The following is a 144179-nucleotide window of genomic DNA, read 5'->3' on the forward strand; positions in this document are numbered from 1 at the left end:
GCTATAATAATTTCAACTAGGTGCTCAAAGCTTGTTGTAATTGCCTCCAAAACCAAGAAATAAAATGTGTCACAATAAAAAATGATTGAGACCGATACTCTGTGCAATCGAACGATCTTTTTATATATAAGTTTGTCAGACTCTCTAGTAATTGATTAATGTGTATTATCAAAAAGTGTGTACATTTGGTGAGTCATCATTAATCATTCAAATTGTACCATATTGCTTTCAGATTTTTGATAAACCCACTATGAAGTCCATGGTAATGTCCTCCCGCTTTCATTGTGAAATCTTTATCTGTTGCATTGTTCCTTCAGGTCTCTAGTGTTAAATCTTGACCTATTGACAAGTCAATCACTTCAAGACATATTTTGTCACTTCTCTTTTCATTGTGTTGTACCAATACTATTTATGCAAGTTATTGAACATCTTCATGCTCCCAGGGTAGATGGTGTACTTGGTTTTGTGAGCTTCATCAAATATTTTCTCCTTCAGCTCAGGGTCACTTGGTACCCAAATTTTGTCATTCATCTAGCTGCTCTCATCTTCCTTAAGATGAAGAGAAGTATCATCTTATTGGGCTCTCAATTTTAGTTTTTCATACTCAGGATCATTATTCTACTCGGCGACAACTTGCATAAGGATCTTAGGTTGTATAGAGGAGTGGAGACAACATGGGGAGGTGACCCCTGTCGTTTCCCTTGAATAGTGTGTGGTAGGGAGGTAACACCCACCTCCTTCCCGTCCTGTGAGGTGCAGGACGGAAGACCAACAACACGAACGGTAGGGGATGTGACCCCCATAGTCCATGAAATGAGGGAGGGGATGAACACCCCATCCTCTCTGGTTTGGTGAAGGGCGCCTAGAGCTCAGGTCGCCCTGTCGGTCAGGCCACTATGGTGGTCATAGCTTAGGCCATGGTGGTGGCCGGTATGCCACTGTGCCGGCGGCACGATGGTGGGGGGTGAGTGTCGAGTTGTGAGGTGGATTGGATCCAAATAGATCCAACCCAAAAAATATTTTTAGGGTCCTTGGCGTTGGATCCAACCCACTTAGTTTAAAATGGGTGTGTTTATGGGTTGGATGCACTTGGATCCAGCCCCTAACTCATTTAAGGGTTTGGTTTTGGGTTCAGCCCAACTTAAGTCCATTTGGGTTGGCTCCCCTTTTGGGACCGATCTTAAAGTGGGTCTAATGTTTGGATTCCTTCGTATCCAAACTACTTATATGTATATGTATACATATTTATATATATGTATATATATATTTTTTATTTATCTTTTTATTTCTTTATTTTGAATTGGGTCTGTTAAATGGACCCAAACAAGTAGGTTGATTAGTTTGGATCTCCCTCAAGATCCAAACTGAAACTAATTCTACACTGGGTTGGATCCATCAAATGGATCTAAATCTCACTTATATGAATTAATTTGATTTGAATCTCTCCCTAGATCCAAATCAAATGGTTATAAGATCCAATATGCTTTAAATGGATATTTTGAACTCAGTTTTCCTGTGGATCTTCTTGAATCCCTCATCAACATCTGAACTCAAATATTGCTTCATAAATCTAAATTTTATAATTAATTAGAGAAATAACTATAAATTACATAAATATTCAGAATTCATTAACAAATATCAATATCGGATAGATAAGTTCCAAATTATTTTGCAAAAATATTCTTTGAAATTTTGTGGATATTACATCATACCCTTCTTAAAAGAATTTCGTCCTCAAAATTTCACTCATGGACTACTGGAATAACTTGGGATATTTCTCTCTCATATTGGATTCAAGTTCTGAAGTACATTCTTTGATCCTATGATGTTTCCATCGTACTTTGACAAGAGGAATGGATTTCATTCTCAATACTTATCTATGATTTTCATGTCTTTCATCCAGAGTCATGTCCTCTCGAATGTCCACGTCCTGAATGGCGTGTGACGGATCGTGAATGTATTTCCTCAGCATAGAGACATAAAAGACATTGCGTATCTATGTGTACTGAGAATATAACACTATACAATAAGTTGTTTCTCCAATCCACTCCTATATCTTGAATGGTCTAACGTACCATGGACTTTTCACTTTTTACCCAAATCAGAATACTCTCTTGGTTGAAGATACTTTGAAAAACATCATATCCTCAACTGCGAAGGTAAGTTCTTTGGGTCATTGATCTGCATAGCTTTTCTGTCAACTCTGAGTCATATGTATCTGTTGAATATAGTGTTACAATATTATGGGTGAATCTATCGATTGTTCACCTACCTCATTCCAATAAACTAATATTTGACAAGGTCTTCCATACAAAGCATCATACGAAATCATTCTGATATTGACTTGGTAACTGTTATTGTAGGCAAATTTGATGAAAATTATATGTATATCCCAATTGCCTTTCCAGTCTAACATACAGGTTCGTGCATGTCCTCTAGAGTTTGTATGGTTTGCTTGGATTATCCATCGGTTTAGGGGTAATGTGCTATAATAAATTTCAACTTGGTGCTCAAAGCTTGTTGTAATTGCCCCCAAAACCTTGAAATAAAATGTGTCACAATCAGAAATGATTGAGATCGATACTTTGTGCAATCAAACAATCTTTTTTATATATAAGTTTGTCAGACTCTCTAGTAATTGATTAATGTGTATTATCAAAAAGTGTGTAGATTTGGTGAGTCATCATTAATCATTCAAATTGTACCATATTGTTTTCAGGTTTTTGATAAACCCACTATGAAGTCCATGGTAATGTCTTCCCACTTTCATTATGAAATCTTTATTTGTTGCATTGTTTCTTTAGGTCTTTGGTGCTCAATCTTGACCTATTGACAAGTCAATCACTTCAAGACATATTTTGTCACTTTTCTTTTCATTTTGTTGTACCAATACTATCTATACAAGTTTTTGAACATCTTCATGCTCCCAGGGTAGATGTTGTACTTGGTTTTGTGAGTTCATCAAATATTTTCTCTTTAAGCTCAGGGTCACTTGGTACCCAAGTTTTGTCATTCATCTAGATGCTCTCATCTTCCTTAAGATGAAGAGAAGTATCATCTTGTTGGGCTCTCGATTTTTGTTTTTCATACTCAGGATCTTTATTATGCTCGACGACAACTTGCATAAGGATCTTAGGTTATATAGTTAGATTGGATAATCTGATAGTACTTTGCTCATCTATAAGGGTTTTCATGTGATAAAGTCTTCAACTAGCTTTTATCATTTACACAAGAGGTTAGTTAAAGTGCCTCGAGTGTTTCGGCTATGAGCATTTGCTATAATATTCGTCTTTTTCGAGTAATAGGAGAGGGTGAATTTATAGTCTTTGATCAATTTCAGCCATTAATGTTGTTGTATTTTCATCTCTTTATGCAAAAATAGGTACTTGAGGTTCCTATGATTGGATAGTATCTCGAATTGATATTCATATAGGTAATGATGCCAAATCTTCAAGGCGAACACCACATATCAATGTGCCCAATGGCACTATACAGATTCTTTGAATCTTGACTATCACATGAGCCATGCATACAACATGTAAAACAGTTATTTAACATTTCAATATGCAAGTATAGCTAGCAGGGTTTAGTGCTAGCAGGGTCAATTTTATGCACGCATCATCTTGTGGCATTTTAAAAATATATCATTGCATGCATTAATATTGTAATACAGTACTGAATTATATTGTTCTCATAAAATAATATATGTGGTTTTAATCATACAAAATTTTATGCATGCATCATTAAAGCTCATAATTTTGTAAAAAGCTCATAAATATGTGAAACATTCATAAATATTAAAAAATCTCTTAAGTATTCAAAAGCCCATAAATATACAAAAATCTTATAAATATATAACTTTTTAAATTTTATGAACTTTAATCAAGTAATATGTATTTTCAAGTATTTTATGTGAAAATTAATATGTTTATATAATTATCAAAAGAATGGGGGTAAGGAATCCAACCTCAAGATTCGTCTAAGAAAATAGGTGATTAGCGACGAAATTATTTCGTCGCTAGTTAGCGACGGATTAACGAGAGAAACACATTCGTCGCTATAATCAATGAAATTTACGAAAATAGCGACAGAATATATCCCCTCACAAAATTCGTCGCTAATTAGCGATGGATTTTGCGAGGTAATATTTTGTCGTAATGGACGCACCATTTAGCGACGTCTTTTGTGACAGAAAATATTCTGTCGCTAAATAGCGACGGAATTGGTGACGAAATATATTTTGTCGCCATTTTTGTATTTTGATTTACGGTGGCTTAGCGATGAAATTAATCCGGCGCTAAATGTCGTATAACCCCTAATCCCAACCCTCTTTTTCTTTTCTTCTTTCGCTGCTCCCGCTACCGCTCGCCACTCTCGCCCTCCCGGCGCCCTCTCCCTCTCACTGCCCTATCTGTCCCATCGGCATCTCTCTGCCCCCCCCCCCCCCCCACCGTCTACCATCGCCGGCTGTCGATCCCCGTCAGCCTTCCGCCGCCACTACCACTAGGTAAATTTTAAAACTCCGGCAGAGGGTCGACCCCCTGCGTTTTCCGGTAGGGGGTCGACCCCCTGCGTTTTCCGGCAGGGGGTCGACCCCCTGCTGTTCCGGCAGGGGGTTGATCCCATGCTGTTCTGGCAGGGGGTCGACCCCCCGCTGTTCCGACAAAGGGTCAACCCCCTGCTGTTCTGACAGGGGGTCGACCCCCTGCGTTCCTGCAGTCCTGCAGGGGGTCAACCCCCCGCTGTTCTAGCAGGGGGTCGACCCCTTGCTGTTTTGGCAGAGGGTCGACCCCCTACGTTCCTTTAGGGGGTCGACCCCATGCAGTTTTCGGTAGGGGGTCGACCCCCTGCGTTGTGTTTATGTAGGTCATTGGGTGTTGGGCTTCTCAAGGCCTATGCAAGATGTTTTTATTTGCCTCAGGTTTTTTTTTTCGGCAGGTGGTGACTTAATTTTAAAATAGTGTTTTTTGCAGATTTCTCAACGGAACCCGCTTGTGCTCAGCCACCCGTGGTAAGTAAGTGACAAAAATAATGCAAATCGGGTAAATACCCATGGTGAGTAAGTGATGCAAGTGCATCAGATGTTATTTAATTTATTATATGTAACACTTTATGATTCACACAATCACTTAGTTGTTGATATCTAGGGTTGCTTTGTTGGAGTTCAGAGATCATGCTGAGCATGATTTTAATGTATGAGAATAGAAGTGTTCTTATTTTTGGAGTACGGATTCCATGCTAGGCATGGTAGTAGTTAGTAAAATATTGAAGTGTGTTTGCTGCAGGTACATGTTTGACATTTGTTTGATATGAATGATTTCGATATATTGCAATGTTTGATGTAATTGTATCCATGCTTGCATGTAGTTACTTTCGATTTGATTATGGCTTCCATGTGAAATTGTATAATGAAAGCATGTTTCAAATGAATGTATCGTGTCATTAATAGTTTGCACATGAAAATATTAAGTTATCAATGCATGCATCATAATACTTGTTATTGTATGACATCATATATTGCATGATAAATTTGATATTTTCTTCATCATAGCATTTTGATGGTTCTCTTTTAACTGGTTAGGTTATTATTCATAACATCATACGAAATGACTGCAAACTGTGAATGGATGTACCGTAAGATAGTGGACAATGAGTTATCGCATGAATATATGGATGGTGTTGAAAGTTTTATTAAATTTTCAACGGCAAGTGTCAGTACAGTGGATCCCATAGGTCGAATTAGGTGTCCCTGCAAGATTTGTAAGAATAATCGATTTGTAGAACCTCATGGCATTAGACATCACCTATACAGGAAGAGTTTTGTGAGTGATTATCAGAATTGGATGTTTCATGGAGAAGAATTTAGAAATAATTTTGATGCACGAGTGAATGTGGTGCACGATAATCCATATATGGATTTGATATTTGATGTCGCAGGATTAGAACTGAGTTCTGCTATGAGTCCTAGTGATGCAAGAACTGTCGTAGATGAAGAATCATCATATGGTGCAGCTAGTAGATTTTATGATTTACTTAGAGATGCTGATGAGCCACTTTGGAACGGTTGCGAGAGTCACACTATTTTGTCTACAGTTCTTCAACTAATGAATTTGAAGTTCGAGTATAATTTGAGTCAATCATGTTTTGATCATTTGTGCATGATTGTGAAGAGTATGTTGCCCAAAGATTAGAAATTGCCACAAAATTTCTATCATGCGAAAGTTATGGTCAACGCTCTAGGTATGGGGTATAAAAAGATTGATGCTTGTCCAAATCACTGCATGTTGTATTTCAAGGATCCGAAAAACAACATATCATGCCCATCATGTGGGCATCCTCGATTCAAGCCAAAGACAAGAGGCAATGGTAGCACGAGATCAAAGGAAGTTTCTCATACAAGTCGCTCTGCTACTTTCCTATTACTCCTAGATTGCAACGATTGTATATGTCTTCAAGGACAGCTAAACACATGAGATGGCATGCAAATAAAGTTCGACACGATGAAAACAAGATCACGTATCCTGTTGACGTTGAAGCTTGGAAGCACTTTGATCGTACTCATCAGAACTTCGCAATGGAAGTGTGAAATGTTAGACTCGATCTATGTACAGATGGATTTAATCCATTTGGGGATAGATCAACTCCATACTCATGCTGGCCAGTATTTGTAACTTCATACAACCTTCCACCAAGCTTGTGTATAAAACATCCAAATCTTTTCTTGTCGTTGTTGATCCCTGGTCCGACCTCACCTGGCCAAAATCTTGATGTATATTTAAGGCCATTGATTGATGAACTAAAAGTATTGTGGGATGACGATGTTACCATGTATGATGCCCAAAAAAAAACAAAATTTCAATATGAAGGTCGTTGTTCTATGGACAATCAGTGACTTTCCTGCATATGGTATGCTATCTGGTTGGAGCACACATGGGAGGTTGGCATGTCCGTACTGCATGGAGGATTCCAAAGCTTTTAGATTGACGCATGGAAGGAAGCCTTGTTGGTTTGAGTGACATCGTCGATTTCTACCCAGCGACCATCCGTTTCGACGACAAAGGAATGCGTTTAGAGCAGACACAACTGAAATGGAAGGTCCATCCACAAGATTGTCTGGCATAGAGATTCTAAGAAGATTGCGATACTTTCTAGATGTATTAACAGATGCCTGTAGTCCAACACCCTTCCGTGGATTTGGGAAGGATCACAATTGGACAAAGAAATCTATTTTTTGGGAACTACCATATTGGTCAACCCTATTGATACAACATAATTTGGATGTGATGCATGTGGAGAAAAATGTGTTTGATAATGTGTTCAATACAGTAATGAATGTTAAAGGGAAAATGAAGGATAATCCGAAGGCCCGTATGGATTTAAAAGTAATATGTAAAAGACCAGAATTGGAACTCAAAGAGTATAATGGCAAAGTACTGAAACCTAAGGCAAAGTACGTGCTTGGATCTGATCAAATAAAGCATGTATGTCAATGGTTGAGATAATTGAGATTTCTGGATGGATATGTCTCTAACATTGCTCGAGCTGTGAAGATTGACGATGGACAATTATATGGGTTGAAAAGCCATGATTGTCATGTTATTATGCAATGATTGATACCCCTAGCATTCCATGATATGTTAGACAAACCTATATGGTGGGTATTGTCTGAGTTGAGTGAATTTTTTAGAACATTGTGCGCATCGGAAGTCGTAGTATCTGATGTAAATAATCTCGAGGACTCTGTCATCACCACTGTTTGTTTGCCAGAAAAAAAAATTTCGCCATCATTTTTCGATATTATGGAACATTTGATTATACATTTGCCATATGAACTAAGGGTTGGTGGCTCTGTGCAATATCGATGGATGTACCCATTTGAAAAATATATGTTTTTTTATATTTGTCTCTTTAATGACAGATATTTCAAATTTGAAATGTATATTTTTGACAGATGCATGTTTGACCTCAAAAAAAAGGTTCGTAATAAAGCAAGAGTAAAAGGCTCTATTTGTGAGGCATACACTTTAGAAGAGATTTCAAATTTCTCATCTATGTACTTTGAACCTCATATTCCAACACGTTATATATGTCTGCCTTGTAACGATGATGGAAAACAAGTAACTGTAGCTGACAAGCTGTCAATATTTCAACAACGTGGGCATGCATTTGGTAGTTGTTGATCAAGGCTATTGACAGATCGAGAGTAAGATGCAACACACATCTATATTCTTTTTAATTTCTCAGTGATCGACCCATACATCGAGTAAGTATATATAGACGCAACATGATTATAAATCCTTTTATATTCTATACGTGCATACATGGTTCGGTAATATAAGTATTTATGGTTTGCAGACAATTTGATCTGGAGTTGCGAAGAGAAGTTTCACATCTCACTGATGCAGAAGTATAAAAAAAACGTGAAACTAAGTTTGTGGAGTGGTTGAAACTGTTGGTAAGGACGCTAACATAAATTTTGTACTTGTAAACAACACTAAGTTACTTAATTGGTCGTGATCACAATCATTGTTTATGTCTGTGCGTAGGTCCGCCATGGTGATGTTAAAGATCAAGAAATATGTGATTTAGAAAATGGTCTGACCAAAGTTGTGCAATGCTACAATGGGTACATCGTAAATGGTTATCGATTCTATACAAAAGATTACGGTATAAACAAATCAACGATGAATAGTGACGTGTGTGTCAAGGGTAACAACTACGGTGAAAATGAACATGCATACTACGGTGTTATAGAGGAAATAATGGAGTTGACTTACTTAGGCATAAATAATAGGGTAACTTTATTCAAGTGTTATTGGTTTGATCCAACTGCAACAAGACTCAACAAAGCCTCAAACATTGTGGAGGTGAATCATAAATCAAGGTTTGGAACATATGAACCATTCATATTAGCCTCGCAAGCTCAACATGTTTACTATACTTCATATCCGAGTATAAAAAAATTAGATAGAAATGAATGGTGGGCAGTTTGCAAGGTGAAGTTCAAACTATACCCTGAGTATGATCAGTTACAGGAAGACAAGTTAGCTAAAGACAGTAATTACTATCAATCAGATGATATCTATGACTTCTCTTATGGTCATGATGTTACGCATGATATGCATGTCATATCTCAATTGGCCGATGAAACATTCATAGAAGAATGTGATCCAAATGATATACCAAGTGGATGGGTAAACAATGAAGAAGAAGAAGAAGAAATAATATGAAAGTCAAACAAGTGACGAGAAAGAATTCTCAAGCTAGTGAGCAAAATCTTGTAATACAAACCTCTATTTGAATGCATTGCAATACTTGATGTGAATTATTTGAATTATTTTTATGTATTGTAATACTTGATGTGAATGAATGAGTTGTATTGCAATACTTGATGTGAATGATTTGAATTATTTGAATGTATTGTAATACTTGATACGAATGATTTGAATGCATTGCAATACTTGATGTGAATGATTTGAATGTATTGTAATACTTGATGCGAATGAATGAGTTGTATTGCAATACTTGATGTGAATGATTTCAATTATTTGAATATATTGTAATACTTGATGCGAATGATTTGAATGCATTGAAATACCCGATGTGAATTATTTGAATGCATTGCAATACTTGATGTGAATGACTTGAATGTATTATAATACTTTATGTGAATGACTTGAATGTATTGTAATACTTGATGTGAATTATTTAAATTATTTGAATGTATTGTAATACTTGATACGAATGATTTGAATGCATTGTAATACTTGATGTGAATGATTTGAATGCATTGCAATACTTGATGTGAATGACTTGAATGCATTGTAATACTTGATGTGAATGACTTGAATGTATTGTAATACTTGATGCGAATGAATGGGTTGTATTGTACTTGATGTGAATGATTTGAATTATTTGAATATATTGTAATACTTGTTGCGAATCATTTGAATGTATTGCAATACTTGATGCGAATGATTTGAATGTATTGTAATACTTGATGCGAATTATTTGAATGTATTGTATGACATTTGTTGTTTATTAGAATATGGTTCGTGGAGGTTACAGTGGTCGTTCATCCAGTAGTAGCCAGGCCCAACCTTCATTTTCACGGGCTCCTGTGATAGGTATATCATTTAACTAATTGGATGCTTGATTAGTTGAAATGCGCATTCTGAGAATTTCTAACGTATTTTTTTACAGATGATGTTTTGCCTATACACGACCCACCTACACCAGTTGATCACACAAGTCAAGAGCCAACACAGGATGCAGGGTCTTTTCAATCTGACACAAGAAGACTCATTCGAATAGTGTATATTGATAATCGACCGTAAGTATTTCATTTTCAATTATTGCATATCTTATAAATATTTTATATTGATATTTATTGTGTACCAATTCATATACAACACGATGTTTGAGCCACAAGAAGTAGTACGCGAGATTAAGAATTCACTTCTTTAACATCTATCAGGACCAGTCGTTCAATGGAAAGAGTATCCAAAAGAGGTGATAGATATATTATGGTCCTCATTCACGGTATATAGTTGTTTCTCATAATTAATGTGTTTCATATTTAATTTTTTTTTAGTCATGTTTACTAACTTTCTAAAAATATTTGTAGGCTTTGAATCGCTTCGCAACTACGGTGGAGGAAAATGATGCAAGGAAGGTGTGGCAGAAGGTGGTTGACAATCGATTTGCAGACATGCTGCACAATATGAAGACTGCAGCAAAAAAAACATCTGGCGGAATAGATGATCCACTACAGTGGAAGGGTCATGGCCCTATTACTATCAGGAGAGATTATTGGGATGGAATGTGTGATAAGTGGGCGGGGGATGCATTTCAAAATCGCTCTGCCAAGGCTGCATAAAATCGAACGAAAATGCTCGAAGCTCATCTACACGCAGGTGGATCTAAGACATTTGGGAGCCACCTGAAGAAAATGGTAACTCATTAATATATAATATTAATTTTATAAGTATTGTTGCAAACTTGTTAACTAAATTTTTTATCATTTAACTTCGCAGGAAGCAGAAAAAAGAGGCATTGTACCATATAAGGATGTGTTTGTTGAAACACATAAACGAAAGACCATGAGAGACTTCATATCAGAGAAGGCGAGAACGACAATGATATGTATTTATTCTATTAATAATTATTTCAATATGCAAGTTATCATAATGTTATCATTAATTATTAATGCATACTTTAAACATTATTTTGTATGAGGCATATGAGCAACAGATGATAGAGCGATATGGCGATGACGCTACTCAGCATGCATCATTTGATCCTGCAGCATGGATGACTGCAGCAGGTGAACCCAAAAAGGGTCGTGTGTTCGGGTTTGAGAGTAATATGAACACTTCACCTGTTATTGCTTCTTCCAGTTACGGCTCACAGACTTCTTCCGTCGACATAAGCTTCAAGCAGCATCCTATTCTTTCCGGTGATGATATACGTCAGATCGTTAAGGACACAATGCGTGACTACTTCCATGAAACTGTCGTCGACGTTCTCCGAGCTGAGTTCAACAGCTTTTTGCTGAACAGGGGAACTTCGATTGCAGATCCCTCTCAGGTATGAAAGTTTCATGCAATATATTGCATGTCGTTAGATTTCATGTAACTTTGATTGCCTTAACATATTCAGTTTTTTTGACTGCCTTAGAACACATATGAGCATGCTATAATCACATATTCAGTTTTTTGACTGCCGTAGAACACATATAAGCATGCTAGAATCACATATACAGTTTTTTTACTGTCGTAAAACAACATGAGCATGCTAGAATCACATATACAGCTTTTTGCATGCCTTAGAGCACATATGAGCATGGTAGAATCACATATAGAGTTTTTCTGACTGCCTTAGAACACATATGAGCATGCTATAATCACATATTCAGTTTTTTTACTGCCTTAGAACACATATGAGCATGATCGAATCACATATATAGCTTTTTGCCTGCCTTAGAGCACATATGAGCATAGTAGAATCACATATGGAGTTTTTTTACTGCCTTAGAACACATATCATTCATGATAGAATCACATATAAAGTTTTTTGCTTTGCCTTAGAGCACATATGAGCATGATAGAATCACATATAGAGTTTTTCTGACTGCCTTAGAATACATATGAGCATGTTATAATCACATATTCAGTGTTTTGACTGCCTTAGAACACATATGAGCATGCTATAATCACATATTCAGTGTTTTGACTGCCTTAGAACACATATGAGCATGTTATAATCACATATTCAGTGTTTTGACTACCTTAGAACACATATGAGCATGATCAAATCACATATATAGTTTTTTTGCTTGCCTTAGAGCACATATGAGCATGGTAGAATCACATATAGAGTTTTTCTGGCTGCCTTAAAACACATATGAGCATGATATAATCACATATAAAGTTTTTTTACTGCCTTAGAACACATATCAGTCATGATAGAATCACATATAGAGTTTTTTTACTGCCTTAGAACACATATGAGCACATGATAGAATCACATATAGTGTATAATTTATTTTAATATATTTTGTTTATCAATACTGACTGTTCTTTTCTTGTGTAAGTTGCTAGCGATAATCAGCGTAGCGGAGCTGAAGGGATAGATCAAGGCAATGAACAAGAAGACGCACAGAATCTTGTCGATGATTAGATTAATGTGTTGAATTTGTTCTATTTTTTTTTTTCGAAAATGTAATTGTTGAATTGTAAATAATTAAACTTGTTAATTTTAAAGTGGAACGATTAATTGTTTTAGTTTTCTTTTATATGAAATTTTATGTGTACTTTATTTTTTATTTACAGGAAATATAAATTATACAGGAAATATAAGTTGTAGTGTTCTCGATATTTAATTTTCAAATAAATTTTTTTATTTTTTTCTTGTTTGCGACGGATATATCCATCGCTATACATATAATTTAGCAACGGCTGTAAATCCGTCGCTAAGCCGAGGTCACCGTTTAGTATCAGCGGATTTGTGACGGAATCCGTCGTTCGTTATTCCGTCGCAATTAGCGACAAAACTGGCGACGAATTTATTCTGTCGCCAGTTAGCATCGAAAAATTCGCGACGTAAGCTATCCGTCGCTACTTCGTCGCTAAGCCTGTTAGCGACAGAATGAGGTTGTCGCTAATCCACTGCTTTGTTGTAGTATAGGTTCTTGAGGCGCTGGAAAAGGTTGAGGCAAAAGTAGAAACAGAGGTGGCTCAATTCCCGATGAAATGGCAGAGTCGATGGCAGAAACACCGAATCAAGGTGGTTCGGCCTTGGCCGAGCCTGCTCAAAATCGAAAAGGGGTGGGTGAGGGATGCGGGACCCTTGGTGGTCGTCGGCTGCATCGGAAGAAACCGGAAGGAAGCTGCGGCTCGAGCCTCGGGTTGCCAAAAAAGAAGGGAGGAGTAGCGTCGTTGCTGCTGCTGTTTCTACTATGTCAGAAATCGCTGACAAGAGAGGGAACAATAGGCATTGGCCTGCTATTTCAGCGGAAACCGATAGAGAGCGAAGAGCAGGCAACGAGTCTGCTGCCCCTCTCCCAGAAAAACAGATAGAGAGAGACTGTGAGAGATGAGAGAGAGAAAGAGATTGTGAGAGCAGAGAGAGAGAGAGACTGTGAGAGCTGAGAGAGAACGAGCAGGGGAAATGGGGGTTGAGGCCTCCTCCTCCCTGCTCCTTTTTATAGAGGAGTGGGGATGACGGGGGAGGTGACTCCTGTCGATTCCCATGAATAGTGGACGATGGGGAGGTGATCCCTGCCTCCTTCCCGTCACGTGGAGTGCAGCAAGGAAAACCAATGGCACGAACAACGGGGGAAGTGACCCCCGTCGTCTGTGAAATGAGGGAGGGGATGGCTGCCCTGCCCCCTCTGGTTCGGCAAAGGGCACCTAGTGCCCAGGTCGCCCTACCGGTCAGGCCACCGTGGTGGCCGTGTCGGCGGCACGGTGGTAGGGGGTGACTGTCGAGTTGTGAGGTGGGTTGGATCCAACCCAAAAACTATTTTTAGGGGTCCTTGGGGTTGGATGCAACCCACTTATTTTAAAATGGTTGTGTTTATGGGTTTAATACACTTGGATCCAGCCCCTAACTCATTTGAGGGTTTGGTTTTAGGTGTGGCCCAACCCAAGTCCATTTGGGTTGCCCCCCTAGCAACAGGTCTTAAAGTATTTCTAGTGTTTGGATCCCCCATATCCAAATTACTTTATATATATATATATATATATATATATATATATATATATATATATATATATATATATATATATATATATATATATATATTATTTATCTTTTTTCTTTATTTTGAATTGGGTACGTTAAATGCAAAACAAGTGGGTCTATTAGTTTGGATCTCCCTCAAGATCTAAACTGAAACTACTTTTACATTGGATTGGATTCATCAATTGGATCTAACCATATTTATATGAATTAATTTGATTTGGATATCTCTCTAGATCCAAATTATATGGTTTAAAGATCAAATATGCTCTAATCAAATATTCTAAACTCGGTTTCCCCGTGGGTTGATCTTCTTGGATCTCTCATTGAGATCCAAATTCAAATACTGCTTCATAAATCTAAATTTTATAATTAATTATGTAAAATAACCATAAATTACATAAATATTTGGAATTCATTAGCGAAGAACAATATCAGATAGATAAGTTTTAAACTATTTTGCTAAAATATTCTTTAAAATTTTGCGGATATTACATCAACATATAAAGGATAGTGAAATAGTTGAGAATGACCAGCCAAGTTCAAAGCTTGTCCAAAATAATGGCATCAGTTAAAGGCCAACATGGTCAAATGGGTTGAAATCAATGGGAAGGCTGGAGGATCGTTTAGCTATAAATGGTCATATGCAAAGATGTTGGACAATCTGGATCAAGGTCAAAGGTGGCTTTAATGGTTGGGTTGACTAGGTCTAGGTGAAAAAATGGATAATCAAAGCTTATTAAATGGGTTAGTCAAAGTCTTGGGGTTAAACCCACCCCAAAGAAACAAAAATGAATGGTCAAAGGTTAGTCAAGACCAAGACCAAAAATGAATGGCCGGATTGAACTCAACTAGACCTAAACCCCAAACCAAACACAAATTCAAATCTAAGTCCAAGTCCAAAGCTAAATACAAATTCCAAGGTTCAATTAAAACAACTTTACCCTATATAAACTCATGTATAGGACATTCTCTCCTTCAATTTAGGACTAAAATTTTCATAAATACGTGGTTTCACTCCAAAACCTAACTTACGCACATAATGGGTAATAGGTAGGCTTAGTTAAGTTCCCACAATATGACAAACCCCAACAATCCCCCATGTATCAAAATTATGGAAAGACTTAAAAGGCTACTAATGAGATCCAATGCATAAATGGAGGTGTTGTTTGGGTTTAAACATCTTCATTATTATTAATGTTACTTAGTCACAGTTAGTTTGAGACCTCAAGAGTGATAGCTTTGAATGAAAATCCTAATTAACTTACCAAACACATTAATATAAACTTTCACTTTAGGTGACTACTAGTATATAGAAATTGCATTTTAAATATCCTATGTTGTAGCCCAATTTCATAAGTACTTTAGAGACAAAGCCTAAGTCCTATATAAAGTGACCCTCTACCTTTACATTCACATAGGTGAGTTTATCAACTGTATAAACCTATTTTGTAAAACCCATGAATTTTAAGGAATTTTCAATGAAATAAAAATGTGTGTTTATGTGAAATAATATGGTTTATGAAATATTCAATATGATTTTGAGGCTTGTGGGCCAGTAGAGCGAACCCGGTAACGAATACTAGAAAGGGTACTTCGATCCAGACTTTAGTAAGATCTGATGATTCGACCCGGTTCACGAGGCCAAGTGGAGAAATCCGAGGTTTTTGAGATAATAGCGTGAGATCCAAAGCACATTTATGGTGAGAGAGTGCAAGTTTAGAACCAACGGGTGAAAAACCCACTTGAAAATGAAAGAAATCCATCAACAAGGTAAAATGTCCAAATATGACATAAAAAAAATTTTCTTGCAAAAGTAAACACCAAGTGATGGTGTGTTGTAGTGGTAGGGCACATGATTGTTTGGAGTTACATCTCAAGTTCAAAACTCACAGTGCGCCCACGTAGAAGTGAAAAACATTATTTTTTTATGAAATCCAGAACGAAGTTGAAAGGGTTATATACAATTTAATTCACATCCTTTGCAATGAAAAACAACATAGTACAAGTGGTGGGGCTCATTACCCCTTAGGTTGGAGACCCCAGTTCAAAACCCCCTATGCATGGATTTTTCCTTTTTGCACAAGAAAAGTGATAATTTTTACTTTAGTGGAAAAAAATAATAAATAAATAAAGAAGAGGGTAAAAACGTGGGATCTTAGCCAATCCTACTACTTAGGCTTCTTCATTCCACGTTTCCACATTTGTAGTGAAATCCCACCAAATGGGATGAAGGGGTACCCATAAAGCAACATTGAAAATCACCTTGCTAAAGAGGTAAATGGGGGCAATATTGGAAATTTTTAAACAAACCACACTAACGTGGGCTGGAGGTTGGTTTTCTTTTTGAAAATCAAAACCTTCCCTAAATAGGGAAGGAGATTAAATGGGGGAAAAAGGGAAAAACGGCTGGACTTATCTCTCTCTCTCTCTCTCTCTCTTTCTCTCTTTTGGAGATCAACTTCCATAGCTGGACGTGGGAGTCTTCTTCCTTGTGGAGAGGTGTCACTCCAACTTGACGAAGGAACCCACCATTTTTGTCGGTTGAAGCTTCGAACAAGGTAAGGGGTGTTTTATTTGATATGTACGTGTTTGATAGCCTGCAACACAAATATACTGCAGTGTCGTCAATTTTAAGTATGCACAACAACATCGACACGGGCGTTTGTAGGTGTTAGGAAACATGATTGGGCGTGGGACGAACCTTCAGTTCGTTTAAATGGCGAACTATGGGAGCACAACCAACAACCATCGACTTGATGGTTGTAGGGATCACATGATGCTGTTACAAGTAAGCATGTGATCTGGTGCGTCGCTTAAAAAAAAAAAAAAAAAGACAGAAACCCAATATTAAATTGGGGTACTGAGAAAGTAGACATTATATGTTGGTTGATGCTTTGAAATACCAACGTATCTGGGTAAGTATGATCGAGTCCTTCTGGTATGTGGATTTAGTCATTTCATGGGCTGTAATGTCAGCTTTACATTCACTTTTAGATGCAGACCACATATGATGTATAAAAAAAAAATGACCTCTTATAAAACATCCCACATGGTAAAGAAAAAAAATAATGTTGTGATGTTTTCACTGAAATGTCAAACCTGTTATAGACGTTATCAGATTGTTAGAAATTTTTTTGAAAATGCTGGTAGTAGATAGGTTTGTAACGCTATTAAGAAGAAAAAAAATTGCGTGACCATGAGACAACGATCTACTAACCTTCGAAATGTTTTTTTTTTTCAACATGTACCTTATTGCAATGTATTCAAGAGTCGGTGGTCTATCTGAAAAATACAATGGTATTCTATGTATGACTATGACATAGTTGAAGTAACGATTGAAAAGATGGGTCTGGATTGTTTTGCCCATCATTTCTTTCATTTTCGTTTATTGGGTGCCAATATTCTTATTAGTGATCTGGTAATTTTTTTATATTAAAACACCTAGTTGTATGCAGAAAAACAAAACAAAACATGAGACCCATGTGTTAGAGGTATTGATGTTGTTGTGTGGTTACCGAGATTCATTTTTGTCTCACCTGTTTGTTTTGCTCAAAATTTTAAATTGTTGAAAGCATAAATCTGAACACACACTACCCACACACTCACAGGATCTGTCAAAAGGAGGAAAACGATATCGGGTGGTCCAGCGTAGTTACCTGACGTGTCTGGGTAATGTATCAACGTTCTATGAGAACGAAAGTGTTGATGGTATATATATATATAAAACAAACAAACAAACAAACTATATCGTTTAGTTCATGATTTACTTCTATCAATGTAGGACTGTGCATGGTGAATCTGCACCTAGGTGGTTGAACCCATTAGTCTGGTTCGGTATGGGATTAGCAGGTACATGAGAACCCACTCTAGTTCCTTTTCCTAAAACGTTAGCCCTGATGATCAAATGAAGAACAAATGGGTTGAGACTATTCTAAACGTTAGCAACGTTCCTGACTTGGAAAGGATGACCAGACAGATCAAACCCATTTTGACCAATCGGCTCCCTATCAAGCCGGGCTGAACCACATCGGTGCAGTGGTTATCACCGATCCCTAACGGGTTTGTTCTATGACTCTTGGCAGCAGACCACCAATAGGGTCGCTGGGTCCACATCATCAGCGTGCAGGTGGAGCACGTTAGGCCGACACTCAGTATGTCTCACGATATGCGGGTTGGACCATTGTCTTGCGGATGCGGCTGGATCCCACTGGTCCAACATGAACTACAGGTCCCATTGATATGGTGTGGCTGTAGTTTTGAAGCCATAGTTGGTATTGTTGTTCTTGGCATCAGTTTGAGGCGATGGCCACGACTCAGGTGTGCTTAGGGCAACCCGATGTGGGGTGTGGGAAGTCTATGTGACTTCAATCCATGTACACATAAAGAAAGAGATGTGGATATGAATGATAAATAAGACGTATTGCGACGAGTCTTTGTGACCTTAGTAAGGGCACTTTAAAACATATATATATATATATATATATATATATATATATATATATATATCACAAAACAAGCAAACCATGCCACATGGATGGCATGGTTAACAGGTACAAATGTGTACGCCATAGCTCATAAACAAATACGTAATTGTGGGTTCCGAGTCGAGCCATATTTCGAGAAATGCTATGTTGATGGTGTGTATAGCACCCGAACCTTAAAATGCATACAATGTATGTGAACCCGAGTCGGGTTCAGGATTTTGGAAATCCTCGTGGTGTGATAGCTCGCACATGGTTATATAGAAACTGTTAAATAAAAATATAACAATAAAACCTTCGAGATTCTGGGTACACCTGCAAGATGGTGTATGTTACCGGATTCTTCGGGCTTTGGGTATACCTGAAAGACAGTATATGTTACCGGACCCATGATCTACCTTGGAGAGGATCGGATACGATGTCGAATGCCTATGTGTACCCATAGGGTAATGGAAAGATAAACATAAAACGTTTATATTGTTCTCATAGATGTTTGTGAATAAATGTTGTAATCCTTGTAGTGAATCTTGTAAATGATAAAAACACATAATGCGTGTAAGAATGAACACACACCTGGTATTTTCTTGTTTAATAACAAAGTAGAAAGCATGCTTATTTCAGTAGAATTTTTCTTCTTAGCAAGTTATATTGCCTGAAACTTTACAATTATGATTCTGCAAATGTTGCACATATTTGTACACAGAACACTGAGCACAACATATAAATATAATACTTCTTACGCAGACAGGGGAGTCTGACCCTTCTGCATTAAAATTTTTCAGGTAACGCATAATTTGAGCATCATGGCGTCGCATTTGGAAGTAGTCAAGAGATCTCAGTTTTCAGTGTTTCTTGTTTGAACTCAGATTAGTAGGTTTACATTTCGGTTATGAGATGTAATTAATGATATTAATGGTATGTTTTTAGTACTTATCTGTTTTACCCTGTAATGCACCCGACTTGTGTTTTTCGCACTTCTGCTATTTAAAAAAAAAATTTACTCCAAAATTTTTACTATAAAAGTTGGGGCGTTACATATTTAAAACACCCTCGCCTATGGATGTCATTAAAAATTCAGTTTGAACTCGACTTCCATATATAACTTTTGAGCACTTGACATTATAAATGAAAAAATTATAATGTTCAACCTAATCATTCAATGATTTGTCCTTCTCATTTAACCACTAAACTTTGTTAGACACATATCATGTGGATGAGTTCTATAATAGGTAATTGTTTTTATAGGATTTAACCTCATTTTCCTTAATATCTTATAGACAATTTCTCGAGAAAGTTTTATTATTAATATATCTGCTAAGTTTTGATAAGATTTTACATACTTAATTAAGACTACTGCTGACTTGAGTAAACTATTCATATAATTATACTTTAAACTTATTTGACATTATTTTTCTCCATGAATATTACTTTTCACTTTATAAATCATTGTTTGATTATCACAATACATATCTATTTGCGGTACCAACTTATCTCATAATGGTATGTACATCAAGAGATTTTTTAATTATTCATCTTTCATATTAGTTGAAGCTAATGCTATCAACTCTGTTTATATCGTAAAATGGGTTATCATAGTTTGCTTCTTGAGTTGGAAAATAATTATGTCAAATTCAAGGGTAAAAAATTATGCATTTGCGGATAATGATTCATTAGAATCAAAATTCTAGTTTGCATCACTGAACCTTTAAGTACAATGGATTATCGTTGATAAAATATCTTGTAATATAGAGTTCCTCTCAATTACATCAGAAAATGCTCTTATCCTGGGTTACTAGTATATCAACCCAACTTACTCATGCAAAAGATCATATCAGGTCTAGCTTCATTCATAACAGATATGATACATTAATTAATATATCAATAATTTAACGAAATCATTTGGTATCATTTATGTATTTTATACTATTGTTCATGATTAACATATCATTGACATGCAAATAAATAATGATATCATTTGCTCTACTTTACTTTGCTATATATGCATTTATCAAAATCATGGACCATAAATTCATATGAAATTATCACATTATCAAAAATTTTATGCCACGGTTTAGGAAATTGTTTCAAACCATAAAAAGACCTCAATAATTTGCAAATTTTCTTCTTTTGACTTAGTACTACATAACCTTCAAATTATTTTACATAAATATCATCATCTAACATATCATTTAAAAATACAGTTTTAACATTCATTTGGTGATTTTCAAGTTAGAAAATGAAAGTCAAAGCGATCATAGTTATAATAGATGTGTTTGAATCAAGTTTGATTAATTTCAGATCAAGTTTAGTTAATTTTAGTTTAGTAAACTTTACATAAGTAATGCAACCCCAAACATTCAAATGACTCAAATTTGTTTTTTTACCTTTGTAAAGCTCATAAGATGTGTACAAATCACAATAGGGAACTCTATTTAAGATATGCCATGCATTAAACAATGCATCACCCCATGGATTATATGTCATTTCAGAACTTATAAGCATTAACCATATCTACCAGAGTCATATTCTCTCATTCAACTACACCATTATGTTAAGGAGTATATGAAACAACATTTTATCTCTGTGTCCCATAAATTTTGTAAAATTTAATACAATTATTTGAAAGATATTAACCACTTTTATCAAATCTAAAGGATCTTATTTTGCAATTATGAAAATTTTTAATCACTGCTTTGAAATTATTAATTTTTTTAAAAGATTTATCTTTAGTTTTCTTGAGATAAACATAAGCATATTTTAAAAAATCATAAATAAAAGTTATAAACTAGTTGTTACCCCTACAAGTTGGAGTATTTTTCAAATCACACACATCATTATACATTAAACCAAGTAATTTTGAATTTCTTTTAATGCTTGATAAATGTCTTTTCACAAACTTGGCTTGAATGCAAATATATTTTCCTACATGCTCAAATTTATATTTTGGAATAAGTCTTGAATTACCCATATTTTTCAAAGATTTATAATTAACATATCCTAGTCTAGCATGGCATGTCATACGAATCAAGCATATAAATAGAAGCAAAATAATCTTTATTAATCAAATTAAACTTGAATAACTAATAGAGTACCCTATGCTACAAAATTGTGACTCTTTGACAGTATAATATCGATGGTTTTTATTACAACCTTAAAATCATAAGTTGTAAGCAGGTAGGTAAAGATAAGACTTAGCGTTATGATAGATACGTGATACACATTTTGAAGGGTTAGGCACTTTTCAGATGTGAAGTGAAGCTCTACACTCTATTTACCATGAACCTTTGATTCGTGTGAATGTTTCATGTAGATATTGTTGACTTTTCTAGGACTTCGTATGTTTTAAACATACTATAGTCATTACATGAATGGATTATTGATCCAAAATCAATATATCATCATTTATATGAATTGGTGACAAATATCGCACTCAATACTGCCACCAAACTATCATCGGGTTTACTAATCTTATTGCCTTAAAATTTCTTTTTATGTCAATGTTTTCTTACATAGTGACCCAATTTACAACAAGTATAGCAAGAAATAGAATCTTTCTTCTTAGAAACACTCTTGGATTTCTTATTTATGCTTCATAGTTCATATTTGAACCTTCGCTTACACTCAATCATTTTCACCTTAGTATCAACTTCTTTCATTTTATCTTTCGTATCTCAAAAACAAGATTTTTCCTTAATTTTAAGATGTTAAGAAATTGTTATAAGATAAACTCTTTATTTTTATATTTTAATTTATTTCAATAATTTTTCTAAGATAAAGGCACATTTTTAATAATTGCAGGTGCATACCCTAATGAACTGGTGTTTTATGAATTTGAGGCAATAATGGTCTATCATCAAAAAACTTGAAAACCATATACTTATTATTCATCATCCATCTTATATTTGCTTTTGAGTGCTTCCCACAACTCCTTAGCCATACCAACTTCCAACTAGAGGCCGAACACTTTGTTCGAGAGCGTATTCACGATGTGACTACGACACAAAGTCATCCTCATTCTATCTTCTCCTTTTTTGGTCTTCAGTGATGGTCATGTTCTCTTGTTCTTCTGGACACACCTCAATGAGCACGTATACAATGTGCACATTTGTAAGAAAAATGTGAACCTTGTATTTCTGCCTTTTAAAGTTAGTGCCATTGAATTGGGACAACTTGGGCAACTCTTGGTTGTCAATCTTCACGGTTATCACCATTTTGCAAAATTATCACTTTAAAATTATTGAAAAATTAACTCAATAGGTATATCAACTAAGCTTGCATCAGTCAGGCTCAGAGGCATGCTTTAAACGTGTTGTCTTTAAAGTGATAGTTGTCTCAGTTAAAAACAAGTTCTTGTTACAATGGGTATTCATGCTACTTCGCTCTCAAAATACAATCAAGTTTTTTTACTCGCAAGGATCGGCTCACACCTTGCACTAGGTGAAATGGATCAATCCGAAAAAGACTACCTTTATTAGCATCTTTACTTGACTAGGACTGAACACACCCAAAGATCAACTGGACAGACTCTTGACTAAGTTAAGGTTGAGGCTGCTATAGAGGGAGAGGATGAAAATGAGAGAGTTGGGGTATATAGCTCACAGTCCACCAGCTAGCTATAAAGAATCCAATGGCAACAAAATAAATGTCCTTTAAGAGGGTCCAACCGATAGGAGGGAGTTGCAAAAGAGCAGTCAAATGGTTGAGAATGACCCTCACATGTCCAAAGCGGTCTAAAATAAAAGTGTTGGTCAAAAGGTCAATAGGGTCAAACAGTATGGAAACAGTGGGAAGGCTGGAGGACCGTTTGACCATAAATGGTCACATGCAAAGATGTTGGACAGTCTAGGTCAAGGTCAAAGGTGGCTACAATGGTTGGGTTGACTAGGTCTAAGTAAAAAATGAACAGTTTTGACGAACAGTCAAAAGCCTATTAAATGAATCGATCAAAGTTTTGGGGATAAAACCACCCCAAAAGCCAAAAAGAATGGTCAAAGATAAGCCAAGAGCCAGACCAAACCAAACCGACCTGAACCTAAACCCAAACCCAACAAAGCTAAAGCCAAAGTCCAATGTCCAAAGTTGAATGCCCCAATGGGCCTTGTCCATGAAAGCAATTGTACCTCAGATAGACTCGCATGTACGACGCTCTCTCCTTCAAACTAGAATTAAACTTTTCAAAGAGGTATGGTTTCCATCCGGAACTTAGCTTATTAGACAAATAATGGGTAATAGGTAGGCTTAGCTAAGTTCCCACATAATTTTGAGACAAAACCCCAACAAATAATTCATCATTGCAAAACTATAATGATATTTCTGATACGCAACAAGTTAAATCTCGTGTTCCAAGGCTCTTAAGCATTTGAGGCAAGTTTTGAAGCTTATTAAGGATAAGTTTATTTAGTTTTTGCATTCCAATTCATGGTTTCTAAAACGAGTTTCATATCAATACGTGATACGAGTATGCTCGGTAAATATAAAGTCCCAACACAACTATGGTTCTACTCTTATCAAGTTGGGCACAAACAATTATAATAACGGACCAGATCCAGCTCAATCGGTTTATTTTGTTCACTATTATTGGAACTTTAGGCTATATCCAACCTTCAAGATCACTGTCTCCGGTTCTGACACTGATGTACCGTATAATCCAAGCGAATCTATCAGGTAGGTCTTAAGTTCACCCAACCCACATGGTAGGTCCAGGTACAGTTATAAATTATCAAGCTCTCTCTCTCTCTCTCTCTCTCTCTCTCTCTCTCTCTCTCTCTCTCTCTCTCTCCAGGCCCTTGGGCCCCTTGAGAATGGAAGTCACAAACCAACATTCACCAACGACAGCCAAGCTAGACACAGTATTGAGCCAAGCCTACAAAGAATATCCAGAACGCCCCCATCAACTCATGTTTCAAGCCCTAATAATTACCTTCAGAATTCATTGAACTGCAAAAAGCATTCAAATCTCAATAATTACCTCCACGTTCATGAAACTGCAAAAGCACCGACCTGCTAAGAAATACTATAATTTCTAATCTAAAGAAGCGTCGATCACCTATGACACCTGTTTCTAAATCATTTTACTCAATAATTTCTAAACATAAGCACATGCCAATCACAAGTTATGAGCAGTTTATTAATAACCACGTAAATGTTATGATGTTTAATTTTTTTATGCAATAAAGAGATATTTTTTAATGTCTATAAAAAGTTAAACCACTAGTTTTTTTTTTTAGCGCAGAGAGGTGAAACGTTGACCATGCCTATTCTCACACAGCCCATCAAGAAATACCCCTTCTCGCACATGAACTCCAAACGTCAATCATAAGACGAACCAAGCCACCTCCCAGCCAGGTGGGACAAGCTCACACGAATCACGATAAAAAGATACATGGCCGTACACTAACACAGTTGACCTTGATTTAGTCCAAGGATTGGAACCGTTTGAACAAGGGTCAGGTCAATCTTGTCCCCATTCAAGCAACGCAGATAAAAGCAACCGAGTGCTCATAATATATTCCGGATCTCGACTGATCTGAATCCTATGGTACCATGTGATATCAAAATCACTAAAAGCCTTTGTTTATATATCCCCTCCCCCCCCCCCAAAAAAAAAAAAAAAAACAAAGTCAACGGGCCATTTTATCCGGGTTTGGATACATAACCAACTAGGCCAATTAGATTTTCTGGGACCAACCTCGATAAAACAGCTAAATTGCCTTTAATTTGCAAACATAGCGTGGAAGACGAATCTGAACCAGATTTTTCAAGACTAAAACTAAAAAATTCAAGCAGTTCAATGTATGACTTGAATGGTTATTAAAAAAATAAAATTGACAATGTCAGGTAGCTGATTGTATATTCCCCCGTTTTCATATGCTATCTTTTTGTTTTTCTTTTCCCTTTATTATAGGAAAACTTTTCATGGGAATTCCAGAAAGGCAGCCATACAGGAGCCAGGATCAGATGCCATCACATGGCACACTTTGAGTGTGCCTCTGTACATGGCTGCCCTCCATCTGCTTTTGGGCCCCACAACTGACAGACTGTCAGCCAAAGATGGAGGGCAGCGAGGTGCAGAGGCACACTAGTGTGCCATGTGATGGCACCTGATCCTGGCTAGCCATACAGAGTGTGACAGAGTTCATATATCAGTTGGTCATCAACCAAGCCTGAAAGAATGAACCAGTTTGGTTGCAATCTTAATCAGACCATGTCAGCCAAGACAGCAAATGGCGACAACTCTTGGCACTTGTAGAGTCAACATGGTAAGTCCATTTGAGTTACTCCTAATTTGGCTGCCAAATCCAAATTTAAGCCAACAGGAGATGGCCAGAATCTATCAGATGAGGTCTCAATTGATTAGATTTGGTAACAGGACTTTATCTTGAGAAACAGATGCAAAGCAAGTCTTTTAAAAATACCATGATATTAACGCAATAAAATCACAATAATATCATGCTATATTGGTAAGAGGTGAGACTTGGAAAATCTAATGATATTATTAGGATTTTCACTGCTTTTAAATATCTCGCAATGATAATTGGCATTTTTTATGACTATGCTTGGAGGAAAAAGAGAACCATATTATTGCAACCCAAAGTTCCAAAATTAAGAATAGCATAAGCACTGAGCTCAAGTACCTGAGACAAGCAGAATTACATAAAACCATTATAAATAGAAAACTAGCGAATCCAAATTTGTGGCGGCATCAACATTTGATATGAAAAGTGAAACCACTAAAATTTGGTAAATCCGGACTATCAAGTTTTAAGAATTCATGGTCCATAAAACAGGCTCATCATGCATGAACATTGTCCACCTGGTATAGAAAATATGATCATCATTTTGGGGAAGCTTACAATCATTCAAGAGAAACAACTCTATCATAAAAGTTAGAAAGCAAGCACGAGTATGCTGGTCATGTAGATGGAAAGTAGAAAAAGGAAAATGAAGGACATAAGCAGATTAAAAAGGAATCAGATTGCATAAAAATATTCTTTTCTCCTTTTGTTTTCATCACCATTTCCCCTTTTCTTTTAGCTCCTTTTCATTTTTTCCCTCCATCCATCTTTCTTTTTTACCTCTTTTGGTACTTTCCCGAACTTTACATCTTTTCTCTTTTTCCTTGTTCTGTGTTGATTTTTTTTTTTTCATTTTTCCCTTGACACTTTGATTTCCTTTCCTCTCAACTTGCTATCTCCATTTTTCTTTTCTCAACTTTTTTCCTTTCACTAGAGTTTTTTTTGCTTTCTTTTTTTTTTCCTTTTTCAACCTTAGATGCCTCTCTTTTCCCCCATTTTCTTTTCTTTTTTTCTGCCATGAACCCCATCACCACCTGAATACCAAGCCTCACATAGCCAATCTAGCTAGACAGAACATCATATGTTCAATGGTCTTGCTTTATGCCATACAACAGCACACAAGCATGCATAGCCGCAACGCTTGCAAGCATACATAAGTACAAAACGAGCAAAATAGATGAGCTGAGCCAGCAAAGTGTGAAAGTTGAGGACAGCTATGTGCAAGTAAGACGAAGCAAATGAAAAAAACTGAAAAGAAAGAAAATATCACCTGACACTAGGACATACGATTAAGAGTTAAATGCAGCGGCAATAATATTATCAGTCAACATGGATATTATGTGGGATAAGAATGGCATGACTTTAGGAGTAATGCCTTTAAAATACTTGTGTCAACATATTTGGACACTAATATCAGTTTTTCCATTTGTTTCTTCAATGATCTTGGGAAGCTTATAAAAGGCCATATCCTCACTTGATCCAAACCTTTGTAAGAATAACTTGCACCTTATGTTGATCTAAAGGAGATATATGAAATTAGACTCCATTGCCTACAAAGTACCCAAACCACCATAAAATGCTTGCAGAACAATAGCAAACTCCCTGCTTAAGCTCTCAACAAAATGTCATCGCTAAGGCAAAATTACAATGGATTTTTTTATTATCATCCATCAGACAATACATATTAACAAACCAAAGACAGGTTTCTTTTGCTTAAGGTGGACTTTTGAAGGGTTTTAAACAGATTACACCATAGAAAGAAATAGTTCCAGATGGATGGGAGGATTCAGACATGCATGAATCATTCTCATATGTTGGTGTTTCCATGGTATCATCTGAAAGGAGATTCACCATCTCCTTAGCTCCTCAACATTGCGGAGAAAGCTAAGCATAATTCTCGACAAGGAGCTTTAAAATTTCACAGCCTATTACACCATACAAGTTATCCTTATCCTTGCACATGTTTTCACCCAACAAAATGATAAGACGAACTTGCACTAGATATGTTTGTAGTAACCAACACCAATACTGGTAGCCAGCATTACTAGGTCACATTTGATGCAAATGATGAGAGAGCAGCCTAGCTCCAAACATTATTCAACCTGAAATGGAATACCATTGTCCATTACTCAAGGGGCACCCAAGAAAGTGACACTTGAATGTGGTGGAAACCTGAATTGGAAGAACACAACCCTACGCGAAATATGTATCACCTGTTTGTTGAGAATCCCCACTTGTTCAAGATTTCAGCCAGTGTCCCAGGCAACATTCAATATGAACTCAAATGAATAGGAAGGATATGAAGTTTCATACTAAAGGAAAGGCATCAACCTTTTGCCCCTTCTAATTAGTGTGAGTTGATTAACATACCAATGTACAGGCAGTGGTAATTGTAATACACAAACAACGAGTAGAAAAATGGAATAAAATTGAAGAAAATTGTCAATCCACAAAAATCATGATCTGACAGAACATAAAGCAGGAATGATATTCACAAGATCATCTGGATGCAATGAAAACCAGCAGATCAAATGCATGTATGTACCAGCTAACAATATTCTATATATCAAGAGTAAATCACAGAAATTGGTGATCCATATAAAATTCATGTTCATAGCAACTAATAATATTTTATATCTTTTTGCTTGACTAAAATTATAACCAGTAAGCTGGTGATTTTGTTATATGTTAAGAAAAAACTCCAAGAGGTCATTGTTAAGAGAGCATTACTACTGTTGAAATAAAAGGAACAAAAGTAGGCATCAGCTCTTTACATTAAAATATTGAAAGCATGCAAAATTAATAGACAAGAACTATTCACAATGAAGCAAGAGTAGTTATTCAGATTTCATAGAAAAGTTGCACTTTATAACAGAACATATGGCCATAGTGATGAAATTGGTAGCACAAAAAAAGGGCACGGGATAGTAACTTCTCAAAAAGAACTATATTCAACAAATTTAATGATCAAGGGTAAATAATGCACTAAATACAAATTCTCTGTAGTTTACTGTAAAGCTCATGACCAACTGCAGATGCTAAACAAGAATATGAAACTGCAGCATGTGAAATGTGAGGATGTCAGGTACCAGACCTCTTGAAGTGATAGCCCTGCATTCTTAGCAGAAATGATCTACTGACCAGACTGCCACCAATCCAGAAGACAGAACCTGCAGAAAAGATACCGCTTCACAGTTACTTGCTGATACGAATGAATGGATTGCCGAAATACTGCAAAAGGATCTGTTCAACAAGACCATGTTCATACTTTGTGCATGAAGACCAAGACATTTTACACATTCTACTTGTCATTTATCTTGTGCCTCCATTTTTCACATAATGGGGCTATCCTAGGAATTCCAAGGAGTACCCAGTCCTGGTGGACAACTGTTGAACATGGAAAATAGGAACAACAGAAGCATCAAAACTGGCAACAACCTACAGCATGACTTCAAATGAGTGATAAATCACCATGACAGGATTTGAGAATCCTATGTGAAACTGTATTTTTCTACAAGAAAGGTATAGAAAACACCCAGTCTTCAGGACTATACATGAATGCAAGAAATGAGATCCTCATTAGTGAAGAACCCTTTCTCTCAATAGTCTTAAATCAACTGAGTTATTTCACGACAACCCTCAAATGAAAAAGCACAAGAAACCAAAAGTTCTAGTTCCCATCTACCAAGCTTAGTTTCGCCACTATCCTCCATCCCTTCTTCCCTTCTGCAATTATCATCAAGCAAGTGGCCTTTTGTGTCACTGACAAGGGCTCCGCACACCTAGCTAGGTGGGGCTTAAGGCTTCCAAGTTGAAGGAGGTCAAGAGTTCAAAAACAGGGTGTTATAGCTCAAAATCAAGCCAGAAGGGTGTGCCGTGCCATTGTGCAGGTAGCACCCAAAAAGGGATTGGAATTGTAAATATCAGACTTGAAACTGTATATATCTGGAGGATTGGAAATTGGGTTTGGGATCCGGGTGGTCTAGCATTAGGGTTGGGTCCAAATAACCTCAATGAGTGAGGTATTAAATAAAGTGTCCCTTGCAATGAGTCAATTGTCTGTGAGAAAGAACCTTCGGAGGGTCATGTAAGATTTTGATCCATGAAAACGTGAGAAGAGGAGGAAGAAGACAGAAGTTGAAACAAGGAGCAGCAGTTCACGTTAATTTCTCGTTTGTATTGCTGTTGTCTATTCACTTGATTTTATGTTACAGGTTAGAGTTTGGTATTTTACCAAAATACCCTTAATAATATTACAGCTTACAAGCTAAAATGATGTGTTTTATAGAATGGATCGGGTCTGCCCAGACACGATCCAAAATCTGTGTACACTAATTTTCTTCCAGCCTCCCTCAAGCTGTACATGTAGTTTGGATCATGGACAGCTTGCTTTTTAAAAACCAGAACCTTTCTCTTGTAAGTCCCTTTGTGAGAATGTCCGTCACTTGATTATTAGAATCAACATACTTTGCCTCAATCTCTTTGTCCTCAATTTTCTCCCGAAATAAAATGATCTAATTGAATGTGCTTAGTTCGGACATGATGAATGGGATTTAATGGGATTTTGATAGCACTTTGATTGTCACGATATATAACGGAGCATCCAACTTTATGATTTAAAATAGTGAGACTATGACAAATCCAAGTAATTTCCACATTGTGAGATGTCATAGAACAATATTCTGCCTCAGTACTTGATCTGGCTACAATGTGTTGCTTCTTGCTACTCTAAGATATTAGATTACTTCTCAAGAACACGCAATATCCTAACACAGACTTCCTCGTACCCGGATCTCCTACCCAATCAGCATCCGTGAAGCCAAAAACAATTAGAGGATCACATTTGTCGAGGTGATATCACAAACCATCACTGAGTGTGCCTTTAATATATCTCAGAATACGCTTCACAACCTTCATATGTCCTCTCAGATCATGCATAAATTGTGATACTTGGCTGACTGCATAGGCTATATCTGGACGAGTGAAACTCAGATATTGTAGCACTCCCACTATGCTTCTATAGGACGTCGCATCTTGAATAGGTTGCCCTTCATCAATTTTCATCTTTTCATTAACAGGTATGGGCATGGAGATTGGTTTACAATCCTTCATTTCAGTCTTGTTAAGCAAATCTATGGTACTTTTTACTGTGATAGGAACAACCAGTTTGTAGTATGATTAATCTAACCCCAAACCCTTCATCTAAAAGTTTCTTTGTAAGTATTCCTTTAACTCTGCCACATGCTGATCAGAACTTCCAGTGGTCACAATATCATCCACATATATCAATAGTATAGTAATTTCATAATTTCCTATGGAAGTAAAGAGAGAATTGTCTACTTGGAATCCATACCTTTGAATTTGATCTGAAAACCTTTGGAACCAAGCTCTTGAGGCTTGTTTCAGTCCATAAAGTGATCGTTGTAGGAGGCATACTTTTCTCATTAGATCACCTTCTGCAAATCTCAGAGGTTGCTCTATATAAACCTCTTCTTTAAGTTCACCATGAAGGAAAGTGTTTTTTACATCCATCTAATGCATTCTCCAGTTATACATAACAGCAAGGGAAAATACCAATTATATGATTTCCATTTTGATCATAGGGCTAAAGGTTTCATGATAGTCCAGACTGTGTTCTTGTGTATCATTTTGCCACAAGTCGAGCTTTGTATCTTTCTATACTTCCATCGGCTTTTTGCTTCACCTTATACACCCATTTGCTGTCAACCGCGTTCTGGTCAATGGGTCTATCAAACATCCTCCATGTTCAGCATGCAGGGAGTGCACATATTTCTTCATTCATTGCCTCGATCTAACAATAATCATTTATTGCCTCTGAGTAGTGTTTAGGTTCTTGGATCTCCATCATTGTATGAAAATATACTTGATAATCAACACTAAAAGCATCATAACTCACCCACCTATCAATGGGATGGCGCTCTCGTGCAGATATGTGCATTTCAGCCTGTGGATTTTGTTGGCCCGTGTCTACATTTAATTCAATGTCAACAGGGGCATATTGTATGGTTTTCAGCTGAATAAAAGTGTTGGACATTTGTTATGCCCTTCTATGAAAAAACTGTCCATATCGTTTAACATTGAGATCAAATGGAGCTATTGAAAGAGTTTGTCGCTGCAATATTATGTTCATCATTGGAGGGAGCAAGTGTAATGAGATATTGCGGAAATATAAAGAGTGCATACAAGCACTTACAACAATGAATAAAAGAGACAATATCACAAGTCCACAAAGGGACAATACAAGCACAAGCCTTTAAGAAGGCAACAATATAAAAAGCCTCTTATTGAGAAGAGAGAAAGCTCTCAAGAATGAAAATACACAAGGGGTTCACCCCTATTTATACAAGAGGGAGAGGAGGAAAAAGGAGGGTCAAAGGGCCTCAAAAGGAGAGCCAAAAGGGGGCTCCCATAGAGTCGTTGGGAGCCCCCAACGGTCACATTTGTGACCGTTGGGGGCTCCAACGACTCTATGGTTGGAGCCCCTTTTAGTCCTCAAAAAATACAAAAAAGAATTCTAAAAAAATAAAAAAAGAAAATTACATTTTGTGAAATTCGAAAATAGTTGTTTTCTAAAACAACTATGTGAAATTACAAAAATACCCCTATCGGGTATTAATGTAATATACAGTATATATATATATATATATTAGATACATTTTAACACCCCCCCTCAAACTTTACGGGGAAATGACGGAAAGTTTGCCAAGAAGAAACATGAAGCGAGGAGCCGGAAGAGCTTTAGTGAAGAAGTCCGCCAACTGATATTCTGAAGTGACATATGGCAGAGCAATAGTTCCTCGTAAGAATTCCTCACGAACATAGTGGCAATCCATTTCAATATTTTTGTACGTTCATGAAAAGTATGATTGCTCGCAATATAGATGACACTCTTGTTGTCGCAACATAGCTTTGAGGCTTCGGTAATATCAACTCCCATGTCTTTAAGCAAACTGTGAAGCCATACAAGTTCCATTATCGTGGTTGCCATAGCCCGGTACTCAGCTTCAGTGGATGATAGTGAAACTTTCTGCTGCTTCTTGCATCGCCAGGCAATCAAAGAGTCCCCTAAAAAGACACAAAAACCAGTAGTTGAGACTCGATCATTGGGATTACCTCCCCAATCTGCATCAGTATAAGCAAGAAGATTCAATGAAGAAGAGGAGGATAGAAATAGCCCTTTATTGATAGTATTCCGAATGTAGCGGATGATTCGGAGAACAACACTCATATGCACAGTTGTAGGAGCATGCTGAAATTGGCTAACTGAGTGAACCGCATGAGTGATATCTGGTCTGGTGATGGTTAAATAGGTAAGAGACCCAATGAGTTGTCTGTAAGGTGTGGGATCTTCCAGAAGAACCCCATCCTCCAACCGCAATTTGGCATTAATAACCTCAGGAGTCTCTACTTTCTTATCATCAGAAATCCCAGACTTAGAACATATATCTGCAGCAAGCTTCATCTGTGACAAAATATATCCTCTAAGGGAATATGCAACCTCAATGCCAAGAAAATATCTGAGAAAACCTAAGTCAGACATATCAAAATTATCTTTTAACATATTTTTAACATTGATAATACTACTTTGATCATTCCCAGTGATAATCATATCATCAACATAAAGCAACAAAATTACGATACTAGAACCTGCATGTTTAACAAAAAGAGCAGTGTCAGTATAACAAGAGTGAAATCTTAACTTTATCATGATATCACTGAAACGATCATACCAAGCCTTAGGGGCTTGTTTAAGACCATACAAGGCCTTCAAAAGCCAAAGTGTTTGACCTTGCTTAATATTTATTCCGGGTGGCGGATCCATATAAACTTCTTCACTTAAACTTCCATTTAAAAAGGCATTTTTGACGTCAAGTTGATAAATAAGCCATTTTTTGGTTGATGCGACAGCTATTAAGGTCCTGACACTAGTCATTCGAGCTACAGGAGTGAAGGTTTCTTCGTAATCAATGCCATATTCTTGAGAGTATCCCTTAGCAACTAATCTAGCTTTATATCGTTCTAAAGAGCCATCGCTTTTAGCTTTAACTTTGAAGACCCAGCGACAACCAATAGGTTTTTTGTGTGAGGGTAGATTAACTATTTCCCAAGTATTGGCCTTTTTTAAAGCATTTAGTTCAACTTCCATTGCTTCAACCCAATGAGGTATAGATTTAGCTTGATTATAGTGGGCCGGTTCAAAATAAGAATGTAGGGTTATTAGACATGCCCGATAGTTGGGAGTTAAGGAATCATAGGATACAAACCTATTTGGGGGTATTGATATTCTAGAAGAATGCCTAACTTGTGGTTCCTCAGTGGATTTAGAAATTTGAGAGTATTTTTCGAGGGTATTTGAATCACTATCATTTGAGAGTGTTATGTCAAGAGGGGATACCTCACAAGTATCGTCTATGGTTTCAAGAAAATCTTCTTGTATGTCATAAATAAGATCATATAAGAATACATAATCAATTTCATTTGTTTCTTCTATTTTATCAAAACCATTTTCTTCTTCTAGAAATGTTACATCTTTTGAAATATATAGTTTATCACTCTTAAAATCATAACATCTATACCCTTTTTTATTTTCACCATATCCCAAAAAAACACATTCAATAGCTTTTGGAGATAACTTATCCCTTTTATGTAGTAGGACAAAACATTTGCAACCAAAAATACGAAGACGATTGAAATCGGGTGAAAATTTAAAGAGCTTTTCATAGAGAGAAGCATTTTTTAACTTAGAAGAGGGCATTCGATTGATTAGATAGGTTGAGGTTAGAACGACTTCGGCCCAAAACTTCTTTGGAATATTCCTAGAAACAAGTAGTGTTCTAGCGGTTTCTATAATGTGCCTATGTTTCCTTTCCGCTAGGCCATTTTGTTGAGGAGTCCTAGGACATGACTTTTGATGGCAAATGTCATTTTAGGTTAAATAGCTTTGGAATTCGTGAGATAAGTATTCGCCACCGGAATCGGATCTTAAAATAGATATGTTACTTTGAAATTGATTTTGAACCTTTTTATGAAAGTCTTTAAAGAAAGTAAATACTTCCGACTTATGACTAAGGAAATAAACCCAAACATACCGAGTAAAGTCATCAATAAACGTAACATAATATGAATAGCCCCCTTTAGACATAACCGGAGAAGGCCCCCAAACATCCGAATGCACCAATTCAAAAGGCCTTGATGAGAGAAAAGTTCTAGTTGGAAATGGAATAGACTTCATTTTTCCAAAAATGCAATCTTTGCAATTAATTTCTTTTTCCTTACAAAATTTGTTTCCAAAAGGAAAGAGATACATTTTAGAATAACTTGGATGACCAAGTCTTTTATGCCAAGTTTCCATATTTTTTTCTTGGACATAAGAACAAAAAAAGTTTGTAGGGAGATCAAGATGGTCCATATAATAGAGGTCTCCCTTTCTATGGCCTTGCCCAATCCGCTTCCCGGACCGGAGATCCTGCACAAAGCAGCCATTAGAGAAAGATATTTCACATCCATGGTCGGCAATTTGAGAAACCGAAAATAGGTTTAAATTTAGTTTGGGAACAACTCTTATTTTTGGAACACAAAAATTTTGTGAATCTTTAAAAGAGCCAATACTTGAAATTTTCAAAAAAGTTTCATCGGTCGTAGAGACACAAGAGTCCTTTGAATTGGTGCAAACATCACTAAGTGCATTTTCATGAGGGGTCATATGAAAAGAAGCTCCCGAGTCAAGGATCCAAGAATACGTACCGGGTGATGATGATGAAGCAATAGCCGCACCCGATGTGGAGGAAGAAACTTTTAGCATTTGTTGGAGAGCCATAGATATTTGTCCAAGAGTTTCTTTAATGTCATTGTTCTTGCCTTCATCTTCCTTGGTGGTGGTTTCTTCAAGAGAGGCCACTTTAGGCTTGAAGGTTCCAATAAGCTTTGGACAAGCGGGTCTAATGTGACCCGGCTCATTGCAATAATGACAAACAATCATTTTTCTTCCTCCATTGTAGTTTCCTTGTTTCCCAAAATGAGGAGGCTTATAGGTTCTAACATTGTTACCCGATTTTGATACGGCATGGACTTCATCAACATGATTACTCATGCCAAGCCTTGTCTCCTCTTGAGTGATTTCGGCAATAGCATCCTCAATAGGAGGAAAAATAGATCTATAGAGAAGTGAAGATCTCACTTGCTCAAATTCGGGACGTAGCCCAAAAAAAAATTGAAACAATCGTTCTTGTTCCATTTGTTTTTGCCTTAAATCAATATCTTCCATAGAAATTCATTTTTGCTCCAAGAGAGCCAATTCATCCCATAGTGGGTTTAGGGCACTATAATAGTCTTGAATGCTAGAATCACCTTGCTTGATGGTTCTAATCTTTTCTTGCAAGAAGTATGCTCTTGCAAGATCCTTTTGGGTATACATACCCCTCATAAAGGACCAAGCCTCATTGGCTCTACGAAATTTAGTTATATTAGCACATACCTTAAGCTCCACATTGTTCATAAACCACGCAAGGATTTTTGCGTGATTGCTTTCCCAATCTTCCACTTCCTTTTGATGACTTTCAATGACCTTGAGGCGAGCATCTCCCTCAAGAGCCTTTTCTTGACCTTCTTCCATCTTCGTGAGCATAAGCTTTGGTTCTGGAACGGTCCCCAAGACAAAACCCCAAAGCTTCTTTCCTTTGAGATTATTTTTCATTGCCGATGCCCACATCATATAATTCTTTCCATTGAGCTTGAAAGAAAGGTCAATCTTTGTCTCCATGATGTTGCCAAGAAGTGAGAAGATGTCCACTAAATATGAGATACACGAACCACACCTTTCCTTCAAGAATCGAGTGGCTCTGATACCATGTAATGAGATATTGCGGAAATATAAAGAGTGCATACAAGCACTTACAACAATGAATAAAAGAGACAATATCACAAGTCCACAAAGAGACAATACAAGCACAAGCCTTTAAGAAGGCAACAATATAAAAAGCCTCTTATTGAGAAGAGAGAAAGCTCTCAAGAATGAAAATACACAAGGGGTTCACCCCTATTTATACAAGAGGGAGAGGAGGAAAAAGGAGGGCCAAAGGGGCCTCAAAAGGAGAGCCAAAAGGGGGCTCCCATAGAGTCGTTGGGAGCCCCCAACGGTCACATTTGTGACCGTTGGGGGCTCCAACGACTCTATGGTTGGAGCCCCTTTTAGTCCTCAAAAAATACAAAAAAGAATTTTAAAAAAATAAAAAAAGAAAATTACATTTTGTGAAATTCGAAAATAGTTGTTTTCTGAAACAACTATGTGAAATTACAAAAATACCCCTATCGGTATTAATGTAATATACAGTATATATATATATATATATATTAGATACATTTTAACAGCAAGCAGGGATGCATAATCAGCTACACTTTCTTTTGGCAGATCTACACATGAAGTATCCAGCTGCATAGAAAAATTCAACCAATCTTGCATATCATAATTATATATGAAAGAGGAGATTTATCTGTATCGGAGCCTTTTTCTGTAAAAACAAAATTGTTTTCATCAAAAACGACATGCCTGGATATAGTTATGCATAGTTTTGTAGGGTTCCAATAGCGGTACCCCCTATATTCATCATCATACCCAACAAACTTGTATATTGATGCCTTTGGGAGAAATTTATTACGCTGAGAATCGTCTACATGAACATAGCAAACTCAGCCCCATATTTTCAAATCTTGGAAACAAGGATCTCGTTGAAAAAGAACTGAATATGGTATCATATTATTCAAAATTTTCATTGGCAGCCTATTTATGATGTGGACAATTGTATGAAAAGCTTTGGTCCATAACCCCAAACAAGCATGACTCGTGTGAATCATTGTCATAGCACTGTCAACTATATGTTGATGGTTCCTTTCATCTGTACCATTATGTTCAGGTGTATGAGGGCATGATTTTTGGTGTATTATGCCATGACTTTGTAAATAAGCATTGGAACTATATTCACCACCACCATCACTGTGAAGACGGATGATATTTCGCTTAAACCGGTTTTTCACAAAGGCATGGAAACAACAAAACAAGCCAAACACTTCATATTTTTGTTTCATGAAAAAGATCCATGTATATCGACTATAACCATCTATGAATATCACATAATACTTAGTTGATAAATAAGAGGAAACGGGAGCTGGACTCCAAACATCAGAATAAATGATTTCAAAAGGAAAAGAAGCCCTTTTATTGATAACTTGAAAAGGGAGTTGATGACTTTTACACACTTGATAACTAGGACAAAGACTCTTTGTCACCAACTCTTTATTGCAAAAAGAACCAGACACTAGACCAACACTAACTAAAGATTGCAAAAAAGGTTGGCCACAATGGGCGAGACAATGATGCCAAAGATCAACCGGTGGTGTCGAAGTAGACCGAGATTCAGAAAGGAGCAATGAAAACTTTTGGGCTTCCTTTATCACATATAGGGTTCCTGTCTCTTTCCCCTTCAGCATATGTTTCTTTTGAATCCAGTCCTTTCACATAAACAGGAGTAAAAATAATAGAAGAATTATTGTGTTGACAAAGTTAAAAAACTGACACAAGATTACGTTTGAGGCCCGAGACAAGAAATGTGTTAGATAGAACTAGAGGTTTTGGGCTGCTAGAGAGGTAGCCTTTTCCTACATGAGTGATGGGATGAATAGTTTTGTCACCTATAATAATTTTACCATGGTCAGTATATACCTTGGGTTCAAATATATTACCCTCATCACCTCTAACATGATTGTTGGCTCCTGAATCCAAGATCCATGCTTTATCTAAAGATCCTTTTTCCGTTTGGTCCACCTGTATTCCCTAAAATGTTGCAGCTAAGGCTTCATGATTGTTGTTGTTCATTGCTTTGCTGAATTTGAGCATAATTAGTGATATATTCGACCTTTTTCGCTCCAGCTGTCACTCCATAATTAGGCAAAACCCAGCAGTCAGCTGCACTGTGCCCTCTTTTCTTGCATAGCTGACAAGACTCCCACAATTCTAATTTGAATGCTGCTGAAAAATTTGTTGTTGCTGCATTAAGGGAAGTAATAGTCTTCCCCTTATCCATAGTTCCTGCCACATCCCCGTGATCTGAAATTATTCTGTCGCCATCGGCCTCTATTCGACCCCACATTAATATTGAGAACTTCAATAGGTTTGTTTTGTTGATCACTTCCCTTTTTAACATGTGAAGCCTCATGTTGCAGCCAATTTCTCATAAGAAGGAAGGTGCTCCTGGCACTCCAGAGATATGACAAGCATGGAATACTCCGGTCCAAGTCCAGCAAGTATTTGCAAGACCTTGTCCTTGTCAGAAACGGGCTGCCCAATCAAGGCCAACTCATCAGTAACAGTCTTCACCTTGTTCATGTATTCCATAATAGATGATAAATTCTGTTTCAAATTAAGAAACAGAGATTTCAGCTGCATTGCCCTAGATTCATAAACCTGAGAATAAACTTCGCGGAGTTTATCCCAGAATTCCTTTGCACTCATCCCATCATCTATGCTGATAAGAACATCCTGTGAGAGAGTAGACAAGAGATATGCCATCAACATTTTATCCTGCCGAATCCATTGATGATACACGAGGTTTCGTGTGAGACGACTGCCAATGTTCCCTTCTCCATCCTTTTTCTCAGTTAAGAATTCAAACGGCTTGGGATCAGAGTCATCCAGGTGTCCCATCAAATCCAGGCTCTCTATGAAGTAATTCGACATTTCTAGATTAGGTAGTTGGAAGAGGTAAGTTTTTATGGAACAAGTTTGGAAAGGAGGGAAGGATTCAAGGGAAAAGGAATGGAGATTTGAGCCATTTGTAGAAGTTGGAAGCAGAGGCTAGATGAATAAACAAGATGTGAAATGAGATCCACTTTTTTTTGGGTCAGGTAGGGTCGAAAAACTGAATATAACCCGAGTTGTTGCAGGAAAATACTAAATAATAAAAGAGGGATTCAAGAGAAGCTGAGATTCCAAAAAATCATGTTTTGCGTGATTTTGATATTTTTTTACAGGAAAAATATTAAAGAAAAGGAAAATTTGAAAGATCATCCCCTTCCCCCTTTTTTTTCAAGAAAGTACGATTTCCCTCTTGAGATATGGAGACAAGAAAGAATCGATATGCAAAAGATTCAAGAGAAAGAAAAGAGATATTTTTTTTTGAAATACCAAAGAAAAGAGGGGAAGGAGAGATTTTGGGAAAATCCAAGATATTTTTCAGAGATTTGAGGAGAAAATAAATTCAGAGAAAAAATGTCGAAGATTGGAAGAGAGGGATCAAGATTAAAAAAACATAAGGAAAAATGTGGTTTTCCTTAGGAAAAGATTGGAAAGTTTAAGAGGAGAGAGATCAAGAAGAAGAGAGATAGAGGGAATATTAGATCTGATCAAAACTCACCTGGATGAAGAAAGAACTGGCTCTGATACCATGTTAGATTTTGATCCCTGTTGAATACCTACACGAAAACATGAGAGGAGGAGGAAGAAGACGGAAGTTAAAACAAGGAGCAGTTGTTCACGATAATTTCTCGTATGTATTGTTGTTGTCTATTCACGATAATGAAATTGTGGTCTTCCACAAAAGCACTTGAATCTCTTAAAAGAATGTCTATCAAAGACACTTCAAACAAGACCCATAAAAGGGTATAAAGGGAAGAACACAAAATAAAATAATAAATCTTTATTTCTAATCAAAATGCATAAGAAACATTGATGCATACAAAGGAGGGGTTCACCCATGTTTATACAAGAAGAATAGAATGGGTTGAGCTCTCCCAAAAAAAGTCTAGTCCAACGGCTAGAACCTAGTCAAGTTCTAACTAAGAACTCCACTAGATTATATATCTAGTTCAAACTGAACTAGATATATAAAGAGAAAAAATAAAATGAAGAAAAATAAAAAAGTTAATAAAAGAGAAAATATATATAATAATAATAATATATAATATTATTATTATATATATGTTACAATTTACCATTTAACACTCCCCTTCAAACTTATGGTACAATGAGCAAAAGTTTGTCTAAGAGAAAGTGAAATCTGGGAGCAGCGAGAGGCATGGTAAAGAAGTCTCTTAATTGATACTCTGACGTAACATATGGCAGATCAATGGTTTCATGTAAGTATTCATCTCTTACACAGTGACAGTCCATCTCAATGTGTTTGGTGCGCTCATGGAATGTCTAGTTGCTTGCAATGTAGATCGCACTTTTGTTATCACAACACATTTTTGAAGTTTGCGTCACTTCAGCTCTCATATATGCTAGCAATCATTTGAGCCAAACAACTTCCATAGTGGTGGTTGTCATGGCATTGTATTCAGCTTCGGTGGAGGAAAGAGAGACCTTCTGCTGCTTCTTGCACCTCCGTGAAATTAAGGATTCACCTAAAAACACACAAAAACAATGGTTGAGTGTCTATTATTGGAATCACCTCACAGTTAGCATCAGTATATGCAATTAAATTTAAAAACGATAAAGCAAACAAGAAGAGTCCTCATGAAAGAGAGGACTTTAAGTATCTAATAATATGCAAAACTGCTCTCATATGCACAGAGGTGAGAGTACGCTTAAACTAACTAATGTGTTATATCTAGCCTAGTAATGGAAACATAAGAAAGGGCTTTGATAAACTGTTTGTAAGGAGTAGGATCATCAAGAAGTTCTCCATCATCCATTCTCATTTTAACGTTGACAACTTCTAAAGTGTCTACTTTCTTATCATCTGTAATTTCAGACCTAAAAACAATATCAAAAGCAAATTTAGATTGAGATATCAAATACCCACGAGGGGAATAATCAACTTCAATGCCTAAAAAATATCTTAATAAACCTAAGTCAGTCATTTCAAAGTGAGTTTTAAGAAGAGTTTTGATATTTGCAACTCCCTGTTTGTCGTCTTCGGTTATAATCATATCATTCACATAGAGAAGGAGAAGACTTATGTCTGCATCAGATTTTTTAATAAACAAAGCAGTGTCAGTTAAACAAAATTGAAAACCAATATCAAGCATAACATGACTAAATCTGGCATACCAGGCTTTTGGTGTTTGTTTAAGACCACAAAAAGTTTTTTCTAGACGAAGAACTTTACCCTTAGAGATACTAATATCAGGTGGTGCTTTCATGTATACTTCTTAAATGAGATTCTCATTCAGAAAAGCATTTTTAGCATCCATTTGAAAAATAAGTCATTTTTTAATTGACGCCAAAGTTATTAAAGTTCTGACAGTGGTCATACGAGCCACAGGAGCGAAGGTTTCTTCATAATCAATACCACACTCTAGGGTATATCCTTTTGCCACTTGACGGGCCTTATACCTTTCTAGGGTTCCATCACCTTTGGTTTTGACCAGTGTTATCAAAAATGCGCCTTGAGGCGCAAAAGGCATGCCTCGCCTTGAGGCACGGCCCTCTGTGCCTGAAGGCGCAAGCCTGAGGCACAAAAAAAAATTACAACAAGATTTCTGAGACATAATCAACAAAGTTTTTGTAGATTAATCTCATATATTTTCCAGTTATTTCAGTTATGTAATAAGTTTATTAGTATATTACTATATTTTAACTTTTGTTGGTTAATCTTGTATATTTTTCAGTTATTTCAGTCATGTAATTAGTTTCTTAATATATTTTAACTTTTGTTGGTTAATCTCATATATTTTTCAGTTATGTAATCAGTTTTTGGTTAATTTTATATGTTAATCTCATATTTTCTAGAATAATCTCATATATTTTAACTTTTGTAGGTTAACCTCATATTTTTTAGTTATGTAATCAGTTTCTTAGTATATTTTAACTTTTGTTGGTTAATCTCATATATTTTCCAGTTATGTAATCAGTTTTTAGTTACTTTTATATGTTAATCTCACACTTTTTTAGAATAATCTCATATATTTTAACTTTTTTTGTTAATCTCATATATTTTTTAGTTATGTAATCAGTTTTTAGTTACTTTTACATGTTAATCTCATATTTTTTAGAATAATCTCATATATTTTAACTTTTGTTGGTTAATCTCATATATTTTCCAGTTATGTATTTGGTTTCTTAGTATATTTTATCTTTTGTTGGTTAATCTCATATATTTTCCAGTTATGTAATCAGTTTTTAGTTACTTTTATATGTTAATCTCACATTTTTTAGAATAATCTCATATATTTTAACTTTTGTACGTTAATCTCATATATTTTCCAGTTATTTCAGTTATGTAATCAGTTTCTTAGTAAATTTTAACTTTTTTGGTTAATCTCATATATTTTTCAGTTATATAATCAGTTTTTAGTTACTTTTATATGTTAATCTCATATTTTTTAGTATTTATTTGAGATTTTCTATTTCTTATTGGTTGTTATTTCATCAATAAAGCATTTCTTTATTTATTTGTATTTTTAGATATTTTTTATAATTTTTTTAAAGTTTTCAAAAAAAAATTTGAGGCTTACGCTTTATGCCCTCACCTCAGTTTTTGGTGGAGCGTCTCGCTATGCCTCAACGCTTTTTACAACACCGGTTTTGACTTTGTAGACCCACTGATAGCCTATAGATTTTTTACCTAGAGAAATATCTTGAATAGTCAAAGTGTTGGCCTTTTCTAATGCATCGAATTTTGTTTTCTTCTATATGATTTTTGGCTTGAAAATAAGATGATGGTTCAACATATGATTGTATTAATGCAATAGCTGCCCTATATTGAGTGAAAAAGATTCGTAAAACACAAATTTTTCAGGAGGTCTAGAAATTCTAAACGTCCTTTGGGTGGAACTTCAGAGTATTTTTCTAATGCACATGGAAGATTTTGCTCTCTACGTCTTGAATATTGTAGACTAACATCCCTGTGGGTTTGTTCTCCATTATCGACATCATTTTCAATAGCAATAGGACTTTGATCATTGTCAAAGTCACATTTAAAATCACATTCATTGTATTTTAAAGTTAGATCAATTAAAAAAGAATATTCAGTGACATCCTTGGATTTTTCGAATTCAAAGAAACTTTCTTTTTTCAAAAATGATACATTACTTAACACATACAATTTTTCATTTTGAAAATCTAAACACGTTTAGCCTTTTTTATTATAGCATATCCTAAAAAGGCACATGGGATTGCACGAGGAGAGAGTTTGTCATTTTTGTTGGTGAAAACAAAACATTTGTATCCAAAGACTTAATCTAGAATAATCTAGAGATAAATTGACAAGTTTTTTTATTGGAGTTATATTCTTTAATGAGGAATATGTCATTCTATTAATGAGATGGGTGGCAATTAGGGCAGCCTCAGCCCAAAACCCTTTTGGAATTTGATTTGCAATTAGCAAGGTCCTAGTAGTTTCCATAATGTGCCGATGTTTACATTCGGATAGGCCATTCTGTTGTAGAGTGTGTGGACAATCTCCTCCTAATCAGTATGAAAATATTATTTTGAAATTTATTTTTAACCATTTTATGAAATATTTGAAAGTTAGCAAAAACTTCAGATTTATGTTTAAGAAAATAAATCCATGTCTAGAAAAGTCATCAAATGACATAATATGCATAACGACCTTTGAAATTAACCGGTGTAGGTCCCCAAACATCTGAATGTATTAACTCAAGTGGTCTTGAAGAAACAAAAGTTCTACTAAGAAATAGTAATCTTTTCATTTTGCCAAGAATGCAACATTTACAAGAAAAACATTCAGAATTACAAAATTTCCACAAACTTGGAAAATGTTGAATTTTAGACATGTGAAGATGGCAGTCTTTTGTGCCATAAATCTAATTCCAATTTTTGAACATTATAACAAAATGCATTCTTGGGCAATTCCAAAAAGTCCATGTAATAGAGTCCTCTATAGTCTTCCCCGATCAGCTTCCCTGACTGACGATCTTGTACCCAATAACCATGAGAAGATAAGGAGATATTTCATTCATAATCAAATATTTGCGAAACAAATAAGAGATTCAAATTTAGTTTAGAATTATATTTAACTTCTGGAATAAAAAAGATGATTTTTTAAAATATTTCAAAACATCCTACTCCTTTTATTTCAAGAGACATCAGCTGTAAAAAGCCTTGACATACTTGAGTTATTTTTAAGACATTCGAATAGGCTATTGACATTTAAGGTCATGTGAAAAGAAGCACTAGAATCTAAAAACCAAGGAAAGTTACCTTGACCGAAGAAAGATACAACAACCGCTCCAATTGAGGCTTTAGTTGAGGAGGATACCCTTTTGAGAAGAGGTTGAAGAATTTCCATCAATTAAGCCATAGATATAGATGCATCTTGATCTTTTTACTCAGATGCAACTCTTTTTTTCTTCTATTCTTTTTAACTTTGGACATTGAGGCCTATAGTGCCCCGGTTCGTGACAATGATGACAAATGACTTTTCTTTTGTCAAAGTCACCACAAAATAAGGTGGCTTGTAAGTGCGTGTATGATTTTTTGGTCTAGACACAGCTAAAACAAAGTCATCATCAACTTTTGAAGTATTTTTTCTAAGTTTATTTTCCTCCATAGTGAGCTCTTCGATAGTATCGAAAAATAGAAGGAATTTTTCCATAATGTAAAAGGGTCAATTTAGTGGATTCAAACTCTGGCCTCAAACCATTCACAAATTGATAGAAATGTTTCATATCGAGTTGTTTTTGGCGAAGTTCGATATCTTCGGCACAATGTTATTTAGGCTCAAGAAGAACCAACTCTTTCTAAAGTTCGGACAACTCATTGTAATATTTTCAAATAATTTTGTCTTTTTTAGTCATTGTCCGAACTTTGTCTTGTAAATTGCATACATGTGCAATATCTTTAAGAAAATACATATTTTTAAGGTATTCTCAAGCCTTATCAGCATGCTCAACTTAGCAAGACTAGATCATTTCTTAATGTCTACGCTATTAATTATCCATGACATAATTTTTGCATGCGCTATCCTACAATCTTTCCATTTTTTTTTAAAGCATTGTTCTTCTCCCCTTCCGTTAAAGGAACTTCTTTATCACCCTTTATTTTAGTGAGAAATAGTTTAGGTTCCAAATCGGAACCATCCACTATATCCCATAACCCTATTCCCCAAATGCGGTGCTTCATAATCGAAGCTCAAATTACATAATTAGTATCATTTAGTTTCATGGGTATTATGGTGATCTTATCATTGTCATTCATCTTTTACAAGGGTGAGAAAAGAATAGATGAGAGTATAAGAGAGAGGCTGAATAAGAAATGATACAAATTTTTGTAGCAAAAATTTCTTCAATTTCCTCATTTCTTCAAAAGAGTCTTATTGAGCTACGAACAAGGTGATGAAACACCTTTTGCAAGTGAGGCACGAAAAACAAGGCAAAAGTTCTTCAAGATCTAAAATTTTCATGTCTCTGATACCATGTAATAAAATGGTGGTCTTCCACAAAAGCACTTGAATCTCTTAAAATAGTGTCTATCAAAGACACTTCAAACAAGACCCATAAAAGGGTATAAACGGAAGAACACAAAATGAAATAATAAATCTTTATTTATAACCGAAATGCTTAAGAAGCATTGATGCATGCAAAGGAGGGGTCCACCCCTATTTAAACAAGAAGAATAGAATTGGGAGAGCTCACTTTGAGCTCTCCCAAAAAGAGTCGTTGGACTAGAGTCCAACGGCTTTTATTATCGCCTAGTTAAGTTCTAACTAACTTAGACTAGATTATATATCTAGTTCAAACTGAACTAGATATATAAAGAGGAAAAATATTGAAGAAAAATAAAAAAGGTAATAAAAGAGAAAATATATATGTATAATAATAATATAATATTATATATAAATATATGTGTTACAATTTACATTTTAACACAATTTGATTTTGTATTACAGTTTAGGATTTGGTATTTTACCAAAATAACCTTAATAATATTACAGCTTACAAGCTTACATGACGCGTTTTATAGATTGGATTAAGTCTGCCCAATCCAAAATCCGTATACACTAACTTTCTTAGTCTCCTCGAGGATTTCCCCTTTGGCATATCTCCATCTCTTTTATCTTCTCCATTCCAATCATGGCTTCGGCCTACCACTCCTCATACATCACCAAGTATGGCTAGGTACCATGCACCGCTCACCTTGCCTGGGGTGCTGATGCAGCTCATGAATGCTCTGCTCCCCTTTCCACCCATCGAACACACCGTTGGTGCCTCTGCAGGTACGCAAACCCACTGGTGGTTGTTGCACTCAAGCAGACTGTTACCCTTGCACAGCCACCAGCATTGAGGGAGGTAACACCGGGGTGTACGTCCTTTGCTGGAAAGCGTAAACCAAATGAGAAATTATCCCCAGCCACAAATGCAGGTCCACAGTTAATGTGACACCGCTCGGCCCGTAAAAAGAGGTCCAAACCATAAGGTGGTTTCTCACTTCGGGTACCTGACCTGACTCGGGTTGGGATCTGGAAATTTAAAGAACTTAGCCGAATAAAATATGGCATGTCCTGACCCAACAACTTATCGGGTCGAGCTCGGGCAGGGGTCTCAACCACACTCAAGCCCTTACTATCCCAGACTCCCAGTTAAAATAAAAATTCAAAAGGTGTTAAAAACAAAACCCTTAAGTCTAGGTCCCCATTCAAATTTCAAAAAGAAGGTCGAACAACTAGCTTGGCCTGATAGACAGTTGTCATGATTGACATGACAACTGCAGCAAGCCAGCGTCTCCCCTTCCACTTTTTCCTTTTTTTTGTTTTTTTTTAGTTACCTCTCTCTCTCTCTCTCTCTCTCTCTCTCTCTCTCTCTCTCTCTCTCTCTCTCTCTCTCTCTCTCTCTCTCGTTAAGATTGTGCTTCTAATATATATATTCATATATATATATATATAATATATTAATATATATGTATGTAAACCAAAATATCCATGTCATTTTACTTTATAACAGAGGTCAACCCATTTGAGGTTGACCGTACCTTTTATTTCTTTTTTTCTTTTTTTTTATTTTTTGATGTCATCGATTGGGACAGCTCCAACTAGCTATTGGAGTTGCTCCCAATGGTCACAAATGTGATCGTTAAGAGCAGGCATCTCTTACTCTTATTATAAATATAAGTTCTCTCCTTATCTATGTTTTCTCAAGCGTTGTGTAATACGAAAGCTATTATTTTTTACACTCTTGGCCCTTGTGTGGGTATTGTGAATTGATCCTTAAGGGGTTCTTTTGTGGATTGGTTGTGTTCTTGAAAGCCCATAAGAGGCTCTTGTTTGCTTTTGTTCTTATTTCAATATATGATATCATGCTCTTAGGTTGTGATTCATTCAAAAAGGCCAAGAGGAGGATCGTGAGATTAGTGGAGTATCAATTCGTAGTATTGTTGAATTGGAAAGCACACCATCAAAGCTCTCTTCAACAAATTCTTGTTATCTTCTTTTTCTCTCTCCCTATCTCTCTCGTATTATTATAAAAAATGGAGGATGAAAGAGAAGTAGTCGTCTCTATTCCTGTGAGACTCAATGATACTGAATATGCTATGGGTTTGGTTGATAGCACCAAAAGAGAGCCTAAATTTATCCATACCAAGATGGAAAATGAAAAGAAAGTAGCTCTTCAAAAACAAATCAAATATGAGAAAAAATGGAAAGAATGATGGGTCATTCCAAGATAATTCGATGGCTCATCAATAGTGTTGACATCAAAAAATGTTATAGCTTATCAAAATTTGATTTTGTTAGTGATGCATGGAAGTATCTTAAGGATATGTATAATCTTATGGATATAGCTCACATATACAATATGCAAAATAAGGTGAGAACTATGACCCAAGAAAAAATAAGCATTAAGGAATATTACAATGTTTTTTCTTTTCTTTAGGATAAATTCTATGTAACATGGGTGCGGGTGCGGGTGCAGGGATTCGGCACTTCAAAAAAACCTGGGTGCGGGGGTGCGGCAGGGGCAAAAATGAATGTATGGTAGCTGTTAAGGTCCATGACATTTATGTATGTTAGCACGTTCACCCCAAAGATGAAAGTGATGAGTTGTGGAGCCTGATTCATTGTTTTTGCCCTTGCAGGAAGGGGGGTCTGGGTGCTCCCCCCGGCGCGGGTCCTGCTGCGCGGTCAGCAGGCGGGGTCCAGGGGGCCCGCCCCTGGCGGGGGGTTATAGGGGGGCAGCCCCCCCCCCCCAAAGAATTTTTTTTTAATTCCGTAGCTCTTTTCATAGGGCAAAAAAAAATTTAAAAATCCAAAAAAAATGAACAAAAATGACCCTGGGTGCGGTCAACGCACCCAGGGTCGGGTTGACCGCACCCGCGTCGAGTCGCGTCGACGCGGGTGTGGCACCCTGCTAGCCGAATCCCTGTGACATAGGATAAATTAGCTCTTGTAGAGCCAAAGTAGCATTGCCCCCAAGATGTAGAACTCCGTAAAAAACAAATTAGAATAGAGCATTTCTACTAATTTATTAATAGGCTTAGACCCGAATTTGAAATGACCAAATTGGCCCTTCTTCGTATAAGTGTACCTACCATAGTTGAAACTCTTGAAAAATTAACTATGGAGAAAAATATATTGAAAAAATCATCTTCAAAAGAGAAATAATTTGTGCTTGCTATATCCAGGCCCAGAAATCACACAAGGGCTTATAAGCCCCCTCACTTTGGAAGAAGTATAATGAGAATGAAAGAAATTTCAATAATTTTGGAAGAAGCCAAAATGACAAAAGAGATGATCATGAATACAAAAAGAGTGGCAAACTAATATGTTATCATTGCTACAAGTTGTGTCATATCAAGCCTTTTTGCCCTAAAAGAAAGAAAGAAGATCAAAGAAATGATAAAAAAGTGGCATCAGCAGGATCATCTCTTGAAAAAAATGGTGTAAATGACTCCAAATGCATCGTCTCATTATCCTTGGCACAACTCATGGAGGCATTGTAACCAATGTTCAAGAAACAATTTTCTTCCTTCTCGGGTGTGACCATATCCACATGCATTGATCCCGGTAAGACTTCTTGGATTCTTGATTTCAGTCCTTCTTTTCATATGACACCAAATGAGTCTACACTATTCGAATGTCATACTAACCTAAATAATTCTAATGTTTCAACTGATGATGAAATTTCTTTAAAAATCAAAGTTTTTGGGTATTTACCACTGTTGTTAAAAGCGTGCCTTGAGGCGAGGCGAGCCTTTTGCGCCTCAAGGCGCCTGCCTAAGGCGTGCGTGAAGAAGAAGATATATATAGTTTTTTTTAATCTTGTTATGTTGTGTAGTTTTTTCACAGTTATATAATTTGTTTCTAAATTATATAATTAGTTTCTCAATTATATAATTAGTTTCTCAGTTACTTTAAGACGAAGAAAATATATAGAGTTTTTTTAAATCCAGTTATGCTGTGTAGTTTTCTTCACAACTATATAATTTGTTTCTAAGTTATATAATTAGTTTCTCAATTATATAATCAGTTTGTCAATTATATAATCAATTTCTCAGTTACTTTTATAGTTTTTTTTAATCAATTTTTTTAATCTTATTATGTTGTGTAGCTTTTTCACAGCTATATAATTTGTTTCTAAGTTATATAATTAGTTTCTCAATTATATAATCAATTGCTCAGTTATATAATCATTTTTTGAGTTACTTTTAAATGTTAATCTCATAATTGTTAGTATTTATTTTAGATTTTTTATTTCTTATTGCTTGTTACTTCATCAATAAAGAATTTTTTATTTATTTGTATTTTTAGATATCTTTTATAGTTTTTTTTAAGTTTTCAAAAAAAACAATTTGAGGCTTACACTTTACGCCTCGAGGCTTACGCCTCACCTCAGTTTTTGGTAGAGTGCCTCGCTACGCCTCAACGCTTTTTACAACAATGTTTTATATGAAAGAAACCATTTGAATTGGTACATTCGGATGTATGAGAATCGGCTCCAGTTGTATCCAAAGGAGGAGTATCTCATTATGTTGTTTTTGTGGATGATTATACTGGACACTAAGGTTGTGAAAAGTTTAAGGTGTAGAGAGGCACTCCACCAAAAACTGAGGCAAGGCGTAAGTCTCGAGGAGTAAAGTGTAAGCCTCAAAAGCAAATTTGAAAACTTAAAAAAACTATAAAAAGATATCTAAAAATATAAATAGATAAAAAAATGCTTTATTGATGAAGCAACAAACAATAAAAAATCTAAAATAAATACTAAAAAATATGAGATGAGAAACTGATTATATAATTGAGAAATTAATTATATAACTTAGAAATAGATTATATAGCTGTGAAAAAAACTACACAGCATAACAAGATTAAAAATTTTGATTAAGAAAAACTATAAAAGTAACTGAGAAACTGATTATATAATTAAGAAACTAATTATATAACTTAGAAACAAATTATATAGTTGTCAAAAAAACTACACAACGTAACAAGATTAAAAAAACTATATATATTTTGTTCTTCTTCTTCTTAAAGTAACTGAGAAACTGATTATATAACTGAGAAGTTGATTATATAATTGAGAAACTAATTATATAACTTAGAAACAAATTATATAGCTATGAAAAAAACTACACAACATAACAGGAATAAAAAAACTGACTAAAAAAACTATATTATTTAGCTTCTCCACGCACGCCTTAAGGCGTGCTTTTAACAACACTGCTAGACACTCTTGGATATATTTTCTTAAACACAAATCTGAAGTATTTGATTGATTTCAACGGTTTTATTGCTATACAAAGACTCAATTGAAAACCAATATTAAAATCTTTAGAACTGATTTCAGAGAAGAATTTGTATCAAAGGATTTCAAAAACTATCTTAACTTATATAGATTATTCATAAAAAATCATGTCCTTATATTCCTCAATAAAATGGATTAGCCGAAAAGAAGCATAAACATATTGTTAAGACTACTAAAACACTTCTTATATCAAGAAATGTTCCAACAATATTTTGGGTCGAAGCTGCTCTTACGACGGTTTATTTAATAAATAGGTTGTCTTCAAATACTATAGAAAACATTTCTCTCGTTGAAAAATTATTTAGAACATCTCTCGATTGCAAAAGGTTGAGTCTTTAGTTGTAAATGTTGTCTTATAAAAATGACAAACTTTTCCCAAAAGTTATTCCTTGTGTTTTTCTAGGCTATGCCGAAAATTAAAAAGGGTACAGATGTTTTGAAATTAAAAGAACCAAGTTATATGTCTCAAGAAATGTCACTTTTCTTGATAACGAAAATGGATTTGGTAAAGATAAAAATACAAGAGCATTGTGATTATTCATTTCTTTTTTACCTTGCCAATGAGCATGGGAGTTGTGATGACATTCATGATGTGTATAAGAGTGACAATGAGGACACTCATGATGCACATGGGAATGTGAATGACACTCTTGATAATATAGACCAACCTCAGTGAAATTCAAATCTATACTCGACGTACTGAAGACCATCCTCCATGTGCTTTATAAAAATATTTTAAAAATCAAGATATAGATTCCTCTAGTGGCAGAAGATTCATGAGAATTTCAAAAGCTCCTATTAGATTTGTATTATATGATTCCTTTGAACCGAAATGTAGAGCATATCTAATGGCTATACACTCATATGTAAAACCATCATCTTACCATGATGCTAAAAATCATCAAGAATGGATTGAGGCAATGAATGATGAATTGAAAGTTTTACAAAAGGCAAAACTTGAAAAATTCAAACATTACCCAAAAAAAAAACTATAGGATGCAGATGGGTCTATAAAATTAAAAGCAATGGGATATTAGGAAGATATAAAATCGAGCTAATAGCCAAAAAACATAATCAAGAATATGGAATAGACTATGATGAGACATTTGCTCAAGTTACTCGAATGACCATTGTTAGAATTCTTATTTCTATAGCATTAATTAAAAAATGACTTATTTTTCAAATGGATGTGAAAAGTACCTTTTTGAACGGTAATCTCAATGAGAAAGTTTACATGAATCCCCCACCAGGATTAAGTTTAACACATAAAAAAATTCTTCGATTACGAAAATCATTGTATGGCCTAAAGTAAATCCCCAAAGCTTGGTATGATCGATTTAGTAGTGTGATGACACAACTTGGTTCTTATAATGCAGGAATGGTGATATTACTTCTCTACGTTGATGATATGATTATCACAAGAGGTAATCGGCAGGGAGTTAGTCATATCAAAGATGTGTGCAAAGCCAACTTTGATATAACAGATCTTAGTTTTTTACGGTACTTTTTTGGAATAGAAGTGGCTTACTCACCTCGTGGTTACTTGTTATCACAGACTAAGTATGCAGCATAGATCATCAAACGGTCAGGACCAGAGTTACTGGAAGCTTCTTAGATAGGTGGGAAGCTTGCTTCCGGGAAACTCGCTTTGGAAGCGCGATACTCCTCGCTTTCGAAACTTGACGAGAACCTCGATTCCCCCACACTTCACCTATACTTTCCACACACTTCATTTATTCATCTTATATGTTCTCTTACTCAATTTTTCATGTTTTTTGTGTTTTCTCTCTCTTCTCACTCACTTCTATGTGCTTTCCCTAAATTGGTACTCATTATTTTTAGATTTTGTTAAACATTTAATTCTTACACTAAAAAATCATGAAAATTAATATTAGTCACTTTTATTTTAGTTTTTTTTTGTGTTTCATTATGATTCACATTCAATTATTATTATTATTTTCATTCTTCGCTTCCTGCTCCCTATACATTTTAAAATGCATCGCTTCTCTTTTCCACTTCCCGTGTCGTTTCCCGCTTTCGCTTCCTAGTCTGACAACCATGGTCAGGGCTCTCAGATGAAAAACAAGTTGATACTCCAGAAGTCATCAATTCAAAGATAAAAAAAGATGATAGAGAACCTCTTAAAGATCCAACTCTATATAGACAAATGATTGAAGATCTATCTTATCTCTCTATTACTTGTCCTGATATTTCTCATACTATTCATTTTGTCAGTCAATTTCAGCATGCTCCCACTACAATACATATGAGTGTTGTAGTGAGAATTATTAGATATATCAGAAATTTTGTTAATTATAGGTTATTTGTTTCATCCTTCTCATTTAGAAGTTATTGCATATTTTGATTCTGATTGAGGAGGGGATGTGAATGATAAATGTTCAACCATTGGTTCTTGTCTTTGGTGATTCTCTAATTTCATGGAGACACAAGAAACAGCAGAAAGTGTCCCTCTCTTCTAATAAAGCAGAGTGCAGTGTCATGGCGACAACTGCTTCTGAATTAGTATGGTTGATACAATTGTTAGAAGACTTGGGAGTTCACATTGCAGAACCTTCGAGATTATGTTGTAACAACAAGAGTGCAGTATATATTGCAAGCAATCATATATTCCATGAAATGACCAAACATATTTAAAAGGATTTTCAGGAATTTTTGAAGACGACCATCACGTTGTCATATGTACCATCTGAGTATCAATTGGCAGACCACTAAAACGCTTGTCACCTAGATTTCACTTCATATTTGGCAAACTCTCGGTTGTTACACAGTGTGTTTGAGGGGGGTGTTAAGATTGTGCTTTTAATATATATATATTCATATGTATGTCCATATGTATGTAAACCGAAATACCCATCAGGGGTATTTCGAACATTTTACTTTGTAATAGAAGTCAACCCATTAAGGGCTGACTATACCTTTTATTTAATTTTTGTTTTTTTTCTATTTATTTTTTGATGTCATCGATTGGGACAACTCCAACTAGTTGTTGGAGCTGCTCCCAACGGTCATAAATGTGATCGGTAGGAGCAGCCCCAAATAGCCTTATCTCTTTCTCTTGTTATAAATAAGGGTTCTCCCCTTGTATCTTATATATGTTTCTCAAGCATTGTGTCTCTTGTCCCTTGTGTGGGCGTTGTGGATTGATCCATCAATAGTTTTTTTGTGGATTAGTTGTGTTCTTGTAAGCGCATAAGCTCTCTCTCTCTCTCTCTCTCTCTCTCTCTCTCATCAAGTTGGGTCGTTCGGGTTTACTGGATTTTTGGGCTTATAGTTGGGTCACAGACATCACCATGAAAACCTGATCTGATTAGTGTCGAGCCGAGCTCAAGCCGATAATAATCGGGTTAGGCTCTTGGCGGCTCCTCGGAGAATTCGGGCCTGTTATCAAGCGGGCCTGGCCCAACCCGATATCCACTCCTATCCGTGCTAAATTGAAAAAAAAAGTGCCCTTTCATGACAAGGGCCAAGAATTTACAGTCCTCAACCCTCTCTAACCCTCATCTCCTTTTGCACCTACTGCAATATAAAGTGATTGAACCCAACAATTTTCAACATGGACACCCTTCTTGCATAGTTGGAATATCAACATATTTCTTGGACTTTAGCCATATGAAAAGTTCCTAAGCAACAATGTACCATATCGAACATCATTTAAATTATTATTTGTTTCTCGTCCACTCTTCCTTGAAAGGTGTTACGACATCCTCATCCTAGGACTGATTCTGCTCCAACATTTAACACCTTATCAGTTGTATCCCACACTTCTTATTGGTAACATGTTTGTCTCAGATCACAACAGAACTATCCATTTAATGTTGACATTTGGAGCTGATATTGTGAAAAAAAAAGACAGCATTTAATATTTAGACCCTAACAAACAACGAATTTGCCTTTCCTTTTGTTTAATGGATTACCCTATAAGAGTTATCCGATCAATTATGATCTTTGTACTTTTTAGGTACTCCATAACAAATAGATTTTCATTCTGGTACAAACATCAGCTTGAAATTGCCTTGCATGGTACTCATATTTGTGCATAAACTTCATGTAGTTTGATCCAAAGTTCTCATGCAGTCATGTCATTCACGAATTCTTGCAGAAATTTATAGAAATGAACTAATATATGCTACTAATATTTTCTTCCCGGTACAAGGTAAATAGTCTAGACTCTAGACCACTGATGAAAACTTATTGGGATAAGTGGTGTGGTCTACGATCTACCTCAAAGGAAAAGTTGAAAACGAAAGTGATGTTGGAGAAAAGACTAAAAAGTTGTTAATAAATGAAAGGAATGAAAAGGAAAATGACGAATGAAAAATTTATAATTAATGAAGGAATACGAATATGAAGGATATGAAAATAAAGGGAAATATTAATTCAGCTGACATCACTGCTTCCATGAAAAGGTTTCTGCTGACATCACATTGCAATTGCTTATGTCATCCCTTATGGATCAGATCTAATGGATCTAATAACCAGAAGAGTGTTATGACTGATTCGTCAGCCACAAACCCAATCACCTTCAAGTGAATCTTATTTATTTCCAAACAAAATTTCACATAACATACAATGAAAGACAAAAGAACCAATAGTCGTTAGATTGGTCAGATCCAAACAGATATAATGATTTGATGAGTGCTATGTTAAAAAAAGTTTAGATCTGAAAAAATTTGACACAAGATAGCCTGTCTCTACTCTATGAATATTTCTGACACAAGAAAATAGAAAAACAAAAGAGCAGACAGACAATATAAGTGACAGAAAAGAGAACAAAAATGTGATAATGAAGAGATGGACAAAGGTTCAAACATGTGTAGAGAAAATATGCACCTGAATTTGCTGATATAATGCCACCTTAGAAGCAGAGGGAAAAAAAGAGGAGAGGACCACAGCAACCCCAAGAATGATTCATCTAAAAGGTGGTACACTAATATGCTATAGAAGAAAAGAGGAGGGGACAACAGCAACAAATTGAGTATAAGAGAGAACCCCAAACATTCTCACATGGAGACAGCAGTGGATACGTGGATATGGCAATTTTTATGAAGTTTTCAATATGACTAGTATATAAAGGGATACAGAACCAGAAGCAAAATGGAGTATCCATGCTAATAGACCCCAAAAAGTAATTGATCGAGGGTGTGGCACATTGAATTAAGAGTATGCATCTTTAGGATCATTAATTATTAGATCCTTTTTGTAACAAGTATACTACCTTTAGGCAAAACCCTAATATAGTGAATAGAAAGGATTACCGCCTACAGGTGGCACTAGTAATCATTTGAATATTACAAACATGCCACTTCTTACCAATAATGAACCATATCCATGTATAAGATCATTTGCTAGATGATTATGGTATGTTCTTAGTCTGCTTTTTTTTTAGAGAGAGGAACTGGCATTCAAGCAATAAATTTTGTGATCATGTTCTATAACCTTGTGTTTTGCCATTACCATACCGTAAGGGTCATATCAATCTTTTAGATGCTTTACGACTACAAATACAACAGGGAACACTAACGCTGATTTATCCATTAATTCAATTTCAGGAACTACATATTGATACCAAATCTTCTCTAAGATCAGCATTAATAGTTAATTAGACCAAACCTCCTGAAAAAGTGATGGAGGCCATAATTTCAAGATGATGCCAAATACACTTTATATTTTCCTTCTCAAGTTCACTGGAAAGATATTTCTAACTAAATTGTTATTCTTGAACAAACGTGATCCTGTCCTACAAAAATCTAAATAGAACTAAACAATAAGCTTGGTCCAGTCTTTTACATACTTGAGGAAGTCCTAATCCATGTTCATCAAGGTAATGTTATACCATTTGATATATTCAATCAACAGATATGTCTTTTGGGACCTTTACCCTTTAGTTGTTTTTATATTGTGTTCTATATGATTAGTTAGATTCAATTTAGAAAATCAAAGGACAGAAATGGCCTATGCAATTATAAGCTTAATTGTAATCAATATGTAAAATATTTCATCTCCATCAACTGATTTCTTAACTACAACTATGTCATACACTTTAAACAATGAGTCAATGACAGCAAATTTTAGAAGCACAATGTCATAGACTACAGCAACTGCAAATAGATCATAGAACTGAATCAAATCTGCACAAAGGACTTCACTGACAACAAGAGAGCTAAATTTGATCTTAGCCAAAAAGCTCAGAAAGGTTCAAATGGAATTAGAAGGATCAAATCCTTTTAGGCCTTCTTATTCTGTTCTTGTCCTTTTGACTAAGATCAAGTGTAGTATAAGTTCTTATCAGTTAAATCTTTGGGCCAGATGTCACTTAGAAGTTCGCAGATTTTGTTATCATTTAGGTTGAGGACATTAAATCACTTGAAAATTGAAATTCCCAACTGTCATGGTAAATGCCAACGAGAAATCAGTAGAACCCACCAAACTGCAGTTGATTTTGACTTGGACAAACCAATATCACAAAATATAACAAAATAAGACATCGAGCTAGCACAAATTCCAGGAAACAAGTTCAGGGTCTCCGATCAGGATAGCATAAACAAAAAGGCATGGTCTTGCAACATCAAATGAAATGACTGATGTAAAATCACCTCAACATGTAATCTGTGAAGCACAGTTAGCTTTGTGCAGCAGGGTCATGAACTTTGTTATCAATACCCATATCATCAGCTTTTCCAATAGACACTTTCTCATCTGATAGTCTCTCAGAGCTGGATTCAATTTCTTGTCTCTCGGTGATGGATTCAATTTCTTGTTTTGCTATGCTCTCAGTACAGTCTTTTGTGCTTTCTTCATCAATTGTCTCTATATGTTTAGCAGCAGGCCTTGTGACAACACTGCTCTGACTTAATTTTCCAGTAGATGGAAGTGATGAGGAACAAGATTTTAATCCCTCAGCTGAAACCTCATCAAGAACAGGCTCCTTTTTCAGGGAACTTCCAGAATTCTCACAAGTATGTCCTCTAGAGTTTGGAAGCCATGCAAACTGTAAATTGTGCCCTTGCAAGCATTTGCCATTTAAAAATGCATGCTCTGCAGAACGGCGCGTTGAGAATATTATTCGAGCAGAACAATCTTTCATGGAATTTTCATCCACATTGTTAGCATGGCCATCTATATCATCTATCTCAACTGCAGAAAGATCACCAAGTGCTGCAAAATGCTCCTTCAGCACTGAAACCTAAACCATGCAAAATAATAATTGTTAATCATGATGCAGTCGTAAGCCAAAGAAAATAGAATACAAAAGATCTAGTCCACAAAAAATCAGAGAATATGACATTCAAACTAGAATAATCGCCCTCACAAAATAACAGTAATAATGATAATAATTCTAATGTCAGGTTCTCTCAAATGATGTGTTTCATCTAAATGTTCTTTAAATTTAAGCAGAAGGGAGAATTCTTCCAGGCAGATAGTGAAGCATCAGACTACTGATTTTTCACTCAAAAAGAAGCAAAATGAATAGCAAGAATAGCAAGCTTACATTAGCAAAATTAACAGGAAGAGGAGGGAGGACTTTAAATGCAGTCGGACGATTATCCAATTTAAACCGATTAACAATGGATGAAACGCCCATTGGTGATGGCAAACTGCTCGTCTGTTTCACACTATTTGGTGAATGCTGAGGCATCCATGGATGTGTTTTCAGACTAGGGGGAGCAACATTGCCCCCTGAAATGCTCTTTTCCAGAATTTTGACTTCCAAATGTGATGTTGAACTAAGGGTTGAGTTTTTTTCAGGAGCTATAGCATCAGCAACAGATACTGTATCTGCTTTCTCTCGTTGAACAGCCTTCCCAGCATTTTCACCCATAACAGGAATCCCCTGCAGAAGGCAAACAAGTTTGAATGCATCTAGTAAGATCTCAAGCCTCACAAATTCCAACAAATCAAATCAATGGCACTCTGCCTTGAATAGCCAGCTCAAAAAGCAAATTTTAGTGGTGACATTCTCAAAATATCATGAGCTCACAAACTTGTGAATTGAAGGATAATAATTATATGCAAACAAACAAAGAATGCACTTTGGTACCTTCAAGAACAAAAAATATGAGCTTTCATAGGAATTAAGCCATTTCATTAAAACTTAAAAAGCAGGAAAGGAATGAACTTCACAATGAAAAATCAGTTGAGATTCCAGGTAAAATTGTGCACGTTGATCAAGCAAAGAAAAAAAAAAGATAAAGGAAATAAAACCTGAACCAGCAAGAACTTTCAGGTTAATGCAATAGAGTTACATCTTATCAGTTAAGACTGTAACATCATGGACTTCATATATGATTTGGGGATTGCCATTCACTCAGGCGGCAGGCCAGACCAGGCTCAGGTTTGGTACCTCAAGGCTCTACTAGGCCTGGTCCTTCTGGGTCCCAAACAGAGCCATTCTCAAAATTGGACCATATTTAATTGGTCCACATTTCACTAGGGCCAGGATAAGTTATATTGATAAAATTTGCATCCACACCCAAGCTTGCAGATAGCTTCTAGCTGCCCAAGCCTGCCTGAAGCTAGGTCAGTCCCCAAATATCGGATGAAGTCGAGCTCAGCACAGGCCACATACACAAAGTTCGTCAAGCTATCTGGTCTTGTAAACAGTGTATGCCCCATCCATCACATGCATGAATTTATGTATCAGAGTAGCTGCATTTATGAATTGAACTGCTTACACATTGTTTGCCAAAAAAAAGGACATTCTATTAAAATATTCAACTTGTGCCATTATTTTATGAACTCCCCATGAGGAGTTAGAAGATACTAGATCTTACTTGCTTTTCAAGTTTATCCAACTGGCGTCGGAAATCATTACGCTTTTGATCCAGCATTTCTTGCTTTTTCCGAAGCTCCTCTCTTAAAAGCTCCAATTCTAATTTCTTTTGCAATGGTGCAGCTTTAAGGCTATCTGTTGCAACTAGCTTAGGAGGCACAGTGCAGGTAATTGTCATCTCAGAAGCAGGGTGGCTACTTTCTTTTGAAGACAACTGGAGATTTTCCTTTCCCTTATCAACAACTGATGGTTGTGATATGACAGTAGCAGCAACTCCATTACGGAAGGTAGTAGACATGGTGTTGATACTGCCTTCTCCTTCATGAGGAATATTATCACGATTTGCCCAAAATAACTTAATGAAACGATTACCCATCACGGCATCTGGTGCCTTCAATGCAGCCTCTGCGTCTTCCCTTCTAGAGAACTGAATGAAAGCCTTTTCACTGTTTGGTGGTATATAGATATCAATAACATCCCCAAATTTCTGAAAATGGGAAAGAAGGACCTCTCTTTTGTTATTCTTTTGGGGAATGCAATTTACAAATATAGTACTATATGCTTTTAAAGAACCCTTTCCATTTCCAGGCACAGAACTCGCACGTGTTCTATGTGTAGCCAAAAAGTTTGTACTTTTAGACTCCACTTCCCCATATGTTGGTCTTCCTTGATGGGGTGTATCTTGGACATTGGTTAATTTCTCAACTTCACCTTCCTTTTTCCCAGTTACAGGATAACTAGTGCTGGCTAGATCATTATCCAATTTAGCTGCCACTTCGAGTTTACTACCACTGCTGCCAATTCTACCCCACACAGATGCGGTTATTTGTGCCAAACTGGAAATCCCTACATTTCTTCCCATCCTATTACTCTCATTACTATCAGAAAATCTGGAAGTACGGGCATCAGAAGAATGAGCATCCCATACAGCATCTGCATCATCAATCTTAGGAGAAGAAAGTTGTGTAAGACCACCCAATGTCTCAAGGTGCTCATTATTCCACAAAAGCTTATCAGGATCATACAAGTCTGCTTCATTATCAGTAGCGGCGCTTGATAGCGCTCCATTCAACCCAAAGCCTTCATCATTCTGTCCATATTTGCCAGTATTAACATCTGGGCCTTTGTTACCAGCCAAAAATGTTGTTGGGGGCAAAGATGATGAAGGTACAGGTCCTGTACCCGATTGTATTCCCAAGAGTTGAGCACTTGGAATTGATACAGGAAGATTGAACTGTGAAAGGCTCTGAAAGTAACGAATTATCAATTGTTAGCATAACTATGAGAGAAAGAGCTTAAAAAGGAAAAAAAAAGGGAGAAGAATGCCACTTCAACTATGAACTTGGATCACATTAGAACAAAAGCGCACACATAATCTTGATTGCATGTTAAAGTCCTAAAGTAGAACCAATTGTCAGCAGGAGAATTGGCAGAGATGCACACATTTTACAGGAATTATTGATACATAAATGGTGGCACTGCCATAAATAGGCGCACATGAAGTTTTGACGCACATGCCAGGTGAAATAAATGTCAATGGCGCACATGTTTAGACAAGCAAAAAATGTAACACATTAAATGTACACCCTGAAGTTGTTGAAGAAAAAGGTGTGTAACAGGCATACACATACAGATGCAAATGATCCACTTCCCATATCTGAGATGGAAGATAAAATTTGAGATTCCTATTGCACCTAACAAGAAAAAAATGAAATGAGCAGAAAATAACAGACCACAAACTGAGAAAATAAGATAAGTCAGCAAACCTGAACATCTTCAACAACAATTCGATTTACACCATGCTCCATCGGGCACATATCTCCCCTCAGACAAAACCCACGCTCCTCAAAATCTCTACAACGAGTCCTGGGCAAGCCAATACCTATTGAAGGATTTAAAGGCCTCGGGAGTGGGCCTTGCAAACCAGAATGCAGTGGATGAAGTGGATCTAGTCCCCCATTAGGCATCCCCTGTATCATCCCAAATGCATTCCAAGATGTGTTAGGTGTAGTTGTAGCACTAGTCAATCCCCTTCCAGGAAAAAGACTGGGGGCTGTTGGTCCATGAAGAGCCAATGAGGATGAAAAATCAGGAGTTTCGACTGAACTAAATCTCGAATCATATACATTCCATATGCCTGTTCCCCTTCCCCTTCCTTTACCTACTGGAGGACGACCAAAAGAAGCTGATACATCAAAACGAGAATTGGCATCATTCCGCAAAGATGAATTGAATCTGATTCTTGAACCAGCATCAAGAGAAGGGCGTGGCAATGGTGTTAAACCAGGACGTCGTTTCTCAAACTTCAAGGGTATATCTCTGCCAGAGTTACCAAGATCAAACTCTTTTTGGAACTCCGTAGATTGAGGCTCAGCATCGAGGAACATTTGCCCATTCTCAAAAGGTCCTCTCCTCTTTCTACCAGGTCTTCGCATAAGCTGATCCTGAGCATCTCTATCCAACGACTGGGACCGAGTCTCTCGTCGACGATGTTTGTGGTTGCGATCATCATCTTCATCATCTGTGATATCATTCTTTTCAAGATCACTGTAGTGTGCAGTAGACAAAAATCTCTCTTCTTTTGGAGAAGTGCCTTTTATTTCTGCAGTATCAATAGAAATAGGACCTGGGGATGGTTCAGCTGGGTTTGGTATTTCTCTACTCTCAACAGCCCTTAAGATTGAACCACTTTCTAGATCCTGGAACAGTTTTGTAATAAAGGACCTTGTCTCTGCAATATAGAGAAAAACAATAATGACAACAATAAAGCAAGCAAAACTATAGTAAGAACCACCACCAAAGATTCATACAAGCGAGATTAAACCATGAACATGGTCCATCCATCAGATCAGAATAGTGGACAGAGACTCGTGAAATTCATACAGACAGCACTCACTGCAGCCCAAGTAAATTCCACATGACCAGGTAACACACAGACTCAAGCAGATATAGCCAAAGCATGCTAGTGTACTTTGACATTTGTACAAATGAATGACATACACAACAGAAGAGCATGGTTGATGCAATATCAGTCTTCGAATACAAGATAATTCAAAAGGAATTGACTAATCTTGGTGGTCCCATTGACCACCTGGACAATGTAAGCCAGAAACCCTTTTATATTCAAACTATGCAAGTGAAGACTATAGTCTCCATGTCCAACAGGGACATCAAGACAACACAGACAGCACAAACGAAGAGGGAAAGCAAACAAGATTATTCAGGTTAAAAAGAAAAGGAAAGACTATAAAAACATACCATGACCAAGAAACTCACTCAAATTCTCTGTGCAAAGCTTTTGAAGTTCCTCTGTTGGTTTGTCTTTCTTTAACAACGCCTCCACGTATTGGGCAAGTATAACAGGGTCGGCATCAGTCCTGCAATTCACACATATCAGCTAAGACACAATAGCCTGGATGGAAATAACTGGACCACCAGACAGATTCATGCCAAGGAGCCAATATCAAGGTAACATGCAACTATCAAGACCAACACCTTCACAGATGACAACAATTCTCTAGAAAGAGAGATTCAATGTCTTATCATCAAAAGGCAAAAGAAATGCATATAAAACAACTATGAGAAGCCATAAGAAAAGAAAAGAAAAAGCCCCACTGAACCAGAGAGCAACAGTGACTGTTTTCCCACCTATCTACAACACCAAAAAGTAACATGAAGCTCCTGGCCCCAAAATAATAATAACGATTATGGAAAGAAATGCTAACTCAACAACATCCAATTAAAGCAACTTCAGAAAAGGCCTATTCATTGAACAGAATGTTATGTGCCACCAGATTGATGCAGTGAAACATATGCAGAACCACTGGCAACCTCTTTTTCATGATAATTCAAGAATGTAACAGCTGATGTAAGCCAAACAAGTTAAACATGCTGCAAAAGAGATGACACAGCAAAACAAAAAAATTTGTCAACTGACTGCTAAGACATACGAAGTACAATGGAATTGTGATCACAAAAAGTGAGGTCATGAATGTTGAAGGTTAAATGTAATATAATGTTGTACATGTGTATAAGTAGAGAAATCTGTCCAGAATTTTACATTTTATTTACTCTTGTGTTATGTTGTGAGGGGCATTTCAAGCAAGTGATTGTTGTAAAAGGCGAGTTGACCCCTATATACTTTGTATATACTTTCGAAGAGATGAATGAAGCTTCTAGGTTATGTTTCTCCTCTCACTTGTGGCTTCTTCCATTCGTAGTTGAATTCGTAGATGGTATCAGAGCCAAATCTACTCCTAGAAGAGGCATCTGATTGCTTTGGAGGAGGAATTAAAGCTTCTAGCCTGCATTGAGTTCTGTGCCATTACAGACATCAACATCAAAGGGACGAGTATCTTTTCAGACCCAGGTTTGTTTAATCTGAGTTGGGGTTCTGGTAGAGGCAGATTTTAGGAGTGATACAAATCAAACCTCAGTCAATTAGGTGAAGTTTTGGATTTACAGTGATTTTTCAAATATTTTCTCAGTTTTGAGAGAAAATTTGACCAGATTTGGAAAATCGGGTGAATCTGACCAGATTGTTGGTATTTGGTGACCCGGGAAGTTGCTGTTAGCATTGTTTTTGGTCCAGAAGGCTGCTGAAACCAGTCTTTTGGCAATAGTTGGAGTATATTTTGAGATTTGTTGAATATCGGGCTAGCAGGCAGCACTTTGTTTTTTTTCTGGTTTCATGGTATAGTTGACATCGGGTAGCAGTATTACTGCTGAATACAGCTTTGGCACAATAGTGTGAATCTAGGTATTGTCTTTTGGTTGTGTCTCACTCGGTTGGTGAGTATTGTGGGTTATTACTTGAGACTAGGCACCGATAGTCTAGTTCTTGGTTCTGATTGTGAAGGCTGGTTATTGGTAATATTGTTTAGGCATATTGTGTTAAGTTGCTGCCTATATACAGAATATTGGGTTTTGGTTTCTCTGTGGATATTGCCTTGTACAGCAGACTGCTATTATAGTTGGGAGTGTGGGAAATATGGAAAAGGGAGATTCCATACAATTAATTTGTGTCAAACTGGATGGGACAAACTTCGTGTATTGAGCAAGACGTGGTCTTGTGGGATACTTGGATGGAACAAGTGAGAAGCCTAAACAGGGAGTGTTGGAGTATGAGAAGTTGATGAAGGAATGGAGGATGAACAATGCGAATGTGAAGTAATGAATTCTCGATTTAGTATTGCAACATATTGTCATAAACCTTGCTAAGTTCCAAGAAGCAAAGGATGCATGGGCTTTCTTGGAACAAGTGTATATGCAGAAGAATTGGGCAAGGTAGTGTCAGCTGATGCAAGAGCTTAAAGCTCTCGTGCAAGAAAATATGATTATTGAAGGCTTCTTTTCAGAGATTCAACAGATATGGGATTCTCTTGCATTCATTGGGCAAAATGAGAGATGTGCAAAACCCAAAGATTGCAAAGAATGCATAGAATTGGTCAACAATTATGAGGAAATGACACGTCATCGAGTTGTTGATGGCGCTACGACTGGAGTATGATAATGTAAGGAGCGCCATTCCGCATAAGGCATCTTTACCTACTCTCACCTAGACACTCGTGTTAAAATGTAAACTGTAATATATATATATATATATTATTTAATATTATTATATTTTATTTTTCTATTTTTCTATTTTTCTTTATTTTCTTTATTTTCTTTGTTAGCATCTAGTTCAATAGAAACTAGATATTTGATCCAGTCATGTTCCTGTTGGAACTTGAATGTGCAAATAGCTGTTGGACTTCTATAATAAATGTTGTTGGACTGGAGTCCAACAGCTATAATAAGAGATGTTGGACTAGAGTCCAACGTCTCTTTTGGAGAGCTCAAAATGAGCTCTCCTCTCTCTTCCATTTTTTTGTATATATAGGGGTGAACCCCTTCAATGTAAATTACTATGCTTCTTAAGCATTTTGTTCATGAATAAAGTATTATTTATTTTTCAAGTGTTCTTCCTTTTATACCTTTTCAAGGGTCATGCTTGTAGTGTCTCCAATAGACACTTGTTTGTGAGTTATTCATGCATTTGTTGAAGACCACCATTTCATTACATGGTATCAGAGTTACGAAATCATTAGATCTTGAAGTGCTTCCGCCCCGATTTTCGTGCCACATTTACAAAAGGTGTTTCATCACCTTGTTCTTGGCTCAAGAAGATTTGTTTGAAGAAAGGCGAACTTGTGCTACAAAAAAATTTGGTTTTGTATCCTCTCTTATTCCCTTGTCTACTCTTTTTCTTTTCTTTTTATTTTTCTCTCTCTCTCCTCCTATTTATTCCTCTCTTACCCTTGTAAAAGATGGATGACAATGATAAGATCACCATCATTCCTATGAAGCTAAATGATACTAACTATGTATTGTGGGCTTTGATTATGAAGCACCACATTTGGGGAAAAGGTTTATGGGGTATAGTGGATGGTTCCGATTTGGAACCTAAACTATCTCTTACCAAGAAAAAGGGTGATAAAGAGGTTCCTCTAACGGAAGAAGAGAAGAGCAAGGCGTTAGCCACTTGTGAAAAGAAATGGAAAGAGTGGAGGATAAGGCATGCAAAAATTATGTCATGACTCATCAATAGCATAGACATTAAAAAATGCTCTAGTCTAGCTAAGTTTGAGCATGCTGATAAGGCTTGGGAATACCTCAAAAACATGTATCCCCTTAAAGATATTGCACATGTATGCAATTTACAAGACAAAGATCGGACAATGACTCAAAAAGATAAAACTATTCGAGAATATTATAATGAGTTGTCCGAACTTTGGGAAGAGTTGGTTCTTCTTGAGCCCAAATAGCATTGTGCCGAAGATATCGAGCTTCGCCAAAAGCAACTCAATATGGAACATTTCTATCAATTTGTGAATGGTCTAAGGCCGGAGTTTGAATCCACCAAATCGACCGTTTTACATCGTGGAAAAATTCCTTCTATTGTTGATACTATAGAAGAGCTCACTATGGAGGAAAATAGACTTAGAAAAAGTACTCCAAAAGTTTATGATGACTCAGTTTTAGTTGTATCTAGACCGGGGAATCATACTTGTACCTACAAGCCGCCTTATTTTGGAAGGAAAAATGGCGACTTTGATAAAAGAAAAATTATTTGTCATCATTGTCATGAACCGAGGCACTATAGGCCTCAATGTCCAAAGTTAAAAAGAAGAGAAGAAAAAAGAGTTGCATCTGTTGAATCTGAGTCAAAAGATCAAGATGCACCTGTGTCTATAGCTCAACTGATGGAAATCCTTCAACCTCTTCTCAAATAGGTATTCTCCTCAACTAAAGCCTCAACTGGAGCGGCAGTTGCATCTTTTTCCGGTCCAGTTAACTTTCCTTGGCTTTTAGATTCTGGTGCTTCTTTTCACATGACTCCAAATGTTAATAGTTTATCCGAATGTCTTAAAAATAACTCAAGTGTGTCAAAGATTTTTACAGCCGATGGCACATCTCTTGAACTAAAAGAAATAGGATGTTTTGAAAATCTTCAAAAATCCAAAAAAAAAATTATCCCAGAAGTTAGATATATCCCTAAACTTAATTTGAATCTCTTATCTGTCTCGCAAATATCTGATTATGGATGTAATATCTCTTTCTCTTCTCATGGTTGTTGGGTACAGGATCGCCAGTCAAGGAAGTTGATTGGGGAAGGCCATAGAGAAGGAGGACTCTATTACATGGACTTTTTGGAATTACTCAAGAATGCATTTTGTTATAATATTCAGAAATTAGAATTGGATTTATGGCACAAAAGACATGGCCATCCTCATATGTCTAAAATTCAATATTTTCCAAGTTTGGAAAAAAATTATAATTCTGAAATTTTTTCTTGTAAAGACTGCATTCTTGGCAAAATGAAAAGGTTACCATTTCTTAGTAGAACTTTTGTTTCCTCACGACCACTTCAGTTAATACATTCGGATGTTTGGGGCCCAGCACCAGTTATTTCCAAAGGTGATTATACATATTATGTCATTTTTGTTGATGACTTTTCTAGGCATACTTTGATTTATTTTCTTAAACATAAATCTGATGTCTTTACTAACTTTCAAATATTTAATAAAATTGTTAAAAATAAGTTTCAAAATGATATTTCTGTTTTTTGCACTGATTCAGGGGGAGAGCTTATGTCCAACGAATTCAAAGACTATCTCAATTTACATGGTATTACACATCAAAGATCATGTTCACACACTCCACAGCAGAATGACTTAGCCGAACGCAAACATCGACACATTATGAAAACTACTAAGACATTGCTAATTGCAAATCAAGTTCCAAAAAGTTTTTGGGCTGAAGCGGTCCTAACTGTCACCTACCTCATTAATAAGATGCCATCTTCCTCATTAAAAAATACAACTCCAATAGAAAAGCTTGTTAATTTAACTCCATATTATTCTAGATTAAGAGTCTTTGGATGCAAATGTTTTGTTTTCACCAACATAAATGACAAACCCTCTTCTCGTGCAATCCCATGTGCCTTTTTAGGATATTCTGATAATCAAAAAGGCTACAGGTGTTTCGATTTTCAAAATGACAAATTATATGTGTCAAGAAATGTATCTTTTTTGGAAAAAGAAAGCTTCTTTGAATTTGAAAAATCCAAGGATGTCACTGAATACTCATTTTTAATTGATCCAACTTCAAAATCCAATGAATGTGATGTTGGATGTGACCTTGACAATGATCAAAGTCCTATTGTTGTTGAAAATGATGATAATGAAGAGCAAATCCATAGAGATGTAAGTCTACACGTAGAGAGCAAAATCTTTCATGTGCATTACAAAAATACTCTAAAGTCTCACCTAGAAGAACGTCTAGAATCTCTAGACCTCCAGAAAAATTTGTCTTATGAATCTTTTTCACCCACGTATAGGGCCGCCATTACATTAATACAATCATATGTTGAACCATCATCCTATCCTCAAGCCAAAAATCATATAGAATGGATAGAAGCCATGAAAATAGAATTGGATGGACTAGAAAAGGCCAATACTTGGATGATCCAAGATATCCCTCCTGTAGGTGGGTATAAAAAGTCAAAACCAAAAGTAATGGGACCCTGAAAAGATATAAGGTTCGTTTGGTAGCAAAAGGATATGCCCAAGAGTATGGCATTGATTATGAAGAAACATTTGCTCCTGTGGACCGTATGACCACTGTTAGAACTTTAATAGCCTTGGCCTCCATTAGAACATGGTCTATCTTTCAATTAGACGTCAAAAATGCTTTCCTGAATGAGAATCTCGTTGAAGAAGTATACATGGAAGCCCCACCTGGTATTAGTATCCCTAAGGGTAAAGTTCTTCGTCTAGAAAAAGCTTTTTATGGTCTTAAACATGCTCCAAAAGCCTGGTATGACCGATTTAGTCATGTTATGCTTGATATTGGTTTTCAACCTTGTTTAACTGACACTGCTTTGTTTGTTAAGAAATCTGATGCATGCATCATTATTCTTCTTCTCTACGTGGACGATATGATCATCACCGGAGGCGACAAACAGGGAGTTGCAAATATCAAATCTCTTTTTAAAAGTCACTTTGAAATGACTGACTTAGGTTTATTAAGATATTTTTTAGGCATTGAAGTTGCTTATTCCCCTCGGGGGTATTTGATATCTCAATCTAAATTTGCTCTTGATATCGTTTCCAGGTCTAGAATTACAGATGATAAGAAAGTAGACACTCCAGAAGTTGTCAATGTTAAAATAAAAATTGATGATGGAGAACTTCTTTATGATCCTACTCCTTATAGACAACTTGTTGGAGCTCTTTCTTATATTTTCATTACTAGGCCAGATATAACTCATACGGTTCATACAGCCAGTCAGTTTCAGCATGCTCCCACCTTCGTGCACATGGAAGCAATTTTGCGTATTATTAGATACTTAAAATCCTCTCTTTCACGAGGACTCTTCTTGTCTGCTTCATCATTTAATTAAATTTAATTGCATATACTGATGTTGACTGGAGAGGTGATCCCAATAATAGACATTCAACTACTGGTTTTTGTGTGTTCCTAGGTAAAGCCTTAATTTCGTGGAGGTGCAAGAAGCAGCAGAAAGTCTCTCTTTCCTCCACCGAAGCTGAATACAGAGCCATGGCAACCACCACTATGGAGGTTGTTTGACTCAGACGATTGTTAGCGGATATGGAAGCTAAAGCAACGCAAGCTTCAAAGATGTGTTGTGACAACAAAAGTGCGATCTACATTACAAGCAATCGGACATTCCATGAGCGCACTAAACACATTGAGATGGACTGTCACTATGTCAGAGAGGAATACTTACATGGAACCATTGATCTGCCATATGTTACATCAGAATATCAATTAGCAGACTTCTTCACCAAGCCTCTCGCTACTCCCAGATTTCACTTCCTCTTAGACAAACTTTCGCTCATTGTACCGTAAGTTTGAGGGAGAATGTTAAAATGTAAACTGTAATATATATATATATATATATATATATATATATTATTTAATATTATTATATTTTCTTTTATTATTTTCTTTTTCTATTTTTCTTTATTTTCTTTTTTAGCATCTAGTTCAATAAAAACTAGATATTTGATCCAGTCAAGTTCCTAACTGTGCAAATAGTTGTTGGACTGTAGTCCAACAGCTATAACAAATGTTGTTGGACTGTAGTCCAACAGCTATAATAAGAGACGTTGGACTTCCAACGTCTCTTTTGGAGAGCTCAAAATGAGCTCTCCTCTCTCTTCCACTTTTTTGTATATATAGGGGTGAACCCCTTCAATGTAAATTACTACGCTTAAGCATTTTGTTCATGAATAAAGTATTATTTATTTTTCAAGTGTTCTTCCTTTTATACCCTTTCAAAGGTCATGCTTGTAGTGTCTCCAATAGACACTTGTTTGTGAGTTATTCGTGCATTTGTTGAAGACCACCATTTCATTACAACTCGTTGAGCTCATAACTAAAGAGACTAAGATAAAGTCTACAGGATAAATAAAGAGACTAAGATAAAGTCACTTGGAACCCATTCATCTGATGAGTTAATGTTGGTAGTTACTAGGCAGAGTGGGACACAAGGAGCTCGTGTAGGTTCAGCTCAGCTGGGATGCCTAGAGGGGATATGAGTGGTGTGAGATGCCACTATTGTAAAGAGTTAGAACACATAAAGAATACATGACCGATTGTCAAAAAGAAAAAATTTGGGGTAGCGGCTATTTCTCCAGCATCTGGTGCTGCAGTGGGTGAGAAGGGCTCAAGGAAAGAGGAGGTGGGCTATTTTTTGGCAGCTACATCTTCTAGATCTCTGCAGGTGACTCACGCTCAGCTATTAGAGGAGATGCAGCAGATTCGATAGTTGTTGGCTCAATCTTTTGTTTTTGTTGCTCCTCGTATTCAGTCTTCTAGTGCCCCTTCCACTTCTAATAGTGCTCTTACACGTATTTCTAGTATGCATTTTGATTAGCTAATAGATTCAAGAGTCTCTGTAATGAAATGGTGGTCTTCAACAAATGCACAAATAACTCACAAACAAGTGTCTATTGGAGACACTACAAGCATGACCCTTGAAAGGGTATAAAAGGAAGAACACTTGAAAAATAAATAATACTTTATTCATGAACAAAATGCTTAAGAAGCATGGTTATTTACATTGAAGGGGTTCACCCCTATATATACAAAAAAGTGGGAGAGAGAGGAGAGCTCGTTTTGAGCTCTCCAAAAGAGACGTTGGATTCCAACGTCTCTTAATATAGTTGTTGGACTGCTGTTGGACTATAGTCCAACAGCTATTTGCACAGTCAAGTTCCAACAAACTTGACTGGATCAAATGTCTAGTTTCTATTGAACTAGATACTAAAAAAGAAAATAAAGAAAAATAGAAAAAGAAAATAATAAAAGAAAATATAATAATATTAAATAATATATATATATATTACAGTTTACATTTTAACAGTCTCATGTCCTATGACAACCTATGAGTCTATACTAAGCTATGTCACACGGACTCGGCTCCAAGGTCGACGCACCCGCGTCGACACGCACCGACACGGGTGCGGCTCAGACTCGGTCAACATGACCCTCTGTGCGGTCAACGCACCTAGGGTCATTTTGGTCCATTTTTGGAAAAAAATTTAAAAAAAAAATTGGGCTACAGAATTTAAAAAAAAATTGGGGGGGGGGGGGGGGGGGGGGGTCGTGGGTTTATAAAGAAATGGCTTTGAATACATTAGGTTCAATAATGAACCAATACACATGCACATGAAGTGCGAATATACCCACTAAAGGGAACAACACAAGCACATAATGTGCTAACACGTAAACCCACAAAAGGGGCAAAATGCCTATAAGGCATAAGTTAATATTATTGAAGAGAAAAGGGTGTAATACACATTACAATGGAGCAAATGCTCCTACAAGAAGTAGTAAATACAAAGGGGAGAGCCCCTATTTATACACTCTCAAAGGGACCACCTTGGGGGCTCCCAAAGGAGACGTTGGAGAGCCCCCAACGGTCACATTTGTGACCGTTGGGGGCTCCCAACGTCTCTATTGGGAGGCCCCCAATATGGTACGAAAAATATAAATAACAAAACAGAAAATAAAAAAATAAAAGAAATATTACAATGCATATTCCAATTGGAATATGCGTAAAATGACAAATTACAAGAATACTCTTGAAGGTATTTTAGGAAGAGAAAATATATATATTTATATATATATATAAAAAAAAATAGAGATACGTATACACATATATATGTATATGTATCTTTATATATATATATATATATATATATGTACATTTAAGGATTATATTTCAACATACATATATGTGTACGAGTACACATATTTTAACACCCCCCCCTCAATCTTTGTGGGAAACGAAAAGATTGAAAAAAGTCGCAATACTCGAAGAGGCTTTGGTAAGGATGCTATTGAAACTTGTAAATGCCTTCCTCCAATTGCCTTCTAATGGTGAACACATTTCCCAATCCATCCAGGGTACTTCTTTTTATCCTACCTGCAAGATCTTCTGGAATAACAACAAAGAACAAGTAAAAAATATCTTTGCACTTTACTAAAATGGAACATTCCTAACAAGGTTAATCGAAACCATATCGGATGACTCACCCGTAAAACAATGGTGCAAAATTATAACTTATGCATAAAAATTTGAAGCACATGATAGGATAATTACTTTAGCATGAAAAAAAAATTTAGAAAACCAAAGTTTCAAAATCATATATCATGTTAAAGAGTGAGCGAAAACGAATTGCAAGAACGCATAATGCATTCATAAGGTCCAACATTGGACAAACACAACCCCATAACGAGGAATAACAAAATGGTCCACTAAGGGACACCTCAATAAGCCTACGAAGAGGCATAAGTTACATATGCTTTAATGAATGAGGGCCTAAAAGGCCATAATGAGCATATGCATATACTATCATAAAATGAATTAATACTTAAAGAAATCATTAATGATCATACTCCAAACATACTTTAGTCAAAATGAACACAAGGGTTCAAAAGGTTTTAAATTCATTTAGGAGGCAAAATAATGAGTGTTATTTCAGTAGAGAACCTTACACATTTAGAAAAATCTCACTCAAATGACAAAAAACTCGTTTTGCATATCAAAAAACCATAAACACTTAATATATAGATTAAATGACAAAATATCAATTTGATTTTAAAATATGCATATCAAAGATATGATTCAGTTGTATCTAAAAGAAAGCAACATATGAATGAAATTTCATAAATTTCAACAATAGTTCATCCATTACAAGCAACTACCTCATTAGTCCTCCAAAAACCCATAAATCAAGTGTATAAGCTACTAGATCAAGAATAAATATAATGCCATTAAAGGCCAAAGACACACACAAAGGTGTGCAAAAGAACCTCTTGTCTACATGTAATAATACATGAAATGAGTGCATCAACGACAAAAACAAGAGAATACCCACCAACATAGACCAAAAGCATCTCTTGTCTACGTAAAAATACACTCAAGACCAAGTATGTTCAGCTACTAGAACAAGAGTATCAAGCCAACCATGGGCTAAAACACAATACATCTCTTGTCTACATAAAATGGCACTTGAAATGAGTGAAAGAAGCCAATCATGGGCATACATCTCAGCGACTAGAACAAGGACACAAATGCCAACATGGACTAAAATCACACACCATGGTGTGAATCAACGTCCTTGTCTACATATAATAACTCTCAAGACAAGTGTGTTCAGCTACTAGACCAAGAGAATAAAGCCAACAAAGGGCTACCAATACACAAAGGTGTAATAAAATTCTTGTCTACATATGAGGACACTTAGATAAGAGTTATAAAATGAGAAGACTTTTGAGGCAATAAAACTTGTAATGACAAACATATAAATAAAACCTTGAATCAATAGAACAATATTCTTCAAAAAGAATACCCATAACAATAATATTTTAGAATAAATGTGTGAATATACACACACCAAGGACACTTGTGCACAAAAGCACAAAACACAAATGTGCAAACGCACTTATAAGATTCATAAACAATAAAAGGTTGGGCAATAATCCCAAAAACCTTGATTTTAATATACCTTAAAACATTTAAGGTTTCAAATATCCATCACATTTACATATAAATGAGAGCATCTACTAGATCAATGGCCAAAAGAGAAAAACCAGCGACACACTCATAATTAGAGATCATATAACAAATCATTTTAGAGTCCCCAAGGTGCCCATAACTCACCTCAACAACCATCTTTAATATGGCAAGTGGACAAACTAAAATGACATAAGGTGCCCATAACTCACCTCAACAACCATCTCTAATATAACAATAAGGCCATAAAAGGATTGATGCATCATATAACAACTTGTGATGGATAAAAAACGTGTCATAAAAGGCAAAAATACCTTTTCAACAAACATAATGACATAAAGAAATCATCTTGGGATAATCAAGAGAAGATAATCAAGCTTTTAACAAAGACATCACAAGAACCATAATGGTTTGCAAAGAGAGCTTTAACACAATATCCAAGGGAAAAAAACTTGAAAAATTATAGAATTGGGATTAAATCCCATACAACAAGTTTTAATATTCTTTGATTGTGATGAGATATGCGGAAACGTACAAAGTGCCATAAGCACTTACAATGTTTTATAATGATTTGACAAAAGAATCAATATCTAAATTCATTACACTTTCACCAAAAGAAATGTGCACAAAAGCTCCACAATGAAAAAATGTCTACGAAGAGACAATACGCATACAAGCAAAAATACTTTATAAAAGAAGTGTACGAAGACACTCTCACAATACTTGAACAAAAAAAGCGTAAAAGTGGTAATCATGCAATAATGCATGTATTTCATAAAAGGAACAAATGCTTGAGACTCTCAAGCTTTAATTCTGCAATTATATGCTTGATAAATGCAATTTAAGACAAAGAAGACCATATTATGGTCAATGTAGGCATTCATAGAGATACAATCAAGAGGTTTTGAAACCTTACGTGAAAAATACAAACAAACATGTTTATAAAGTTGCATCATTAGAAGAAAAATAAAAAATTAATGAAATCTTTTATACCAAAGGATGCAATAGATACACTATGCACTCTATATAGTGTGAGAACATTTTAAAAGATCTTTCCTAATGAACACAATGGTTCATACAACATATTTATCACAAACAATTTTTCAAAATTCTTTAAATAAACCAAAACCATTGAGAGACTTTTAGGAGTTCATAAATATTTATCATTAACAAGAACTACTTAGGATTCATAAAAAAGTAAACAACAAAGATTTAGATGTGAAAAATTCTCATACAAGAATTATACAACAACAACAACAACTACGCCTTCATCCCAAAACAATTGGGGTCAGCGATATGAACCAAAAAAGAAATTCATTTTGGGTCTTCCACATGAATCCTTTTCCTCCAATCATTTCTATCCAACGCCATGTCCTCGGTGAGGTTCAAAGCATTCATATCCTTTCCTATCATCTCCATCCAAGTCTTCCTAGGCCTACCCCGACTTCTTTTAACTAATATATTTTCGCATTTCTCCAACCTTCTAACTGGAGCATCATTAGGCCTTCGTCGAATATGTCCAAACCACCGTAAACGATTCTCTCGCATCTTATTTTCAATGGGTGCAACACCTACCTTCTTACGTATCTCTTCGTTCCGAATCTTATCTTTTATTGTATTTCCACACATCCATCTAAGCATCCGCATCTCAGCTACACTCATTTTTTGAATATGATGTCTCTTGGCAGCCCAACATTCCGTACCATATAGTAAAGCGGGTCTAATAGTCGTCCTATAAAACTTTCCCTTCAACCGCAATGGCATTCTACGATCGCACAGCACTCCAGTAGCACTTTTCCATTTCATCCACCCAACCTTTATCCTATGATTTACATCTCCATCAATTTCTCCATACTTTTGAATGATGGATCCCAAATATTTGAAATAATCATTCACCGGTATATCTTGCTCACCAAGCTTCACTACACTCTCATCACTACTTCGTTGCTTACTAAACCGACATTCCATATATTCAGTCTTACTCTTACTCAACTTAAAACCTCTAGCTTCCAATGTCTGTCTCCATAATTCTAACTTAGCATTAACCCCAGCTCTAGACTCATCAATCAAAACAATATCATCAGCAAACAACATACACCACGGTACATTTTCTTGAATTGATCTCGTAAGCTCATCCATCACTATCGCAAATAGGAAAGGGCTTAAAGCAGATCCTTGATGTAACCCAACCGTTATCGGAAAATTGGTTGTCACCCCTCCACAAGTGCGGACATTGGTTACTACTCCTTCATACATATCTTTAATTATACTAATGTACTTGAGAGAAACACCTTTCTTCATCATTGTCCACCAGAGAACGTCCCTAGGTACTCTATCGTATGCCTTCTCTAAATCAATAAAAACCATATGCAAATCTTTGTTCCTCTCTCTATATCTTTCAATAAGTTGTCTAAGAAGATGTATAGCTTCCATAGTTGATCTTCCAGGCATAAAACCAAATTGATTCTCCGATACCATGACAACCTTCCTCAACCTAGACTCAATCACCCTCTCCCAAAGTTTCATAGTATGACTCATGAGTTTTATACCACGATAGTTTGTGCAATCTTGTATATCACCCTTATTCTTATATAAAGGCACCAAAGTACTCTTCCTCCACTCATTAGGCATCTTATTTGTTCGCCAAATCAAGTTAAAAAGATTTGTCAACCATTCTAAACCTTTCTCTCCCAAGCATTTCCAAGCCTCGATAGGTATACCATCTGGGCCAACTGCCCTTCTTGATTTCATTTTCTTCAAAGCCTCTGCAATTTCTTTCTTTTGAATCTTGCGCATGAAGTCACGATTTATCTCATGAAAAGGAATGGAGAAGTCTCCAAGATCTTGAGCATGACTATCATTAAATAGCTTATCAAAATAATCTTTCCATCTCTCCTTAATCTCCTCATCTTTGACTAAAACCCTTTGCGTTTCATCTTTGATACATCTAACCATACCCAAATCTTTCGATTTCCTATCTCTCATCTTTGCAAGCCTATAAATATCCTTCTTGCCTTCTTTGGTATCCAACTTGTCATAAACCTCCTTATATACCTTAGCCCTCGCGTTTCGAACAACTTTTTTAGCTTCCTTCTTTGCTATCATATACTTCTCCAAATTCTCATTATCACGACTCTTACTTAGATTTCTATAACACTCTCTTTTAACCTTAATAGCTAATTTGACATCCTCGTTCCACCATGATGTATCCTTACCTAGTGGTGCACCGCCTTTAGACTCACCCAATACCTCCTTAGCTACTTTTCTCATACCACCCGCTATCTTATTCCACATTGATTCTGAATCCTCCTCGAGACACCAATCAACTTCCTTAACTACCTGCTCTACAAACATTCCTTGTTTAGCTCCTTTCAGTGCCCACCACTTAATTCTAGGATCTATCCTATGTCTATCCCTTTTGCGGCATTGTCTAATTCTAAGATCTAAAATTAAGACTCTATGTTGTGTAGCTACACTTTCTCCTGGTATAACCTTACAATCGATGCAACAACCCCTATCTCTCTTTCTAAGTAGGAAAAAATCTATCTGACTCGTATTAACCCCACTTTTAAATGTTACTAGGTGAGACTCCCTCTTCCTAAACCAAGTGTTTGCTAAGATCATATCATAGGACAAACAAAAATCTAAAATCCTTTCTCCACTTTCATTTCTTTCTCCTATACCATAGCCTCCATGGATATTCTCAAATCCATCCCTACTAATGCCTACATGTCCATTAAGGTCACCGCCGATGAAAAGCTTTTCTCCATAAGATGTCTCTTGTACTACTCCATCTAAATCTTCCCAAAATTGATGCTTAACGGAATCATCTAAACCTACTTGAGGTGCATAAACACTAATAATATTAATAATATCCGTACCTAATACTAATTTAATAAGTAAAATTCTATCACCCTTCCTACGGACCTCAACTACATTATCTATAAACTGACGACTCATAACAATCCCTACTCCATTCCTATTCCTATTTATTCTTGTATACCAAATCTTATATCCCCAAGGTTCTATCACTTTAGCTTTCTCACCTACCCATTTGGTCTCTTGAAGACATAAAATATCAATCTTTCTCCTACACATAACATCTACTAACTCTACCAACTTACCAGTTAAAGACCCTATGTTCCAAGTGGCTAACCTAATTTTATGGTCTTGGACTAACTTCTTTACCCCCACCCGTCCAACAAAGTGAGGGAACCCTTGCCTATTTGACACCACACCCGAGCGTCGGTGTGACGCGTCGCTTCTGGGCGACGACCTAGCAACCCTTGCACATTTATCACTGCCTCCGGGCCTAGAGAGTACAGCGGGTCGCTCAGTAGGGAACGCCCCAACGAAATTCTCATATTGGTTCATTTTCATAGGATATGACAAAGTTTTTATGCTGGCTGTCACAGGCCTACCGCAACCCTCCTCCTTTATCCGGGCTTGGGACCGGCAGTGTATAACTACACAGGCGGTGTTCTCATACAAGAATTATATCAAAATATTTTTTTTGTTTTCACAAAAAATGCACTAAAAACCATACACGAGTTTTTAAGCAAAGATCATTAATTTAGCAAGAAATCATATATAAAAAGTTAACTTATAGGTTAATCACGAAATTCTTATGAAAAAATCATAAATCTCACATAATTGAAAATAATTTTGAAAAACATAAATTACTATTATATGTGATGAGGAATCGATAAATATATAAACAAGAATTATATATTTGGACAATAAACACGTTTACCAAATTTAAAAAGAGATATTTTAAAATATACGAACACGCGAAAAGGAAATGATTCAACTATCAAAAACACTAAATGTGCAAGAAAAAAATAGTTTCATAATGCATAATATGTTAAGAAAAAGAGATAGATACTGAAAACTTCTAAAAAAAGAGAGGAACAATGAATACTTCACCATTTCTTGAGCACCACGTTTCCGTTGCACCAAGAGACAACCTCATCGTGACATTGCTCTGATACCATGTAAAGAAATGGCTTTGAATACATTAGGTTCAATAATGAACCAATACACATGCACATGAAGTGCGAATATACCCACTAAAGGGAACAAAACAAGCACATAATGTGCTAACACGTAAACCCACAAAAGGGGCAAAATGCCTATAAGGCATAAGTTAATATTATTGAAGAGAAAAGGGTGTAATACCCATTACAATGGAGCAAATGCTCCTACAAGAAGTAGTAAATACAAAGGGGAGAGCCCCTATTTATACACTCTCAAAGGGACCACCTTGGGGGCTCCCAAATGAGACGTTGGAGAGCCCCCAACGGTCACATTTGTGATCGTTGGGGGCTCCCAACGTCTCTATTGGGAGGCCCCCAATATGGTACGAAAAATATAAATAAAAAACAGAAAATAAAAAAATAAAAGAAATATTACAATGCATATTCCAATTGGAATATGCATAAAATGACAAATTACAAGAATACCCTTGAGGGTATTTTAGGAAGAGAAAATATATATATTTGTATATATATATATATATAAATAGAGATACGTATACATATATATATATACGTATCTTTATATATATATAAATATATATATATGTACATTTAAGGATTATATTTCAACATACATATATGTGTACGAGTACACATATTTTAACAGGGGGGGCTTGTAAGGAAAAAAACCCTGAATCAGGCTTCACAACTCATCACCTGTCCCCTAATGGGCACAACTTTGACCGAGTCTTTATATATATATATATATATATATATATATATATATATATTTTTTTTTTTTTTGAAATTGCACCGCACCCGTGTCGCACCCGCACCCATGTGACATAGACACTAACTAATTGTAGACCGAGTGATGGGCCCTTTTGCACTACCAATGGATCTATTATGAATGTTTCAAAAATGGTTCTATCACTCCTACCTCTGATCCTGAAAGTTAATTGAACATTTTAGAAGTTTATCATGTTTCTTCTACTGCCATGAACTTAATTTTTGTTGGGCAAATTACCAAACATTATAATGTTGTTTTTACTCCTATTGATTGTTTTGTGCAGTATCGGTCTACAGGGAGGAGGATTGGATCTGGGCATAGGAGGGGACACCTCTATTATGTGGATCATCTTGATTTAGAGTCTCAAAAAGTTGTGGAGTTGAGTCTTCATGCAACAATTTTGGATCCCACACTCTTGTGGCACCGTGAGTTAGGACATATTTCTAGTTCCAAGCTAAAGCATGTTATGTCATTAAATGATATTAAGGAGAAGTCTAGAGTCTTTTAGTATGACGAAGTTAGGTGTTGTGAGAGTTGTAGGCTTGCTAAAGGTCATGCTCTTCCTTTTCCATCTAGAGAGGTTGAGTCTATGAGTCTGTTTGATCTTTTGCACTTTGATGTTTGAGGACCTTCTCTTGTAGGGTCTAAGGGAGCTTAGGGATGTTTTACATATCTTGTCACTTTCATAGATGATTGTACGAGATTCATGAAGATATATTTTATGAAATATAAAAGTGATTTTTATGAAATTTTTCAAAAATTCTGCATATTCTATTCTCTGTTAGAATTAAGATTCTATATTCAGATTTGGGGAGGAGAATACATTAACCATAAGTTACTGGACTCGTTGCATGAGATGGGAATTATACATCAAAAAATGTGTCCACATACTCCTGAACAGAATGGTATAGCATAAACAGACACATATTTGAGACCACTCGTGCATTGTTGTTTTCCAGTTGTGTACCTAAGATATATTGGGTTGAAATTGCAGGGGCAGAAATATATTTGAACAATCGTATGCCATCAAGTTTCTCAAGAAGGTAACTCCATTTGAAAAGTTGTATGAGAATAAACCTGATTATGATTTTTTGAGAGTTTTTGGATGTATATGTTTTTTGTTGGTGCCTGAACAAGAGACAAATTGTCCCCCACAACTGTGAAGTGTTGCTTATTGGGGTATCTAGAGAGACAAAAAGGACACAAGTGCTATAATCCAATATAAAAAAGAATGTAGATATCTATGGATGTGGAGTTTGTAGCAATGTTGTAAGTATCTTATTGTATCTTATAATATATATCATTATTATGGGAAATATCGATACGATACACACTCATATCGTGATACGAGTATGTATCATATGTATAGTACGATACAGGGTGTATCGTACAATACAAGGTATCAGCACACTTAAAAAATGGTTGAATCATAATTTTTCAATTTTGGGTTTTAAAGACCTATTGAGGGTTGACTCCCTCATTTGTGTAGAAGTCATTAGAGAGGTATCTGTACACCCTAGGAGTCGTGAGAGCGATTTGGGGGATGATTCATGTGTAAGAGAGAGATTTTGCGGTTTGTTCAAGAGTGCATTTTCACTAAAGGAAGTGGGTTAAGGTAAAAAAAAACTTATTCTTTGCTTCTTATTGAGCTGTTTTAAGGGAGTACGGCATCAAATGATCCGGCATAGTAATGGGGCACTCATATAATGAGTGAAAACTTATTGAAAATTGAGTACAATTATTGTCATATTATTTTTTCGGGTGATATCTCTCAGTTGAAGAATCATTTATCTGGGACACATCTCAATGTTGCGGCCTGCACATCAAGAAATTTGGCAGATATCATGAAATGACAATGCCAACAATTACTCACTGGTCTAATAGAAAAAAGACAAGAAGAAATGGGGTATGTGCAGCCTTGAAAGGACAAAGATGAGCTCCCTACTTGTGATCCTACAGTCTCTAGCATATCATTAGAAGTAGGAAGTTCTGAAGCGAAGGAAAAAGGTATGTCTGGTACTAGTAGTAGTAATAGTACTATCGCGGGCACAAAAAAAAGAGGAGGAGAAAGGGAATGAAGAGGGAGTTCTTCGAGAGGAGGTAAAGCAGAGGCTCTATTAAGAGCGTTTTCCTCTTTGGACTACCCATTGGGTGCAACCCGACATTTATACTGCTACGACTCTTCAACATTTTTATTTTAAAGTCATGACAGTTGTCATAACCAGTATCGGGCCTAGATATAAAATGTCTTCATATCATTCTTTAAGAGAAAATATTTTATATACTAATGTAAATGAAGTTAAGGCATAGCGTGATGAGATGATGCGGTCATGGTGAGAAATTGGGTGTAGCATCATGGTAGATAGGTGGATAGACAGAAAGTTAAGGTCCTTGATAAAAAAAATTGTCTATTGCCCCAAAAAAACTATGGTTTTAAAGTCAATTGATATGTCGGATACCTCCAAGACAACATATGTATTGCTCAGAACATTTGATCAGGTTATGAAAGATGTTCAACCTCAAAATATTGTTCAATTCATTACTAATAATGCAGCAAATTATAGAGCAGCAGGAAAAGAATTAGCAAAAAATTGTTGGTCATACTTTTGGACCCCGTGTGCTGCTTATTGCATAGTCCTCACGATTGAGGACATCGACAACATGGATGAGATAAAGTACATGATTAAATGTTGCTAAGAAGTTACTAAATTTATTTACAATCATGTATGGATTTTGAACTTGATAAGAAAGTACACTAGTATTGTTGAGTTAATTCGTAGTGCAATTACTAGATTTGTTATTTGACAATGCAAAGTCTAGTAAAGAATAGAACTGTACTAAAAAAATATTTTCATCATATGAGTGGAATACATATCCCCATGCACAAAAAAGAAAGTTCAGAGAAATTATAGATATTGTATTTAGAAGTGAATTATGGAATTCATGCGTGAAGTTGTTGAGAATCATTGTATATTTGGTGAAGGACCTGAAGGTGCTTCGATTGGTTGACAGCGAAGACAGACCAGTTATGGGTTATCTCTATAAGGCCATGGATAAGGCAAAAGAGATCATTAGAGTTAATATGAATGGAAGGAAAAATTGTACATCCCTATATGGAACATCATTAATCATATGTGGACTGGACAACTTCATCAACCTCTTCATGTGCAGCATATTGTTTAAATCTTGCATTTAGATACTCCCCTACATTTAAAATGAACAGGAAAGTCAATAAGGGACTGTTGGATTGCATTGAAAGGTTGAATCCATTTAAAATGAACAGGAAAGTCAACAAGGGACTGTTGGATTGCATTGAAAGGTTGAATCCTAATTATAGCCTTCAAGATCAAATTCATAAGAAAATAAAAATTTATGATAATGCATTGTATGATATTGGGAGACCTGCAGCAATGCGAAACTGACTCAATACATCCAGTTAATTTATTGTCTATTTCAATTTTAATTTCATATTGTTATTTAGTTATGGTATTTTGTATGATTGTATCTATTATTGTCTTATTGATTTCTCATTTCCTTGTTTTTTTTTCGGACACGGTAGACCAGGTTTAGAACTGATATTCCAAACTTAAGAGCTTTTGTCATTCGCATTCTTAGCTAAACATGCAGTGCAAGTGGATGTGAGAGAAATTACATACAAAATGAAGAAATAGATTGGAGCACAAAAGGCTCAATGACCTCATCTATGTTTGCTACAACTTACGGGCTGAAGCAAAGGTATATAAATTTATAAAGTTTATTTATCATTTTTATGTGTTTATTTAAAGTTTTCTTCTATCATATAAAACCCAACTAATTTTAATTTTTTGTCATCTTTTTAGGCAACTAGAAAAATTTATCATCAAGGAGGCACAAAGAACAATTTGATACCATTAGTTTGAAAAACTTTGATGTATTTGATGCATGGGTTCAAGAAAAAGCAAACATTATGAATGAAGAAGAGATGCAATGGATAAATGTGGAAGGAGCACAGGACGTAAATGATGAAGAGCTCATGTACATTGGAGATGATGTGAATGTTGAAGAAAGAGGATAAGAAGATAATGATAATGGTGATGATTGATGGTATATTTTTTAAAAACTTGGTTATTTAACTGTTAAGTATTTATAAACTTGGTTATTTTATTTTTGTTATGTAATATGAAAGTATGAATTTTATAGCACATTTTTAATTGCAAGATATTTAATATTGTGCATTGTTCTTGTGAGATAGTTGATGTTTAATGATGTCTTATATAACTCATAGAGACTTAAATGTTTCGTATGTGATTTTTTTGTTGTATTTTGTGCAATTCATCATTATTTTGTGTATTATGATTTTTTTAGAATTTTTGCTAGTTTTTTGTTGTTTCATGATTTTTTGAAATTTTTGAGAAACTTTTATTAAAAATTATAATTTTTTACGATATGATGCATATCTTATTTTGGACCCGACCGATACAGGTAACGATATGATACTTACAACTTTGGTTTGTAGAGTATTGTCTATACTTTTGTTTTGAGGAGGATGATAAGAATAAAATAGATTTTTCATTTTTTATATTTTTTCCTAAAAATTTTGGTTAAGAGAAGGAAAATTAGACTTGTGATCTATAATAGGAGAACACTTAGGATTGAGCCTACACCATTTAAAAGTAAAAGTGTATTTTCGCTATTTTTTTTACTCAAGAAAGTGGGTTAATGTAAAAAATCTTTATTATGAGTAAAATTACAAAGTTAAAATTAGAAATTTGTATCAAAGTAGGCTTCGCAGTCCTCTAACAAAGGTGGCATCAAATGATCTGGCATGGCAATGGGACACTCAAGTAATGAGTGAAAATTGTTTAAAAATTCGGTGCAACTATTGCCATAATATTTTTTTATGTAATATGAAAGTATGAGTCTTGTGTCATGTTCTTAATTGTAAGATATTTAAAATTTTGCATTGTTCTTATGAGATAGTTGATGTTTGATGATGTCTTATGCAGCTCATAAGGACATAAATGCTTCATATGTGATTCTCTAGTTGTATTTTATACAATTCATCATTGTTTCATGTGTTCTGATTTTTTTAGAATTTTTGCTAATTTTTTTGAGTTTTTATGTTTTCTTAGAATTTTAAATTTTTTTTCAAAAGTTACGCCTTTTATAATACAATATGTATCTTATTTTGGGCCTGATCGATAAGGGTTACGATAAGATCTGTGTACTAGGGATTCGGCCAACCAGGTGTCACACCCGCATCGACGTGACATGATGCAAGTGGACATGCGGGTGCAACACCAGGTGTGGTCAACCCGACCCTGGGTGCGGTAAACGCACCTAGGGTCATATATGTCAAAATTTTGGACTTTAAAAAAAAAAGAATATGATGAAATGGGTTGAGGAGGATTAGGGCAAAACATTTTTGCCCTCTCCTCTGTCTCCCAACCCTGAGGTTGCGAGTCTGCAACCTGTCTCCCGACCCCGATGTCGGTGACGCCTACGAGCTGCCATCGTCCGACGACGCCTCCTCTCCATCTCCAAGGTACACATTTTCTTTCTCATCCTCTCCTTCAATCTCTCATTCCACTCGTCTCTTAATCTCTCGACTACCTCTCTTTCTATGTTTCCCTTTTTCATCTGTTAGCCTATTAAGAGTTGATCACGAGCAGGCTCATTTTCTCGAAAATATATCGTTTAAGAGTTTTTACATGTAAAACCTATATAATATAAACATTATACATAATATACATTTAAACATTATACATAATATATATGACATTGCAAGTTCGAATCCTAATGGTATGGCCCTTACGGGGGTATGTCAAAAAGTATTTTGTTGCATTAAGCAGCCATTTTGCAAAACATGCAAGCTGGCTCAGCTCACCCAACTGAGTTTTCACAAGCCCAACCAAGCCGAACGGAGCTTTCACAAGCCCAGCCAAGCCCGAACTGAGTTTTCTCTATGAAATATGGTTGCTTATAATGTGTACTATTTGTTGATGACTTGATGTTGGGTAATTTGATTGCTATTACTGATTTTGTTACTTAAAATTTGGTTGAATGCTCATGTTTTTATTACTAATTATATATGTATACCCTCCCGCACCCCTACACCCAAGTTTTCTTAAAGTGCCGCATCGCTGCACCGGCACCCATGTGACATAGGATAAGATAAGTATAACCTTGGTTTATATAGCATCAGCAAAAGTAGAAGAGGAAGAAAAGGTAGGGAAGAAGAAAAGGGAAAAATGAGGGAAATCAAAAGAAGTAGAATAAGAAGGGGGGAAATGAGGAAAATAATGGGAGGAGACATACCTATCATCGCTGCCAAAGGAGGTTGCTGCCAAAGGAGGTTGCTGCCAGTAGGTAGCCATCGCCATTGAAGGAGGTCGCCAGAGAGAGAAGAGAGAGAGAGAGAGAGAGAGGGTCATCACCACAGTTATTGCCACCAAAAGGGTTGTCTAATAATCAGAACACAACTCCCAAAAATTTACCAAGTCCATATTGGTAACAATCAACACAAATGCATGCACCCTTACTCAGCAACCTCAACCAAGAAAGCTGAAAGCAATAATAATATGATAATATTTTGAAAGTCATTGATTTCTTTGAAGAACCCAAAAAATATCACGATATTTTCAAAACAACACCATATTTGTGATTATGATACAAATTACGAACCACTTAAAGGAACAAGGCTATGAATGAAGATGGCTACTTTCCACGTTATGAAAAAACTGACCAGGTTGAGACAACATATCATTTAAGGGAAGAAAAGAAACACACATACAAGGATATTGCATGCCCAGAGATGCATGGTTTACGTCTATAAAAGTCAAAAAAGAGGAAAGGCGCATTTACAAGGGAAAGATTGCACCGATAATGGGATTGCTATGCTTGACATTTCCAAGGCTAGTGAGTAGCATTCTAAAAAGAATAGTCAAAGAGGAAATAAATTGGTAGTGCAGAAATTGTGAATAATGTGGTTTAATAAGAGATGTCTTAAGTTACAAAGGTCAAAGTAGAGACAAGAAATAATCAGTGGAACAGCTAGTGTCACGGGCCTATTTCCTTCAATAGGTCAGCGCAGCGCGACGGTCATTCCTTACCACCGCAAGCCTACTTGTCAGCTCGCTTGCCAGTCACGGAAGCTTGTAATCAGAGTGCAAGAGAGCAAGAAAGAATAGAGGGAGAAGAATTGCAATCAAACAAGGGTAAACAAAAGAAAGCTCAACGTATTTGATTCATTCACAATTTTGCCCGCAGGCTATTATAGTTCAAGTATACGGGCTACCCCTTCGGGGTATTGATTTACCTGAATCGAGCAGCTTATATCAGACTCAACAAAAGCAAAACAGACTCTAGACGCAACTTTACAATGTAAGTCACAAAGGAACATACTCCTCCCTTCAAATCATGTGTCGTCATCGGCGCCATCGGTTTCATGGTAAGCCCTGACTTCAGCCAGGTAGCGGTTGTTAATCTAGAAAGTTGGCTCCCACGCAGGTTTTGTTGTTTCCTCCCACTGCACTAAGTATTTCTTCGCTTCACCCAAGTAGTTGACCTTGTGCCGAAGGATCGGACTGAGGTGCTTCTCGGTCTATTGTATTGTCAGAGCCCTCTGCATGATGGGAGCGCGTTGTGGCACGCTGCGTTCCGGATCTCCATCGTCTGGATGGAACTACTTGAGGTTGCACACGTGAAACACCGGGTGCACCTTGAAGTCTAGGGCAACTCCAGCTTATACGGCAGTTTGCCCACCTTCTTTGTGATGATGAAAGGTTCTTCATACTTTCTGAGCAATCTGCAGTGCCGCCCGCGAAAGATGCATGTGCAACCTGGATATAACTTCACCAACACTTGGCCCCCAACTTGGAACTCAGTGGGCCGATGATACTTGTTCGCACACTTCTTTATTCTTTTTGTCGCCTTGTGTAGGATTACCTTCGCCAACTCATTCTGCTTGTGTCAGTCGCGAATAAACTGATAGGCAAAGGATGGCCTTCCTTTTTTGTGTGCGGCAAGAATGTGTGGGGTCAGTGGTTGCCGCCCTGTGACTATCTCAAATGGGTTGTGGCGTAAAGACTCGTTCTTCTGCAGGTTGTAACAAAATTGTGTCATGTCAAGGAGGTTCACCCAATTTTTCTAATTGGCACTAATAAAGTGCCTAAGGTATTGCTCAAGTATTACGATGATGCACTTTGTTTGTCATCTGTCTGCAGTTGAAAGCTTATTGAAAACAACAAATCAGAGCCAAGTAGCCGAAATACTTCACACCAGAACTTGTCTGTGAAGTGAGCATCGCGATCGCTCACAATGCTCTTTGGTATGCCCCAGTGCTTCACTACATGCTTTACAAACAACTTTGCGGTCTTCTCTGCAGGGCACTCCTTAGAAGCTGGGATGAATGTGGCATACTTTGAGAAACGATCCACCACAACCAGGATAGAACTGAGGCCCTCTACCTTTGAAAGACTAACAATGAAGTCCATAGAGATGCTATCCCAAGGACGTTCTGATATTGGTAGAGGCTCAAGGAGACCGGCAGCTTTCTAGTTTGTCCTTTTATCTTGCTAGAAAATGAGGCATGTTCGCACATACCCCTCCACATCGTCCGTCATTTACGGTCAATAGTAACCACGCTCAAAGAGTGCTAAGGTTCGCTCCTAACCAGGATGGTCCGCCCATAGTGTATCATGGCACTCCTTAAGCAATTCTCGGTGGAGGCTTCCCTACCACGGCACGAAGATGGGTCCCCCTTTCGTCAGGAGGCCATCCTGTAGCCTAAATCACCGAGTCTTCCCTGCCTGCGCCAGAGAGACAAGGTGTTGCATTGTCGGATCTTGCTACGTACCTTCACGGATGCAGCTCATCAATGTGCCCTCCAAATGCACTTCAGAAGGCTTCGCATGCGCAGCTGCCAATTCAGCCCTGCAGCTCAAGGCATCCGCCACAACATTGGTCTTTCCAACCTTGTACTCTAAGGCAAAGTCGAACTCAACCAAAAACATTTGCCACCGAGCTTGTTTAGGTGTCAGCTTCTTCTGTGTCTGGAAATGGCTCATGACCACATTGTTCGTCTTGACGACGAACTAAGCGCCCAGAAGGTAGTGTCGCCAAGTCCTGAGGCAATACACGATGGTTGTCATCTCACGTCCATGCACCGTGTAATGTCTCTCTGTATCCTTTAGCTTACAACTCTTATAAGAAAACGGATGACCCTCCTGCATAATAACTCTGTCGATGGCAAGGTCTAATGCGTATGTGTAGATCTCAAAGGGTTTTGAGTGATCAGACAGTCGCAACATTGGCTCTCTCACTAAGGCTTTCTTCAAGTCATCAAAGGCATCTTGGCATGCTCTTCAAGATAAGAGTCATATCTGATTCTTCTTTAACAAATCTGTGAAGGGCAGAGCAATGAGGGAATAGCCTTCGATAAAACGTTGATATTAGTTTGTCAAACCAAGGAATGACCGCAACTCTAGGACTTTGTTTGGTGGAACCCATTCCTGGATGCATCTTATCTTTTGTCTATCCATGTGCAGCACACCACGCCCCCACAATGTGACCAAGGAAGTTGATCTCCTCCTGCCCGAAGAGACACTTCTCTCGTTTGACACAGAGGTCATTCTCCTTCAGCACCTCAAACATTGTTCACAAGTGCCCAACATGTTCCTCCATGTTACTGTTATAGATCACGATATCATCCAAGTAGATTACCATGAACTTGTCTAAGTAAGAGTAGAAGATTTGGTGCATTAAAGTCATGAATATGGCTGGAGCATTCGTCAACCCGAATGGCATTACTAAGAATTTGTAAGCGCCATAGAGGGTAACGCAAGTTGTCTTTGACTCATCACCATCTGCAATCCTCACCTGTCAGTAACCCGATTTCAAGTCTAACTTTGAAAAGACTCAAACACTGCCCAACTGATTGAACAAGTCTGCTATCAGTGGCAACGGGTACTTTTTCTTTACTGTGACCTTGTTTAGCGCACGTTAATCCACACACAATCGCTTGGAGTCATCATGCTTCATCTGAAATAAGTCTAGGGCACCAAATGGGGCTTTGGATGGACAAACGATGTCAGTTGTTTGTGCAGCTCTTTCAACTCAGCTGGCCCCATGCGGTATGAAACCATTGCGAGAGGCTTCGCTTCCGGGGTTAACTCAATCTTATGGTCAACCTCGCATCTTGGTGGAAGACGCTTCGACAATTCTCGAGGCATCACCCCCTGAAACTCCTCTAACAGTGGGGCTAGGGTCGGCGGCACTGCTGCTTCCACCTTACTTTCTTCTTTGTACACGATAACTAAAAATGTATGCTCCCCATGCTTGACACCCTTCTTTAGTTGCATTGTCGATAACACTGAAGACTTGTCTTTCTACGTAAGGCACTGCATTGTGTGGGACAGGTTTGGCCCCATGATCGTCAATGTGTTAAACTTTGGCAACATCATAACATTCTAGCTCCGCAAAAACTCCATACCCAAAATCATCTTAAAATCGTTCAGGGGCATTACAGAGAAGTTGGCTTTGTCGGCCCAACTCCCCACTTGGATAACCACATCTCTTGCTTCACCAAGGATGGGCTTGGCCTCAGAGTTCACCGTTTTGATGGTCCGCTGCTTTAGCCCGGGCTTCAAGCTCAACCACTCTGCCTCTTCCCACGAGACAAAGTTATGTGTGGCCCCAGAGTCTACCATTGTTGAAGTAGACTTTTCATTCGTAATGACTTCGAGATAAATCAGTTCTTTGCTAACCTGCATGTTCTCAACTGCGCAACTTCTAGTTGCGTTGATCGACCGCATGACTCTTATCCGTGGTTGCATGGTCTCAGTATCACTGCATTCTACCTGCGCAGCATTGGCATGCTTATCGTCCTTCACGAGACGCTTTGGGCACTGCCTGGCGATATGTCTATCACCACAGAACCAGCATGTCACAACCGCACCCTTGTTGTTGTTGTTATATTTTGTGTAATTCCATTTCTTGTTGAATTGGTGGTGTGTCGACGCCTCACCATTGTTGTCGCGTCGCTCATCCTTCTTGCCTCCGTAGTCAGGCTTTTTCCCGACCTTAGTTGATATGGTAAAGGGCTTATGCTGAGTGTCAACTAAACGCTCGGTCGTCACATATGCATCTTCCAAAATACGGTGGTTGCTCATTTCCACTTCAAATTGTGCTCATGGCTGAAGTCCTACAATGAACCAGTTGACCTTGTCCTCTTCTAGCATGTTAGGCACCTCCAGCATAAGCTTCTGGAACGTTCTGACATAGTCTCGTAACGAACCAGTATGTTTAAGCTCTCCGACCATTTGGTATGTCTGCCTCTGCGCATTCCTCGGCATAAAGTAGTTGGGCAGCTCCATTTTAAAGTTGTCAAAGGTGTCTATCATGCATTGACCCCTCTTCATGTCATTGCGCTTCCGCCTCCACTAAGCGATAGCATCTCCAATAGAGTTGTTGCAACCTTGATCCTAAGATCCTCAAGCATCACATTTTGAATGTTCAAGTAGTCTTTTACTTGGAACAAGAAGTTCTCAATGGCCTTATTGTCGCAAGAACCACTGAACTTTGCTGGTCTTGGCACATCAATCCTTGATGGCCTCTCACCATTTCCCTCATTTAAAGTCATTGTCCGCTGCAATGTGCGGCTCTTCAACTGAATCTCCCCTACTTCAGTCTGCAAGTCGGCCACTGTAGTTGTCAACGAAGTGACTTGTTCCATCAGCAAGATCACCTGCTCTTGCAGGCTCGCTACTACATCATTCAGTCTACCGAATGATTCAACTGCGCGTGAAATCGCTTCTTCATGCGAAGTCACATCTTCCACCAGCCTGTTGACAGTTGCAGCCATCTGCTCTTGGCCCCAAGGTGAACCCATCTCCTCAGCTTCGGCAACTGCCTTGTCATTGGTGTTCTGCAAGTTTTGATAGGGTAGCACCATGTCTTACTCACAAATCGTACTCTGTCAGTGCGTCTATCAACACCGACTCTGGAATCCCTTCATCAGCACAAGAACGGGCTCTAGTACCACTTGTTACGGGCTTATTTCCTTCAATAGGCCAGCGCGGCGCGACGGTCCTTCCTTATCACCGCAAACCTACTTGTCAGCTCGTTTGCCAATCGCGGAAGCTTGTAATTAGAGTACAAGAGAGCAAGATAGAATAGAGGGAGAAGAATTGCAATCACAAAAAGCAATCACAACGAGGGTGAACAAAAGAAAGCTCAACGCATTTGATTCATTCACAATTTTGCCTGTAGGCTATTACAGTTCAAGTATACGGGTTGCCCCTTCGGGGTATTGATTCAGCTGAACCGGGCAGCTTACATCAGACTCAATAAAAGCAAAATAAACTCTAGACGCAACTTTACAATGTAAGTCACAAGGGAACAGCTGGAATAAGACATTCAAAACAAAGGAAGCTTTCTAGACGGAGCAAATAAAATGTGAAAATGGCAAGCACTCTCAAATCAAGTTCCAAGTATATTCAATGTTCATTAATTGCTTTGGAAAGTAGTGTTCTCAATTACCAGCTGAAGGAAAGACATGCCTTGACACTTGGCTTCAAAAAGATGAAATTTGGCACGAGGATTGCATATTATGACAAAATTTAAGATAAGGTGGCATTTCAACTCCTTTAAGTATTTTAAGAATACATCCAAGTGCTACATTAGTATGCTTCTTCACAAGTTCTGCAAGTATCCTAGAATAAAGAGTGTATGCGCACTAAACACCCCCAAGAAGATCAAGCTAAATCCACCCACTACATTGCGCTTCAATCTATGTAGTCAAAATCGGTGACTAGACACCAAGTGGATGCCTAGTCTGGGGAACCTAGGTGCTCTAGATTTAAAAGGTCTCGATTATTCCGTCTAGGTGGGCATAGGTACCAAGTTACCAACTAGCCCCCACCTAGGCTGACTAGGCACTGATTAGTCCCCACTTAAGCACAAACTTGTCGCTTTTCTAATCATGTATATATGTAAATGTACTATATGGATGTTGTTTCATCCATATATATTGGTGATATTTTGAGAAAATCATGAGAAATATCGTTATTTTAAGGTAGCCAATAATATCAGGGAAATCTCGTGATATTTTCAAAATATTGCTAAAACATAAATATCGAGATAAGATCAAAACAAAAGTTGGAGAATAAAAAGAAAGGAGAATTGCAATATTGGCATGATACTTTTGCAAATTTTTTAAAACTTATTTTTATACATTCTCAGTTCAGTTTTTTCCTTTTTCTTTTTGTAATTTAAAAACTTTTAAATCTCGTTTCTTTATATTTTTGTAAGAAAAATAATATAAAACTTATTCTTTCTTACTAATTTTTATAATTTTTTCAATTTTTTAACTTCCAAGATTTTCCCGAGATTTTTCACCTTTTGAAAATATCTCTGAGAAAAACCCATGTCGAGAAATTACCCTGAACGATATAGGTGACTATATATATATATATATATATATATATATATATATATATATATATATATATATATATATATATAGGTTTTTTAAGATATACATGTATATGTGTATGTATAAATTTTATTAAGTCTTATGATTATTGTAACTCACCGACTAGTCCCATCTAGGCTCCAACTAGGCTTTTCAAACGTCTGCAGCCTAGGCTTCGAGTGGCGCTTTTGACTACACAGGCTTCAATCCATTTACGGATCCAATCTTAGATAATGCTATTTGGTTCTGCTGTTGATTGCATGACAATACAAGAAATAAAAGAACAGGAGGATTTGATGGGATGGGCAAATGGAGAGGATTCAATCATATGGAGATATACTAATTCTATAGCATCGCAATCAAATTAGCCTATGCTTCTCCTTTGGAACACTAGGACTTTCCATTTCCAAGAAAAGCATTGTGAAGGAGGGCCAAATCAAGGAAAAAAGGTATCTTTTTTGCCTAGACTCAGTCTAGGGGGTGTTGGCCAATCCCTTACTAAAATCCAATGGGATGTCTTCTTTGTAGGTAGAAGAGGAATGATGTCCACATCTCTTTTGGCTTTGTTCTTTTTTTTTTCGAAAACCTTCCAGACTTGGTTGTCAACATATTTTGTGGCATATTGGGAGCACATCTTAAAGACAATATATGGTCTAATAGCGTAGGAGAAAAAAAGAAAGTGGCTAGCTATTTAGGTTTGGAAAAAATCTCCAACCCAGCGGTACATTTGGCCAGAGAGGAACTAAGAGATATTTGATGGAGTTGAGAACTAACCCAGCCTTTATCAATATAAATTATAAGGATGCATTTATCCATTTTAGAATAGAGATTTGGCAAGTTTTCATGGGAAATTAGTTTCTAAGCCATACCTCATTTTTGTTTGATTCTATCTAGATTTTTTTATGTTCTTCTAACAAGAGTGGCCTCTAACATCCATGTATATTTCTCTTTTAGTGAAAGTAAATTTTTCTTCGCAAAAAAACATTGATTTTACTCTAAAGAATTATCTATTAATCCTAGTCAAGTATCAATGGAACATTTAATGAATATGGCACTCCATCTAGTCTCAAGAATATAATCCTTAGGGGAAAGAAAATGATGGACAGCACAATGTCATAGGAGGCAATCCAAAAGATAAATTGACGAGAATAATGGCATCTTTCACTTAGTTGAGTTAGAAAAAAGGCCTCTAACAAGGTAGATTGGATATATTATTTGCCAATTCAAAAAACAAAGTTTGAAATTTTCTGTGATTATTGATTGGCGATGGTATAGCACCACAACTCATATGGACATCAACACTGATGGTACTCTTTGATGATAGCCAGCAACTAAAAGTCAATTACTGAAAAGAAACCTGCTCTCCCACTTATACTATTTAGTTAACTTTTAGTTTTCCAAATTAAAGCCTATATGTTACTTGAACAACAGATAGTTAGCCAACATGATGGAACAATTTGTCAACGCCTACACTGCTATCCACTTTCAACTAATTAGCTAATGAATTCAGCACATCAGAATGTGTGCGCAAGAATGCCTGCAACCACATGAACAGTTTCAAAGAATAGATGTCTTCCATTGTTTTCAAACCCTTAAAAGGAAAACACAAACCAATCGTCCAACTCAGCACAAAAAAGAAGTAGCAGCTAAGTTGTAACGCTCCCCCCGTCGTGGGGGGGTTACGGAAGGAGGGGGAAACAATGCCCCTTCCTCTCCCACGAATCAGATCGTGGGAGAGGAAGGGGGCTGCCCCCATTTAATTCGAGAGGAGAGGGAAACGACACCCCATGGCTATAAAAGCCAAGGGGGGGGGCTCCCCTTTCCCTACTCGAACACCAGAGAGAGAGAGTGAAGGGAGAAACGGGAGAAGGAGGTGTTGCAGTCGCCAGCAGGTAAGCCCTCTCTCTCTCATTTTTTTTTAAATATAGAGGTCGTCGGCAACCTCACAGTTGCCGGCGAGTTGCAATAAAACAGGGACAGAGAGAACCATGTCCCTGCCTTGCAATAGAAGAAGGAAAGCGACAGAGGGGAAACTGGCTGGTGACGGAAATGGGGAGGGGAGGACTGGCTGTCGCGAGGAGGCAGGTGGTTCGACCGCTGCCCTCATCGCCACAGGCACTGGCCCACTTGCAGAAGCTGCAACAGTTCGGCAACAATGGTGTTGCCAGAACTGTTGTAGAATTAATACAGGGCAGACTCGGTCTGCATTTTATGCAGACCGAGTCGGCCATATTGCTCGATTTGGGCATGACCCGGATCGAGCCAGATCAACGCAAACCGAGCCAAGGTCTGAGTACTCTGACAGACCGACTCGGTCTTAACGGACCGAGTCGGGTCTACATACCGTGACAGACCGTCTCGGTCTATTCAGACCAAGTCGAGTCCGAATTAGTAAGTAGACAAAGTCGGGTTTGTAATGGGGAATCAATTCGGTCCAGACCAAAGGCGGGCCCAATATGGGTCAAACCGACTCATTCTAGACCGAAACAGATCGGACACGTGAGGTATATAAAGATACGTGTGCACGTGCGGTGGAAAAATCGAAGTAGCGAAGACTCGATTTTTCCATTACAAATTGGATTTAGATTTGGATCTTAATCTGGACCCAAAACTCAAGTCAAATCCGATTAGACGACTTGATTTAGATCCAGACAAACTATTTCAAGCGAGTTTGGATCGAGAATACCGAATCCAAGATCCAAATCAGATTTGAGGACTTAAGTGGTCCAATTTTTATTATGGATGTGGATCTTAAAGTAACATGAGGTAAAGATGACATAAAGGTCATTGTTAATGGTTGAAAAAGTAAAAAGACCATTTTACCCTTAATATGCCTACAAAATATACAAGGCATAGCTAAATACCTCGAAGTCAGATTCATGTGATTCTTGAATCTGTGGATTCTACTGCTTGAGTTGAATCTATTAGTAGGGGATGTGATGACAAACTCTGAAAGAATGGAGTCAGAGTTGGACAGTTAAGTCTCAAGGTATTTTGGTAATACGAGGTATTTATTGATTTCAGATCAAAGGTTGCGTAAAACTAAGAATTTGGAATTTAAGTGTTTCATGTAAGTAAACATTTGCAAATTCCTCCTTAGTTAATTAAAACGCATGCCAGCTAGTTTAGGCTATATGATTTCAATGCTTCAAGTATGCTAGTTTGGTTATTGTATAGACACTATTTTGCATGCTTAGGAATCTATAGAATTCAAGTGTGAAGCTTAAACCTGATCATGCATATTTTTTAAGTTACGAAATAAATGTAGCATGACATGATTACATGTATGATATTGATGTGTTACGTGGAAATTGAGGGTAGAGTTCCAGAGTCTCAGAGTAGGTATTACCTTGAGAAATGTCATGTTTGTGCCTTGAGAAGAGCATTGTAAGTGTCGTGAATTAATCTGTTGTGGGTTGTCATCCTTAACAGTTCAGAGATGTGAACATGTGTTAAAAGTAGTTAGTGGACATACATTGATGACTGTATAAACGCACTGACTTCAAGATGTGAATATTAGGATGATCACACAGAATACGATGGAGAACTCTACTAGGAGGTAAGGTCTGGGGCAATGTTGAGGTGTGTACCTCTTGAGCAACCTGGAAATATCTCAGACGTTTCTAGGTGACCCTTAGGGTTTAAAACATTGCCACACATGTAGGATGTAGTATGAACCACAAAACCTTGGGGCAGGTATAGCTCCTTGAGATACCTTGGTGGTAGGTATAGCTCCTTGTGATACCTTGGGGGCAGGTATAGCCACCCTGACTGTACGGCTAGTTACCGTTTGAGCTTCTTCGCTCCCGGCTGCTTACAACCGGCAAGTTGTTGTAACACCTGTGTTCATAGTCTAGGCCGGTTTAGACTACGTTGTTGTGGGTGATTCATATGTCTAGCCAACATCGTAGACTCTGAGTTGTTTACATGAGTTGCTACGCCCGAAAAGGCTATATCTGAAATAACCGAATAGAATAGAGGTGTGTGAAAATGATAATAGAGATGCGGTAAATGAGATAAAAGTCATAAATAACATATGTGTAAAGTAGCAAATTAAACTAAGACTAGGAGCTTAGAGCTCACTACAGTTGCAACGGTCGTGTCACTTTGTAAATAGAATCTTATTGGATTGTAGACTCACCCCCTTCTTTTGGTTACAACTGTAGGTTCAGGGACTGCTGTCATCACTCACAGGACCTAGTATCAGACTGTGACTCTGCCACATCAGAAGTATAGTTTACCTTTACTTTCTATTCTGCTTTTGTCTTTGAATGGTTATGATATTGTAAATGAATGTATGGACCTTAAAATATTGAATAAAAGAAAAAAAATTGGCATAGTTTTAAGTTGTTTTTTAGATTATTGAGTATTTTCCTCTTGGGAACTAACGTCACCGGGCTCGAGAGACCCCGAATCGGGTCGTTACATAAGTACTATAAAAAATTGTTCACACTAAAACTTCCTAAAAGAAAAAAAGGACCCAATCATAAACCGCCAAAACACGGATGGGACGATCACAAGGAGAAATGTAAGTTCAATAAATTCTGCAACCAAAAGGCCCATAAACTACCACGCAAAGAAACGCGGACTAGGAAACTCAACAATTATTACAAACTAAGGCACAAACTCTCATCTTCCACTCCCACCCACCATTCAGAAAAAACCCAACAAAAAGCCCGCGTTTTCAATCCAAGGTTCCAGAAGCACCAGAATTTCCACCCCTGCCCAACCAAAACCAGAGCAGTTTTTTAGCCTCAAAATTCCATTTAGCAACCAAATTCATCCTAGAAATTTGAAACGAAGTATTCAAACAACAAAACCATACTCAAAATTTCCCCTGCCCATCAATAATTCGATGGAAAATACAACATTTAATCTCGAAAACAACCAAAAATCATCATAAAAAGAAGCGTCAAAAACTCAGAAATATTCTCCTATGGATACAAAATTTGATGAAAATGCACCACTAAATCCCATAAAAAAAGCAAAAAACAAACAGAAAGGCACTCACAAGGGTTCGAGATTCGCCACGAGGTATCGAGTCAAGGAGCCCTCATCGATTTTCATATCACCGACCATTGTTCCTCATCGGACGACCCCAATAGCGGCTCTCCTGAGATGCAAATAGCAGAGAGGAAAAAAAAGAACTGAGAAACCCTAAAACGCAACTAGAAGAGGAGCAACGAACGAACAAAAAAAATGACGAGAAAATAGAGAAGGAATCGAAGGGAAACGAATTTCTAACTCTTTGATTCAAACGATTAGTGCCATTTTTTCTTTCGATTTTTTTGGAATTACTCTCGACGTCTGCGATTTTCGTAGGGTTTTTGGGCTTCCCACGGTCGCTGGAGAAGAAATAGGAAGAGAAGAGGATTTTTTACGTTCGCTGTTTGTGCGGGAGAAAAACATGAAATAGTGTGACCAAGAATAAGATGTCCTTGTCCCTACCTGGGGATGACATTTATGAATAGGGGTGTCAAGAGGTCGGGTTTGCTTCGGATCCAGGTGGGACCAGACTGGATCAGATTTTCAGGGTATGGTATCGGGTTCGGACCTGAGTCTAATCGAGTTTATTAAAAGAAAAATCATACTCAGACCCGATAAAAATTATATGAACCAAACCCAGATCATACCCGGTAAAATCATATTTTTTATCATTTTTTCATTGAAAATGTGTGTGTCTTAATCTGAACTTGGATCGTGTCCGGGTCTGGTATAAAATTTCACAAACTACACCCGGGTTCATATATTAATCGGATATTCGATTCTGGAACCGGATCTTATCGGGTTTTCTTATTTATCACCATACCCGGACCCTATATGGTTTGGTTCAGGTCCGATCTGGGCAAACCAGGCCCGTTGACACCCCTATTTATGATCTTAAGGGTTGCAAATGGGTCGGATATGCTTCGGACCATAGCATAGCTGAATCTGAATCTGAAATTCATTGCAAGTGGTCAGTTTAGGATCCGAGTTGGAAATGGACCCCCTATGGCAGAGTTGAATGGGTGTTAATGTGTCCAATCTGGTTCCAACCCAGATCTGAGTTGAGTTCCTAGTGCCGGGCCCGGACCTGAGCCTCAATGGGTCCACCATAAGAAATAGCATATCCGTGCTTTATATGGATTACGTGAACCAGACCTGGTTCATATCCAGTAATATATTTGAAAATTCATGGGCAGGTCAGACTTGGGTTTGGTATGAAATTTCATGAATCATCCCGGCTCCATAAACTAATTGGACTTCTTGGTCTGACCCAGTTTCTAATAAGACCTCCTTTATCACCAAACCCTAACTCTATAAGGTTTGGTATAGGTAGGATCAGGGTCAAACCCAACCCACTGACAACTCTAGGTTGAACATGGTTGACAACTCGATATGATCATATTGGTTAGAGCGAGGCTTTTACGTGGAAAAAGTGAAAACAATTGAATTTGATCTAGATCTCAACGTAGATCCAGCAGAAAAGCTTATCCGGATTTAATGCAATAAAAAAGTCTAAACACAGATCCGAATTAATCCAAGCCCCAACATGCAAGCTCACTAACAACTAAATGTATAGAAGGTTGTGGTATGGAGGCAAAGCTGGGAGTAACAGAAGCCGGCACTAGGCTGAGAAACAAGTCAAGCTGCTCGTGGCTTGGCTCATGTTAGGCTTGTAAAGAGTTCGTTCAAACTCAAAAAACAGGCTCGGCAAACTAAATATGAACTGTTAAGTACTTGGCTTAACTCGAAAACTCATTAGTAAGAAATATATTTTAGATATATCATATTTTACATGCATTATTTAATAATTTTATTTCTTCCAGCTAGAAAAAATGTGCTTCTATAAACAAACCAGTTTAAATCCAATCTTTTATACTTGGCCGGATTGTCAGGTTGAACTCCGCTTGGCTAGCCACATGAATGAGCCAAGCTTGAACAATACAAGCTCGCTTGTAAAGCTTGTTTACAGCGCTAATGAGAATTGGGCTTTCTCTTCGCCTAGCAAAAAGAAAAGTCTAAATTTGATCTATTTTTACATCTGGGTCTTATTTGAAGACCCAAAAAATAAAATGATGGCAGATTTTGATTGAAGATGTAAATAAATTGGTTCCATTCCCATCCTAAGATGACATCAAGTTCATGAATATTGGGCTTGTGATCATTTACTCGTGCAATAACATGGTAAGAATCGTTATTAAGGTCTTATCCATGCATGAGAGGAACCTGGTCTTCTGCTGGGGAGATATGCTTGTCTAGATCTTTTTAGGCAAGTTTTAATGTGGGTTTTGGGTTGGGGTATTAATGAATCAGATTAGCTCAGATCTTATATGTGTATCCTATGCATTGCTTTCAGAAGTGAATCTGAAATAGAATCTAATGTGTTCTTGGATTTGGATTCAGATATATGTGATTCAATGCTTTTGGATTCAAATTCAGATTAATAATTTACTTGGATGTATCATGATTCGTACCAAATCCGACCCATGTATGTGTTTTTTATATAAATATGTTTTTTTCCAAACAAGTATATTATTAGGGAGGGCCAGGGGTGTAGCTAGGATTCATGTGAGGGGTGGGTGGGTGGGTGGGTGGGAGGGGGGGGGAGCAAATAGGGGTGTAGAAAAAAAAAATATTTGGTGTGATAGTCTGGGGTTTAGGGGCAGCGCCCCCAAAAAAAAATTTTTTTGAGATAAAATAAAAAATAGCTACAATTATTAATAAAAATCTATTTCATATGGACAAATCAAACTATTTGCTGCGGTCAAGGCTGGGCTGGACTAGGACTGGGCTACAAAAATGGATAAAAATCTATTTCATATGGAATCAGGGTTGGGCTAGGACTGGGCTATATATATATATATATATTTAACTGGGTCGGGAGGCAGGACTGGGCTACAACCCAGTTCTGAGCAACCCCCCCCCAGCTCCGCCTATGGGGAGGGCAGTGGACCATGGGGAAACAGGCCCCGTTTAGACCGAGGATGGAGGATATGAAATGATGAATGAACCAGGGATGAAGGTTAAAATCAAAACCCGTTCGGGGGATGGAAGTGGGAATAGACTTACCTTGAGATCACCCCGTCCTTGTTGAAGAAATTACTATATATATATATAACCCTACCATAAAACCCTTTCTTGAATTTCTCATCTTCCTTCCTCTAATAAGTTGAGTGAACTCTCGTATCTCTTCTCCTTCCTCTAATAAGAGAAGGCAGCAATGATGGAAGGACAGGAAAATGGAGCCCCCACCTTGCCTCATTTGCACGCGGGACGGAGAGCAAGAAACGAAGAATGAATGGGGGGTGGAGGTTAAAATCAAAACCCATGTAGAGATGGAAGGCAAAATTTTGAGATGGGGGCAAGGGTGAAGACCTTATCCCATGGTACCACCCTGGTCCTGACATCCTTATATATTATCCATCTATGTGTCTTACGTATAAAGGGAAAATATTGGATATCCTTGACTGTATCCTAATAGGAACAACCCGTTTCATCACGTTTTTTTGAATTTTTGGTGGATCATGCCCTGTAATATGTTTCACATGGTTTTTTTAGTTAATAACATGTTTTAAATCATTTCAATTCCCTTATTGACAATTTTCTCTGAACCAACTGAGGCTCTGCTCGTCTAGTAGAAGCAGCTAGTGCACGTCGCTTTGTGGTGGGGGCGTCGTTGTAGGTTCATAGGTTCAAAACCCAATGGCATAGTTGTATAACTGGTAGGGGTCCGACTAACTCCAGCTTGCCTTTCAAAAAAAATGATTGAGAAAAACATGTTTTATGTCATAACTAAACAGTCAAAAGTGTAAAATGAACCATGATGAATGCATTTACGGGGGTCAAATTGCTGAAATAAGCTTTCACCCATGAGTTCTAATTAGAGAGTACCATACACTAGAGTGTGGCCAATATTTTCCCATATATAAAACAAGGTACATGTTTTCAGCCTATTTTTACCTGTTAATGTAATGTTGTACAAAATTCAAAATTTGGATTTAAATTTACTTTATTGGTCTACTTTATATTCAGGTTCGTATCCTAACCTGTTGCTTAAACTTTTGACTCAAAATTTGGTCAGCCATGATGTTGTCCATATACGATCCATTTGAACTCCCATTTTGTGGATCCAAATATGGTATATCTAAGCTGTTGGTTTTAAATCTCTACAACGGGTAAGGTGTTTACACAAATATAGTGTTATATCGTTACGCTGCTTCTTAAACTTTTGTTATAAGACCCCAATTTCATCTCTCAGGATTCAAATGGTTGTTTTTTTTATAGGCAAGCTGGGGTTAGACAGACCCCTACGGGATATCTCTTAAGCTTTATGTGGCAGAGGGATTTGAACTTGGACCTTCAGTTTGGCACAAAGCCTGCTTACCACAAAGGATACCACCTCGGTTGTCCAAATGGTTGGTTTTGGCAGGACAAAAAACAACTTTTGAAACACTAATGGCCTTACGTCAGAAAGAGAATCCTTTGATGTAGTGGGGGAGCTGTGACTTTAATCTAGGGTGGACACAAATGCACATTAAAAAAAAATTTATTGTTTTATGAAAATAAAACATACTAGCAAGTACAACAAAAATTTAAGAAACTACAGTGTTTCATGTTCTTAATTAGGATCCTTCATTGAAACTAAACAATATGTTTTCAGTAATAAAAAATGTGTTTAAGAACCTAAGAGTATCATAATAACATTTTTCACAATTTAACTTTGTTGATATAACGATCAAACAAAGTATATTATATGAATAATGCAATGTGACTAAGCTCAAGCTTCGATCTTGAAATGTATTCAACAAGACCTAACAAAGGAATACAAACATTCTATAAATAAATGACCAAATAATTAATTGATTAATTTTTAAAAAATTTATAAAAAATATCATAAATATTTGTAAATAATGAATAAAAGTACAAGCCACTCAAAATGAAAAGGAACATCAAACATATTTAATAAATTTTTTGTTTTCCACCTATTTATTTTTATCATTAGTTATACACTCACTTTATAATAAAAAACATTAATGTGTATTTGTATATTAACATAATTAAATAAAACTTATTCAATTATTTCTCTAATCAGATCACTACCCAACATATTTAGTTATTTCTCTTATCAAATCACTAGCCTATTTAATTAAAAAAAACAAATATATGCTAATTGAAACAAAAAAAAAATCCTAAAATTATCATCTATGCAAATAAAAAAAAATAAAAAAAAAATTCTAAGTTCTAATGTAAAACCTACGAATTTTAAGGATTTTTTTATGAAATAAAAATGAGCATCTGTGTGAAATAATAATATTTTTGTAATATTCAATACGATTTGGATGTTTGAGGGTTAGTGGAGTGAACCCGGTAACGATTACTAGAAAGAGTACTTGGATCCGGACCCTTGGTGAGATCTGATGGTCTAACCCGGTTTGCGAGGCCAAATGAGAAAATCCGATGGTTCTGAAATGATAGCGTGAGATCCGAAGCACAATTAACGTAAGAGAGTGCAAAGGTGGAACAAACGGGAGAAAACCCCACGTGGAAACGGGTGAGATCCACCAACAAGAAAAATGTTCGAAGAAAACATAAAGGGAATTTCCTTGCAAAAGTAAACAACAAGTAGTGGTGTGGAGTTGTAGTAGAACGCACGGTTGAGTGAAACCACAACCCAAGTTCAAAACCCCTTGTGTGCGGAAATGCCTTTTTGCACAAGAGGGACGCATTTTTACCTTGTTAAAATGGTAAAATGTGGGCTCTTGTTTCCCCTTTTTCAAGAAGTTAGGGGAATCTCACCAAAATAGGGTGTAGGGGTACCACTAAATAAAAAAGAAGTGGAGGTTGGAGAAATTATAGTCAAAGGAAAGGAGGGGCATTTTCGGAAATAGACGGGGAAGTGGGAATTTGAATATTTGAAAACTCCCCTAAGGAGGGGGAGTTAAAATAGGGATTGGAGTGGGAAATTACATCCCACATTGGACATTCCTCTCTCTCTCTCTCTCTCTCTCGTTATAGTACTCGACCTCCATTGATGACCGTGAAGGTCTTCTTCCTAGTGACGACATGTTGCTTCATCACGAAGAAGAAGCATAATTCCCGTCGGCTCGAAACTTTGGAAAAAAAGTAAGGGGCATTTTTATTCGTATGCATGTATTCAGTGTTTTGTGGCAAGGATAACACCATATCTCTTCCCTCTTGTTGGTACCTCCAGCAGGGGCTGGGCGTTCACCATCATGAGGGAAGCATATGCGAGTGTTGGGTCCCTACGCGTAATAAAACCAAGTAAGGGTATTGGACCTAGGCGTCGGTGTTCAGTGACCTATTACACAAAACGGTTGTTGCACCTTCCTATGCGTTCTCCTCGGCATGGGGTCATGATGACACGCCCAGTGCTGCGAGGCATGTAGAGTTGGGCAACCATCTAGCTCGTATGTGATGGGCACGCATTCAACCATGCGTTGAAACCATGGTTAGTGCGGGCCCTAGACAAACCGTGTTTCCCTCGTAGTGCTTGGACTGTTGTCACCACTAGGGCCTATGTTGGTTCTCTCTCTCCCCGCCGTGAGAGTATTAACGTGTACAGGTTCAACAATGAGGTGGATTGGTATATATATTGTTACTATGAGGGTGGGCCATGACTTTTGAACCATGGTGTTGTGTAAACACAAAGAGAGAGAGAGAGAGAGAAACAATGTTAAATGTGACAATGATGCAATGATCTTCCAATATTAGATTTGTTGTTGTTTTTTTATAGCAAGTGCATTATCAGAAATCCGAGTGAGTGATCTGAGATGTATATCGCATGCCTAACCATGTGGTAGTTTGAAATAACTGATTTAAAATGTTACCCTGGACTTAATACCTATTCATTTACTTTTGGTTATTTGATATGTCTGATGCAAAATACATGAATGTCGTGATAGAATCGATATTGGGGACTGCTTTTATCAAGTATATGGAGATTGAGAGGGTCTTTTTGGTTTGTTCTTTTACAGAAATAGAAGAGATTCTGATTGTCTACTTTCGTTAAGAAATCTTCTTTATTGTTTATACCAAAACTCTAACAAAACCATTGGGATTAGATGGAAGACATTGTTACATGCATAAACAAGTTTCTCTCACTATAGCTAAGCTTGTCAGTTGCACAATGTTAAGCGAAAAAATTTGCTTTTTAGCTGGTTGTTAGGAATTTACTCAATAATGAATAGAGCTGCTATGATTAAATTTGGTGAGCATGTTGAGCAGTGCCAGGTATAACAACGAATAAGAATTTCAAATGGAAAATTTATTAAGGATTTAAAGTGCTATATTTCAAAGGTGGATAAGGAACAATTTATATATATATATATATATATATATATATATATATATATATATATATATATATATATATATATATTTCTATTGATATGCATCTGGGGTACTAATGTACGTAGGTGAAGCACATACCACAAACTTAGTGGAAATTAACCATCAAAACACTAGAGATATTATTGGAGACACTTCAAAACCGCAAGGTAGGGATGGCAGTGGACCGAGGGAAAGTGGCGCCCCGCCTCTCCCCGTTTGGACCGGGGATGAAGGATATGAAACGGGGATGGAGGCGGGGACGAAGGTGAAAATCCATCCCCGTTCGGGGATGGATGCGGTGATGAACATACCCTTTTTCCCACCCCGCCCTGTGCCCGCCTCATCCCTGCTCTGCCTCGTCCCGTCCCTGCCACTTTTCCCCCCCTCATCCCCGCCCTGCCTCATCCCCATTTGAACCGGGAATGGAGGACATGAAACAGAGATGAAGAAGGGGGTGGAGGTTAAAATCCATCCCTGTCAGGGATGGAGGTTCTAATCTTGAGGCGAGAAGAGGGTGGAGACCTTGTCCCCCGCCCCACTGCCATCCCTATCGTAGGGGTTAAACGAATCCCAGTCAATCATGTATACATGCATAGGTCATTGTTGTTACAGCAGCAGTGCTAACCGACTCAGGGTGGGTTGGTCGTTTATGGTCAGTCAACCGGACCCAGAAAGAAGATCTGCCGGAAAATACCAACCTCAGTCAGAGTTGTGGTTCCTCTTTCATAATTGGAAGTACGGGTGAGCACCAGATGATATAGGTCTGGTTGATGATCATCCTCGCTGGCCGCGAATGTCGAGTGATGTGAATCAGGTTACTGCATCTTGGACCAACGGGCTCTGCTTATTTGGTAGGAGTTGTTAGTGCACATCACCATATGTTGGGACTTTGCAAGTTCAAAACCCAATAGTATGTTGTGTTATTGGTGGGTCTGCCTAACTCTAAGTTAACTTTTAAAAAAATGAATGAATGTGGGCTCCGAGTTGAGCCGTGTTTCAAGAAATGCTATTTTTATGGTGCTTATGGCACCCAGACTCAAAAATGCATGCAGTACATGTGAACCCAGGGTTGAGTTCGGGATTTTGGAAATCCCCTATAGTGCGATGGCTCGCACAAGAAAAAAAAAAGGGTAAAATGAATGCCAATTTATAAAGTCGTGAGGCTCTGGGTATACCTGAAAGATGGGGTATGTTACCGGACCCCTTGTGATGCGATAGCTCGCATGTGATTATAAAGAAAAGGTTAAATAAAAATATAAACATAAAACTTTCAAAATTCTGGGTACACCTGAAAGACGATGTATGTTACCGGATTCTTCAGGCTTTGGGTACACCTGAAAGACGATGTATGTTACTGGACCCATGGTTTACCTTGGAGAGGGTAGGTGGAACAAGTTTCGTGGACGTTCTTGTTTTCATGAGAGTTAGGCGTCTCACCAAGTCCCCAGTCCATGAAGTTAGAGGATCAGGACTACCAGTGTGTCCTAAGTGGTAGATCCAAGTCATCTGCAGAAGTGTCACAGGATGCATCCTAATTCTTGTTCTAGCCACTGGGGAGTTCTCTCTCGGTCACAGACCATCCCCTTTTGGAAATCTGTATGGCTAGTCATATAGGTTACTAAATAACATGCCCCTGTATGGTCTTGGTCTGATATGATGTCGAATGCCTGTGTGTACCCACAGGGTAAGAATAAAATAAACATAAAAGTGATGAATTGTTCTAGTAATAAGGCCATGAGGAAATATTGAAATTAGTGGAATCGTAAAAATGATAAAAATAAGGTCATGCTTGTATTAATGAACTTAGTCATAATAATGTATTTCCTTACTGAATAGCAATATAGAAAACATATTTAAATCTGTAGAACTTTCTTGATTGAATGATAGTCAGAAAGTATATTGACACACATATTTGTACACGGGACACTGAGCACAACATATGAATATAATGCTTCTTACGCAGACAGGGAAGTTTGACCCTTCTGCTTTAAATATTTTCAGGTAGCGAGTAAATTGGAGCATCGGGGCGTCGTTCTGAATTGAGTCAAGAGATCTCCATTATTTAGTGTTTTGGTTATATTGAACTCTGATTAGTGTAGCTACTTTTAATTGATTTAATGGATATTTTAAATGGAAGAATGAATTTAATTAGCATGTCTCTATGTCTTATCTGTGATGCACCCAATTCTTGTTTTCTCACTTCTGTTATTTCAAAAAAAAATTATGCAAAAATCTTACTATAAAAAAATAAATTGGGGCGTTACATCTAACCAAAGTCAAGTATTCATTATTCGTAATTTAATGATAATTAAAAAAAATGCATAACACCCTAAAAGTATAATTCAAAATTTATGTCATTTAAACAAATACAAAATCAAAACCCTAATTCTTATATCATCAATTATGCATTTATGTTAATCAAGCATATAGAATCTTTATTAAAAAATATAAAAATACCTAAATTAAATATTCACCTTATTTAAAAACAAAATTTAAATATATTCAAAAGAAAGCATAAAAAGTCTAAAATATAATTAAATATTTATGCTATTTTAAAAAATACTAAATAAAAACCATAATACTAGCAAACATCAGTCATAATTTTCATACATAAAATATTGAAATAAAAATCAACGAAACCCCAATATTTTTAACTGAAATCAACCATGTGAATCATGTATAATGTTGATTAAAATTATATATAAACAACTAATTAATATCCATCTCATTAAAAACTTAAATGCTAATAAAAAAACCAGAAAAACCTTAAACACAAGTTATTGAAATGCAACTTTTTAAAAAACATGTAAATCAAAAACCTAAATCCTTATCCTAACAAACAACAATGATAAATTCATATGTTAATTGAAAAAACTATAATAAAAATTATTAATTAAAGTGAGCAATAACAAGACAGACAGAAGACCACATCTTGTGTGTGCTACGATTGCAGAGAATAAGTACTTTTGCATTATTTATGATGGCATTTTGGCATACGATGCTTAGATATACATGTAATTATATATGTGCATATAATTATTCTGTAACACCCCAACAAATTGGATGGAAAAATTTAGATTTTTTTTTTTTGAAATAGCAGAAGTGACAAGTCCAATCGTCGGGCGAATTACAGGGTAAAACAAAGTACTAAAAAGTATTTCATTCATTAACTAAAGCATTAATATCATTAATTACATCTCATAACTGAAACATAAATCTACTAATCAGAGTCTAAGCATGAATACTGAAAACTGAGATCCCATGGGTACTTTCGTTGCGACGCCCACGATCACTCCATTCATTCGCTACCTGAAAATTTTTAATACAGAAGGGTCAAACTCCTCTGACTGCGTAAGAAGCATTATATTTATATGTTGTCTCAGTGCCCTGTGTACAAATATGTGCAACATTTTCAGTTATTACAATCATAAGCTTCCATGCAATGTAACTTGCTAACAAGGAAATTTCTACTTAGAAAGACATGTTTTCTACTTTGCTATGAAACAAGGAAAAAGTACCAGATACATGTGCATTCTTACAAGCATTACTTGTGTCTATCATTTCTAAGATCCAATACAAGGATTACAACATTTACTCAGAAACTATTTCAAAAAAATGTAAACTTTTATGTTTATCTTTCACTTACCCTATGTGTATGCATAGACATTTGACATCGTATCAGACCGAGATCATACGCGGATCTATTATTTAATAACCTGTATGACTAGCCGTACAGATATCCAAAGGGGACGGTCTATGGCCGAGAAAGTACTCTCCAGTGGCTAGAACTAGAATTAGGATGCACCATGGAAACTTCTACAAAAGACTTGGATTTACCACCTAGGACACATTGGTAGTCTTGCCCCCCTAACTCTGTGCACTAGGGACTGGGTGAGACGCCTAGCTTTCATAAAAACTCAAATGTTAGTGGAGCTTGTACCATCTACCCACTCTAAAGTACACCATGGGTTCGGTAACATACACCGTCTTTCAGGTGTACCCAGAGCCTAGATAATCCAGTAATATATATTGTCTTTCAGGTATACCTTGAGTCTCGCAATTTTATATTTATGCATACACTTATATTTTTCATTTATTTTCTTGTGCGAGCCATCGCACCATGAGAGATTTTCAAAATCCTGAACCCTTCATTGGGTTCAAACACATTATATGCATCTTGTCACTTGGGTGTCATAAGCACCGCCAAAGATGTGTAAATTTCTCAGAATTCGGCTTGACCCAGAGCCTACATTCAAACATTTATTTTCTGAGCTATGGTGTACGCTTTTGTACCTATGAACAATGCCATACTCGTGACAAGCTTTGTTTATCTTGAATATGCATAATTTTTTTCTTTATGTGCACTCTTATTGAGGTCACATGGACTTCACACACTGCATCGGGATGCCCTGCGCCCACCCGCATCATGGCCGTGTGGCAACTACCACCAAGCGATGCCATCAACGAGACATGCTAACCAATGCTAGCGCTCGTCAAGGAGCCCACCTGCCACCTATGTGTGCAAGCCCAACAAGTACTCGTAGAGGGTTCTCTCTTTCCCGACCCTGCTGCACCAATGTCATGGTGCAGTGCTACCATCGACGAGGCAAGTCGTAGTACCTTTTATGGTTCGACAGATCAATACCATCGTGGCTTGAGGCACGATTGCCGCCTAACCAAGGTATGCCACCCCCGTCTTGGTTGAGGTTGATCAATCAGGGCTGTGAAATGATTAATCGCAGCCCGGATGCAAATCGACCACAAGGTCAACTCGGTTTGTGGTCATGGGTGTGACCGGAACAAGGCTGGGGTCCACCCTACTGCTACCCAAACCCATGTATGGGGTTCTTTTGGCTACGACAGACTCGCACTGAGTTGTAACATAAACGTCGGTGTCCAGCCGAAAGCAACAACAACAGACTGTTGTTCCAGCCACATGCTGGCAATGCCAGCATCAACAAATGCGGTGATCCACTATTTCGTTTTCAGCCGAACACCGTCAATCGACAGCAGGCAACGCCACACCATCAGTCTGCTGCCAATGGTGTCAACGTCACCAGACCACCTGGCAGGCTTTGTCAGCCTGCAGCCCGTGCGCTATAGCTCCTCAGCCTAGCAGGGCCAGTGGTGCCCTTGGCACAAGCGGTGCCGACAGCACCAGCAGGAGCAACGCACGTTGTCCTATGAAATGGGTCACGACCTGGCTAGACATAATGGTGCACATTGGACCCACCAGGTCTGATTAGGACAGGTCGACAACAAGATCTGCACTGACCACGTTAGTGGTTGACCTTAACAGAAAACAGATTGGTTTCGTTTGGACCATCCCGTATTTAATGAAATTCCATCAAATTTGACAAAGTGATATTATTTTGCAAAATTTCACATTTTTATTTCTCTGAAAATTCATTAAAATTCCTGGGTTTTACACTCTCCCCCCTTAAAATAGAATTTTGTCCTCAAAATTCATGATACATATCACTCAAATAATTAAGGGTACTTGTCCTTCATCGCAGCCTCTGGTTTCCACGCGCATTTCTCTAAGCCATGATGTCTCCATCTCACCTTGACTAACGAGACGATCTTGTTCTGCATTATCCGCTCCTGACGATCTACGATCTTGATCAGTCTCTCTTCCATTGTCAGGTCCTCTTGCAAACTTATGTCATCGAACTGAATCACATGCGAGGGATCCTGTATTTATTTTATCAACATCGATACATGAAATACATTATGAATTCTAGCAAGCTGAGATGGTAGCTCTACTTGGTATGTTGTCTCACTGATCCGCTCCAATATTAAGAAAGGTCTGATGTATCTAGGGCTTAGCTTTCCCTTTTTGCCAAACCTGAAGACACTCTTGGTCGGCAATGAAATTCCACTAGAGGGGGGGTGAATAGTGAAATACGATAAAGATCGATAAAATAAAATAATTAGGCAATAAGGCACAACACATAAAACACAGAATTTATACTGGTTCGGTCAGTACCCAGACCTACATCCAGTCCCCAAGCAAAACCACTTGAGCTTTCCACTATAACATCCGAGTCACCGGATAAATAGTACAACACCCTCTTCCTCAGAGGTCTTCTTCTCTCAACAGAGAAGGGGCACACCCTCTTCCACAGAGGTCTTCTTCTCTCAACAGAGAAGGACAACACCCTCTTTCACAGAGGTCTTCTTCTCTCAACAGAGAAGGGGCAACACCCTCTTTCACAGAGGTCTACTTCTTTCAACAAAGAAGAAATATAGTGAATAACAGAGTTACAATACTTCCTATAGAACCTTCAGAATGATATGAATGCACGAATGAAGGATTCTCAGAATGTTCTGTTTGTCACTCAGAGGATGCTCTTTGTCAAAGAGCTGAACTTGACTTTTTCTCTTTTCTTTCTTTTCTTTTTCTCTTTCTTTTTCAAGGCTCTCTTTTCAAATATCGAATAGGAATTTTTCTCGTTGTAAGCTCACACGTCTATTCCATTCTATTGTTTGAATAGTTTATTTGAGTGTGTTTATATAGCTTTTAAAAAGTAGTCGTTACATTTTGGAATTGTAACTTTTTGAAATGTGAAATGTTATGTCATATCAAAAATATCTTTTAGAGAAGTTCGAGAATGCCTTTTTCCATAAAAGTAAAATAGAGGGTACACTAGTCGTTGTAATATTTTAGGTAATACATATTTTATGTAAAAAGTCTATTTCTTTCAATAGTACATTGAACGTTGGGTTGTAGTTTTGTCTTTATTCTAATTAATGATTTGAGGTACATAAGTACTTCTTTACTTTAAATGAGTGTAAGTACAATGAGTGCTTTGAGATATTTATTTGTACATAGTCATGTCAAGTGTTTTCTTTATGTTGTGTTTTTCAAAGTCTTCAGAGAGAATGAGGACCAAAAGAAGGTTGACATTCTTTGAATAGGATATTAACAAGGATTTGTTACCGGAGGTATTTAATGCTTTATAAAGAGAATGATGACTTCAAGTAAGTCGACATTCTCTGGTTTTGTAAAAAGGTAACTAGAGTCCTTTTAAAAACATATTTTATTTGTTTTTCTTTTGTGTAGCTGATTTATGTTTTTGTCTTCTTCTTATATTAGAAACATTTCTTTAAAGAAGGTAACTAGAGTCTTTTCAAAAACATATTATATTTGTTTTTCTTTTGTGTAGCCGATTTATGTTTTTGTCTTCTTCTTATATTAAAAAACATTTCTTTAAAGAAGGTAACTAAAGTCTTTTCAAAAACATATTATATTTGTTTTTCTTATGTAGCCGATTTTATGTTTTTGTCTTTTTCCTACATTTCTTTTTCATGTTGTCTTGTATATAGTGTAAGGTACAATTATTACATGACAAAATATCTTTTTCATAAAGGGTTGTAAGAAGGTACAATTATTGGTTTTCAAAAAGGAGCTTTTTTGAAACTATCGTATACTTTTATGATATAGTGTTTATGAATGAGTATGTAATATGCAATATGCAAGTTCCTGAAGGTTCTGTTACATATGACTCTAAAGAAGAAAAAAGTATTCATCTTGAGGTAGCCGATCTCTTCATTTGAACTTTAGGAATGCATGACTCATCAAGCTTTTTCTTCAAGGAGTATGATTTCACCATAGTTGTACTTAAACAGGAAGTCTCCATCCTTATTGGGTGAGATATCCTTGCATCAAATACTCGTTAGATTTATGGCAAAACATATTCAGTCATAATATAACATTTTTCAAGAGGACCTATTATCGTATCATATAAAATCAAATACGACAGTGTATCATATTATGTGACATCAAAACAGAGTTTCTCAACAGGCAATACCTTGACAAACACTACATCTCTCACTTCGAAATTGAGTTCATTGCGTCGCTGGTCCGCATAACTTTTCTATCGACTCTGTGCAGCTCAAAGCCGATCTCGAAGCCTCTGTATCTGCTCTGTGTAATGCTGAAGTACTATTGGCAACTCGATCACTCTTTCGCCAACTTCATCCTAGCGTAACAGTGGTCTGTAAGGTCACCCATACAATGCTTCAAAAGGCGCCATACTGATGCTTGCGTGGTAGCTGTTATTGTAGGCGAATTCTGCTAGTACCATGTGAGCATCTCATTCTCTTTTTCATTCCAACATACATGCACGTAACATGTCTTCTAGTGTCTGTATAGTTCTTTTTATTTGATCGTTAGTCTGAGGGTGAAAGGTAGTACTGAACTTCAACTTGGTGCCAAATGTCGTCTGTAACTGCCTGTGAACACCATAAATTTTTCAAAAAATTCAAAAATTCCCTTTTTGCCTCTGACCCCCATCCTCTAAATAAATTGGGTCAACTTATGATCAATTTTCATTCATTTCTCGAATTCACTGGTTGAAGATCCAAAATCCAAATCCAATTTTTATATCTGACTCTATCTCGGATCCAAATCGGATATCTGAATCCAATTATGAGCCTGGATCTTCTATTTTTCAAAAAAATAAAAAAAATCAATTCTCTGTATTTTCTCAGATATTTTATCTGGATCCAATCTCAATTCGAGATCCAAACTCAATATTCTCTCAAAATCTCAGATTGAGACCCATTTTTGAAACCCAATTTCTAAAATTTAACTCTGTATTTTCATAAAATCTTATTTTATAAAAACCCCAATTTGCAAAACAAATATTTTATAAAAACTTCTAAAAACCTCGTTTTGATCCCATTTCCTAAAAATCCTCATATTTTTCTCGTGTGTTTTTTTAGGTTTTTCCTTCAAAAATATAAAAAGAAAAAGATTTTTAGAAATTAGCCTAAACCGCTTTTTTGAAAAGACTTTATAAGTAGAACCATCGTTTTGAAAAATCCCTTTTCAAAAAAAACCTTTCTAAAATTCCTTGAAATTTGAGGGACCATATTTGAAAACTCCCCAACGGCTTCTTGTTATAAAAAAAGTCGCAGGGGAGTCGATGGCTTGATCCGTTCTCACCTCCCCACCAAGCCTCACGCATTCCTTCTTCTTCCTCTCGATCATTCTTCTATTCTCCTTGTCTTCTCTCTGGTGCCTTCCCTCTAAGCGACTGGAGGAATCCTAATTTTAGTATAAGGCTACGGTAAGTACCCTTCCTCTTCTCTCTTTTCCTTTGTTTTTCTAGTTTTTCCCATTTTTTTCTCATTAAAGCATCCATGTAGGGTCCATTTTCTTATAGCAAGATCGATCCACACATGTGAAACATCAATGGAATTCTCAGATTCCAACATTTTTCTGTTGTCTTTGCAATTCTATGTGATTTCCATGCTTTGATTCTTCGTTTTTACATTTTGATGTTGCGTTTTATGTTTTCAATTCATTTTGAGACTTGTATCCACTTGCATCTGTTCAGGCTTTCACCCCCTGGATATTCATTATAGCACAAGGCCATGCCTTGTTGTAGCATGAGCATGTGTTTTTCGTTTCTTTGAACCTTCAATTTGTTGTTTACTTCTGCAAATCCTGTTTTATTTGTTACTAATTCTATTGCATCTTATCATAATCATATTATCTTTGTTATTTTCTTTGTTCTTTTGCTAGTTTTATTTGATTTTTCTTTTTATGCACAACAGATGTTTATGCTTGGTTGTAGCATAAACATAAGTTTTCCATTTCCTGAATTTCATTACAGTGTGTATATGCTCTTCTTTTTTTAGCACATACGCAGGCTTTTATATTTTGTATTTGATTAAATCGCAGATTTCAGTTAAACAGTATCACTTGATCTGCGTTTTCATCACACCACCCCCTTCTATTCCCTGTTTTAATATACACAACATCATCATATCACCTCACCCTTCTCGAATCTGAAAGAGAAACAAGGAGGTTATGCTAATGTTGGTGAACGGCTTGATTCATGATGGCATTGCAATAGCAATATGAATGTCTCTGTCACTACCCTTGTACAGAATACACGTTGGACCATTATTTTCCCACTTTGTTGTGTTCAGCACACCACATTGGAGATTTCTTTTGATTGATCGACTTGTTCAATTCATTAATACTTTTGGGTTTTATGCTACATTTTTAGTTGATTGTTGTTGGTAATTTGCTAAAACCTTGGAAGATTAGTCTGACGCCATTCTTGAGTTCTGCAAGGTAGTAGTAATGCCTCCCCCCTTGCCTTTATGTATTTTATTGGTTGCATCTTTTTATCACCCATTTCCATACATCTCCATTATCAATGGCATCATGGTTCCTGTCGACATGCAACTTCAGTCATTTTCATGGAATCGGCTATTCATTGTATGAGTCACTGTGCATTTGTTTACCATGTATATATTTTACTGTATAAATAATTATGCAGAGTTGATTATTCGATGGATATTTGTTCCTGCTCATTACATAATCTCATGACACCCTGCGTCCTGGCCACCCCTTTTGTCCATTTACTGCTTTATCTAAATTCATACCAGCATCAATCCATTATCAGCATTTGCATTTTTCTTTTTGATATCCCATGCATACCTTGCTCACAAGGGGCTCTCATTTTATTTTTAGTTGGTAGTGGCATCCATTTTTACTTCCTTGCATCTCTGTGTTGTGATTCTATATATATCCTACACCTAACATACACACTTTCACCTGTCCAATTGCATTTGTCTCCCTTGTATACTCACACTTACACATTTTTGATTGGCACCACACTGTCACCTGTGCACAGACCTTTGTGCACTTTTTACCCACAACACCCTTTCACCATCTGCCACAGTTTCACTCAGCACACCTTCATTCCCTGCTCACTAATGTGCATTCACTGCACTATGCTCCACCATTTCCACTGTTCAGCCACCAACAACTCACCTCTCACAATGCACCACATCTTCACTTGCTTCCGCACCATCCCCCACAGTAACTTCCAACACAAACTTCCACTTATACTTCCCCTGCACCATCAACACTACCTGCAACTGCACTTTACCATCAACACCTTCATTTTTACCATATCACTATCATCTTCAGCACTACACAATACATAGCAAATCTCCAGCGCACCACTTGCTGATATTGCAGTGTCACTTTCATTTTCTGCACATAGCCTTCCTCACATCACTTACACACTACTATACCTTCACCTGCTATATTGCATATACAACATCATCTCCTATTCATTGTCACACTTCTACCGTCCAACACTACATCCCCTGCACATTACATTCACTAAATCACCTGTTGCATTAACAATCCCTCCATGTGCACATCTTCCACTCACCAAACATATTTCACTGTGTACATACACACACTGTGTATATACTCATAAGGTTCACTTCATTATAATACACCGGTATTGCATTGCTGCAATCAATTTACAGAGTCGATTTGCCTCTGCAAATCCCCCTGCCACTTAGCCATGCTCTGCCAATCTGAAATCAAGTTCTGAAAGCACTTGTTTTTAGCGAGGTGGAACAAAATTCCAGATTGCTTTTTTTGCTGATTGGAAACCGAATTCTGGCCTTTACCCAATGTTTGTCATCACTTGCCCTACACTCACTTCTTCCCTACACAACACTTTCTTCCCAGCAGTATCACAACACCTTCCTCACCACCTAGCACTCCCGCCATACCTGTGCTCAACACTGGCAGCACACCTAGCACACTTGTTGCACTTGTGCTCGGCACTTGCAGCATACTCAACACCCCTCATCGCCTATCTCTGTGCCATCACCTGCACATGGCATAACATCTACTGCACCTAATACCCACTATCATCATTCAACATTTTCTTCCACTTCACCTTCAGCATATGCATTTGTATACCTTCACTATCATAGCAAGCATTCATTCCATGTGTATCTCTTTGCACACCATAGCTCACGTATAGGTATTCTTATTTCAATATGAAACTATGCATTTCTTTTATTAAGTATATATATATATATATTCATTAATATAGACAATCACATTTCATCATACTCATAACACATCTTCAGTAAATGCATCCTTATACACATTTTAGCAAAAATAGTCTCATTCATGCATAGATATTATACACAATGCATTATATATGCATTCTAATATCCATCTTCTCATCAGCATGATGCAATGAATTTTCATTAGCATAAAGCATATGCATGAGTATTTCATCATTTGCATTCTAAATTCAATATGATATTTGCAAATTTCTTTCTACATTTGTCAGTTATCTTGTGCTAACTCAGTTTTTGGAGGAAATATGTGGAAAATACTGATTTCCTTCCTAGATTAGGAATCTTATAATTTTAAGTTCAATTCAAGGCCGTAATAGTTGACATTAATGAATTTTTTTATCTTTTCAGCTTAGAATAGAATGTATGAGTACATAGTTCTCATAAATTGCTTGTGACATCTCATTTTATCTTTATTTTTATTTCAAAAATCCATGAATGGTGAAACATGAATGGCACATGCACCTTTCTAATAAGAGGTAAATATATCTAAGTAAATGATTCATATTTATGGCCATAGTCAAAATGTGAACAATACTTATGATTTTTATCTTTTATAGAATAACATTTGACCTCCACTTAGGTCTTTTTTTAAAATCATCATATTTTTCTGAATTATTCTTTTCTTCCTTTATCAGAATTTAATATGTGAATTAACTTAAGATATATTTGTGGCCATAGTCATGGATATATTGAAATTTAATTTTATTTCAAATCCTATAAAGGCAAAAAAAATTATTTTATTCTTTATTAAAATTCAAATATAGATTATATTATAATACATTTGTGACTATAGTCATGAACGCATTATGATTTAATCTTATTTCAATTTTATTAAAGAATAAAATATGCTTTTAAATTATTATCTTCAAATAAATTTCAAAGCATTCATCATTTAGGATAGAATTGCATTCTTTCTTAAATTATTTCAAATCATTTTCCAAATTCCAAGTGATTTTTGAGATAAATTTTCAAATATAGTTCTCATTCCTAAATTCAAAATCATTTTCAATTTTCATTTACAAATTCAAATTCAACTTTTATTCTTAATTAGTTTTAAATCTTATTTCAAAATTCCAACTTTTAATTCTTATTTCTGAATTTCACCTTTCTGAATTTCATATTTTAAATTTCATTCAAATTCATTATTTCATTTTTGAATTCTATTTCAAATCCTGAGTTTTAATTCAATTTCAATTCAAAGTTTTGAAATTCATTTTGAGATCCCAAATCGAATTTTGAGATTTACTTTGAAATTCAATCCAATTCTTAAATTCCCCTCTGATTTCAGATTTCAAGTTTGAATTCAAATCCTATTCGCAGTTTCAAAATCCAATTTCAATTTTAAATTCAAAGTCTAAATTCAATTTCAATTTTCAATTTCTATTTCTATTTCCATTTCAAAACTCTATTTCGAATTTCAATTTCAAATCAAATCTAAATTCAACTCTTATTTTCAATCTCCATTTTTCAGGATTTTACTTTATTTTTCAATCTCATTCTTTTCCAAATTTCATTTTCAAATCTTCCTTCTTCAATTCAAAATTCTAATCTATTTCAATCCTTAATTATTTCAACCTCAGAGTTTCAAATCTCCTTTTTCAAATCTCAAATTCATTCCAAATTCCAAGTATAGATTCAAATCTCAGTTTTTCAAAACAAATTCAATTTCTAAACCACTTCTTCAAGGATATTTTCAAAATTATTTCAAAATCACTTAGAAAAATCCAATATTTCTGAAATATTTCTCAAAAGCACACATCTTTGCATTTTCATAAGCACAGGCATGATTCAATGTGCATCTAGGATTTTTAGAATAATCATCTAGACAAATTTAGACAAAGCAAAAGGCATTGATTCGATCCTTGGTTCGATTACCCCTGGTAAAGGCGTCAGGAACAATTGAACCTCGTACCGACGAGCGAATCCCGTCTCTTCATTTTTCCCATAAATTTTCAAAAATGGAGGCGAGTAAAATTTTAAATCTTTTTCAAATAAAGGTCAAGTGAGACCTTGCAAAAGACTTTCCTTCTTTCTTTCTTTCTTTTTTTCTTTTTCCCCTTCAAAAAGAGAAAAGGGCTAGAAAAGAAAAAGAAAGAGGAAAATGATTTTTTTTTTGCAACGATCACACTGCCCTCATAATCGTGAGGTGAATCAAGGGTCTTTGTCGGAAATGATTGAGACTGGTACTCCATGTAGCCGTACTATCTCCTGGATGTACAACTCGATCAAGCTTTCCAATGATTGACCCTTCCTCATCGGTAGAAAGTGTGCCGATTTAGTGAGTCAATCAATCACTACCCAAATAGCATCGTGATTCTTGCGGGTTCGCGGCAGCCCCATCACAAAATCCATTATGATATGCTCCCATTTCCATTAAGGATTTTCCATTAACTGCATCGTTCCTCCCAGCTTCTGATGCTCAATCTTGATTTGTTGACACGTCAAATATTTTGCGACGTATCTTGCAACATCGCGCTTCATGCCATTCCACCAGTACCCGTGTTGTAGATCTTTGAACATCTTGGTACTGCCTGGGTGAATGGTGTACTTGCTCTTGTGTGCCTCGGTCATTAACTCCTCTCTTAATTCTGGATCGCTCGGCACCCACAGTCGATCCTTAAACCATATGCGCCAGTGCCTCCATCTTTTTGTACTGTGAGTCCTCCTTTTGTTTAACAATGTTTCTCTCTCACAGTTCTGATTGTGCCATCAGGCTTGACATCCTGTGTATACCTCGATCGTCGGAGAAGGGCTTCCACTCTGTGAACTCAGAAATCATCTTCCATCCTATGTTTACCAAGTTGGCTAGATTTCCCCCAACCTTGCGACTAAGGGCATCTGCGACCATATTTGCTTTCCCGAGATGGTAAGAGATAGTGAACTCATAATCCTTTATGAATTCAAGCCATCTCCTTTGCTGTATATTGAGGTCCTTCTGAGAGAACAAGTATTTCAAACTTTTGTGATCGGTGAAGACTTCAAACTCTTCTCCATACAAATAGTGCCTCCAAACCTTTAAGGCGAAGACCACGCCCGTCAACTCCAGATCATGAGTGAGATAGTTTCTCTCATGTGTCTTCAATTGTCGTGATGCATAGGCAATGACTTTGCCATGTTGCATCAGCACACAACCCAACCTAGTACCGGAAGCATCCGTGTATACCATAAATTCTTCGCTTTCCGATGGTAAGGCTAGCACTAAAGCGGTGGTAAGTTTTGCCTTAAGGATCTGTAAACTTTCTTCACTCTTCTCATTACACTCAAATTCCACCTCCTTCCTTAAGAGTTTCGTCATGGGCATAGCGATTCGAGAGAAGTCTTGAATGAATCACTTGTAATACCCTACCAATCCAAAAAAGCTTTGAATCTCACTGACATTCTTTGGTTGTGCCCAATTCATCATGGCCTCAGCCTTGGCTGGATCTACTGAGACTCCTTCCTTCGAGATCACATGCCCAAGGAACATGACTTCTTCAAACCAAAATTCACATTTCGAGAATTTGGCGTACAACTGATGTGTTTGGAGGGTCTCCAAAATAATCTTCAAGTATTTCTAGTGTTTCTTCATATTCTCATAATACACTAGTATGTCATCGATTAAAATGATGACAAAGGTATCCAAATATGGCCTGAATACACGATTCATCAGGTCCATGAATGCAGTTGGGGTATTCGTGAGTCTGAATGACATCACCACAAACTCATAATGCCCATATCTGGTTCTGAATGTTGACTTAAGAACATTTTTGTCCTTTATCTTCAGCTGATAATAACCAGATCTTAAATCAATTTTTGAGAAGACCTTTGCCCTTTTTAATTAGTCAAATAGGTCCTCGATACACGATAATGGATACTTTTTTTTTCACGGTCACCTGGTTCAACATTAGATAGTTTATGCATAACCTCATAGACCCATCTTTCTTCTTCACGAACAGGATTGGTGCTCTCCAAGGAGATGTGCTAGGTCGCACAAAACTGTGTTCCATCAACTCTTGCAGTTGCTTCTTCAATTCCTCCAACTCCATTGGTGTCATCTGATAAAATGCTCTCGATATTAGCTTTATACCCGGCAGAAGTTCAATTCTGAATTATACTTCCCGCTGTGGAGGTAATCTAGGAAATTCTTTCAAAAATATAGCGGCAAAGTCACAAACGATTTCCAGGTCTTCAATCAGTGTTGGTTTCATTTCTCCTCCAATCATACTGACCAAAAAAGTCATATCTCCCTGATAAAGATACTTCTAGGCCTTGAGGGTCAAAATAACCCTTTTCTTTGTTCCAGGCCTTGCCAGTCAGAATTCAACCTTCAGCATATCCGGTCGAGACAGAATCACCTTCTCTTCTCTATAAAGAACACTAGCATAGTGTTCAAAGAGCCAATCCATACCCAATATGACATCGTACTCGTTCATATCAAGTAATATCAGGTTGGCTGGTAAATTATGTTCTCCTAAAACAACTTCCACTTCTGGCATGTAGTTCACATAAATCTTATTGAATCATATGAGGTTGTATACTACTAATTCATGATTCAATGATTATGTGGGGATTCTAAGTTGTTTTGCAAAATATACAGAAATGAAGGAATGAGAAGCTCCACAGTCAAACAGTACTAGAGCAACTTGGCTAAAAAAAAAAATGTACCTTACACCAAGTCCTCTCTCTGTAGTTGGTCGGCCGAGGTAGCGTAGACTCGACCCGCTACCCGTTGTTGAGCCGCATGCAGCTGTGGTGGTGGTGCTTGATGTTGTTGTGGTTGTTGTCCCTCAGTCTCACGCTTTGCATCGTCGACTTGCTTCTTCTGAAACTCCTTGATGTAGTGTCCTATCTTTCCACAGTAGAGACATCCTCCTGTCTCTTGGGGACACTGCTGACCGGAGTGGAAGCAGTTGCACCTCTGGTTTTGCGTTGGCCTGGGTCTGGTGCCGTCGTTGTGACTCTGTTTCTTGGCCTGATTGTTGAAACACTTCCTCCTACTGAACCTCTTCTTGAACTTGGGTTTCTGAAGCCCAATTATGTTCTTTTGTGACCTCTGCCCCTCCTTCCAGTCATCGTCGAGGAGAGTCGCAACCTGGATAGCAAGGGTATTTGATACAAAGTCAACATTCTTCGATGTTCTAAATATTAATTAAGATAACTTAAATATAACTTATAACATGTTGGTGTCTTTATTTTACCTGGATGGCCTCGTCAAGGGTCTTGGGCCCTCGAGTGTATAGACGGTTTCTCAAGCCCATCTTTAAACCTCGGGCAAACTTCATTGCCCTATCCTCGTCCATAACATATGCGTTTGGACAATATTGTTCCAAGTTGTGGAACTTGGTAGTGTATTCCGTCAGCGTCAACTCACCCTGCTGCAGGTCCATAAATTCTTGTATCTTCTTTGTTCGTTCGTGCTTGGGGAAGTAAGTGGCATTGAAAGCCTCCACAAACTCTACCCAAGACACGGGGCCGACTTGGAACCTTACCTCCCTGGTGGTCTCCCACCACTTTTCAGCATGTTCCTTGAGATGATAAGTTCCAAAGTCCACTCGTCGATCCTCAAGCACCTAAAATACCTGGAAGATACGTTCAATCTCCCGGATACAGTTCCCTGCTGCCTCCAGATCAGTCTTTTCGGAGAAAGCGGGAGGGTTCATATCCATGAACTTTTTGTAGGACATCACCCCACCATTCGTAGCTTACTCATGGGCCACATGATGCAAATTGTTGCCCATCTGCTGCATCGTCGTAGCCTGTTGGCCTACTACCTCAGCTAGATTATGTAGCATCTCCATAATGTCGTTGCAACAGTTTGCTCAAGTCATATATTTGAGCAAACAAAAGACTATTACAACCTTAGTTGTAATTCTATGAAAACATAGTTCATATTTATACATTTGTGTATCTACATTGCTTAAAAAAATGTTCCTACATACCTACAGAGCCATCGTGATCGCTAGAAGAGCCATGATCTCATTTTTTTTAGTTCAGCTCTAATACCAAAGCTATAACACCTAAACAAATTAAAAAAAAAAATGGATTTTTTTTTAAATAGCGAAAGTGACAAGTTCAATTGTAGGGAGAATTATAGGGTAAAACAGAGAAGTACTAAAAAGCATTTTATTCATTAACTAAAGCCTTAATGTCATTAATTACATCGCATAACTGAAACATAATATACTAATCAGAGTCTAAGCATGAATACTAAAAACTAAGATCCCATGGCTACTTCCGTTGCGACGCCCATGACCGCTCCATTCATTCGCTACCTAAAAATTTTTAATACAGAAGGGTCAGACTCCCCTGTCTGCGTAAGAAGCATTATATTTATATATTGTGCTCAATGTCTTGTGTACAAATATGTACAACATTTGCAGTTGTTACAATCATAAACTTTCATATAATGTAACTTGCTAAGAAGGAAATTTCTATTGAGACAGACATGTTTTCTACTTTGCAATGAAACAAGAAAAAAGTATTAAATATATGCGCATTCTTACATGCATTACTTGTGTCTATCATTTTTAAGATCCAATATAAGGATTACAACATTTACTCATAAACTATTTCAAGAAAATGTAAACTTTTATGTTTATCTTTCACTTATCCTATAGGTACGCACAGACATTCGACATTGTATTGGACCAAGACCATACGAAGGTCTATTATTTAATAACCCGTATGACTAGCTATACGGATATCCAAAGGGGATGGTCCGTGACCTAGAGAGTACTGCTCAGTGTCTAAAACTAGAATTAGGATGCACGCTGAAAACTTCTGTAGAAGACTTGGATCTACCACCTAGGACACATTGGTAGTCCTGCTCCCTTAACTCCGTGGACTTGGGACAGGGTGAGACGCCTAGCTCTCACAAAAACTCAATTGTACTATGAACCTTGTACCATCTACCCTCACTAAGGTAAACCACGGGTCTGGTAACAAACACTGTCTTTCAGTTGTACCCAGAGCCCAGAGAACTCGGTAACATATACTGTCTTTTAGGTATACCCAGAGTCTCGCAATTTTATATTTATGCATACATTTATATTTTTCATTTATTTTCTTATGCGAGCCTCACACCATGAGGGATTTCCAAAATCCCGAACCCTTCACTGGGTTCAAACACATTGTATGCATCTTATCACTTGGGTGCCATAAGCACCGTCAAGACATGTAAATTTCTCAGAATTTGGCTCGACCCAGAGCCCACATTCAAACATTTATTTTTTGAGCTATGGTGTACGTTTTTGTACCCATGAACAATGCCATACTCGCGGCAAGCTTTGTTTATCATGAATATGCATAGTTTTTTTCTTTATGTGCACTCTCATTGAGGTCACATGGACTTCATACACCGCGTCGGGCTGCCCTGCGCCCTCCCCCATCATGTCTGTGTGGCAACCACCACCAAGTGACACCATCAACAAGACACGCTAATCGATGCTAGCACTCATCGAGGATCCCACCTGCCACCTATGTGCACAGGCCCAACAACTTCTGGTAGAGGGTTCTTTCTTTCCCGACCCTGCTGCACCAATGTCATGGTGTAGTGCTACCATCGACGCGGCAAGTCGTGGTACCTTTTATGGTCCGACAAATCAATACCACTGTGGCCTGAGCCTCGATTGCCGCCTAACCAAGGTATGCGACTCTCTTCTTGGTTGAAGTTGAACAACCGGGGCTGCAAAATAATTAACCACAACCCAGAGGCAAATCGACCACAAGGCCAACTCGGTTCACGGTCATGGGTGTGACCAGAACAAGGCTAGGGTCAAGCCGACCTCTACCCAAACCCGTGTATGGGGTTCTTTTGGCTACGACAGACCTGCACAGAGTTGTAACATAAACGTCGGCATCTAGTCAAAAGCAACAACAACAGACTATTGTTCCAGCCACATGCTGGCAGTGCCAGCGTCAACAAATGCGGTAATCTGCTATTTCATTTTCAGCCAAACACCCCCAATCGGCAGCAGGCAATGCCACACCATCAGTCTGTTGCCAATGGTGTCAACGTCACTAGACCACCCGGTAGACCCTGTCAGCCTGCAGCCCATGCGCTATAGCTCCTTGACTCAGCAGTGCCAGTGGTGCTCTTGGCACAAGCGGTGCCGACAACACCAGCAGGAGCAGCATGTGTTGCCCTGCGAAATGGGTCACGACCCTGGCCAGATATAATGGCGCACATGAGACCCACCAGGTCTGATTAGGACAGATCGACAACAAGGTATGCACATACCACGTTAGTGGTTGACCTTAACATAAAACATACTGGTTCAACCGAGCCTCCACCGATTACCATTTTCAATCACATACACGCCCATATAAACCTCCAACATCCCACTTATTCAATCGATCCTATATATATTTTTATAATGGGAGCTCCCTGGGATCACAACCAGGTTTGTAACTGACCATTCTCATTAAGTTTTATTATCCCTACTTCATAGCCACACGAAAAAAAAATGCCAAGTAATCCGAAAATCAAAATATGTTGTTATTAGTAGGGGCTTGGGCCAAAATATCAATGTACCTATATATTCGTGACCTTATGAGATTGATTTACATGCAAAAATTAAAAAGGTGCACAATAATATCACAAGGGTTTACTGTATTTCCCATGCTAAAAAAAATCTAAGGATCATCGGCTACTAGAAAATCTGGCCTCATAGGTACACGGGTTCCCCTTTTTTTTTGTAGCTTCACACCAGATTGTGTGTATGCTTGAAGCAGCAAATGTGTGATCTCTACGTCAATCACGGTGAGGGTTGGTGACCAAACCTTCATTGATCTTCATTTGGGCGAATGGAGGTTCGACACAAGCCCGAGCATGCCTTATGACGTTGATCATCACCCATGTAGATGGCGTCATCCTTGATCAAAATCGACCAACTACAACATATTCATGTTGTAGGGCATCTAACACGTATATATAAAATAGAATACCCCTTACCTTGTTCAGAGATTCGAGCCGGAGATGACGAATCTTTCTCCTTCGGTTGAAGCACCATGTCAAAATGAGGAAGAAGAAGGTCCCACATCCAACAATGGAGGTGTACAGATGAGAGAGAGAGAGAGAGAGAGAGAGAGAGAGAGAGAGCAAAAAAAAAAATGGTGGAGTGATTCAAGGGCTTCTCCCCTACTTTATCTCTACCTAAGTAGCTTCTCTTCAAATAGTTTGAACTCATGGGACGTCCCCCATTCCCCACGATTTTGGTGGGTTCTATTCCACTTTCAATAACGCCCCTATCTTCTTTGAATAAAAATTCTCTAACTTCCCTTTTTTTTTTGTTTTTGTGGTATCCCTCCATCCCTTTTTGGTGGGATTCTCCTAAATTTTTGGAAAAGTGAGAGGAGTAGTAACTCCTCTCACATTTTTAGTGGAAGGATCGCTAAAAGATATGGATTCTTTTAGCCTCCACATTTTTACCTTTTTTCAAAAAGGTAAAAATGCATGTAGTTTTTATGCAAAAAGAGCCATGTGCACAAGGGGTTCTGAATTGTAGTCTACTCTCAAAGAGACAACAAACCCCACCACTGTGCTATGATATATTTCATTGTAAATAATATGGAATTTTATTATACTTAAACCTGTATGGCCTATTTCCGCTTTTTATATAAAAAGGAAAAACATTTTCCTTTATACTACACGTGTGCACACAATGGGTTTTGAACCTGCGTCAAACCCCAAGAGGTAACAAGCCTCACCACTACACTACACTCTCTTTCATTGTTTGTTTTGGCAGAATTAATTTATATAAACTTACGTTCGATGTTTCTCTATTCGGTGGATTTTTCTCATTCCCACATGGGCTTTTCCAATTCTTATTATTTTCGCATAAACTTCTATTTAATATACTTCGGATCCTACACCAGAGTCTTAAAGTATCCGAGCTTTTTGAGATTCCTTCACGAATCAGATCGGATCTCCCTATAGTCTGGATTTGAGTCCAAATCCGTGTTTTCTTTATTGGATTCATGTAGACCATTCTGGATTCAGTGGAATTCCATCGAATTTGACAGTCATATTATTTTGCAAAATTTCACATTTTTATTTCTTTGAAAATTCATTAAAATTCCTGGGTTTTACAATTCTGAGTACATACTTTTGCATATTCTTATACTATTTAAATTACGTATTTATTTCAAGTACGTGGTTTTACATACTTTCATTTTATTTATGGTGGCTTTTTGGCGGATGCTGCTTTGATATATGTGTAATTATATATATAATTATTCAAAGTATACTCCTCTATTTAAATTACACATACATTTATTTAGAGTACGTAGTTTTGTATACTTCTGTTTACTTTATATTATGTGAGCATGTATATAAAGTTACAGTTTTGTGTACTTTTGTTTAATTCAATTTCAAAATGATCACATATGAGATTTTAAGTATACATGCCTCTGATGTCTCGTAAAATAAAACAAGTATTTTATACTTGCATGTTCGGAATATTCGTCTTACACTTGCGTCGCTTATCTTATAAATAAAATAAGGCTATCGTGCTTGCATGTATCAAAGATTTTTCGTTTGTTTTGATCGAACAACCTCCAAGTGTTTGAATGTTCTTTAAAACATTATTACAACCTGGTTCAAACTTTAATAAGTTGAGACTGTCATGACTCAGGTATTTGCGACTAAGTATTTTTTTCGAGCCAATAAAACACAAGACTTTGACTGTGTAAACTTTAGTCATACTTATGTCAAATCTTTCCATTTTGCATTCGAATATGACCTAAATTTTTCCCCGACCTAAGGTTTGGGGAATCATAAATTTTTAGAGTTTTTGATTTGTCTTTTTTTTATAAACCAATTGTTTTTTCATTACAGTAGTACTATCAGACATGCTCGTATATCGATGAATGATTGAAGGTTTATGACAAACTTCGTTGTGCGATAATACACTGTAATACAAAAAAATTATGTACAGATACATGATTGTCTTCGCAAGCAAGATGCTTGATTCGATTTAAAAGACCAAAGCACGATGAATGGATTGCTAGATAAAAGAAGACCTGCCACACTCATTCATCTTTTAGTTATATCACGAGAAAGTATAGAAGGTATAAACTTTGATGGATAATATTATTAATCATGCTCCTCAAGTGACAATAACTCGACGTTCTTGATCATCGAAGATAGGGGCTAGGGCTACTAATTATTATCTTAGGTGGTAGATCCCACAAACTTCTATAGAAGTTGGAATGCACCATCTGTTTATTCTTACCTTTGGAGAATTCTTTCGTGGTCTCTAAAACTGCCCCTTTTATATCAAACTCAGCTAGTCATTCCGGTTATCAATTTACATAAAATAATAAACCCTCGAATGGTATTAGTTTTTCTATGATTTTATCTTGTGAGTACCCACAAGTAGATAATTATCAAAACAAAGTTATGATGCTCACATTATTTCTTTGAACTAATAACGAATGTTTTGAAATACGATAAACATTGTTATTAATCTTGTTTGCTTGTTTAATATTGTTGCACCTACTAGGCTTTCATGTGTCTGACTCATTTTATAGGATACAAGTGACGAGTAGGTTGATGCTGCATGCGATGATGGGATGCCACGATAATATCAAGAATTCATTCTCTCAATTGTTCGCTCCTCAGCATATTTTGTCATTTTTTGTAAACACTTTTCTATGACATTGTTTCTATATCAAAACCTTCTTTTTAATCTTCAGAGTTTTTAATGGATGCATGAAAATGCAGCCTAAATCTGAGACATTTGGAGACCCAATTCATTTATTAGAAATTTTGCATGTAATTCACCTAGGGTTTGCTGACTTTTTTTTCAAATTACTATTTTTGTTGAACTATCGTTTTAACTTTAAAAAATGATTGACTATTAAAATTTCAAAATTTTCCTAAAAGCTACAAGTTAGAAATTTTAGATTGTTACACTGACCTGCATCAAGGTGGAGACTACCCATCCTGATCCGAACACCTCTATTGGCAAATTTTGGATCAGGGTTGGCATGTGTCGGCCCTCCCCATAACATGGCTCTGCCACTGCTTCGAGGAGTTCATTGTAGGTTTTTCCTATGAAACCCATTATTTCGTGTAAAAAGGGGCAGACCCCATCAACTCTTTCCCATCTGGTGTTTGTTTAAGTCCATGCAGGAAAGACAGGGGTGTTAATGGGTTTGGTTTACCCAGACCCAACCCGAACCAAACCCTATAGGCTCCGAACCCAATTAAGACTTGGGTTTTGACTCGAAGGTCCGATTAATACATGGACCCAGGTATAGTTTATGAATTTTATACCAGACCCAGATCCGACCCAAGTTCTGATTAACACCCACAAAATTTTAATGTAAAAATGATAAAAAAATATGGTTTTATCGGGTATGCTTCAGTTTTGGTTCATGTAGTTCTTATCAAGTTTGGGTATGGGTTTTTTGATGGTGGATCCAATTAGATCCAGGTATGAACCAGATATCATACCTAAAAATTTGGTCCAAGTATGGTTCCACTTGGGTCAAAACTAAACCTGACCCATTGACACTTCTAAGGAAATAACACCCCCTTTATATGAAAAACACCTTCCTTTAAAGAAAAAGGTGTGAAACAAAAATGCCTTTAGGGGCACGTTTGATTGTCATGTGTGGCACCTTTTTCTGCGTAAAACTATTCTGACCACCCCCCATAGGAACTAAATTAGTGAAAAGAGAAGTCCAACATGTAAAACAGGGGTTGCTTTCTACTAGGAAAGCAATTTCCATGTTTGTGTTGCATTGTGAGGCCCACAAACATGGCACAAGCACCTATGCTACCACGAGCTTACTTTTTTCAATAAGCTAGTGTGGCGCAACGGTCCTTCCTTACATTCGCAAGCCTTTCTATCGCTCTGTCACATGCATAGAATGCTTCGCAAACCTGCGATGCACCAAGCTGGCCAGCCTAACGACAAAAGGATGCGTACCAACACCTTCTAATGTGCTGTTTGACCTTGCGCACCACCCCATGCATTTTTAAATGCACATTTCATGTAGTCCATGCCACTTAGTGTATAGCCGTCCCATACCAGCTATCACTTTCGAAAGAGGTACAAACTTTGCCTTAGCCTTGCGTGCTATGAAGCGTATTGCAGCTCCATGCACATGACATATCAAAACCTTGCCACTGAAGGAACAAGACCTTACGGCCCCCAGTTCGAAGATCAATTGATGATTGAACACCATAGTGAAGAGCATCACCCAGACTCATTTGCTGACGTCTAAGCATTCACTCCCCTAGTCTCGAGTCACTATACTTGGTTGGAATCACCTAATGTGATCCCTGGAGGAATTAACCCTAACCCACATGCACCCTCGTGCATCCAACTGCTATGCGTGAGAAACTCTTGTAAGCTGAGAGGTCCTTAACCAAATCTTCAAAGGCAACATCCTCTGATCCGCTGGCACTGCTTAACCAAATAATGCTCTACGTCTGTGCCGTCACACAACGATGCACTAACGACGATACTGATGCCTATCACGTGTCATGCTACCACCGTATGTCACTGATCAAGTGAACACATGCTACATGTTTCTATACTCGATGCATTTTCCACTCAGTAGAGCTCTGCACTGCACATGTCCTATTCAAAAAAATTGGCCCAAGACATATGCATTCTTGAAAAGAAAACCTTTTCCGTGATATGTGGTTGAATTTGGATTTGCATGCTTGGACCATTTTGATATTCATATTCTTATTGACTTTCTGTCGGGCACCTCCGCCCCTTTGCGTTCACATCACGTACTCAGAATAAATTAGTTTTCGTCAAACCTTGTGCGAAACAGAGGAACATAACCAACGATCTCTCTCTCTCAGATTTTGCATTATGTTATCCCATATTTCTGGATAAGCTGGTGGATTTAGAAAACGCTTTATTATGATATACTTGGTTGGTCTTCTCTTGAAGCTCAAGTTAATCGGCCAGCATCATGAAAATTCAGTTATTTTCCTGTTTTTTTGTGTTTTAGTTGTTGTTTATGAAATTATTTGCCACCTGACTTTTGAGGATATGAATGTGTTAATTTGACCATGGGTTGATCTATGTGATGCTTGGTGTTTTTTATGTTTCAAATGTTGCATCGAGGTTCTGATGGTTTGTTAGTTTCACTTGACTTCGATATAGAGGCTGATGGTGTTTAGTATGTGATAACAGTTTTCCACATTTGTATTTGATGCTTTATCTTATTTTTGCAAGACTACAAGCCATGGTTTTAGTTATTTAGATCTATTGGCTTGTTACTAGAAATTTGTGAGTCGTGGTTATTGTAAGTTCATAATATTACTTGAAGACATGGCATGAGAGTCTATATTAACAGTTGTAGATGTTTGTCTTTGGAGAGGTTTGAGATGATGTCTGTGAAGCCATGGCATGTAGAACATTGGGAATTCCATGGAGATGAGCCGAACACGACTACGGTAGTTTGCTTGTTTACCCAAATGCTGTTCACATATAGTGGATGACACCCATGACCCATTCTGTTGATAGGCAGAAACAGTGTAGCTTTTGGTTTTAGACAATTATCTTCTAGTAAAGGGATGAAAATTTCTAATCTAGCTTCAAATTTTTTTCTGGTTCTTAATTTTATAGTAACTCAAAAGCTTTGATGAACAAGGTTTTTCCTTTTGCCATTGAGTTATCTCATTTTGATAGTTCCACTTTGGATTTGCGCTTGGGGAGCATGTTGACCCATTTCATTTCACAAGATGAGTTGCTCACTCGCTCCTGAATTGTACTTCAGCATGAAACCTCATTACAATATATAAAGTTACAAACTCCTGGTTCCAAACTTTTACACATCTACTGGTAGGAAATTCTTAACTGGATCCTACTGTTTTTTGTTATTCTAGGAAGAAATGTGCCTTCTTGGCTGGTTTTTACTTTCCTAAAGAAATGCATTTTGCAGTCGATATTGCTCTCAAGTTTTGGCAGAGTTCTTTTGAGTACTCGGTTTTCCAGAGTGTCACCAACTCAATGAAATCTTGGGTTTTGAAGGGATGTTGGCTTGAATCCTAGAACATCACATGTCATTCATTGTTATTGAAAAAATGAGTGTATTGTTGCCATTGTTTTCCTCTTTTAAAGCTGATCACTTTTCTGGAACTTTTGGTGACAGATAGGGCCATTTCGACCATATTTGCATGCCTAGCGTTAAAATGGGTTAAAACTTTCTCATCTGAAGGAGTTGGTAGAAGCAAGTGCTTGTTCATTGACTCAAAATGGTTTCTCTATTTTTGTTAGATGTTGGCTTTTCAGGATAAAAGGTGTTTCATGTGATCTTTTGTGCTCCTCACTTTGTTGGGTAAATTCTTTTCCATTTAAAAGAGTTATCTAGTAAATATATTTTGTCATGTCTACTGATCAAATGTTTGGAATTTGTTTATGAATCAATATTTTTATTCATTATTTTCTATTTTTCCTTTTGTAACTGCTTTTAGCTTTTATTTATGATGTACATTTTTTTGGCAATATGTTATGATTAGTTAATTGTTAACATCACTTTTTTCTGAATTAGAAATTGAGGAGATAACTAACCTTGTTAAGCAATGAGCATTGCTGAATTAGAACTTGAGGCATAGAGTTTGCATCAAATAGTTCAAGGATTATGATCTCGTCAAGGTTGCAGTAAGAAAGCAACTCCAACTCACAAGCAGTCAGTTTCAACCATTTAAGTGTTTGAGGAAGTAGTCGTTCACCTTCCAAGCACACAAAATCCAACTGAATTATTCGTAGGAAGGACGTTTTCTCAGTACTTGAAGGTGATACGGAACCATAGTGGCATTTATCACCTTCAGCTTTCTTTTTCGCCTGAGTGTAATTAAACAACACTTTAGTCATATATAGTCTTATGAGCTGATTCAACACTTTTAGATCATCCCCAAAAATCCATGTAAATCAAGGACTTCAAATATCCTAAAAAACTTGGGTCTCTGTTTTATTTTTCTAGTACTCGACAAAAAAGACTGGCTTGAGTCGAGAAAATTAACGTGTGCAAGTCAGCCAATTGAGTGAAACAACTATGAATTATAAATGGTAAGATGTGAAGATTTTCTTTTCTTTTTTCTTTTTCTTTTGAAGGTTTTCAAGCTCAAGACAGATTTCGATGCCTGAGAAGCAAGAGGAAAGGAAAGAAAACACCTGTCATAAAAATAGCAAAGCAGGTTATATGTTCCCCTCCCCCCCCGAACAGGGCAGTTAGCTACATCTCATGTTCGGGGGTCCCAAAGAGCACCACGTATGTAAGCATGTGTGTCTCGTATCCCCATGTTTGTCAGCATTAATTAGCGTTGGAGTTTGATGCGATTGCAAAGACTTAAGTACCCTCTCCTCCATTGGTGCAAAAAAAAATAACGATTCTTGAAAAGGAGTGGTTGTAAAGACTTAAGTGCCCCGAAGATGATTATTTAAGACCCAGTCTCTGCACTGCAGGATTATCTGAGAAAGAAATCTCCCCTGGAGGAGGCCATGAACATCAACCCTCTCACTCTCTCTCTCCCTTCTATTTATGCTTCTATGCACATCCAACAGAAGATCTTACATTGCTCCATCAAGCACCGGCTGACCTTCACATTGACTGTTGTGGAGCCTAATTCAGAGTTTTTACCCTTACAGGAGGAGGGTTTGGGGGTCCATCCCAGCGTGGGTAGCATCATTCAACTAAATGAGTTGTAGATCCTGATTCAGAGTTTTTACCCTTATAGGAGAGGGGTCTGGGGGCTCCTCCCAATGTGGGTAGCATCATTCAACTTGAAGAGTTGTGAAGTCTGATTCAAAGTTTTTACCCTTACAGAAAAGGGGGGTCTGAGGGCTCCTCCCAGCGTAGGTAGCATCATTCAACTTGAAGAGTTATAGAGTCTGATTCAGAGTTTTTACCCTTACAGAAGGGGGGTCTGAGGGCTCCTCTTAGCGTGAGTAGCATCATTCAACTTGATGAGTTGTGGAGTCTGATTCACAGTTTTTACCCTTATAGGAGGAGGGTTTGGGGGCTCCTCCCAATGTGGATTGCATCGTTCAACTTGATTTGTTGTAGAGCCTGATTCAGAGTTTTTGCCCTCACAGGAGAAGGGTTTGGGGGCTCCTCCCGATGGTCATCCGACGAAACAAACCTGAGCCATCAAAAATGTCTGTTTAAACTTTTCATCGTCATCTTCTTCTTCTTCCTTCTCCGTAAAACACTGTAAAACCCTCTCTCTCTCTAGAGAAGAAATCAAGGGAGGCAAAGAGTTCCCCCTGGAGAAGGCCATGAACATCAACCATCTCACTCTCTCTCCCTTCTCTCTCTACTTCTGTGCACATCCAACAAACGATCCTACATTTCTCGATCAAACACCGACTGACCTGCACACTGACTATAGCATCGTTCAACTTGATGAGTTGTGGAGCCTGATTTAGAGTTTTTGCCCTTACAAAAGGGGGGTTTGGGGGCTCCTTCCAGCGTGGGTAGCATCATTCAACTTGAAGAGTTGTGGAGTCTGATTCAAAGTTTTTACCCATTCATGTTTTAAGGCATTTAGATCTCATGTTTGAACATCCACGCATGTGCAGTTTGCTTTCATCATGTTCAGTTGCTTTCTAGATTATACTTTGAATTCTGATGCATTTTAGATCTATCGATTTGTATATAACCAGAGCTCATTTTAATCTGAATTTTTTACTTCAACTTCATGCATATGTTTTCATGCTTTCCACCAAAAATCAGATTATTCTGAGTTTGTTTGACCCACTTTAAAAATCGAGATTCAGAACCTGTTATTTTGCACCGTCAGGATTTTAGCAGAAATCAGGACAAACTTGCGAGAGTGATTTCTCCCTAACCAGAGATGATCTTTCCAATCCGTAAAAAAGGTTGTCTTTTAAATCAAATCTAGTTTGTTCATACTAAATTTTAGCGATTTCTATAGTGTTTTTATACCAGTTTTGGGTCACAAACCATAACCCTGTCACGCTGTGTCATTTTAATGACTCAGATTTTGATCCATTTTGTTTGAACTTTATTTCCATTATGAGAGATCATTTTTCAATTCTGTAAAATGGGTTCTCTTTGTTTATGTGTCTAGGTCATCCCTGTAAATTTTCAGAATTTTTTATGGTCAATTACTATTTTATTTTGATTAAATATCAGAACCTTGTATCCAGATTTTATAAATGTTCTGATTTTGGCCCCCATATCATGACTGTTGTAGCACTTCTTCAACAAATCGCTATTTGATTGACAATATTCTCCAGAAAATCATTGTTATGATTTTTTTGGGTCTCTAATGAGTCCTTATTATGATTTGTAGTATTTTTGGGTCTACAACGAGCCTCACAATGATTTATAATGTTGTTCGGTCTTTTAACTATGATTTATAGTGCTTTGGGGCCTCCAACGAGCCCCACAGCGATTTGTAGTATTTTTCAGTCTTTTAACTATGATTTATAGTGTTTTCGAGTCTCTAACGAGACCCACAACGATTTATAGTGTTGTTGGACCTCGCTATAGCGATTTATAGTGTTTCTCGCTAAACACTACAACGATTTGTGATACAAATCGCTATCTGAATCAGGACCAACTTCTTAGAGCCATATCTCTCTAACTAGAGATCGGATTTTAAATCCGTAAAAAATAGTGTCTTTTTTATGAAATCTACTTTATTATTGTAAATTTTCAGCGATTTATATGGTCATTTGATACCCCATTTGGATATAAAACCAGACCCCTATCAGTCTGCCTTATTTGAGTGACATAGGTTTTTATTTCATTTTGTAAGAGTCATAATTCCCCAACGAAAAATTATTTTCCAAATCCGTAAAAAGGGTTTTCTTCCTCTATGTGTCTAGTTTATATCTGGAAAGTTTTATAACTTTCTATACTCATTTGATATTTCAAACCTGTTAAAAACCGAGACATGTCTCCAACAAGTTATAATTAACTTTCATCCACTCAGTTAAAAGGGAATAATAACATGTCTCGGTTTTTAACAGGTTTGAAATATCAAATTAGCATAGAAAGTTATAAAACTTTTCAAATATAAACTAGACACATAGAGGAAAAAAAGCCTTTTTACGGATTTGGAAAATGATCTTCCGTTGGAGAATTATGATTCTTGCAAAATGAAATAAAAACCTATGTCACTCAAATAAGGCAGACTGATGGGGGTCTGGTTTTAGATCTAAATGGGGTATCAAATGATCATACAAATTGCTTAAAATTTACAGGAATAAACTAGATTTCATAACAAAGACACAACTTTTTATGGATTTGAAATCTGATCTCTGGTTAGGGAGATATAGCCCTGAGAAGTTGGTCCTGATTCAGATAGCGATTTGTATCACAAATCGCTGTAGTCTTTAGCGAGAAACACTACAAATCGCTGTAGTCTTTAGCGAGAAACACTACAAATCGCTATAGCAAGGTCCAACAACATGATAAATCGCTGTGGGTCTCGTTAGAGACCCGAAAACACTATAAATCATAGTTAAAAGACCGAAAAACACTACAAATCGTTGTGGGGCTCGTTGGAGACCCCAAAGCACTATAAATCATAGTTAAAAGACCGAACAACACTATAAATCATTATGAGGCACGTTGGAGACCCAAAAATACTACAAATCCTAGTAAGAACTCATTAGAGACCCCAAAAAATCATAACAATAATTTACTGAAGAATATTGCCAATCAAATAGCGATTTGTTGAAGAAGTGCTACAACAATCATGATATGAGGGTCAAAATCAGAACATTTATAAAATCTGGATACAAGGTTTTGGTATTTAATCAAAATAAAATAGTAATGGACAATGAAAAATTCTGAAAATTTACAGGGATAAACTAGACACATAAACAAAGAGAACCCGTTTTACATAATTGAAAAAGGATCTCTCATTAGGGAAATAAAATTCAAACAAAATGGATCAAAATCTGAGCTGTTAAAATAACACAGGGTGACAGGGTTATGGTTTTTTACCCAAAACAGGTATGAAAACACCATAGAAATCTTTGAATATTGGTATGAACAAACTAGATTTAATTTAGAAAACAACCCATTTTACGGACTGGAAAGATCATCTCTGGTTAGGGAGAAATCACTCCCGCAAGTTGGTCCTGATTCTGCTAAAATCCTGATGGTGCAAAACAATAGGTTCTGAATCTCGATTTTTAAAGTGGGTCAAACAAACTCAGAATAATCTGATTTTTGGTGGAAAGCATGAAAACATATGCATGAAGTTGCAGTAAAAAATTCAGATTAAAATAAGCTCTTGTTACATACAAATCGATAGATCTAAAATGCACTAGAATTCAAAGTATAATCTAGAAAGCAACTAAACATGATGAAAGCAAACTGCACATGCGTGGATGTTCAAACATGAGATCTAATGCCTTAAAATATGAATGGGTAAAAACTTTGAATCAGACTCCACAACTCTTCAAGTTGAATGATGCTACCCACGCTGGGAGGAGCCCCCAAACCCCCCTCCTGTAAGGGCAAAAACTCTAAATCAGGCTCCACAACTCATCAAGTTGAACGATGCTACAGTCAGTGTGCAGGTCAGTCGATGTTTGATGGAGAAATGTTGGATCGTTTGTTGGATGTGCATAGAAGTAGGGAGAGAAGGGAGAGAGAGTGAGATGAGGTTTTACCTCTCTCTTGTAAGGGTAAAAACTCTGAATCAGGATCTACAACTCATTTAGTTGAATGATGCTACCCACGCTAGGAGGAGACCCCAAACCCTCCTCGTGTAAGGGTAAAAACTCTGAATCAGGCTCCACAACAGTCAATGTGCAGGTCAGTCGGTGCTTGATGGAACAATGTAGGATCTTCTGCTGGATGTGCACAGAAGCAGAAAGAGAAGGGAGAGAGAGAGTGAGAGGGTTGATGTTCATGGCCTTCTCCAGGGGAGATTTCTTTCTCGGATAATCCTGCAGTGCAAAGACTGGGTCTTAAATAATCATCTTTGAGGCACTTAAGTCTTTTCAAGAATCCTCCCTTGATTTCTTCTCTAGAGAGAGAGAGAGAGGGTTTTACAGTGTTTTACGGAGAAAGAAGAAGAAGACTTTGAAGAGTCAATATCATTCTCGACTTTCTGGATGGAGGACATGTTTGTCCTTTTTTTGAACTGTTTGTTTTTTCTTTTTTGAATGAAGGGCATTTTTGTCATTTTCTCAAACCATCACTTTATGAGAAGAATAGCTAGAAAGGGTACTTGAGTCTTTGCAACAACACCAGTCCGATGCAAAGTTATGTCAACATACACGGGAATACGAGCCCCATGTGCTTGTATACGTGGTGCTCATTCAAAGCCCCGAACACAGACGTGGGATTCAGTGAATCATCGGGGGGGGGAACATACACCACCCTCTCCACCAATACCTTTTAGGAAAGAAGCATAATCATGGGATTCATTTTGTCCCATCATGTCCCCACGTTTCAAATGTGGGATAATCCCACACGGGTGTTGAGGTGTCCCTGCATGGGATTTGTCTCGTGAATCAAACGAGAACTTAAGATACCATATTATCCATTTGATAGATACCCCCACACAAAGCTTACCAAAAAAGATATACCTCACATAAATATACAGGAAAATGGGGTTTTACTGGCGCATTTCTTGATCAACACCAGTGATAGCGGGGATTTACTGGCGCAGATTAGTGCTGCGTCGAGTTTAGATTTTTATTGGAACAAACTGCCATTGCACCAAAGATTGTGGGGTTTCAGTGGCGCAACTTGGCTTTGCACCAGTTTAGGGTTTTTTTTATCCCTGACACAGAGGATTCTTGTGTCAATGATAGGGTGAAATATTTTGGCGGGAGGGCTCTTTCCTTTTCACTTTCATTTTTTCATCTTGTACGTTACGTAGTTTTTTTATTTTAAAAAATATGCTGATCATGTTGTGCTTGAAAGTCATATTGGCCTTTAATTAAAAGTAGTGTTTCCCATTTGTCCTATAATTTTCATCATCATCGTCATCATCATCCTTGTGCTTCCTATTGATCAAAGCTGGTAATTTTCTATGGAAGAGTCAAGTTTGGGCATAAAGCGCAGTCGTGTTTGTGTGGTTCTTGTTCTGGGTGGGACTAGCATAGGAGATCTATATTATATTATATAAGTTATGTATATTATATATTATAATATATTAATACTATACATACTATACATATGGATAATAAGATATTTTTGACTTTTATATTGTTTTTGTTTGTATAATTTTTAAGACAGTGATCGAAAGAAGGAAGCAACTTGTAATGCCCCAAATTTTGAAACAAAAAATTTAGGATTTTTTTTAAAACCCCTTTACACGATTTTCAAGAAACACAATATAAACTTTTTTTAAATATGGTTCAAGCCTTGAGAGGGTTACGGATACAACACACGTATAAGACTAGAATAACTAAATCAAACTATAGTATGCATTAAAAATAAATCAAATACTAGTCTAAAATATGATCAGAGTTAACATGACTTAATCAAATAAATAAATAATAAAATATCAAGTCCTCTCAAAACCTTAAAAGAACTATAACCCTCTTGGCGCCACTCCGAGCCTACTGTCATCAACCTCCAGCCTACTCATTACCTAAAATATTATAAATAGAGATATAAGTCCACAACCTCAATAGGTAATCACCAAAACACGTGAACACAAATATTTTAATTACAGAAATAAACATTGGCACATTCTCAGATATCATATATATCATGCAATATCACAATATCAAAATTAAGCATAACTCACATTTACATAACTAATCATGTTTTCTTTCATATTATAGAAATAAACATGCTACAATGCATCATGCCAATGAAATAACAATTTATATACAAACTAAAATATTGTAATGATTTCATTCTGATTTCTTATGTGTCACTTTTCTTCATGCATGAAGGTAAACTCTAGGTTTCTAACTTCGATTCATCCAATCCAATCAGGGGCATATTATACCATGTATTTCATTGACCTCATTGAACTGAAGAAGTTGCAACCTCACATCGAGGTCCCACTGAAGTGGTCCGTAACTGAGAGAAACTCCTAGTGGTCCTACGTGAAATTGATTCTTACTATGCAGAGATTTTGGACCTACCACCTAGGATACACGGTAGTCTGAGCCGCTACGATCAAAGAGAGGAAACCAGAAGATGCCGCCTCTCTCCAAAACAAAACAACGGTCACCCAGTCGTGTGTACCTCCATTTTCTCCAAAGTGAGCCCCAGTCTAAAGGACCTTTTTCGAATGGGTCTTGAGTGTTATTTAATTATTAGGCTCATAAATTAAATTACATATGCCCACCGCACATGCACCCGGGCTCACTAGCCCAATCTTCTCACTAGAGATTTCATAAGCAAGTCTGTTTTGACCCATCCAGATCCCACAACACTGTGAGCCTGATCTTCACGAGATAATTATTTGATTCTGTGCATAGATATTTTTTCTTTCTCTGGTGCACCATAAGTACCCATAGGTTCCACCGAACCCAGACTCACACCCAAGCCACACACACATGCTCATATCACATATCATTATCATCATGTTATATGTCTACATGCATATATAAAGGTTGCAACTATATGCAATTCATGATTATGCTTAAACAAGCATAACAACATGCGAATTTACACTGATTATGCCTTATGATATTCAATGTTCAGTAACATGCATGTCATATGAATGGCTATAAATCAAGAATAACATGAAATATATTCATTTTTTATGCATATCAGCTCAAATTTTAAGATAAACATTTATAACCATGTTGCATAATATAAAATACACTTGAGCATTAAATTCACATCCCTATTAACCTATTTTTGAAAAACTCACCAAAAATTATAGAAACTGAATTGTACCTTTCCAATTTTATTGGCAATGCCCTTATGTCTCACAAAAATAGTTCAAAAAATAGAACTGAAAAATTCATTGTAATTAAATCATGAAAATTCCTAGGCTAAATAATGTTAAAAAAAATATAAGCTAGATCCTATCAACTACAAAAATTTATTCTGGTTCTCCAGTCCTACAAAAAAATCTTTTGACAAAACCCTTTTTACAGGAACATCTTATACATATTACCTTTCACCAAGATTTTTTCTAATTTATTTTGATCAGTCTTGGTTGGGTCTTAGGACCAACAAAATCATGGGTCAAAACAATTCTGCAAACAAGGCAGATAACTAGTGCTTTGTTGCAAAGGACGTTTTGGCCTCAATATTACTCTAAACAAAGCAAATCAAGATTCTGAATTTAAGCCCTAGATGTGTAAAACATTTCAATATTTTTATTTTAATTTATTGACTTCATTTTTATGCAGATATTGATTTGTTTTTGAAATAGGTTAGGATAAAAAATGAGGATAAAAAAATCAAGATTCAAACTCATGCATGATCCATCAAGTAAGAACAAAATTTAAAGTAAAGATCCATGCAATCATAATTTTTTATACTCTAAATATATTTATATCATCATACAATAATTATTTGCTCAGATTCATGCTAATCTTGGTAAAATGATAACATACTTCATCCAATAATCACAAAACCATCAAAAAATACCTCAAATAATATTACATCTATGCAAGAATCATAAAAAACCCTAATCAATCATGAAAACATGGTTTCTTTATACATTAATGCGCTGTTTAATCATGATAAACATGAAATAATCCATTATATATGCCCAGATCAACTTTCTTTATCAAAAGCATCAAAATCGTAAAAACATTTTTGCCAAAACCCTCTTTAAAACGAGCTTTCACATATAAGAACATGAATTCAAGCACATAACGAATTTTCAGAACTTATAAAACTTATATTTCATTAATATAAACTAAGATTAACATATTAAACATACTAAAACAATTAAGATATAGCAAAGAACAAGAAAAAAACTTTTTCCAAATCATTTTTTACAAAAGAAGCCCAAAAATCGTCATGTTTCAAAATCATTTTCCCTTTTTTAATTCCATGATAACAAAGATCCATAAAAACATGTTGTCCAATGTAGTAGTAGTAAGAAAGTTCTTATTGTTCTTTTTGAGCATTGAGAAATGAGCAGAGATTTGGTTGTTAAATCCAGGGTTAGTAAGAAAGTTCTTATGGTCCAACTAGGTTCAAACAAATCAAATTGGGTTGAATCAGCCAAAACCAACTAAAAACCAAATGGCTTGACCTTCAGTCAATGGTCCAATTGCCCAAAGCAAGCCCCATCAACACCAAGGGTGTGTTCCAGGGTCATTCTGACCCTAGATTAGTTATGCCAACCACAATGACAAATATCGCGAGATTTATTAAATTCTCACGATAATATTGTGACAATTTGCTTGAAAGTATAAAACGGCAATTTCTTGTGAGATTTTTAAAATATCGTAAGATTTATGAAAAAACATAAATAATGTGATTTCAATATGATATTTATATTTTAAATAGTTATTTATCATGATAAAACCGTTTGTTTTTATTTTTAAATAATTTTTCTTAGAGATGTGTTTTGAGGTCTGATCCATCATTGGTTCAGATCTGAAAATCATCCCATGCATATTTCATGCATTTAGAAAAATCTATGCCTATGCGATTGATGTACCTACCTTAATCGGGTTCTCAAACGTAGATCGGCCTTCATCTCCCATCT

The 144179-nt window shown here is 36.9% G+C and overlaps 1 protein-coding gene across 5 annotated transcripts; it reads right to left on the minus strand.

The window, feature by feature from the left end:
- Positions 1-26380: 26380 nt before the first annotated feature.
- Positions 26381-99707, minus strand: LOC149832161 (zinc finger CCCH domain-containing protein 27-like). 5 transcript variants are annotated; one of them, XR_016433086.1, is made up of 9 exons: positions 99579-99707; positions 99345-99446; positions 63780-63898; positions 62288-63252; positions 60523-61767; positions 59241-59582; positions 58345-58934; positions 29118-29193; positions 26381-26541 (listed from the first exon to the last, which is right to left on the minus strand). XR_016433086.1 is itself a non-coding variant. In XM_090012372.1 (8 exons), exons 2-7 carry the CDS (start codon positions 99410-99412, stop codon positions 58371-58373), a joined length of 3303 nt encoding a protein of 1100 aa, XP_089868498.1. In that variant the 5' UTR covers positions 99413-99446; positions 99579-99707; the 3' UTR covers positions 28870-29193; positions 58345-58370. The 5 variants fall into 5 exon arrangements, 1 of the variants encoding a protein (XP_089868498.1); XR_016433089.1 differs by lacking the exon at positions 26381-26541 and adding an exon at positions 26933-27540; XR_016433087.1 differs by lacking the exon at positions 26381-26541 and adding an exon at positions 26933-27573.
- Positions 99708-144179: the final 44472 nt, after the last annotated feature.

Source organism: Nuphar pumila, chromosome 7, assembly GCF_984573655.1.
Source record: "Nuphar pumila chromosome 7, dmNupPumi1.hap1.1, whole genome shotgun sequence".
NCBI classification, from domain to species: Eukaryota; Viridiplantae; Streptophyta; class Magnoliopsida; order Nymphaeales; family Nymphaeaceae; genus Nuphar; species Nuphar pumila.

Bases quoted from the DNA above. Each gene is read 5' to 3' on its own strand.
- LOC149832161 (XM_090012372.1), bottom strand. From the start codon at position 99,412: ATGGTCGGTGATATGAAAATCGATGAGGGCTCCTTGACTCGATACCTC. The intron at 63,253-63,779 runs GTATGTTTTTAT...TCTATATTGCAG, and splicing joins GAGTGAGTTTCTTGGTCATG to AGACAAGGTCCTTTATTACA. The intron at 59,583-60,522 runs GTAAGATCTAGT...TGCCTTCTGCAG, and splicing joins TGGATAAACTTGAAAAGCAA to GGGATTCCTGTTATGGGTGA.